General features: G+C 45.5%; 2 protein-coding genes across 2 annotated transcripts; one reads left to right on the forward strand and one right to left on the reverse strand.

Annotated features, from left to right (window-relative positions):
- Nucleotides 1-15,754: 15,754 nt before the first annotated feature.
- LOC140463773 (E3 ubiquitin/ISG15 ligase TRIM25-like) lies at nucleotides 15,755-40,135 on the reverse strand. Its single transcript, XM_072558083.1, has 9 exons — nucleotides 39,158-40,135; nucleotides 35,642-35,737; nucleotides 33,370-33,603; nucleotides 26,699-26,873; nucleotides 25,913-25,948; nucleotides 25,687-25,728; nucleotides 21,964-22,005; nucleotides 19,337-19,393; nucleotides 15,755-17,056 (listed from the first exon to the last, which is right to left on the reverse strand). Exons 1-9 carry the CDS (start codon nucleotides 39,743-39,745, stop codon nucleotides 16,512-16,514), a joined length of 1,815 nt encoding a protein of 604 aa, XP_072414184.1. The 5' UTR covers nucleotides 39,746-40,135; the 3' UTR covers nucleotides 15,755-16,511.
- Nucleotides 40,136-61,179: 21,044 nt separating this feature from the next.
- Nucleotides 61,180-101,380, forward strand: trpv6 (transient receptor potential cation channel, subfamily V, member 6). The gene is made up of 15 exons (XM_072558212.1): nucleotides 61,180-61,461; nucleotides 64,373-64,470; nucleotides 69,727-69,849; nucleotides 70,576-70,716; nucleotides 72,150-72,248; nucleotides 74,630-74,802; nucleotides 75,582-75,731; nucleotides 75,837-76,049; nucleotides 82,003-82,089; nucleotides 84,496-84,572; nucleotides 89,399-89,564; nucleotides 91,577-91,643; nucleotides 91,852-92,120; nucleotides 95,553-95,659; nucleotides 99,789-101,380. Exons 1-15 carry the CDS (start codon nucleotides 61,331-61,333, stop codon nucleotides 100,009-100,011), a joined length of 2,124 nt encoding a protein of 707 aa, XP_072414313.1. The 5' UTR covers nucleotides 61,180-61,330; the 3' UTR covers nucleotides 100,012-101,380.
- The last annotated feature ends 20,516 nt before the right edge of the window (nucleotides 101,381-121,896 follow it).

Genomic DNA, 121,896 nt, shown 5'->3' on the forward strand with positions numbered 1-121,896 from the left:
AGATCCAATCTTCACTAACGGAATGGATGCCCTTCTTATCCCTTCCTGCTGCAACCTTCCAGAATGTTCTCTGGTCCTCGACCAATCGATCTTCCAGGTTCAGGTCACAGCATCCAATGGGATCGCCAGTGTCACGAATGGAAGGCGGTGCACTGTTTCAGTATTCAGCCCTTGATGTATCGAGGGCATGGACCCCCTCTTCAGACATGGTCATGCTGGATGCCCCACAATGGCACCAGCGAGTCTGCTCACTGTACTCCAATATACAAACCAGTCTCGCTTTCTAGGAGTAAGTCCAGAATTGTCCTCATATGCCTTTGTCTTGTGTGGGTGCTTTGTTCTTGACATGTCCTGAAAGTCTCATCAGGCCTGATATTCAAAGATTGCCCATTCTGGTTTCAGGCCTAGTCATTCAGGCTGTGGGCTATCTGGCCGCAATGTGCTCTGATGATACTAAGGTATAGAAGGCTATTGGCCAAGTGCGGGAAATGGGATTAGAAAAGTTAACTGGTTGCTATTGACTGGCATGGTCTTGTTGGGCCTTTTTCTACACCGTAGACCTCTATCACTGTTTACAATACAGTCTGCTCTACACTGGGCTGATGAATTCATTCTGTCTGTAAACCTGGCCTTGAGCCATGTGCCATTTTAAATTCTTGCTTCAATTTTATCTGCCCTCCTTGTCCTCAGATATTGTTCCAATAAATATCAAAGCAAGATTAAGGAACTGCATCGTCCTATGAGGCACTTTAAGCCGTAGTCCTCATTTAGAGTTGTCATCTTTACATTATTTTACTTGAATGCTGTTAGACTTTTAGACCCTGATTCTCGGAGTTCCAGTTTCCACTTTTGTGTTGTGCGTTGTGCATCAGTGTCTCAGAATCATCCAACATTGAAACCCTGAAGGACACCAACAGAGAGGGAGCAGGCAGACTGAGGGGTCTGGGGGTCAGAGAGGGAACAGACTGAGGGGTCTGGGGGTCAGTGAGGGAACAGACTGAGGGGTCTGGGGGTGAGTGAGGGAGAGGCAGACTGAGGGGTCTGGGGGTCAGAGAGGGAACAGACTGAGGGGTCTGGGGTCAGAGAGGTAACAGACTGAGGGGTCTGGGGGTCAGAGAGGGAGAGGCAGACTGAGGGGTCTGGTGGTCAGAGAGGGAACAGACTGAGGGGTCTGGGGGTCAGAGAGGGAGAGGCAGACTGAGGGGTCTGGGGGTCAGAGAGGGAGCAGGCAGACTGAGGGGTCTGGGGGTGAGAGAGGGAACAGACTGAGGGGTCTGGGGGTCAGAGAGGGAGAGGCAGACTGAGGGGTCTGAGGGTCAGAGAGGGAGCAGGCAGACTGAGGGGTCTGGGGGTCAGAGAGGGAACAGACTGAGGGGTCTGGGGGTCAGAGAGGGAGAGGCAGACTGAGGGGTCTGGGGGTCAGAGAGGGAACAGACTGAGGGGTCTGGGGGTCAGAGAGGGAGCAGGCAGACTGAGTTGGTCTGGGGATGAGAGAGTGACAGACAGACTGAGGGGTCTGGGGATGAGAGAGTGACAGACAGACTGAGGGGTCTAGTGGTAAGAGTGGTAGCAGACAGACTGTGGGGTCTGGGGGTCAGAGTGATGAAGGGCTTTTGCCCGAAACGTTGATTTTGCTGCTCCTTGGATGCTGCCTGAACTGCTGTGCTCTTCCAGCACCACTAATCCAAAATCTGGTTTCCACCATCTGCAGTCATTGTTTTTACCACCAGATAGACTGATGGGTCTGGGGGTGAGAGAGGGAGCAGACAGACTGAGGGGTCTGGGGGTAAGAGAGGGAACAGACAGACTGAGGTGTCTGGGGGTCAGAGAGGGAGCAGACAGACTGATGGGTCTGGGGGTCAGAGAGAGAACAGACTCAGGGGTCTAGGGGTGAGAGAGGGAACAGACAGACTGAGGGGTCTGGGGGTGACAGAGGGAGCATACAGACTGAGGGGTCTGGGGGTAAGAGAGGGAACAGACAGACTGAGGTGTCAGGGGGTCAGAGAGGGAGCAGACAGACTGAGGGGTCTGGGGTTCAGAGAGGGAGCAGACAGACTGAGGGGTCTGGGGGTCAGAGAGGGAGCAGACAGATTGAGGGGTCTGGGGGTGAGGGAACAGACTGATGGGTCTAGGGGTCAGAGAGAGAACAGACAGACTGAGGGGTCTGGGGGTCAGAGAGGGAGCAGATAGACTGAGGGGTCTGGGGTTCAGAGAAGGAGCAGACAGACTGAGGGGTCTGGGGGTCAGAGAGGGAGCAGACAGATTGAGGGGTCTGGGGGTGAGGGAACAGACTGATGGGTCTAGGGGTCAGAGAGAGAACAGACAGACTGAGGGGTCTGGGGGTCAGAGAGGGAGCAGATAGACTGAGGGGTCTGGGGGTCAGAGAGGGAGCAGACAGATTGAGGGGTCTGGGGGTGAGGGAACAGACTGATGGGTCTAGGGGTCAGAGAGAGAACAGACAGACTGAGGGGTCTGGGGGTCAGAGAGAGAACAGACTGAGGGGTCTGGGGGTCAGAGAGAGAACAGACAGACTGAGGGGTCTGGGGGTCAGAGAGAGAACAGACTGAGGGGTCTGGGGGTCAGAGAGAGAACAGACTAAGGGGTCTGGGGGTGAGAGAGGGAGCGGCAGACTGAGGAGTCTGAGGGTCAAAGAGAGAACAGACTGAGGGGTCTGGGGGTGAGAGAAGGAACAGACTGAGGGGTCTGGGGATCAGAGACAGAACAGACTCAGGTGTCTGGGGGTGAGAGAGGGAGCAGACAGACTGATGGGTCTGGGAGTGAGGGAGGGAGCAGACAGACTGAGGGGTCTGGGAGTGAGGGAGGGAGCAGACAGACTGAGGGGTCTGGGGGTCAGAGAGGGAGCAGACAGACTGAGGGGTCTGGGGGTCAGAGAGGGAGCAGACAGACTGAGGGGTCTGGGGGTGAGAGAGGGAACAGACAGACTGATGGGTCTGGGGGTCAGAGAGGGAGCAGACAGACTGAGGGGTCTGGGGGTCAGAGAGGGAGCAGACAGACTGAGGGGTCTGGGGGTGACAGAGGGAGCAGACAGACTGATGGGTCTGGGGGTCAGAGAGGGAGCAGACAGACTGAGGGGTCTGGGGGTCAGAGAGGGAGCAGACAGACTGAGGTGTCTGGGGGTAAGAGAGGGAACAGACAGACTGAGGGGTCTGGGGGTCAGAGAGGGAGCAGACAGACTGATGGGTCTGGGAGTGAGGGAGGGAGCAGACAGACTGAGGGGTCTGGGGGTCAGAGAGGGAGCAGACAGACTGAGGGGTCTGGGGGTCAGAGAGAGAACAGACTCAGGGGTCTAGGGGTGAGAGAGGGAACAGACAGACTGAGGGGTCTGGGGGTGACAGAGGGAGCATACAGACTGAGGGGTCTGGGGGTCAGAGAGGGAGCAGACAGACTGAGGGGTCTGGGGTTCAGAGAGGGAGCAGACAGACTGAGGTGTCTGGGGGTGAGAGAGGGAGCAGACAGACTGAGGGGTCTGGGGGTCAGAGAGGGAGCAGACAGACTGAGGGGTTTGGGGGTCAGAGAGGGAGCAGACAGACCGAGGGGTCTGGGGGTCAGAGAGAGAACAGACTCAGGGGTCTAGGGGTGAGAGAGGCAGCAGACAGACTGAGGGGTCTGGGGGTCAGAGAGGGAACAGATTGAGGGGTCTGGGGGTGAGGGAACAGACTGATGGGTCTAGGGGTCAGAGAGAGAACAGACAGACTGAGGGGTCTGGGGGTCAGAGAGAGAACAAACAGACTGAGGGGTCTGGGGGTCAGAGAGAGAACACACTGAGGGGTCTGGGGGTCAGAGAGAGAACAGACAGACTGAGGGGTCTGGGGGTGAGAGAGAGAACAGACTAAGGGGTCTGGGAGTCAGAGAGGGAACAGACTGAGGGGTCTGGGGGTGAGAGAGGGAGCGGCAGACTGAGGGGTCTGGGGGTGAGAGAGGGAGTGGCAGACTGAGGAGTCTGAGGGTCAAAGAGAGAACAGACTGAGGGGTCTGGGGGTGAGAGAAGGAACAGACTGAGGGGTCTGGGGATCAGAGAGAGAATAGACACAGGGGTCTGGGGGTGAGAGAGGAGCAGACAGACTGATGGGTCTGGGAGTGAGGGAGGGAGCAGACAGACTGAGGGGTCTGGGGGTCAGAGAGGGAGCAGACAGACTGAGGGGTCTGGGGGTCAGAGAGGGAGCAGACAGACTGAGGGGTCTGGGGGTCAGAGAGAGAACAGACTCAGTGGTCTAGGGGTGAGAGAGGGAACAGACAGACTGAGGGGTCTGGGGGTGACAGAGGGAGCAGACAGACTGAAGGGTCTGGGGGTCAGAGAGAGAACAGACTCAGGGGTCTAGGGGTGAGAGAGGGAACAGACAGACTGATGGTCTGGGGGTGAGAGAGGGAACAGACAGACTGATGGTCTGGGGGTGAGAGAGGGAACAGACAGACTGAGGGGTCTGGGGGTGAGGGAGGGAACAGACAGACTGATGGTCTGGGGGTGAGAGAGGGAGCAGACAGACTGAGGGGTCTGGGGGTGAGAGAGGGAACAGACTGACGGGTCTGGGGGTCAGAGAGGGAGCAGACAGACTGACGGGTCTGGGGGTCAGAGAGGGAGCAGACAGACTGATAGGTTTGGGGGTGAGAGAGGGAGCAGGCAGACTGAGGGGTCTGGGGGTCAGAGAGGGAGCAGACAGACTGAGGGGTCTGGGGTCAGACAGGGTCTCCCACACCGTTTCCTCTTGTGCTACTGATAGTCTGCTCTGTACCTGTGCCTTACAATGTTCAAACAAAAAACAAGGACAAAATAACTTCTTAAAGTCACAGCATCATCACATTAGTAAGGACATTAATATTTAACTTGCTAATCTTGTTTTCTTTATTTTTCTGCTTTGTATCAGAATCTGTACCTCAGTGCCATGTACCTATATGGCACCATAAGCGGCAAGTTGTAAACCTTTCACTGTCCTCTCATCAATACAGGTGATAATACAGGTAATTCAATTCAAGAACTCCAAGTGCCTGACCCTGTCAATTTTCATATTCCTCAACACTCTTGCATCTTCAAAGGAACCAAAGGAGCAAGCTGCAAATTTTTAGCCACTTGATAAATTAGCCTTTTGGTAATAGCTGCAGTAAGAACCCAAAGTTGCATTTGGAATATGTTTAGTAGAATTAGAATCCATACAGTGTGGAAACAGGCCATTTTGCCCATCAAGTCCACACCAACACTCTGATCAGCAGCCCACCCAGACCCACAACCCTGCATTCCCCATGGCTAACTCACCTAGCCTACATATCCCTGAATACTACAGACAATGCAGCACGGCCAATTCACCTGACCTGCACAGCTTTGGATTGTGGGAGGAAACCAGAGCACCCGGAGGAAACCCACACTGACATGGGGAGAATGTGCCAACTCCACACAGAGAGTCACCCAAGACTGGAATCGAACCCGGGACCCTGGCTCTGTGAAGCAGCAGTGCTAGCCACTGAGCCACCCTAACAATCAAAAGCCGGTCTCTGCTGGGAAAAAGGACGTGGAGAAGGCTCAGGACTAGCAAAGGACTAGCAATCCAGGGCCTGAAGCTACTGGTCTGAGGGTGTCGGTTCAAATCTCACCACTGATGATGATGATGATGATAAACTTTAAATTCAGTTTAAAAAATTCTGGAATTGACTATTGTCAATTCTTACAAAAATTCATCTGGTTCTTCAGTGACCTTGCTCGAGAGGAAAACCTGCCTTCCTTACCTGGTCTGGCTTACACTCCACACCCATGGTGCTGTGATTGAATCTTGGACTGCCCTTTCTGACTGATTATAGCCCGCATCCCATAAATGAATAAAAAGTAATGATGGCACAGGGATCGGGTGCAAGTGGTGGGGTGGTGCCTTTAGTTATTAACCCTCTTGCTGAAGGCACTGGGATCAGTCCGTATTCAGTGGCTGCTCAATCCTGGTGTCAGTGTCAGCCCCCAGCTCACTGGTCTTTCTCAAGCTGGTGCCTTGGCTCCACATGGAGTGTTGCTGCCACCTAGCAGTCACTGTTGGCCTAGCAATGAGAAGGTCAGGTTCATACATTGTCCAAACTCAGGAGCAAGCATCTCGATGACCCCAGTTCACAAGAGGCGTGGCATCGCAGTTTGCTCCACAAGTCGTTAATCATGGTGAGCAGGTTTCTGTTGGTGTGGACAGGGCTAATTTTGTCCATAGTGCAGCAACCTGGGACAACTTGAAGTTAAAAACAGCTGTCATGAAACATAGGCAGACAAGAAGGGTTACACCGAAAATGTTGACTTCCCCACCTCCTGATGCTGCCTGGCTTTGCTGTGTTCTTCCAGCCTCCTGATTGTCTACCTTGGATTTCAGCATCTCCAGTTTTTTTTTTGTCATAGAACATAGAACATTACAGCGCAATACAGGCCCTTCGGCCCTCGATGTTGTGCCGACCCTAGCGACTCTAAGAACAAACTAATCTACATATCCTACATTTTACTATCATCCATGTGCCTGTCCAAGAGTAGCTTAAATGTCCCTAATGTATCTAACTCTACTACCACTGCTGGAAGTGCATTCCACACTCTCTGTGTGAAGAACCTACCTCTGATATCTCCCCTAAACCTTCCTCCAATCACCTTCACATTATGTTCCCTCATGATAGCCATTTCCACCCTGGGGAAAAGTCTCTGGCTATTCCCTCTACCCATGCCTCTCATCATCTTGGACACCTCATTAATGTCACCTCTCATCCTTCTTCGCTCCAATCAGAAAAGCCCTAGCTCTCTCAACCTTTCTTCATCAGACATGCCCTCCAGTCCGGGCAGCATCCTGGTAAATCTGGGCTGCTTTTGCTTTACAGATAATGACAATTACTGGATTACGATGGAAAATAGGATTTTCAAAACCGCAGAAAGTTTACAAGGGCATTGAGTGTCATTGAATGCAGCAGGATGGGTTACAGCAACAACAACAAAGTGTTGGGGAAAGTCAGCAGGTCTGGCAGCATCTGTCGAGAGAGACAAAACAGAGTTAACGTTTCAAATCTGATGACTTCTATTCAGAATCAGGCTGGGTCAGTACGGTGTTGACACAGGCATATGGAATACCTGTCTTTATAAGGCACAGCGTTGAACAGATGAGCAATGAGGTTATGATGGAGATGTACATAACGTTAGTAAAGGTCGCACCTGGAGTACTGCGTGCACTTCCGGTCACCCACATTGTAGGAAGAATGTGATTGCACTACAGAGGGTGCTGAGGAGAATCACCAGGCTTTTGACCTAGCTGGGGAGACTGGCTACACTGGGCTTGTTTTCCTTAGAGCAGAGAGGGCTGGGGTGGGGGCGATCTGATGGAGGCATTCAAAGTTCTGAGATCCATAGGCAGGGTAGGTAGGCTAGATACCCCTTAGTAAAGGGGTCAGTAACCAACGGGCACAGTTTATGGTAAGGAGGAGGAGGTTTGTGAGCAAGGTTTTTTTTTTCACCCAGAGGGCTGCTGGGTAATTGGGGCTTTATATCTGGCCGGTTGCTTTACCCAAAACATTACTTAGGTAGTGTCACCCATCCATCCTCCTCCTCTAACCAAAACAAACAGGTCTGTGCACCGGATTGATAAAGTGACTAGCCTGCTTTTTCCCCTCTCTTTTAGTTTTTAGTAGGCTCATTGGGAATTTAGAATTGTGGGAATGGAGATTAGGGCAGTTGAATGTTCCTCCTGCAGAATGTGGGAGGTAAGGGTCACCACTAGTGTCCCTGCTGACTACATCTGCGGGAAGTGCACCCAACTCCAGCCCCTCGAAAACCGCATTAGGGAACTGGAGCTGGATGAGCTTCGGATCATTCGGGAGGCGGAGGGGGTTATTGAGAGGAGTTACAGGGAGGTAGTCACTCCTCAGGTACAAGAAAAAGGCAGATGGGTTACAGTCAGGGGATGGAAAGGGAACCGGTAGGCAGTGCAGGGATCCCCTGTGGCCGTTCCCCTCAATAACCAGTATACCATTTTGGATACTGTTGGGGGGGGGGAATCTTGCCAGGATAAGCAATGGGGCGCAGGGCTCTGGCACAGAGTCTGTCCCTGCTGCTCAGAAAGGACGGGGGGAGAGGAGCAGAGCATCAGTCATTAGGGACTCTATAGTTAGGGGGACAGATAGGAGGTTCTGTGGGAATGAGAAACACTCATGTTTGGTGTGTTGCCTCCCAGGTGCCAGGGTTCGTGACATCTCTGATGGTGTTTTCAGACTCCTTGAGGGGGACAGAGACCAGCCCCAAGTCATGGTCCACACAGGAACCAACGACATTGGGAGGAAAAGAGATGGAGATTTAAGGCAGAAATTCAGGGAGCGAGGGTGGAAGCTTACAGCTAGGACAAACAGAGTTGTTATCTCTGGTTTGTTGCCCGAGCCACATGCTAACGAGGTGAGGAACAAGGAGAGAGAGGAGTTCAACATGTGGCTACAGGGATGGTGCCGGAGGGAGGGTTATGGATTCCTGGATAATTGGAGCTATTTCTAGGGAAGGTGGGATCTCTACACACAGGATGGTCTTCACCTGAATCAGAGGGGTACCAATATCCTGGGGGGATGATTTGCTAATGCTCTTCGGGGAGTTTAGACTAATGTAGCAGGGGGAGGGGAACCTGAATTGTAGTTTGAGTATACGGGAGGGTTGAGAGTAGTGAGGTCAGAACTAAGATTTCAAGATGGCAAGAAATTGAAGTGTGTCTACTTCAACACCAGGAGCATCCAGAATAAGGTGGGTGAAATTGCAGCATGGGTCAGTACCTGGGATTTCGATGTTGTGGCCATTTCAGAGACATAGATAGAGCAGAGGCAGGGATGGTTATTGTAGGTCCCAGGATTTAGATGTTTCAGTAAGAACATAGAAGATGGTTAAAAAAAGGGGGGGAGGTGTGGCATTGTTAGTTAAGGACAGTATTACAGCTGCAGCAAGGATGTTTGAGGACTCATCTACTGAGATAGTGTGGGCTGAGGTTAGAAACAGGAAAGGAGAGGTTACCCTGTTGGGAGTTTTCTATAGGCCTCCAAATAGTTCCAGAGATGTAGAGGAAATGATAGCAAAGATAATTCTGGATAGGAGCAATAGTAACAGGGTAGTTGTTATGGGGGACCTTAACTTTCCCAATATTGACGAGGAATACTGCAGTTCAAGTACTTCACATGGGTCAGTTTTTGTCCATTGTGTGCAGGAGGGTTTCCTGACACAGTATGTAGACAGGCCAACAAGGGACAAGGCCACATTGGGTTTGGTACTGGGTAATGAACCCAGCCAGGTGTTAGACTTGGGGGTAGGTGAGCACTTTGGTGATAGTGACCACAATTCTGTTATGTTTACTTTAGCGTTGGAAAGGGATGCGAATATACCAGAGGACAAGAGCTACAGCTGAGGGAAAGGCAATTACGATGTGATTATACAAGATTTAGGATGCATAGGATGGGGAAGGAAACTGCAGGGGATGGACAGAGTTGAAATGTGGAACTTATTCAAGGAGCAGTTACTGTGTGTCCTTGATAAGTATGTACCTGTCAGGCAGGGAGAAAGTTGTTGAGCAAGGGAGCTGTGGTTTACTAAGGAAGTTGAATCTCTTGTCAAGAGGAAGAAGAAGGCTTATGTTAGGATGAGATGTGAAGATTCAGGGCGATTGAGAATTACAAGTTAGCCAGGAAAGACCTAAAGAGAGAGCTAAGATGAGTGAGATGGGGACATGAGAAGTTATTGGCAGATAGGATCAGGGAGAACCCTAAGGCTTTCTATAGATATATAAAGGATAAAAGAGTGATGAAAGTAAGAGTAGGGCCAATTAGGAACAGTAGTGGGAAGTTGTGCATGGAGTCCGGGGAGGTGGTGGAAGTGCAAAATGAATATATTTCGTCAATATTCACACTGGAAAAGGACAATGTTGTCCGAGGAGAATGCTGAGAAACATGCTACTAGACTAGATGTGATTGAGGTTCACAAGGAAGAGGTGTTAGAAATTCTGGAAAGTGTGAAAATAGATAAATCCCCTGGGCTTGATGGGATTTATCCTAGGATTCTCTCGGCAGCCAGGGAGTAGATTGCAGAGCCTTTGGCTTTGATCTTTATGTCATCATTACCTACAGGAATAGTGCCAGAAGACTGGAGGATAGCAAATGTTGTTCTCTTGTTCGAGAAGAGGAGTAGAGACAATCCTTCCTTCGGTTGTGGGTGAAGTGTTGGAAAAGGTTATAAGAGATAGATTTATAATCATCTAGAAAGGAATAAGTTAATTAGGGATAGTCAACATGGTTTTGTGAAGGTTACATTGTGCCTCACAAACCTTATTGAGGTCTTTGAGAAGGTAGATGAGGGTAAAGTGGTTGATGTGGTGTATATGGATTTCAGTAAGGTCTTTGATAAGGTTCCCCACAGTAGGCTATTGTACAAAATATGGAGGCATGGGATTGAGGGTGATTTAGTGGTTTGGATTAGAAATCAGCTTGCTGAAAGAAGACAGAGGGTGGTGGTTGATGGGAAATGTCCATCCTGGAGTTCAGTTACTAGTGGTGTACCGTAAGGATCTGTTTTGGGGCCACTGCTGTTTGTCATTTTATAAATGACCTGGATGAGGGCGTAGAAGGATGGGTTAGCAAACTTGCGGATGACACTATGGTCAGTAGAGTTGTGGATAGTGCTGAAGGATGATGTAGGTTACAGAGCGACATCAATAAGCTGCAGAGCTGGGCTGAAAGGTGGCAAATGGAGTTTAATGCTGAAAAGTGTGAGGTGATTTACTTTGGAAGGAGTAACGGGAATAGGGAATACTGGGCTAACGGTATGATTATTGGTAGTGTAGATGAACAGAGAGATCTCTATGTCTATGTATATAGATCTTGCCACCCAGGTTGATAGGGTTGTTAAGAAGGCAGACGGTGTGTTAGCTTTTCTTGGTAAAGGGATTGAGTTTTGGAATCACAAGGTCATGATGCAGCTGTACAAAACTCTGGTGCGGCCGCACTTGAAATACTGTGTACAGTTCTGGTCATCGTATTAGAGAAAGGATGTGGAAGCTTTGGAAAGGGTTCAGAGGAGATTTACCTGGATGTTGTCTGGTATGGAGGGAAGGTCTTACAAGGAAAAGCTGAGGGCCTTGAAGCTATTTTCATTAGAGAGAAGAAGGTTGAGAGGTGACTTGATTGAGACATATAAAATAATCAGTGGCTTAGATTGGGTGGGCAGTGGGAGCCTCTTTCCTCAGATGGTGATGCCTAGTATGAGGGGGCATAGCTTTAAATTGAGGGGTGACAGATATAGGACAGGTGTCAGAGGTAGCTTCTTTACTCAGAGAGTGGTAGGGGCATGGAACGGCCTGCCTGAAACAGTTGTAGACTAGGAGGTGAGGACTGCAGATGCTGGAGATCAGAGTCGAGAGTGTGGGACTGGAAAAGCGCAGCGGGTCAGGCAGCATCCGAGGAGCAGGAGAATCGACGTTCTGGGCAGGAGCCCTTCATCAGGAATGAGGCTGGGAGCCTCAAGGGGAGGGAGATAAATGGGAGGGGGGGGTGGGGCTGGGGGGAAGGTAGCTGAGAGTGCAATATGTCCTTTACTGTATCTGTTGCTCCTGATGTGGTCCACTCTACATTGGAGAGATTGGACGCGTTCTCACAGAGCGCCTCAGAGAACATCTCGGGCACACCCTCACAAACCAACCCCACCGCCCCGTGGCTGAACATTTCAACACCCCCTCCCATTCTGCCGAGGACATGCAGGTCCTGGGCCTCCTCCACCATCACTCCCTCACCACCCGACGCCTGGAGGAAGAATGTCTCATCTTCGGAGGGTCGGTGTCGAATGTTGGGCTGAAGGGCCTGTTTCCACACTGTAGGGAACCTAATCTCTAATCTAATCTCTCTAATCTTCCGCCTCGGGGCCTTCCAACCTCAGGGCATCAATGTGGATTTTACCAGCTACCTTATTCCCTCCCCCCCACTCCCTTTACCCCCGTTCCAGCTCGGCACTGCCCTCATGACCTGTCCTGTCAATCTTCCTTCTCATCTATCCGCTCCACCCTCCTGTCTAACCTGTCACCTTTACCCCTACCTCCATCCATCTACTACGCTCTCACCTCCCTTCCCTCCAGCTCCATCCTCCTCCCATTTATCTCTCCACCCCACCCACCCCCCCCCCTCCCCCCCAGCCACCTAGGCTCCCAGCCTCATTCTTGACGAAGGGCTTTTGCCCAAAATGTCGATTCTCCTGCTCCTCGGATGCTGCCTAACCGGCTGTGCTTTTCCAGCCCCACACTCTCTTGATAGTAGTAGACTCAACAACTTTACAGGCATTTAAATAGTCATTGGATAGGCATATGGACAAGAATGGAATAGTGTAGGTTAGATGGGCTTCAGTTGGTTTCACAGGTCGGTACAACATTGAGGGCCAAAGGGCCTGTACTGTGCTGGAACGTTCTATGTTGTAGGGTGATGTGTAACTGGAACTCGCTGCCTAAAGGAGTGATAGAGACAGAAACCCTCTAAATATTGATGAAATATTCAAAGTGATCACTTGAAACAGGCTAGAGGCTAAGTGCCGCCAAGTTAGATGTTTGATGAACCAACGCAGACATGATGGACTGGTGTAAAATCTCTAAGATTCAGTAAATAAGGTTGAAATCAACAAACAGCTGCACTTCAAATGTCAAATAAACTGGAAACTTCTGGAGAAACTCAGCAGCTGTGGCAGCATCTGTGGAGAGAGAAACAGAGATAATGTTTCCAGTCTGGAATGAGGAGTTCTTCAGAACTTAAACTTGCTTCCACCATCAAACAGGAAAATGAAATCAGCGCCTACTTGACTGTTGACCACATATGTGGTTTCTTCGACCTCTAACCCTGTTCTAGCTGTTTAGCTCAGTTGGCCGGATGGCTGGTTACCATAAAGGTCACTCCTTCTCAACCTCTGCCCTCGCTTGAGGTGTGGTAGCCCTCAGGTTAGATTCTCAAAGCTGAGAGTGGCCCAGTGAGACTATGGTGACTTTATCTTTACACTGTGAGTCCCAAGGCCTCAGATTCTATCTACTACCTGATCCCTTTGCTCACTGGCCACTTGGTGTGCAGCACCTTCCCAGCTCCCTCACATTCCCAGCATCCCTCGTTGTTTCTCCCAAGCCCGTAGATGTGTCCTCATCTTCGTTTCTCCTTTCTGCTACCTGCAGCTGTTGTGGAAGAATCACTCAATGTTCTGTCAAAAAAAAATTACCAGGAGACGCAGAAAATCCTTCACGAAATTAAACTTTAATCTTGCAAAATCAAAGCTGTGAGAGCCAGCAAAATGTCTTTCCTGGCTCCCCACAATTTCTTTGTCCTCCTCGAGTTTATACAATTTGTTGGTCCCACGTTTATCGGAGAACATTAGCAGAGCCAATCATGCTGGTTTGCTTTATCTGTTTAAGCCAATCAGTGTTTGCCACACTGGTTCCCTCCATCATCCATAACCTACCACATCGTCATCTTCAGCATGAACTCATCTCCCAGTGATTTAACTAACCTCTCACAATGCACTACCATTATCTGTTACTGGAGCCTTGTAACATGATCCTGGGCATACATTGCAACACCAAGTTATGGACAGGACTACCATAATAACTTCCATCCTGCAGAAAAGACCAGGGAGCAAAGGGAGCAGTGAGCGTTGATGGGGTCAAACCAGAACAGTGTCGTGTTTTCTTTAGCGTCTCTGTCCACTTCACTGCAGGCAGTTACCTGGCCAGTCGCTATCCACAATACGCACAAGCTTTGCACCCATGCAGGAAATGCTCCCTGTGTGTTCCATCACAACTAAACACAGCTTCTGACTAATGCTAGTATTCAATTGTTAACTGATATTTCTAACAAATCTCGTCAAGACATTCACGTTGAATTTGGTCTTTGAGTGTTCCATTCTTCCTTATAATTGTCTTAAAATAATCTGTCAAGTTACCTCATATGACGTTTTCCAGGGTTACGCAAATGCCAAACTCGATAAAATCATTACCCTGAGGTTGAGTGCGATTTAATTTGCCTTTATTAGTTAACGCAATATGGTTAGGAGTTGGGACGTCATATTGTAACTGTATCAGACATTGGTTAGGCCACTAGAAATACTGCATTCAATTCGGGTCTCCCTGCTACAGGAAGGATGTTGTGAAACCTGAAAGGGTTCAGAAAAGATTGACAAGGAGAGTTGGAGGGTTTGAACTGCAGGGAGAGGCTGAGTAGGCTGGGGCTGTTTTCCCTGGAGCCATCAGAAGCTGAAGGGTGACAGAGGTTTGTAAAATCATCAGGGGCATGGATAGGGTGAATAGTCAAGATCTTTTCCCCAGGGGAGAGGCGTTCAAAACTAGAGGGCATAGGTTTAGAGTGAGAGGGGAAAGGTATAAAAGGGGCAAAATCTGCAGCCCTCACATTCTTCTGAAAAATAAACTTGCTTGACCATTCTACACACAGACACATTCCATTCCCAATAGGTCCTAGTGTGCAACTCAAACCAGGGGCTATCAGGCCTTGCACTGCCCCACCATAACCCCTTACCAACACAGAAACAGACCTTTCGGCCCAACCAGTCCATGTCGACCATAATCCCAAACTAAGCTGGTCCCACCTGCCTGCGTTTGGCCCAAATCCTTCCAAACCTTTCCTATTCATGTGCTTACCTAAGAGAAAGCGAGGACTGCAGATGCTGGAGATCAGGTTCGAAGAGTGTGGAAATGCACAGCCAGTCAGGCAGCATCCGAGGAGCAGGAGAATTGACGTTTCAGGCAGGAGGTCTTCATCAGGAATGAGGCCACGTACTTACCTAAACTTATCTACTTATGTAAATACTCATCAAAATGTGCTTAGCCAAATGCATTTTAAACGTTGAAACTATTCCCAAATCCACCACTCATTCTACTCATGAACTACTCTGTGTAAAAAAGTTGCCTCTTATGTCTTTTCTCTCCTTTTATCTCAAAAATGTGTCCCTAATCTTGAAATCCAGTGAAAGGGGTCCTGAAGAAGGGCTCATGCCCAAAATGTCGATTCTCCTGCTCCCTGGATGCTGCCTGACCTGCTGCGCTTTTCCAGCAACACATTTTCAGCTCTGATCTCCAGCATCTGCAGTCCTCACTTTCTCCTAGAAGATTTTAACCTACTGCGAATCCTCTTACAAGGATGCCTTCCTTGTAGAAGCTCTCTGCCTCCCTCTACAAGGATTTCAGTGAGTCCCTCTCTCACTGCACACGCCAGGTCATCTCCTCTGCCCAGAAGCTCTTCAGTTCCAACACCCCTCCCCCAAGTCCCTCCTCCCTACCTTTTATCTTAGCCTGCTGGACACACTTTCCTCATTCCTGAAGAAGGGCTCATGCCCGAAACGTCGATTCTCCTGCTCCTTGGATGCTGCCTGACCTGCTGCGCTTTTCCAGCAACATATTTTCAGCTCTCATCTCCAGCATCTGCAGTCCTCACTTTCTCCATTTATATTGCATCCAAAGATGTGTCCTCTCTTCCTGTGTTTTTTATAAATGGGGCAATTTTTGACACCTTCATAAACCATGAAACCAACAGACATTTGTTACCACCAGATCTTTTATGGGGGTAGGAGGGTTGGTGCTGGTGGTGGAATCACTGCCATTTTCTATTTTCTTGGTTAACTGTCTCTTACAACTTTTAGTTTATTGCTCAGCACGTAGCTATTGCACTGGAATTGAATTTTGTTAAGCAGGTCAAAATTGAAAGACGAGCCAAATCAAAGATTTCCTTGCGTGAAAGAGTTTTATCAGCTAGCACCCCCAAAATTAATAAAATACGGCTCAACCATACTCACTAATGCAGGTAAGAAGCTCAATGAGAAGTGTGGAGGAAGAGACGGGGTGGGAGGGGGTCAAATACACACAGGAAGGTAAACAGTTGGGTGGATTTGTTTAACTAGTGTTTAGCAGTGGCACCATTTCCAGAACCTGAGTTCAAAGTTTGGTAGAAGATTTGTAGCTCGGGTGCTCGTTGTTGTGGTTCTGTTCGCCGAGCTGGGAATTTGTCTTGCAAGCGTTTCGTCCCCTGTCTAGGTGACATCCTCAGTGCTTGGGAGCCTCCTGTGAAGCGCTTCTGTGCTGTTTTCTCCGGTATTTATAGTGGCCTGTCTCTGCCGCTTCCGGTTGTCAGTTCGAGCTGTCCACTGTAGTGGCCGGTATATTGGGTCCACGTCGATGTGTTTGTTGATAGAGTCTGTGGATGAGTGCCATGCCTCTAGGAATTCCCTGGCTGTTCTCTGTTTGGCTTGCCCTAATGGGACAACACTACCCAGGGCGATGGTGAGCTGCCTTCCTAGAAGCCCCATGAGCCATTCTGCTCTTTAATGGTTGACAAGAAACGGTATTCATTGGCCCAGCATTCCCAGCTTCAAAATGAAAAACTAACAACAGGTGCAGAATCCAAACATTCTTCAACCTCCCAGATGGTCTCAACCACTGGACAAGGAATCATATTTCTGTCTAAAGATGTTCAATGTGAGACTCCCAACCCATACGATTGGCAAGTCCTCATTGAGGTTGACAAAGAGTCAGCGCCGTCCCATTCTCAATTCGAAAAGCAGGATGGGCTTTCTTAAAATTAACATTTGAGAATTTGTGGATTAGATTCATTGTATCTGTCACACCATAAAATGACAAGGTATTGGCTTCCAGGCACATTCCAATTCTGTTGTAGGTTACACGCGGTACTTCAGACTCTACTCCATTACCAAAAACCAAGAAGGTGTTACGTGGTGTTAGATACAAATCTAAACACCATGACTGGTTATATCTACCAAGGATACAGGAGGGGTCGGCCCCTTTTCTTTGGATGCAGGGAGATGTGATGCCGATACAGATATGGTTAGTCATCTGAGATTTGTACACCTCCACTTCGCAATAGTAGCGCATGGTGTCGAACCAACGATTCTCACACAGGACTTGTGGTTGGACATTAAATCTCAAAGGGTCGTCAGGGTATTTCAGTTCCATTAAACTTGACACAGTCTGATAATGATTGTAGAAGGTAAGTAAACAATGTGCAGAACGCACATCGAATCGGAGACTTTCAGCATCTATGGAGAGAACGGAAGAGTGAGATCCTTTTGTCAAAATATTCCAAACAAGACACTGGAAATGGGTGACATAGTGGCAATTCCCAGATAAATCAATTCCAACTGGATGTAAATCACACTCCAAAGAGAAGCCTTGACTGGAAATTTACTTCAGAGTTGGAGAAAAAGTCAAAGAGGAATCCCTGTCAGCTATGTATAGTGACTTTACCTTTTACTCTTGTGGGAAATTGCAGTAGTCAGTTTACACTTGGCAAGCTCCCACACATGGCAACGCAATAACGGATACATTACACAATACGGCATGGTGGTTCAGTGGCTAGCATTGCTGCCTCACAGTTTCAGGGACCTGGGTTCGAACCCACCCTCAGGCAACTGTCTGTGCGGATTTTGCACATTCTCCCCATGTCTGCGTGGGTTTCCTGTGGGTGCTCCGGTTTCCTCCCACAATCCAAAGATTTGCAGGATTAAAGGGACAGGGTAAGGGGTGAGTCTGCATGGCATACTCTTTGGTATGACCTGCTTCCACACTGTACAGACACTATGATTACATTCCCTGGTAACTGTGCAGGAAACATTGCTAGGATTCAGAGAGCTTATCAATGCCTTTTTCATGGCACCTGGTTGATAGCCCAGTTGGCTATGGGAAGGTTACTGCACTGTCAAAGGTGAAACTTTAAACTGAGGCCTTCCCCATCCTCTTAGGCAGATGTACAAGGCCCCTCCACTGAAGAGAAGAGGGGCAGCTCTCCCTAGATTCCTGTCTGAGATTTATACCCCCCCAAACAACATCACAAACTCATCCATTATTACATTGCCACGTTTGGGAACTTGCCAAGTGTAAACCGATGACTGTGATTTCCCACAGGAGTAAAAGGGAAAGCCACTACCATCCCATAGTGCTGCTGTCTTACTGCAGGTGAGTTTAACCCAAGGGTCACTTCCCTGAATGTGGCTGAAGAATCATTCTGGTGTTTTCGGAACACACTCCATCCACAGAGTGATTCAGTGAGAGGGAATCCACCAACAGAGACATTGAGATGCTGCTGTTTCTGATTTCTGACCTGCTGCCAGAGTGGATCTTATGGCTGTTATCCGTCTCCTTACCCTCCCAATCCAGTTGCCTGGGGGTTAATATTTTCACACAACTTTGAAACCTCTTGAGGTTTCTGTTTTGTGGTAGTCTATCAGTACACTGTTGATACATCTTCAGCTAGTTGAGCAAGGTGACCCATTGTCCCTTTGCCATACTTTATGATCCCAAAACCTCCAGCCTTCTTCAAAATCTGTCCTTTGCTGCCACCATTTTATATGATTTGGTCCTTTACTATGTGACTGATACAGGAGTCACAGGAATGCAAGCAATATACAGCAATTACCTGGATTATTTATTGTAACTGAAACTAAAATTACACAGACAAGTTCTTACCCTGATGCACGACTCCCTGGTCACATTGGGAGGGCCATGGATGGTGTTGTAGAACAGGGGGTCCTAGGGTTCATGTACATAATCCTTTGAGCCTTCCATCATCTATAGGCAGGGTGAATAAAAGCATGCTTGCCTTCCTTGCTTAGTTCTTTGAGTAGAGGAGTTGGAACATTATGTTGAGGTTGTATAGGACCTTGATGAGGCCTCTACTGGAGTATCATGTGCAGTTCTGGTCACCCCATTCTAGGAATGATCTAATCAAGCTGGAGAGGGTTCAGAAGAGATTTACCAGGATGCCTCTGGGACTGGAGGGTTTGACTGATAAGGAGAGACTAGATAGGCTGGGACCTTTTTACACTGGAGGGTAGGAGGTTGAGGGGTGATCTTAAAGAGGTTTATAAAATCGTGAGGGGTATAGACAGGGTTAATGGTAAGTGCCCTTTCCTAGGATGGGGAATTTCAAGACTAGGGGGTATATTTTTAAGGTGAGAGGAGAAAGATTTTAAAAAGACACAGATGTCAAAATCTTTTACACAGAAAGTAGTTTGTGTGTGGCATGAACTTCCTGAGGAAGTGTTGGATGCAGATACAGTTACAATATGGATAAGTACACGAATAAGAGACATATGGAGGGATATGAGCCAAAGGCAGGCAGTTGGGGCTAATTTAGCTCGGGATTATGTTTGGCATGGACTGGTTGGACCGAAGGGTCCACGCTGTAACAGCTCCCTGTGAGGCAATTCCTTCAGTCTAAGTGTACCGCCCTCTTTTTTGTCAGTATGGACTGAGTCGAGTTGGTGGAAATCCTGCTCCCCTGGCCAATTGGGAAGGTCTATCTGATCAGGAATACTCACACCTTAACAATTCCATTCTGCGCCCTGATTGGGGCCCTTCCATGATGCTTGGAGTGACTGGAAAAGTAAATGGAATAAAACAGAATGAATAAAGACTTACAGGGAGCACGGAAACTCACAGCATGTGAAGAATTTTGACTTATTAGTCCAGATAGAACTTAGATGTGTGTTTGAGTCTTTTGTAACAATACTGAAATACTTGGATCGAGAGGTGCTGGGGAAGTAACAGCCCAGTGGTACTTCCACTGGACTGTTAATCCAGAGACCCAGGTAATATTTTGGGGGCCCGGGTTCGAATCCAGCCACAACAGATGGTAGAATTTGAATTCAAAAAGAATCTGGAATTGCAGATCTAATGATGACAGTGCCAAGTGTCGGAAAAACCTATCTGATACAGAAATGTCCTTCGAGGGAGCAAACTGCCAGCCTTACCTGGTCTGGAATACATGTGACTCCAGACCCACAGCAATGTGATTGACTCTTAACTGCCCTCTGGGCAATTCGGGATGGGCAATAAATGCTGACATAGCCAGTGATGCCCTCGTCCCACGAATGAATGAATAAAGATCCAGGTGGATGGGCACTTTGCATTTTGGATTTGAGCACTGGAAGAATACAATTCATCTCATAGACCCACGCTGAGGTGAGATCAGTTGTGCTCATGAGCTCGTGTGTTCCTCGTGTTTTAGTGAATTACTTCCCAATTCTTGTCTTTCCCTTGGTATGGCCCCCCTCTCTGTCCTCAGTTCCAAAACGTGAACATCTACTGTCTGGGAGGACTACTGTGCAGACCGAAGTAAGAGAGTGGGTGAGTGAATCTTCATTAATCACGCCTCGCTGTAATCACAGTGGAACATGTGCACTGTTGCAAGGCTCATTACTTCAGGCTCTCATTCCCAGTTCACGTTAGACCACCTAACTTCCCATGTGACAGTGCAAACCATTCACTTTTCAGATACGGTCCCCCTCTCCTTCAAATCTGTACCACTCACCCCTCTCGTTACCACTCCAACCCCTGGCCCCAAATGCCTTTGCAAATTAATATCACTGTCTCCAAACATCCCTTCCCTTTGCCACCTCCCAAATCCATGATCATTCCTTCCAATGACATCCAGGTTTGAGCTCTCCTAACAGATTTCTACCCAAGGCAAAAGTGAGGACTGCAGATGCTGGAAATCAGTGTCTAGATTAGTGGTTCTGGAAAAGCATGGCAGGTCATTTTCCTGCTCCTCGGATGTTGCCTGACCTGCTATGCTTTTCCAGATTTCTACCCAAGCCAAGATAATTCCTATCAAAGTGCCTAAAGGCCTGGTTGTGGGATTGTGAGAAAGGTAAGGTATTCTTTCTCGTTCATCGTAACCCCACCATGTCTTTGACATGACGTTGACCACTTCATCTCCTCCATTGCCTCACGACAGTTGTTTAGCCAAATGGGTTTCACCCTGACCCTCAACATCGCCCTGACCCCCAGCCTCTCCCTGACCCTCAGCCTCTCTCTGCCCCTCAGTGTCTCCCTGATCCACAGTGACCCCCTGACCCTCAGTGACCCCCTGACCCTCAGCCTCTCCCTGACCCTTAGCCTCTCTCTGCACCTCAGTGTCTCCCTGACCCACAGTGACCCCCTGACCCTCAGTGACCCCCTGACCCTCAGCCTCTCCCTGACCCTTAGCCTCTCTCTGCACCTCAGTGTCTCCCTGACCCACAGTGGCCCCTGACCCTCAGTGACCCCCTGACCCTCAGCCATCTCCCTGACCTTCAGCCTCTCCATGACCCTCAGTGTCTCCCTGACCCACAGTGACCCCCTGACCCTCAGTGACCCCCTGACCCTCAGCCATCTCCCTGATCCTCAGTGACCCCCTGAACCTCAGCCATCTCCCTGACCCTCAGCCTCTCCCTGACCCTCAGTGTCTCCCTGACACTCAGTGACCCCCTGACCCTCAGCCATCTCCCTGACCCTCAGCCATCTCCCTGACTCTCAGCCTCTCCCTGACACTCAGCCTCTCCATGACCCTCAGTGTCTCCCTGACCCACAGTGACCCCCTGACCCTCAGTGACCCCCTGACCCTCAGCCATCTCCCTGATCCTCAGCCTCTCCCTGACCCTCAGTGTCTCCCTGATACTCAGTGACCCCCTGACCCTCAGCCATCTCCCTGACCCTCACCCTCTCCCTGACCCTCAGTGTCTCCCTGACCCACAGTGACCCCCTGACCCTCAGCCATCTCCCTAACCCTCAGCCTCTCCCTGACCCTCAGCCTCTCCCTAAGTCTCAGTGTCTCCCTGACCCACAGTGACCCCCTGACCCTCAGCCATCTCCCTGACCCTCAGCCATCTCCCTGACCCTCAGCCTCTCCCTGACCCTCAGCCTCTCCTGACCCTCAGTGTCTCCCTGACACTCAGTGACCCCCTGACCCTCAGCCATCTCCCTGACCCTCAGTGTCTCCCTGACACTCAGTGACCCCCTGGCACTCAGTGACCCCCTGACCCTCAGTGACCCCCTGACACGACAAAGTCAGCAAGTGCAGGTCCCTCTCCAACACGCTTCCAGAGAATGTCCTGTCAATGTGGAAAATCCCACATACAGATAGTAATCAATGCTGGACAAAATACTGTACTATCAGAATACTCACAACATAGAAAATCTTCCTTGGTCATGCCTGTCTTTAGATTGTCTGTACAAGGTAAACAAAAGGATAACATGAATGAAGATGTAAGTTCCATTTGTATCTGGCTTGAACTGATACTTTATATTTACATTCCCCCATTCTGGAATGTCCTCCCTAAACCTCTCCACCTCTCTACCGTTAAGGCACTGCATCAAACTTGCACTTTCAGCCAGCTTTAGGGTCTCTGGCCTCCAGGCCATGTTTGCTTTTATAATGCTCCTGTGAAACTCCTAAGGATGTTAGATCACAGAAAAGGCCCATTGTACTTCATATGTGTTCTTGATTTAAAGTGATGACCAGAGCATTCCATGTCAAATCTCTGGCCCACACCTGATGGTCAAAAGTGAAAATACTGTCTCCCTGCAGCAAGTATAGTCAGCAGCAGAGGTACAGTTCACACACCGGCATCTGAGTGAATTTATATGAGTGGGTGTGTGTCTGTGTGTGTGTACATATGTATGCCTCTGTGTGTCTGTCTGTCTCTGTGTGTATTTGTCTGTCTATGTGTATATATGTATATCTGTGTGCCTGTCTGTCTGTGTGCATATATATATATATATATGTCTGGGTGTGTGTCTGGGTGTGTGTGTCAGTCTGTGTGTATATGTGTATGTCTGTGTGTCTGTCTGTCTGTGTATATATGTTTGTGTATGTATATATGGGTTTGAGTGTGTTTTCATCTGTGTACGTGTTCGTCTGTGTGTATGTCTGTGTGTGTGTATTTTTGTGTCTGTGTATGTATGTTTCTGTGTTTGCATGTGTTTCTGTGTGTCTATGTGTGAGTCTGTGTGTGTGTCTATGTGTGTGTCTATGTGTGTGTCTATGTGTGAGTTTGCATGTGTGTCTATGTGTGAGTCTATGTGTGAGTCTGTGTGTGTGTCTATGTGTGAGTCTGTGTGTGTGTCTATGTGTGAGTCTATGTGTGAGTCTGTGTGTGTGTTTATGTGTGAGTCTGCGTGTGTGTCTATGTGCATGTCTATGTGTGAGTCTGCATGTGTGTCTATGTGTCTATGTGTGAGTCTGCGCGTGTGTCTATGTGTGAGTCTATGTGTGCGGCTATGTGTGAGTCTGCCTGTGTGTCTATCTGTGTGTCTGCGTGTGTGTCTATGTGTGAGTCTATGTGTGCGGCTATGTGTGAGTCTGCGTGTGTGTTTATGTGTGAGTCTGCGTGTGTGTCTGTGTGTGTGTCTGCGTGTGTGTCTATGTGTGAGTCTGCGAGCGTGTCTATGTGTGTGTCTATGTGCATGTCTATGTGTGAGTCTGCGTGTGTGTCTATGTGTGAGTCTATGTGTGCGGCTATGTGTGAGTCTGCGTGTGTGTTTATGTGTGAGTCTATGTGTGCGGCTATGTGTGAGTCTGCGTGTGTGTTTATGTGTGAGTCTGCGTGTATGTCTGTGTGTGTGTCTGCGAGCGTGTCTATGTGTGTGTCTATGTGCATGTCTATGTGTGAGTCTGTGTGTGTCTGTGTGTGTGTCTGCGTGTGTGTCTATGTGTGAGTCTGCGAGCGTGTCTATGTGTGTGTCTATGTGCATGTCTATGTGTGAGTCTGTGTGTGTGTCTGCGTGTGTGTCTATGTGTGAGTCTGCCTGTGTGTCTATCTGTGAGTCTGCATCTGTGTCTATGTGTGAGTCTGCGTGTGTCTGTGTGTGTGTCTGTGTGTGTGTCTTCGAGCGTGTCTATGTGTGTGTCTATGTGCATGTCTATGTGTGAGTCTGTGTGTGTCTGTGTGTGTGTCTGCGTGTGTGTCTATGTGTGAGTCTGCGAGCGTGTCTATGTGTGTGTCTATGTGCATGTCTATGTGTGAGTCTGTGTGTGTCTGTGTGTGTGTCTGCGTGTGTGTCTATGTGTGAGTCTGCCTGTGTGTCTATCTGTGAGTCTGCATCTGTGTCTATGTGTGAGTCTGTGTGTGTGTCTGCGTGTGTGTCTATGTGTGAGTCTGCGAGTGTGTCTATGTGTGAGTCTGCGTGTGTGCCTATGTGTGAGTCTGTGTGTGTGTTTATGTGTGAGTCTGCATGTGTGTCTATGTGTGAGTCTGCGTGTGTCTGTGTGTGTGTCTGCGTGTGTGTCTATGTGTGAGTCTGCCTGTGTGTCCAATTGTGTCTATGTGTGAGTCTGCGTCTGTGTCTATGTGTGAGTCTGTGTGTCTGTGTGTGTGTCTGCGTGTGTGTCTATGTGTGAGTCTGCGAGCGTGTCTATGTGTGTGTCTATGTGCATGTCTATGTGTGAGTCTGCGTGTGTCTGTGTGTGTGTCTGCATGTGTGTCTATGTGTGAGTCTGCCTGTGTGTCCATTGTGTCTATGTGTGTGTCTGCATGTGTGTCTATGTGTGTGTCTATGTGTGAGTCTGTGTGTGTTTATGTGTGAGTCTGCGTGTGTGTCTATGTGTGAGTCTGCGTGTGTCTATGTGTGAGTTTGCGTGTGTCTGTGTGCGTGCCTGCACGTGTGTCTATGTGTGAGTCTACATGTGTGTCTATGTGCATGTCTATGTGTGAGTCTGCGTGTGTGTCTATGTGCATGCCTATGTGTGAGTCTGCGTGTGTGTCTATGTGTGAGTCTGCGTGTGTGGCTATGTGTGAGTCTGTGTCTGTGTCTATGTGTGTGTCTATATGTGTGGCTATGTGTGTGACTATGTGTGAGTCTGTGTCTGTGTCTATGTGTGTGTCTGCGTGTGTGTCTATGTGTGAGTCTGTGTCTGTGTCTATGTGTGTGTCTGCATGTGTGTCTATGTGTGAGTCTGCGTGTATATCTATGTGTATCTATGTGTGTCTAAATGTGAGTCTGCGTGTGTGTCTATGTGTCTATGTGTGAGTCTGTGTGAGTATCTATGTATGTGTCTATGCGTGAGTCTGAGTGTGTATCTATGTGTGTGTCTATGTGTGTGTTTGCATGTGTGTCTATGTGTGAGTCTGCGTGTGTGTCTATGTGAGAGTCTAAATGTGAGTCTGTGTGTGTGTCTATGTGAGAGTCTATGTGTGAGTCTCTGTGTGTATCTGTGTGTGTGTCTATGTGTGAGTCTGCGTGTGTGTCTATGTGTGAGTCTATGTGTGAGTCTGTGTGTGTGTCTATGTGAGAGTCTATGTGTGAGTCTGTGTGTGTGTCTATGTGTGTGTGTCTATGTGTGAGTCCGTGTGTGTATCTATGTGTGAGTCTGCGTGTGTCTATTTGTGAGTCTATGTGCGTATCTATGTGTGTGTCTATGTGTGAGTTTGCGTGTGTGTCTATGTGTGTGTCTATGTGTGAGTTTGCGTGTGTGTCTACGTGTGAGTCTGCGTGTGAGTTTGCGTGTGTGTCTATGTGTGAGTCTGTGTGTGTGTCTGTGTGTGTGTTTATGTGTGAGTCTGTGTGTGTGTCTGTGTGTGTGTCTGTGTGCGTGTTTATGTGTGAGTCTGTGTGTGTGTGTCTGTGTGTGTGTCTGTGTGTGTGTCTGCGTGTGTGTCTATGTGTGAGTCTGCGTGTGAGTCTGTGTGTGTGTCTGTGTGTGTGTCTGTGTGCGTGTTTATATGTGAGTCTGTGTGTGTATCTATGTGTGTGTCTGTGTGTGTGTGACAAGAAGGCAAGATATTGAGGGAAATTCATGCTGGGGCTCCCTGGCCCCGATGAAATCAACAAATAGAAATCCCTCTTCAACACATTTCAATCGAGTAGTGAATCAGCATTGAGGAAAACAGTGCACTGTCTGAATACTTACAAGATGGCAAACCTTTCTTGATCATGACTTTCTTTGGATGAGCTATACAAAACAAATGGTGAACAAAATGAATGAAGTTGTAAACTACATTTTCACAATTCTTTCAATAAGTCACATTGTTTGGTTTGTTTTATTTAACATCTTAATAGCGACAGATAAAGGGAGCGATATATCAACAAACAGAGTGCTCCAATAGTTGTGTTGACTCCCAGATGGAAATACTCACCCGGCCTGATCTGCTTGGTCTCAGAATAGGTTCTTCCTGGAGCCAGAGAGAAAGTTAGCATTAGTTCAGTGATCTAGCACAATGCCCCTACTGTATGGCTATCTTCAAAACTAACTTCAAGTCATTCAGGCCCTCAGAAACCTGCTGTGATTAGGGGGTAAGGGCTAGGGTCATGGCCACAAGGAGGACTGTAGGAGAACTGACCACATGCATGAGCGTTCCAAGTGTATTTCAAAATCTACATAAATATACTTACCATTTATCCCCACCTGGAAACCATTGTAGAAATCAGCCCAATGTACAGACAGTTAGGTCCTAATTCAGTGTTAGGCCCCTGCGTTAGTCAATGGTTGGATTTAAAGACCCGTCTTAGATGGCTACCCCAGGTGCTAAAACCATGTGACCTATATCGACCGAGGGTGCAAACTTAGTGGGCTGGAAGTTTGGGGTTAGATCAGGTTGCAGTTGTTCCACATGCTCCTGAACATCACAGATCCAGGCTTAGTGGTGTGATCGTGCAGTTATCAAATAACAGACTGCCGTTGATCCCAGAGATTAAATATGTGAAACATCGCATTGTGGACTTGTGACATTCTATATGGCACAGAATCCCTACAGTTCATCTTCCTAATGCTGGTGGTCAAGCCTAACTCAGCAGAGACACAAGGGAATCTGTGCATTTGCTGCTGGAACACTCATTGACAACACCCAGAGGAAGTTGCTCGAAAAATAATACGTCAAAGCAAAAATGCATGACTGACGTTTGAGAAGTCTAAAATTACTAACCAATATTTTGCTTGTCTTGGATTTGCTTGCAAAATGAGATCATTTGCTGTTTAATCGATGTGGCAAGGTCATTGACAGAGACCTTGACATGAGCCATTGTGGACTGGGCATCTGTTTGTTGTTTGAATTGTGGGAACTCCAAAGGCTGGGCTCTTGTTTTCACACAACTGGATTCCTATTGAGGAGTAAAGCACAATGAATTACTTAAAGTTCTGAAAATACAACCCACCATTGGCCGAAGTTTGATTTGTGAAGTTTACACACTGTGTTTCTCTCTTTGCTTCTTCGCAGGAATTGAGCCATGCTAGTTCATCTTGAATGCCCTCAGGACATTGAGTCATCCACAGATAAAGGGAGCTGGACTCATAGACAGAGCCTGATTAGGTAGGATTTGCAGCCAACACGACCCTAAACTTCATTAATGAACTGCACGACATACTCAGAGTGGAAGAGAATTAAAAATGTGACATTTCTCATTATAATTCTATTTTCTGGTGGTTTCTGTAATTGATTGAGTTGCAGACATTGTACTAAGCAGAAATAACTAAGTGCTGTGTACTAACATCCACGTTCCACTCTGGATATTTCACTCTTAGAGAACATTTCAACACACATGGTTTATTTATCAGAAAATACTTGAGGAACCCAACCATTCAGATCAAACACACCAAATTTTCTTATTCCTGGATTGCCTTTGTGTTTAAATTTACACAGTTCTGGCAGTTGGTTTTTGAAAACATTTGTCTATTGCCTTAGACGTTGGGATCTGTGAGTTGGGTCACTTCCCAATGCCACGTTCCTGACTTCTTGCTCGCCCAGTATTTGGTCTCTGGGTGTCAGGGGGCGACAGTGCACTCATCCCCAAAGCAAGGCCAGGGTGGCAATGGAGGGCAGCAGGTTAGAAAGCCCACTTGTGTTCACTAGGGCATAGACCCTGTTCGTGGCCATTAAGCCCTCGAACTCTCACTAAACCACCCTCCCCCACCTCCACGATCACCCCATGCCCCCCCAACTCAGTATCTACATGTGCTGAACCAATGAGTCACATAATACCACTGGAGGAGAAAGTGAGAAATGCAGAGGCTGGAGATCAGAGCTGAAAAATGTGTTGCTGGAAAAGCGCAGCAGGTCAGGCAGCATCCAAAGAGCAGGAGAATTGACATTTCGGGCATGATGAAGGGCTTATGCCCGAAACGTCGATTCTCCTGCTCCTTGGATGCTGCCTGACCTGCTGCGCTTTTCCACCAACACATAATACCACTGGCTGGTTTTTCTAATTCACGTGAGTTAAAAAACAGAATAGCCATTAAATATTTCCCTTGAATAATATTTTAATCTTAACGCAAGTCGACACAGACATTGAAAAATTACTTTGAAAATGTTAGGCATCGCATTTTGGTAAAACAAGCAGGGCAAGACTTATACCATTAATGGTAGGGCCGTGGGTAGTGTTGTAGGACAGAAAGACCCATGGGTTCAGGTCCATAATTCCATGACGTTTGTGTCACATGTCGATAGGGTGTTTAAGAAAGCATTTCTCATGCTTGCCTTCATCGTTCCGACATTTGAGAATAGGAGTTGGGATGACATATTGAGGTTGTACAGGAGATTGATGAGGCCTCTTCTGGAGTGCTGTATACAGTTCTGGTTACCCAGTTATACGAAGGATATTATTAATCTGGAGAGGGTTCAGAAAAGATGTACCAGGATGTTCCCGGCAATAGAGAGTTTGAGTTATAAGGAAAGTCTGGATAGGGTGGAACGTTTTACACTGGAACGTCAGAGGCTGAGAGGTGACCTTATAGAGGTTTATAAAACCATGAGGGGGATGAATAAGGTGAATGGCAAAGGTCTTTTCCCCAGGGTGGGGGATTACAAAACTAAGGGGCATTTTTATAAGGAGAAAGATTTAAAAAGGACATGGGGGCAACCTTTTTACTCTGAGAATGGTTCGTGTGTGGAATGACCTTCCAGAGGAAGTGCTGGATGTAGGTACAGTTATGATGTTTAAAAGACATTTGGATAAGTACATGAATAGGAAGAGTTTGGAGGGATAAAGGGCCAAATGCAGGCAGGGGTGGGACAGGTTTAATTACAGACTATGGTTGGTGTGGAGTAGTTAGACTGAAGGATCTGTTTCCGTGCTGTAGGACTGTATGACTCTATGGCTGAATGACTTTTGTGCTGACAGTGAAATAAAGCTGGCACTCCCCTTCAAAAACCTTGTAACCAAACCCTGCCAGGTTGGGTCCATTTATCTCCCTTGGAGTCCGGCCTTACCTTTCATAATGAGGTCATCTAGTCCCTTCATCCCAGGAGCAGGAAGAACAAATGGGCAGATGTCACGAGGCAAGGAAATGTACAAAATTCCCGACAACCAGTGAATCAGGTCTAACTGGTGTCCTACAACATCAGTTGTGAACAAAATATCAAAAATCGCAAATATCCCTGTTCTCAAGAATGGAGGATACCAGCACATTATTGCAAATAATAAGACTGAAATATAAATATCCACCTTCAGGCAAATGGTCCAAGTGGGTGTTTCATCTCAGCCTCTTCTAGTGGTCCCTAGTAACACAGGTGCCAGTCCTCAGCAAATTCAGCTCAATCCATGTGGTATCAAGAAATGGTTTGGGAACTGTAAAGATTACAGGTCCTGACAACATTCCAGCATTAGTACTGAAGGTTGGCGTTCCATAACCGGCTCCATCCCTAGCCAAACTGTCCCAGTTCATCCACAGCACTAATAGCTACCCAACCATGTGGAAAATTGCCCAGATATATCCTGTACACAACGAAACAGGACAAATACAACTCATCGTCTCCCCTCACCCCATTATTCTATTCTTGATCAATGGTAAAGTGATGCATTAACAGTGCTATCAGATGGCACTTTCTCAGCAATAATCTGCTCACTGACACACAGTTTGGGTTCTGCCCGGTGCCATCGATCTCCTGATCTCATTACAGCATTGGTTTAAACATGAGCAGAGCAGGTGAAGTGAGGATGGCTACCCTTGACATCAAGGCATCATTCAGTAGAATGTAAGTAAGAGGAGTAAATAAATCTTCAAGGACCAGACTGCAGCTCTCTCATTAGGGGCAGAGAGACAACTGGTTTTGAGTTTAATTTGGGGGGCACTACACCTCTTGTGAGGTTAAGAAACTGGCACCTTTACTGTACCCTAGGTCGGTGCAGAAATTAAACCCGCGCTGTTGGCGTGACTCTTCATTGCCAACTTACTGTCCAGTTAGGGGAGAAAGTGAGGACTGCAGATGCTGGAGATCAGAGCTGAAAATGTGTTGCTGGAAAAGCGCAGCATCCAAGGAACAGGAGAATCGACGTTTCGGGCATAAGCCCTTCTTCAGGAACCTGAAGAAGGGCTTATGCCCGAAATGTCAATCTTTACTGTCCAGTTAACTGACCCCCAATTTGACAGGCTGTAGCATGAAGGAAAGGGAGTACAATCGGGTTGTAGGGGCATCCTGGGCAAATCTCTTCTTTGGTTGAAAACATAACTAGCACAAGCAAAGATGTTTATGGTTTTTGGAAATGAATCATCTCTGCTCCAGAACGTTTCTGCAGGAGTTGCTCAGGGCAGTACCAAAGGCCTGACCATCTTCAGCTGCTTCATCAATGAAGCAGCATCAGCAACGGTGACATCGGTGAGGTGGGCCCAAAGTGGACTCATGGCGAGTGAGGGACCCCCAGCGGCATTGGAGGCATCTGCATTGGCGAGATCCAGTGAGGACTCATCGTGGCAAGGGCGTCGGTGGAGGCAAGATGGTGGCGAAGAGTAGCAACTTTCATTCCAACAATGTTGGCATGGAGAAGGGGATCCATGCCTGGCCACCAGTCCCATGGCCCATGACAGAGTGCTAAATAAGACGGTAAAGTTGAACACTTTTGCTTTATTTCTTCATTCTTCTGCCTTTACATTCTCCATTTTGGTTTCTTTTCTTGTGTTCTAAGTTGGCACTGGAGAGTGGTGACACTGTACAACACTTCTCACTGTACTTTGTAACAAGGTACATGAGACAATAAATGAATCAAATCAAATCAGTGACCTTCCCTCTGCCATAAGGTCAGAAGTGGGGGATGTTTGCTGACGATTGCATAATGTTTAGTACCATTCATGACTCCTCAGATACTGAAACAGTCCTTGTTCAAATGCAATAAGATCTGGACAATATCTAGGCTTGGGCTGATACGTGTAAGTCACATTTATACTATACAAGTGCCAGGCAATGATCTTGTCCAAAAAGAGAGAGTACAACTATCTGCCTTTGATATTCAATGGCATTACTATCCATGAATCCACTACCAACATCCTGGGGTCTTACTGCTGACCAGAAACTGACTTGGACCTGTTTTATAAAACTGTGGGTGTAAGGCAGGATGAAGACTGGAAATTCTACAGTGAGTAACTCACCTTCCTTCTCCCCAAAATGCTTCCATCATCGACAAGACACAAGTCAGGAGTGTGTTGGAAAGGACTTTTCATGCCTGGATGAGTGTAGCTCCAACAACACTCACCCACCACTTCCTCTGGAAGTTCATTCCACACCCAAACCACTCTCCCTCCCACCTTGGCAATACTCTCTCCAATTTCTTCCGTCAGGCAGAAGACACAGAAGCTTAAACACTCAGACCAACAGGTTCAAGAACAGCTTCTTCCCTGCTGTACATCTCGATAACTCAATGACTGTAAGTGTAACAAGTGTGAAATGGATTTAACATTTCTTCAAAGGGACTTCTGTTGCCTGTGTTGGATTGACAGGTTTATGAGAGGGTAAGAGGGGAGATTTTGAATGGCTGCTTTTTTTTAAATTACTTGAGCATTTCAAATATTTCTCCGTGCTATTTCACAGCACATTGATTGTGTAGTTAGTACATACTTGGTGAATGGGCATGAAGAAGCGCATGCTTCAGAATAAATACCAATCTTCTATTTTGGTTTGAAGATCCTTTAAGAAGTATAATTGTCTGAAAGTGATGCATGTGAAGTCACCTGGCTTCCAGGTGGAAATGATCATGTGACCAGGTTGCCTGGAAGATAAACAATAGAGAAAAAATGATCTGCATAAAACAATTATGTATTGTGAGGAAGTCCCATTATATGTTTGCTCAGTTTTGTTTTTAAGATTGAAAATGAGTAAACTGCAAAAGGAACATGGCTCTTCAACAGAGTCCAGTTGATTTTTCTGATGCGGTGCTTTGAAGAATGTAACTTCTCAAAAGATTCCTGATAATGCGATTTTTACCTATTCAGTCAGAGATGTGGGCATCACTAGTTAAGCCAGCATTTGGTGCGCATCTCTAACTAACCCAATTTCTTGTAGCCAAGTGATGGCAGAATGTTTGGGTTCTCAATCTCCAGAGCTAAGGAATATTGGAGCTCAGATCTGAGGTGCTATACATAAGACCCAACAGACATTTATATTGAATTGGGAATCTGAAATCAGAGAATATTTGGAGGAGAATTAAAAAGCCATCCTTGCACATAAACAAGAAGCATAAGAAATCTTGCCCCCATGTGCAAACCTCATAACTCAAATCAAGTGCTTAATTTTTCAATTTTTGATAAGTATCTGATTTCAGTCATTTGGAAGTACCTCAAATGGTGTGGAAGTAAAATGGGTGAAGAAAGATTATAAGGAACTGAGTTCAATGTATTTTTATTATTGAATCACACCATCATACAGAACAGGAATAGGCCCTTCGGTCCAACTAGTCCATATCAACCATAATCCCAAACAAATTCTTCCCACCTGCCCGCACTTGGCCCATATCCCTCGAAATGTTTCCTATTCATGTACTTATCCAAATTTCTTTTAAACATTGTAACTGAATCCTCAGCCACCACTTCCTCTGGAAGTTCATTCCACACCCAACTCACTCTGTCTCCCACCTGGGCAATAACCTCTCCAGTTTCTTCCATTCGGGAGATGATATATAAGCTTAAACACTCATACCAACCAGTTTAAAGAACTGGTTTGCTGCCATTGTTTGCCTGCTGAATGGACCTCTCAAATTTCACATCTAATGTTAATCTTGCTTTTGCACATCTCCTGTGCAGCTGTAACTTTGTATGCCTCAGTCTGTCTAAACACCCTATGATCTGCATGGCCTTGTTTGCAATGATTTGCCTAGACTTAACACAAAACTTTTCACTGTGATTAGGTACATGTGATAACAATAAATCAAATCAAATTAAATCATTTGTCTTAAGAAAGTGTGCCTTTATTACTATTGCTATTTTTTTGTGTGATTTAAATTGTTTTCATTTAATCTGGAACTTCAAGGCTTCGATGTTTTCGTAAATGTTGGGTTTTTAGATTTTAAACCAAAATGTTGCTGGTCTCCATGGAGATAACAATGTGGCTCCTTCAGGGTGGAAATGGAATCACAGATTTCCCATCCCCCACCTCTCATCTCCCTGATGACAATCTGGTCGTTATTAATAATGCTGTCCTGCCCCAGGACAGCCAATACAATTTACAGAAACCCCAAGTGAACAAACAACACAGCCAGAAGCTGACACAAGTGAAACTAGCTCTTAACTGCAGCCTTCAGTACAAGAATATGAGTTACTGCGCACTTTTCCTTGCTGTTATAAATATGAAATTATTTTTAACATTTCTATTACAAGAGTGTAAATAGTTTTTACCTGCAGAAATATCAGGTTGTCATTGATCTTCAGCAGCGATCTCAGTTGGTCTTCACTAACAGACAGCTCAGTACACCTCTGCTGCAGCTGGGTCCTCATACTCTTGGCTTGGCCCAGTGTCACTTGCTCATCGTTATTAATCTGCGCAATCGCTTCTTTGTGGGCTCCTTCGATGAGTTTGACCATGGCTGTGAATTTCTGGGTGATCTCAGTTCTCACCTCCTGTGAGGAATTCTGTTAACAGCAGAGGAAGTCAGTTATTGCTCTGCTTCAGGGCAGACTCCGCAGACTGGGTTAATATAGAAGATTAAACAGTTAACTTATTGAGGTGGTATTTTATTCATTCACAGGATGAGGGCACGACTGGCTAGGCCAGTATTTACTGCCTATTGCTAATTTCCAAAAGGGCAGTTAAGAGTCAACCATACTGCTGTGGGTCTGGAGTCACATGCAGGACATAAGTGAACTACATGGGGTTTCCTGACAATCAATAAGGGGTACATGGTTATCATTAAACTTTTAATTCCAGATATATATTGAATTCAAATTCTACCATCAGCTGTGGCAGGATTCAAACCCAGATCTCCAGATCATTATCTGAGCCTCTGGATTAAAATTCCGGTTTATTCCTGATGAAGGGCTTATGCCTGAAACGTTGACTCTCCTGCTCCTTGGATGCTGCCTGACCTGCTGTGTTTTTCCAGCACCACACTCTCTCCTCTCTGGATTAACAGTCCAGTGGTAATACCATTACATCATTGCCTCCCCTCAGGTGTTCAGCAATAATAGTCTGCGCTTACGTAGCACTCTTAATACAGGGAAGCAGTCTAAAGCCGTTTGCAAAAGTGTCCTCAAATCGAATTTCACTCCAAGACAGGCAGGAGCTGTGAGGACGAGAGCGAAAGTGATAAAGAGGCAGAGAGGCACTTCCAGATTTGAGGCCCTTAGCAGTTGTTGGTATGGCAATGATGGAGTAAGACAATTGAAATATTTTGTGGAGATATGATTTAATGAGTATGCAAGTAAAACTCTGGGTGATGTAATTGCATTCCCTACTTCAGAACATGGTGAAGGTGGGGATAGATTCCTGCTCAACAAGTGAAGCATAGGTCATTGGGTGGATAAATGGGAATGTAGAATTCAAAACACAAACAGGTCAGCCATGTTCTTTTTGCATATCCCAGCAGCCTTGACGAACCAAACCACATACTTCAGTTCCTAGTTCATACTATGTTTGTATGTACAGAGACGTTTGTTCCAATACAATTGCAAGTTTGATGCATTTTGTGAGACATATTCATGACTTGCAGCTTAACCCCTAGAATGGACCATAGACAGCCAGCTATCTGCAATGCAATCTTTGTTTTGAGGGTTTTTTTATGAGGACCCAGCTGCACTTGGTCGCATGACTCTGAAATATTAAACCCGACTGTTTTTTTGAATTTATGACGTTTGAAACAGTAGATGGTAAAGAGGTCAGTGAATATCAACACCCTAACTCCAGTCTGCAAAGACAAAGCCTTTGGCCTGTGACAAACTGCCACAACCTGGAAATCTGCTCCGCAAAGCAAACCTGCATCAGATGAAGTCGAAGTTGCATTTCAGCAGAAGTTACAACTCAGAAGTCCCTTCATAAGACTTTCAAAGAGAGGAAATTGTCACCAACTCAGGCTAATCCTACCATCCCCAACAAAGGAAATCCAGATTTCCAATTTTGGTCTTTTGGATTCCATCTTTAAATCAAAGCCATTGTTGAACTGTTTTTCCTCTGTTGTTTGCTTTGTTGTAGAGGTTGTTTCTCATTACAATCATCTTTTTAAGCTTTGACCAGTCCATGGATATAGGATAGAGTAGCTTTTACTTGTTATTTCCAGCATACACAACTGATACAGGAAAAACGAGACAGCGTTCCTCCAGGACCGAGGGTACACATGGACAGCACAAACTACACAATCATACACGGCATAAAATGCATAAGAAGTGCAAAACACACAAGTTACAGTGTAATAAAAGAATGACAATTACATGCATCGCAAAGCATCCCCTCCATGTCAAAGGCTCTGTGAGTTAAATCCTACTTCTGGTTTTAACAGTGCTATGGCAATTCCTGCAAACTCAAGAGCTCACAAAGGGAATACATCTCCACTGTCCAAAACGGGGAAAGAAAATCAGATCGCAATCTGTTTGCAGACAGATGGTGAGAATCAAGGGGAGATGAGCTTTAAATCTGTCTGAGGTCATGACTGACAACTTCACAACACAAAGAGCTTACCTTGACTGAATCGACATTCACCTGCAGGTCACTGATCTCTGCCAATGTCTTTTGCAGCTGTTGTTTCAGAGTTGATGAGTTACGCAGAATCAGTTCCTATAAGAAAACCACATGCAGTTAATGAAGAATTTACAACATCAGTGCATGACCCACAATCAGACATTTTGATCTGACTCTCATGCCTTGGCATAGGTCAGACTTCATGAACATAGAACATAGAACATTACAGCTCAGTACTGGCCCTTCAGCCCTCGATGTTGCACCAACTTGTGAAACCAATCTGAAGCCTATCTACCCTGCACTATTCCATTTTAATCCACATGCCTATCCAATGACCATTTAAATGCTCTTAAAGTTGGCGAGTCTACTCCTGTTGCAGGCAGACTGTTCCACACCCCTACTACTCTCTGAGTAAAGAACTACCTCTGACATCTGTCCTATATCTATCACCCCTCAATTTAAAGCCAAGTCCCCTCGTGCTATCCATCACCATTCAAGAAAAAAGTCTCTCACTGTCCACCCTATCAAACTTTCTGGTCATCTTATATCTCTCAATTAAGTCATCTCTCAAACTTCTCTCTAATGAAAACAGCCTCAAGTCCCTCAGCTTTTCCTCATAAGACCTTCCCTCCATACCAGACAACATCCCAGTAAATCTCCTCTGAACCCCTTCCAAAGCTTCCCCACCCTTCCTGTAATGTGGTGACCAGAACTGTACACAATACTCCAAGTGCAGTCGCACCAGAGTTTTGAACAGCTGCACCATAATAGCAAGAGTTGAAAGGCAGCAAAAACTTCTGTTTACTCTAAATTTCATTGAAAGAGTGATCTCGAAGAGCTTCATACATGGCTTCAGTTTTTAATGTTCATACCCATCATCAAAATTACTTTGTTTAACCTTCTTGAATTCAACATAGGTTTGTCCAGGTGGCTTCCTGACATTCTAGATCTTCTGCTGGGATGTTTCAGGCATTCTTTCATATTCAGCCAATTTACTTCCTTGTTACATTATCATAATCCTGAGAAACCTCCTCTGAACAGTGAAGCATATGTTTCTATACCTGTCAACTTAATCTATATGAACAATGCCCAGTTCTCTTTTGCCCAATCATCTGTTTCACTATTTTCTCGAATGAAGAATACTTCCATATCCTTTCACTCATATTTTGGGAGCGCCAGTGCAAACTTAAAATTTTCCTGCTGGATTTGAAATGATAACTGAGATTCTCCCCACATCTCCCCGCCCCAATTTAAAGACTTTGTTCATATTGTTCCGTTTATCCATCTGCTTGCCTTTTATCTGTGGGTTTGAATGTCTGGGTTCATAGCCCCTCCTGCCCTAGAGGTGTCTGGATTAGTGGTGCTGGAAGAGCACAGCAGTTCAGGCAGCATCCAAGGAGCAGTAAAATCAACGTTTCGGGCAAAAGCCCTTCATCAGGAATAAAGGCAGTGAGCCTGAAGGGTGGAGAGATAAGCTAGAGGAGGGTGGGGGTGGGGAGAAAGTAGCATAGAGTACAATAGGTGAGTGGGGGAGGGGGTGAAGGTGATAGATCAGGGAAGAGGGTGGAGTGGATAGGTGGAATGGAAGAGAGGCAGGTAGGACAAGTCATGGTGACTATTACTGAGCTGGAAGTTTAGAACTAGGGTGAGGTGGGGGAAGGGGAAATGAGGAAGCTGTTGAAGTCCACATTGATGCCCTGGGGTTGAAGTGTTCCGAGGCGGAAGATGAGGCGTTCTTCCTCCAGGCGTCTGGTGGTGAGGGAGCGGCGGTGAAGGAGGCCAGGACCTCCATCTCCTTGGCAGAGTGGGAGGGGGAGATGAAATGTTGGACCACAGGGCGGTGTGGTTGATTGGTGTGGGTGTCCCAGAGATGTTCCCTAAAGCGCTCTGCTAGGAGGCGTTCAGTCTCCCCAATGTAGAGGAGACCGCATCGGGAGCAACGGATACATTAAATGATATTGGTGGATGTGCAGGTAAAACTTTGATGGATGTGGAAGGCTCCATTAGGGCCTTGGATAGAGGTGAGGGAGGAGGTGTGGGCGCAGGTTTTACAGTTCCTGCGGTGGCAGGGGAAAGTGCCAGAATGGGAGGGTGGGTCATAGGGGGGCGTGGACCTGACCAGGTAGTCACGGAGGGAACGGGTTTCTAGCATCTGCAGTCATTGTTTTTACCTCATTTTTGCCCCAGAGATGTGTCATATCAAGGAATAAGATAACTATACAGTACAGTAGAGGTTCTTTGTCTCGTCAAATCTGCACCAACAATTAACAACTCTAAACTTACATTATTCCCACTTTCCATTCGGCCCATAGACTCGAATGTCATGATACATCAAATAGGTGGAAATGAGGACTGCAGAGGCCAGAGATCAGAGTCGAGAGTGTGGTGCTGGAAAAGCACAGCAGCTCAGGCAGCATCCGAGGAGCAGGAGAATCAACAAATGTGGTTAGCACTGCTGCCTCACAACACCAGAGACCTGGATTCGATTCCATGCCTCGGGCGATTGCTTGTGTGGAGTTTGCACATTCTCCCCGTGTCTGCGTGGGTTCCCTCTGTGTGCTCCCGTTTCCTCCCACAGTCCAAAAATGTGCAGGTCAGGTGAATTGGCCATTCTAAATTGCTCCATAGTGTCAGTCTGTGGGAAATGGATCGGTGTGGACTTGTTGGGCCGAAAGGTCTCTTTCCATACTTTAGGGAATCTAATCTTATCCAGCCTCTCTTCATCGCTGACATGCTCCATCCTGGGAAATCTCTCCACAACCCCCTCCAGTGCAATTATGTTCTTCCTGTTCTGTGGGATCAGACAGTACTCCAACTGGGACCCACCCAAAGTCCTATACGGCTCTAACATGACCCCTCTGCTCATATCGTCCAAGTCCTATATGCCCTCTTAACCAACCAATTGATATGTCTCATTGTGTTCAACGATCTTTGGGCAAATACTCCCTCTGTTCCTCTAAGCTTTCCGGTGCCCTGCCATTCATTGAGCCCTCCCTCATCTTGTCATCTTTTCCAAAGGTGACCTCCCACTTTTCAGCGTTACATTCCATCTGCCAGTAATCTGCCCATCCGATTAATCCATTTCTATCCTGCTGTAGCCTAACACCTACCTGCCATGGTCAGCCACTGGCCAATCTTTGTGTCATTGACAAACTTACTTGTCATTCCTCCTCCCACATCCTCATCTCCATCGTTCATGAGTATCACAAACAATAAGGGAGCCAGCATTGATCCCTGTGGTAGGTCACTGCACACCAGACTCCAGTCACACAACAGCCTTCTACCACCACTCTTGGTTGCCACTCAGTTCACCAATTTTGGACTTATCTTGCCAAGTGACCTTGCTTTTCTTGTCTTTATCAGTTTCCCATATGGGACCTTGTCAAAAGCTTTGCTGAAATCATGTCCAAGAAAGCTGATTTTCAAAAAATACTCTACGCAATAGAGCTGTAAACCATTCTGGATGCCATCTCTCACTCTAAATGATTTCTTTCCCATATCGAAAAGTTGCCTTACCTGTTGTTGAGCCACTTCCTCTGGTACAGTGACCACATCATGGATTACATGCTGTTCCGCAACACATAACCTGCAAATACTCTCCCCCTCGGTCCGACAGAACCAGTCCAAGGGCTCCCCATGAACTGCACAGTCTCGTTGGGTGTGGAGATGCTTGATGGGGTCAACAAGGACATGTTCCTTCAGAGCTGCCTGCTGGTGATGAGGCTGCAAGTGGGGCCCGCAGTACGTGAGCAGGCAGTCCAAGCAACTTTTCCTGCCTTTCATCTTGGGCTTGGTGCAGATATCACAGGTGACATCCCCCGGTCCAGCTGGATGAGAGCCAAAAGAGATCTCACCACTGGCCTGGAGGTCTTCCAGGATCTCACATAAAATTAGGTTTTTCTGCAGTGTGGGTACGGGAGTGAAGGTGCGGAGACATTGAGGGCAGTTAGCCTTCCCTGTGTCAGAACTCAGCTCCCAGCACCTGGCAATACATGGCAAGCAGAAACTGTGCCCACATGGTATAGTGGCGGGGTCACTGAACACATCCAAGCAGAGGGCGCAGACAAATTTCTCCTGGGAGCTGGCTCTGGCTGAAGAAGACATGGCGACGGGAAGCAGGAGGCAAGATTCCGTGAAATAAAAGAAAGTGTTTCAGAGGTCAGTAAGAGACAGGCTGGACAAATACGGAAGTCTTCAGAACTGCTCCCGGGGTGGGTGTACTCGACGGAGAAATGCAAACTGTTTTCTGATCTCTGTGAGGGAGTTCGTTCCCCCCTGTTTGCAACAGCACTGGGATTCAGTTACTGCTATCGCCAGAAATCAACATAGTTTTCTCATCAGCACTGATGGAATTCCCTCGTCGCACCGGTTAATATACAAGACACCAGATGCTAGCTCAGTCCCCCTGAAGATTCACGGATTTTCACTGTACTGCCGATCCTTGGCAGCGTGGAGACTCTGAAATGCGGAAATCCTATGGGAAGGATCGGATGCAGGGGAGGGGAAGCGCATTGGATGATCTCATATTTCTGCTGCTGTTGTGCAGCTACACCATGTTTACAATGTCTGCTGAGGAAGGGATTTGTTTCCAAAATACACTCTTCCCCCAAGGACAGCCGCTCAGTGCAAAAATAAAATATTATGAATGCTGGAGATCTGAAATATAAAAATATACTGAAGTTGACAGGCCTAGAACTCTTTCCTTTCAGTAGCTTGTTCCATTGTGCATTAAACCAGAATATCCTGGAGTGAGTCAGCAGTCTGAGTTTGAAGAAGGCCTGTAGGACTCAAAACGTTAACTTTGCTTTGACTCTCCACAGATGCTGCCAGGCATGTTCCCACACTTTGGGATTTCAATTCACATTGGAACAAATTGACAAATCTGATGAAATTCATTTGGAAAGTAATGAGCAGGTTAGACGGACGAGAGTTGGTGGGCGTGATCTATTTGGATTTCCAGAAGGTCTTTGACAAGGTGCCACACAGGAGGCTGCTAAATAGATGTTAGGGGCAAGGTACTGGCACGGACAGAGAACTAGCTGGCTAGCAGAAGACAGAGAGTGAGGATAAAGGGGTCTTTTTCAATAGGGCAGCTGGCGAACATGGAGTTCTGCAGAGGTCTGTGTTGGTACCACAACTATCCACGTGATACATTAACGATCGGGACAAAGGAGCAGTGGGCATTGTTGCTAAGTTTTCTGATTACATAAAATTAGGTTGAGGGACAGGTAGTGTGAGGAAGCAGGGAGCAGAAGGACTTGGTCAGACTCAGAGAGTGAGCAAAGAATTGACAGATGGGGAAACTGTGAAGTTATCCATTTTGTTACAAAGAATACAGGTGGAAGTTATTTTATAATTTAAACGGTAAAGGTTTCAGAAATCTGAGGCTCAAAAGGACTTAAGAGTCTCAGTTCAGGATTCTGTGAAGGTTATCATACAGGTTCAGTTGGTAATTAGGAAAGCAAATGCAATATTGGAATTCATTTCAAGAGGGCTAGAATACGAGAGCAGCGATGTACTGCTGAGGCTGTATAAGTCTCTGGTCAGACTGCATTTGGATTATTGTGAGCAGCTTTGGACCCCATACCTAAGGAAGGATTTGCTGCCATTAGAGGGAGTCCAGAGAAGGTTTACAAGAATTCTCCCAGCAATGAAGGGCTTGAATTATGAGGAGTGGTTGAGGACTCAGTGGAGTTGAGCAGGATGAGAGGGGGGGGTTTGATTGAAACTTAAAGAATACTGAAAGACCTGGATAGAGTAGACATGGAGGAGATGTTTCCACTATTAAGAGAGATGGGACCCAGGTTCACACCTTCAGAATAAAGGAATGACATTTTGGAACTGAGATTAGGAGGAATTTCTTCGGGCAGAGTGTGGTGAACTCATTGCTGCAGGAGAGTGCGGGGGAGAAGGCAGGAGAATGGGGTTGGAGCAGACTCAATGGGCTGAATGGTCTAATTCTGCTCCAATATCTTCTGGTCCAAGTTGCCAAAAGGAAATATTCAAAGCCCCATCACTTTAAATCTTCAAGATCCAACTTGAAATGATTTAATGTGAATGTTTCTATGGTCAGGATCACCATCCCAGTTGGGTCATGTATGGTTTAGCTTGGGCTACACCCAGGAAGTGTTGTGTTGGAGGACTGTGAGTCTGTGATCCCAAAACAACTTAAAGCAGAACAAATCGATTTTAATGAGCATCTTCTTATGGCTTCACCTTGCCTCTAGACCTATGTCATGTGACATTGCACCAATTTCTGAGATGATGTACACTGTGTCATATCAGCACTTAGACTTAACATATTAGATTACATCTCCCTCCAAATATCTGACCTCAACTTATTTTAAAGGGATAATTGCAGTGGGGCTTTCACTAGTCCACCTGAATGTGTTCTCAGCTCCTTTGGAAGCGTTTGGGAATTCAAGTCTTTCACATGGCCCCCTGGACTCTGTTGAACAGAAGGCTTCTGCTAAACCTCCCTCTTATCCTTCTCCCCATTATTATATATCTATGTCCCATGGTTATTGATCACCTTTTCATAAGGAAAATAGGCTTTCTCTATCCAAACTATGGAGGCTCTTCCTAATTTTATAAAAGCTGAATAATTTGCCCATTCCAGTCTGAAGAAAATAACCAGAGTCGAAAAGTGTGGTGCTGGAAAAGCACAGCCGGTCAGGCAGCATCCGAGGAGCAGGAAAACTGACGTTTCAGGCCACATTTTTGATGAAAGGTTTATGCCCGAAACATTGACTGTCCTGCTCCTCAGACGCTGCCTGACCAGCTGTGCTTTTCCAGCAGCACACTTTTCAACTCTGACCTCCAGCATCTGTGGTCCTCACTTTCTTTAAGAAAATAACCACCCACTCTTACAAACTCTTTCCTCTTGGTCTTTCTCTTTTCCCTGCCTCCAGTCCCAGCCACTTCCTAATAAATCTCGTTGTTCCCCTCTCTCATGTGTTCACATCCCTCCATGTTTGCAGTGGCTGGTGTGGGCAGCACTTTTGCTGTGATTTAATGAGCATTTGATACACTTCAAGTATCGTTATGCTCCAGATGGAGGATGGAACCAGAGTCACACTTTGGAATAGATTTATTCATGCAGTGAAATATTACGGGTATACAATTCAAGACTCCATTCCTTTTCAAGTAAGCATCACTTCCTTTTTTTTGTGCTTTGTAAACCAGCCAGTTTAGGAGTCAGGTACTCCCAAAGAAACCAGCAGAAACCAACTGCAGCAGTTGCACACTGACTGTGGCCCAGCCAGCACAGAATCAATCCCCTAAACTGAGGAGACTCTAAATCTCCTGGGTTTTTTTCCTTTTTTTTACTGTGGAGACTCTGAATCTCCTGGATATATGTATTTTTTCTTCTTTTTTCTTTTGCTTTAACATCTCTTTGTATGTGCTCACCAATCAGTGCTCACCACATGTATGTCCTTAACCTCAATCGATACAGTAACAGGTTTTCCTTCACCTCTTTAATAAAAAATGGGACTGCTAATAGGGAAAGAATTTTTGCACATTCAGTCCAAAGTATTATGTCACGAGAAGACCCTTTTTTAAGAACTCCAATAATGTCTTAACTTCTTCCTGTGGAACAATTACACAATTGTTGACTTGCATCAACCTATTTGATCTTTGAGCTTTCCTTGTTCTAATCCAGCAAGGTCAAACGATAATCCTTATTCCTTCACACCTTTTGTGAATGTTCTGTACAGTGGGTTCAGGATCACTCAGCTCACTAATACCCAGTCCTATTCTGTTCCAAAAGGTGGGGTAACAGCAATCCAGAGCAAAAAACATTTATAGGTTTTGAAATAACTGCACGGAGGCCAGTATCCCATCAGCAGGCCATCCTTTATTTACTCAGAGACATAGGGATGTACAGCATGGAAACAGATCCTTTGGTTCAACTCATCCATGCCAACCAGATATCCTAAATAAATAGGACTTGGCCCATATCCCTCTAAACCCTTCCTATTCATTAACCCATCCAGATGCCTTTTAAATGCTGTAATTGTACCAGCCTCCACCACTTTCTTCGGCAGCTCACTCCACACTCGCACCACCCTCTGCGTGAAAAAGTTGCCCCTTAGGTCCCTTTTAAATCTTTCCCCTCCCACCTTAAATCTATGCCCTCTAGTTTTGGATTCCACTACCCTGAAGAAAAGACCTTTGCGATATTTTTCCATGTCTATACCCCTTATGATTTTATAAACCTCTATAAGACCACCTCCCCAGTCTCCAACGCTCCAGGGAAAACAGCCCCAGCCTGTTCAGCCTCTCCCTATAGCTCAAACCCTCCAACCCTGGGAACATCTTTTCTGAACCCTTTCAAGTTTCACAACATCTGTCCTCTAACTTGGAGACCAGAATTAAATGCAGTATTCCAAAAGTGGCCGAAACAATGTAATGTATACTTGTGCACAGGACACTGGTTGTAGCCAGCCAGCTTGGGAGTCAGTCCCTGAACTGAGGAGATTCTAAAGCCCCTGTTAATTTTTCTTTTTCATTTGCCTGTGCAGCTGAGCACAGCTTCAAATAAGCAAAAAAGAAAAGAAAAGCCAGAAAACAAACAACCACAATAAACAATAAAAAAGAAACAAGAAACTTCAAAATAAAACTCTCCTCAACGGGAAGACACCAACAGAATCAATCTCCTCTCCCTTTTAACACAGGAAAAAGAGCAGAGGCCTTCACTCCACACTGATCCAACTCTCAGAGTGAGCAGAACCCCTCCCACTCTTGTTCTTTTATTTTTTCTTTTTATTTCTCCTGTTTTTTTTTACCAGATCTCAGGATGAACAAACCCTCTGACACTCATGTTTATTTCCCCCCTCCCCACCAAGACTACACTACCGCCTAACTGCGGTATAAATCCCCCATTAATATTGGTCAGCCAGGGCTTCTGATTGGCCCTGGTTAACAACCTCAGATGAGGATCACACTCCAATCACTACAGGTTTATAAAAGCATATGATAATAATTGATATTGGCAAGAATAAAACATGCTTTTGATAGGAGCACTTTGCAGTGTTTAATGAGGAGAATACACAAGTTAACAATAAAATGGCCATTAAATTCATTCTCCCCGGGACAACTAGATACGATCATTGTTTTTCTCAGTCTGTTATGTTTAAAATTATCCATTATCTTTTGCGAGTGATCCTGATTGACTAACCCATCAAATCCTTAGGGTGAAGTCAGGCACAGATTTCAAAATTTCCTTACAGTCCTGTGTTATTTCAGTGGGCTGCACTTCTGTTAAGAATTCTCACCCTTCCAGTTTGACTTCGGTCAGCAATGTTATCAACCATACTAAACACCTTTGACTTCACAAACATTGAACCACCTTATAATTGTCAATAATTAAATCTCTTCTGCAACTGTGAGATTGACAAATAATTTGTCAGGTCATCAGTTCCACTCAAATCTACTACCATTCAATATCTTATTATCGTGTGTGTCCATGTCAAAAAGTCAAGCAAATTGATCATGGGATTAATTACAATTGATAAGCATAGTCTCCCAACAGCGTGGAAGCTGGCTGTTCAGTCCATAGAGTCCACACCAACCCTCTGAAGTGCATTCCACCCTATAACCCTCCATTTTGCATGGCTAATCCACCTAGCCTGCCACAGCCCAGGACAACTTCTTATGTTCGGTCCACCTAACCTGCACATCTCTGGACTTTGGGAGGAAACGGCAGCATCCAGAGGAAACCCATGCAGACACAGGGGGAATGTGCAAGGTTCACACAGGCAATCACCTGAGGGTGGAATCAAGACTGGGACCCTGTTACTGTGAGGCAATAGTGTTAACCACTGAGCCACCATACCACCTGAAACAGTGACGCATTATTCAGTTAAAATGAAGAGGGAGCAATGAAGGAAGACTTGCAGTAGCAGAGCACCTTTTAAGGTCTCAGGGTGTCTCTTCTCAGCCAATGGGAGCACCTTTTGAAATGTTGTCACTGATGTAATGTTGAAACACAGCAGTTAATCTGTGCATGGCAAGATCCCACAAACAACTATTTTGTTGGTCAGAAAAATATAGGACAGGTGTCTAGGGGGGATCCGCCTCACCTCTTACATGCACATGAAGGGGTTGGCATGGCCCTGCTTTAAACCTTGTCTGAAAGGTAGCACCTCCAACTATACAACACTCCATTTCTGTTCTTCTCAGATACCAGCTTCAATGTTTGTTCTTAACTCACTGGCATGGGGGGATCATACCTGTAAACCTCCAACCAACACTCTGAGTACTACATCTAGAACAGCCACCCCATTTCCTCACCTTTTTGCTTCCAGTATGGATGAGGCCATTCATTTCAGGCAATGAGTAATATAACAGAGGAGGAAATGGGCAAATGTTATGATGAAGAGAATGTAGTGTTGTAGGGCTGTCTTTGCGTTAGGAACCTACTGTCCCCAGCTAGCAGTCTAGGAACAAGGGTTCCAATCCTGTCACAGCTGATATAGAATTTGAAGGGAAAAGGCAGGGTTAAGGCCACAAGTTGAATTGCTCCTTCAGAGGATCAGTATAGGCAAGTTGGGCCAAATGTCCCTTTCAATGCTCTAATTCCAAGATCTTGGTGTAGTGAATAGTTTTTTGTACCAGAGCAGGAGTTCCAACAATGTTTGATGTTGCACATCCAGATACTCTGGACCGGCACAGGCAAGATGGACTGAAGGGCCTCTTTCAGTGCTGTAGATCTCCACCCCTGACTTTGAGGGAACTCAATGCATTGGTTGACCATTAAGGAAGAAAGCTTCCATTCATTAAAACTGGGATGAGGGAATGGCCAATCAGTTTGATGGCTACAGAATGTTTGTGACAAGCTTTATACAATTAGGATTTAATCATCGGCTTACGGGAATGGGACAGGAATACACAAAAAGCCAGGTGTCTCTGTTCAAAAATAAGATTGATAAGGAAATCTTTGAGAGTATTTGGATCTTCCTTCATCAAAGGAGTTTAAGACTTTTTTTTAAGGCAGAAGTAGATAGATTCTGAGCAATCGAGGGGCTGGAAGGTTACTGGGAGCAGGCTGTGATCGGATTAGCCATGATTGATTTGAATTTTAAGTCTGTGATAGATAAATTTTGGTTTATTGAAGATATTAAAGGGCATGGACCAAAAGCAGGCATATGGAGTTAGGTCGTAGATCAGCCATGAACTCGTTGAATGGCAGAACAAGTTTGAGGGGCTGAATGGCCTACTTTGGCTCTTATGTTCCTGTGTAAAGGTGGAGCAGACTCAAGAGGTTGAATGGCATGCTTCTGCTCCAAATTCACGTGTTTGTACGTTCATATGAAATAAAAGAGAATAGGGTTGGAAGGGGATTAAGTGAATACTGGTGTCAATCAAAGATATCCCCTTTATGTGATAGAGATCTTAGGTAGAGAAGTCAAATGAGATGGTAAAGTTGAGACAATGGGCTGAATATGAGATGGGAGTTTATAAAATGCAAGAAACATAGAAAACAGGATCAGGAGTAGGCCATTCAATATGACCATGGCTGCCCATCCAACTCAGCCCCCATTCCTGCTTTCTCCTGTAGCCTTTGATCCCTTTAGCCCCCAAGAGCGATGTCTATCTCCTACTTGAAAACATTCAATGGTTTGGCCTCAACCACTTTTTGTGGCCGAGAATTCCAAGGCTCCCAACTCTACGGGTACAGATCAGTCATCTCACCTCACTCCTAAATGGCCTATTCCCATTCTGAAACTGTGACTCCCCCTCAGCCTGATTCTGCATTCCCTCGTCATCAGGAACATCCTTCCTGCTTTTATTCTGTTAAATTCTGTTGCAAGTTTGTATGTTTACAAAGAACAAAGAGCAGTACAGAACAGGAACAGACCCTTTGGCCCAACAAGCCTATGCTAACACTTGATGCCTTTATAAAGTAAAAACCTTTTTGCCTCAATTCTCTGCCTATTCATGTGTCTGTCAAGATGCCTGTTAAATTTGCTGTTATATCTGTATCCTCTACCTCCTCAGCCTGCACATTCCAGACACTTACCATCCTCTTGTAAAAGAAATTGCCTCTCACATCTCCTTTACACTTTTACCTTCAACCAATGTCCCTAGTAATTGACTTTTCTACCCTGGGAAAAGGATTTCCTTTCCCCTTTCTGCACAGACCGTTCCCTCCGTGACTACCTGGTCAGGTCCACAGCCCCCAACAACCCACCCTCCCCTCCTCGCACCTTCCCTTGCCACCACAGGAATTGTAAAACCTGCGCCCACACCTCCTCCCTCACCTCCATCCAAGGCCCAAAAGGAGTCTTCCACATCCATCAAAGTTTTACCTGCACATCCACCAATATCATTTATTGTGTCCGTTGCTCCCGATGCAGTCTCCTCTACATTGGGGAGACTGGACGCCTCCTTGCAGAGCGCTTTAGGGAACATTCCGGGACACCCGCACCAACCAACCCCACCGCCCCGTGGCCGAACATTTCTGCCGAGGACATGGAGGTCCTGGGCCTCCTCCATCACCGCTCCCTCACCACCCGACGCCTGGAGGAAGAACGCCTCATCTTCTGCCTCGGAACATTTCAACCCTGGGGCATCAATGTGGACTTCACCAGTTTCCTCATTTCCCCTCCCCCACTTTACCTCAGTTCCAACCTTCCAGCTCAGCACTGTCCCCATGACCGGTCCCACCTGCCAATCTCCCTTCCCATCTATCCACTTCACCCTCCTCTCTGACCTATCACCTCCACCCCTACCCCCATTCACCTATCGTACTCTTGGCTACCTTCCCCCCAGCCCCACCCCCCCTTCCCATTTATTTCCATCCCGGAGGGTCCCTGCCTCATTCCTAATAAAGGGGTTTTGCCCGAAACATCGATTTTCCTGCTTTTCGGATGCTGCCTGACCTGCTGTGCTTTTCCAGCACCACTCTGATCTTGACAAAAGATTCTGACTGTCCAATCCATGCCTCTCGTCATTTTGTAAACTTATATTAGGTCACCTTCATCTTTCAACATGCAAGTGCAAACAAACTAAGTTTTCCCACCCTCTCCTCATATCTAATACAGCCAGTTCCACTATAATATACATTTCCTCAATGTGAATTGGCTTTACTGTGATTGAAGAATTGAACGTGTAACCAGCCCCATTATTTTAAATGGTGTGACTACTGCGTGATTGTCTTGTACCTAAAGACCACAAAAAAGCAGTACTTTTGCGTTACACTGGAGCCGACATACCCTTCAAACTAGGCAACATCTTAGTAAACGGTTTCTGTACCCTCTCCAACACCCCTCCGAGACTGTGGTGACCAGAACTGTACACAATATTCCCGATGTGGCCTAACTAAAGGTCTATACAGCTGCAAGATGACTTGCCAATTTTTACACTCTATGCCCTGACCAATGAAGGCAGGCCATATGCCTATTTGACCACCTTATCCACTTGTGTTAACGCTTCCACGGAACTGTGGACCTGTACGCCTGGATCTCTCTGTGTCGTTGATGCTATTAATGTTTTACCATTTACTGCATACTTCCCTCTTGCATTAGATCTTACAAAAGGCATCAGCTCGCATTTGCTCGGACTAAACTCCATCTGCCATTTCTCTGCCTAAATCTCCAGCCTATCTATATCCAGATTCAAAGTGAACAAAATGTATTGGAGGCCTGTTCCATTGCCAGGAGACTGCTTCTGGGCTTCTTCGGTGCTCCCAATACTGCAGGGGCCTGTAGACTCATGGGAAATCAAAGTTTGGGAGAAGATTTGTAGCTTGGGTGCTCGTTGTTGTGGTCCTGTTCGCCGAGCTGGGAATTTGTCTTGCAAATGTTTCGTCCCCTGTCTAGGTGACATCCTCAGTGCTTGGGAGCCTCCTGTGATGCGCTTCTGTGCTGTTTCCTCCGGCATTTATAGTGGCCTGTCTCTGCCGCTTCCGGTTGTCAGTTCGACCCAATATACCGGCCACTACAGTGGACAGCTGGAACTGACAACCGGAAGCGGCAGAGACAGGCCACTATAAATGCTGGAGGAAACAGCACAGAAGCGCTTCACAGGAGGCTCCCAAGCACTGAGGATGTCACCTAGACAGGGGACAAAACGTTTGCAAGACAAATTCCCAGCTCGGCGAACAGAACCACAACACTCATGGGAAATTTCCAGTCATCTGCTAAGTGATAAGTTTAATTGCCATTTTGAACGTGTTAACTAGCTATTTGCCTTCTGTGGATGAAAAGTGTTCTGCACCTGAGCTGACTTGCAGGAACCTGGACCAGAAGTAAATTGGTAAATCAATTTGCACTGGGAATTCTGCACCACTTTGTCTTAATTTCTACTGATATATATTGGCACTAAAGACCAACCCTCAACCTCTAGTTTTGTCACAAACCAAGGTACCTGGGTTTATGTTGGCAGTTATGGAAGTCCCTAGATAGCATTTTTTTTTGGTCTTTGTATAGTGTCAAGTTTGAAGTTTGGAGGCTCCTTAACAGCCTTTGGATAAAATATGAACAAAGTACAGTGTTACCTTGCAGATAGGAGTAACAAAAATCAATTCAAAACTCTCTTCAAGGTCATGGTAAACTATCTGTTTCTACCATTCTAATCAGGAAAACAAACTATTCAGTCAAACCTATTTTCTCCATGTGAAGAGATGATGTTACAGGCTGAGCATGTTTTCAGAGATTTGGTGCCCTATCTAAAGTGGTAGGTTTTTTGGAGCCTATTTTAATCTCTAGTATTGGTAAATTAAAATAACACCAGCAGAAGGAAAGCTCCCAATTATTCTGTCTGAGCAAGCAACTGTAGCTGAGTGACATGGGTGAAGGTTTCTAAATTGCTGCCACCCTTGTATGTATATATATAGAGAGAGAGAGAGAGAGAGGGCCTGCAGAGTATCAGAAGAAAGAAAATACCTTGGAAATTTAACCCTGATAAATGTGAATCGGTGCACTTTGGAAGAAGTGAAAAGGGAGTACTGAATAATGACAAGACACTGGGAAGCTCAGAGGGATCTTTGGAGACCTGTACAGAAGTTTATTTAGGCCACAGCTGGAGTGCTGTGTGCAGTTCTGGTCACCTCACTATAGGAAGGATGTGATTGCACTGGAGACAGTGGAAAGGAGATGCACCAGGATGTTGTCTGGGTCAGCACGTTTCAGCTGTGAAGAGAAGCTGGATAATTTTGGGTTGTTTACTTTAGAGCAGAGAATATTTGGGGATGTGGGGGCGGGGGGGGGGGGGGCGCGGAGGTGGTGAGAACCTGATCGAGGTGTATAAAATTATGATGGATACGGGCAGGATGAATAAAAAGCAGCTGTTCTCTTCAGTCGAAGGGTCAGTAACAAGTTTAGTAAAAATGGAAGGCAAGAGGTTTCGAGGGGATTTGAGGAAATACATTTTCACCCAGAGGGGAGTGGTAGTGGTGGTTTTGGAATGCGCTGCCTAGGAGGGTAGTTAAGGCAGATCACTTTTCAATCTTTAAAAAGTACTTGGATGAGCACTTAGTGTCATAATGTTCAAGCCTATGAGCCATGTCTGGGACAGTGAAACTAGTCTAGGTAGTAGTATGTTTTTAGCTATATAGACTTGACCTCTTCTGTAGTTTAATTCTATGATAGTGCTATGTTTATTATTTAAAAGGGAGAGTTTCACCAGGCAGATTTCCTTTCTATTGATGTCAGTTAAATATAAGAAAGCCAACCTTATGATGTACTCAAAAAAAAATCAATGTCTTTAATATCAGAGTTCCTAACTTTGGAGAAAGATCAGCACGGGAGAAATACTCACCAGGCAATCACCTGAGAGATTTGCTGTGATTTCCTTTCTCAAACTCAGGTTCTGGTTTCCCATTTCTCCAGATTCCATCCAAGGTAGCTCCACGTATTGTGTCTCACCCTCAGTTTTGTCCTGGATTAATTTTTTCTAATGGTTTCTTCACTACTGACATGAAACTCGCTGGTCTGTGATGTAAAGCGTTCACCATTTTTAAACAAGGGAGTTAATGTTGTGAATCGTCTGTCCTCTACGTCTGCTCCATGTCTGAAGAATTTCAGGAAATGGTGACCAGAATTTCAAATGTATTCACAACCACAATTTAGGGTAAATCCTTTTGGGAATGGTGGTTTTTGAGAACTGCCGATTATCTACGTTCCCCATTTATGTATTTAGTGTAAAATATTATTGTTATTATTTATTATATCTTTTATAGGAAAGAAAGGGAATGAGTAAGATGTACTGACAGAATGTTTGGTATTTTGTTTCAAAATTATTTACTTAAATGTGGAGGAGAGAGTTAACCATATGATGTCAGCTGTTATTTTCTTTTCGATCTTTTGCACTCACATTAGTATGCTGTTTTCACAAGTATCAATCGATTTAAATGCAGTGACCTCTGAACTACTGAATTGTCTGAAGACACTAGTCAGTTTAATCCCCAATACACCCAACAGAAAGACTGAAAACTGAGGTGCACATTTCAGAAGTGTATTCCATTAAAAGCAGCCCATTGTCTCAACTTTACCTTCTCACTTAAACCTATGCCCTCTAGTTCTGGACTCCCCCACCCAGGGAAAAAAGACCTTGTCTATTTATCCTATCCATGCTTCTCATAATTTTATAAACCTCTATAAGGTCACCCCTCAGCCTCTGATGCTCCAGGGAAAACAGCCCCAGCTTATTCAGCCTCTCCCTATAGCTCAAACCTCCAACCCTGGCAACATCCTTGTATATTTTTTTTAACCCTTTCAAGTTTCACAACATCTTTCCGATAGGAAGGAGACCAGAATTGCATGCAATATTCCAACAGTGGCCGAACGAATGTCCTGTACAGCCGCAACATGACCTGCCAACTCCTGTACTCAATACTCTGACCAATAAAGGAAAGCATACCAAATGCCTTCTTCACTATCCTATCTACCTGCGACTCCACTTTCAAGGAGCTATGAACCTGCACTGCAAGGTTTCTTTGTTCAGCAACACTCCCTAGGATCTTACCATGAAGTGTATAAGTCCTGCTAAGATTTGCTTTCCCAAAATACAGCACCTTGCATTTCTCTGAATTAAACTCCATCTGCCACTTCTCAGCCCATTGGCCCAACTGGTCTAGATCCTGTTGTAATCTGAGGTAACCCTCTTAACTGTCCATTACACCTCCAATTTTGGTGTCATCTGCAAACTTACTAACTGTACCTCTTATTCTCGCATCCAAATCATTTATGTAAATGACAAAAAGTAGAGGACCCAGCACCGATCCTTGTGGCACTCCACTGGTCACAGGCCTCCAATCTAAAAAACAACCCTCCACCACCACCCTCTGTCTTCTCCCTTTGAGAAAGTTCTGTATTCAAATGGTTAGTTCTCCCTGTATTCCATGAGATCTAACCTTGCTAATCAGTCTCCCATGGGGAACCTTGTCGAACACCTTACTGAAGTCCATATTGATCACATCTACTGCTCTGCCCTCATCAATCCTCTTTGTTACTTCTTCAAAAAACTCAATCAAGTTTCTGAGACATGATTTCCCACACACAAAGCCATGTTGACTATTCGTAATCAGTCCTTGCCTCTCCAAATACATGTACATCCTGTCCCTCAGGATTCCCTCCAACAACTTGCCCACCACTGACGTCAGGCTCACCGGTCTATAGTTCCCTGGCTTGTCCTTACCATCTTTCTTAAACAGTGGCACCACGTTTGCCAATCTCCAGTCTTCTGGCACCTCACCTGTGACTATCGATGATACAAATATCTCAGCAAGAGGCCCAGCAATCACTTCCATAGTTTCCCACAGAGTTCTCGGGTACACCTGATCAGGTCCTGTGGATTTATCCACCTTTAACCGTTTCAAGACATCCAGCACTTCCTCCTCTGTAATATGGACATTTTGCAAGATGTCACCATCTATTTCCCTACAGTCTATATCTTCCATATCCTTTTCCACAGTAAATACTGATGCAAAATATTCATTTAGTATCTCCCCCATTTTCTGTGGCTCCACACAAAGGCCACCTTGCTGATCTTTGAGGGGCCCTATTCTCTCCCTAGTTACCCTTTTGTCCTTAATATATTTTGTAAAAACCCTTTAGATTCTCCTTAATTCTATTTGCCAAAGCTATCTCATGTCCCCGTTTTGCCCTCCTGATTTCCCTCTTAAGTGTACTCCTACTTCCTTTATACTCTTCTAAGGATTCACTCGATCTAACCTGTCTATAGCTGACATATGCTTCCTTCTTTTTCTTAACCAAACCCTCAATTTCTTTAGTCATCCAGCATTCCCTATACCTACCAGCCTTCCCTTTCACCCTGACAGGAATATACTTTTTCTGGATTCTCGTTATCTCATTTCTGAAGGCTTCCCATTTTCCAGCCATCCCTTTACCTGCGAACATCTGCCTCAAACAGCTTTCGAAAGTTCTTGCCTAATACTGTCAAAATTGGCCTTTCTCCAATTTAGAACTTCAACTTTTAGATCTGGTCTATCCTTTTCCATCACTATTTTAAAACGAATAGAATTATGGTCACTGGCCCCAAAGTGCTCCCCCACTGACACCTCAGTCACCTGCCCTGCCTTATTTCCCAAGAGTAGGTTAAGTTTTGCACCTTCTCTTGTAGGTATATCCACATACTGAATCAGAATATTGTCTTGTACACATTTAAAAAATTCCTCTCCATCTAAACCTTTAACACTATGGCAGTCCCAGTCGATGTTTGGAAAGTTAAAATCCCCTACCATAACCATCCTATTATTCTTAAAGATAGCTGAGATCTCCTTACAAGTTTGTTTCTCAATTTCCCTCTGACTATTAGGGGGTCTATAATACAATCCCAATAAGGTGATCATCCCTTTCTTATTTCTCAGTTCCACTCAAATAACTTCTCTGGATGTATTTCTGGGAATATCCTCCCTCAGCACAGCTGTAATGCTATCCCTTATCAAAAATGCCACTCCCCCTCCTCTCTTGCCTCCCTTTCTATCCTTCCTGTAGCATTTGTATCCTGGGACATTAAGCTGCCAGTCCTGCCCATCCCTGAGCCATGTTTCTGTAATTGCGTTGATATCCCAGTCCCATGTTCCTAACCATGCCCTGAGTTTATCTGCCTTCCCTGTTAGGCCCCTTGCATTGAAATAAATGCAGTTTAATTTATTAGCCCTACCTTGTCCCTGCCTGCCCTGACTGTTTGACTCACTTCTAATCTCAACTGTACCCGTCTCAGATCGATCTCTTTCCTCACTATCTCCCTGGGTCCCATCTCCACCCCCCCCACCGTACTAGTTTAAATCCTCCCGAGCAGCTCGAGCAAATTTCCCTGCCAGTATATTCGTCCCCTTCCAATTTAGGTGCAATCCTTCCTTCTTGTACAGGTCACTTCTACCCCAAAAGAGATTCCAATGATCCAAAAATGTGAATCCTTCTCCCATACACCAGCTCCTCCGATGTCCAGCGATATATGAATTCAAAAACAGCCAAGGCAGTAACTGTGCAGGTTCTCTCTCTCTCTCTCCTGCACTGTTCATCTGCTCTATCCTCCTATTCCTGCCTTTACTAGCTCGTAGCACTGGGAGTAATCCAGATATTACTACTCTCGAGGACCTCCTTTTTAAATTTCTGCCTAACTCTCTGTAATCCCCCTTCAGAATCTCAACCTTTTCCCTTCCAATGTCATTGGTTCCAATTGGACAATGACCTCTTGCTGGCTCCTCTTCCCCGTGAGAACATTCTGCACCCTCTCTGAGACATCCTTGATCCTGGCACCAGGGAAACAACACACCATTCTGCTTTTTCTCTGCTGGCCACAGAAACATCTGTGTGTACCTCGGACTACAGAATCCCCTAACACAATTGATCTCTTGGAAGCCGACGTACCCCTCGTTGCATTAGAGCCAGTCTCAATACCAGAAACATGGCTGTTCTTGCTACATTCCCCTAAGAATCCATCACCCCCTACATTTTCCAAAACGGCATACCTGTTTGAAATGGGTATATCCACAATAGACTCCTGCCCTAGGTGCCTACCTCTCTTACCCTTCCTGGAGTTAACCCACCTATGTGACTGCATCTGAGACTTTCCCCCCTTCCTATAACTGCCATCCATCACATACTGTTGCTGTTGTAAATTCCTCATCGCTTCTATCTGTCTCTCCAATTGATCCACTCAATCTGATAAGATTCACATCCAACAGCATTTATAGCAGATATAATCCGCAGTAACCCTTAAACTCTCTTTAAACTCCCACGTCTGACAAGAAGCACATAGCACTCTACTAAAGGCCATTTTTGCTCCTTCACAATTTACAGACCAAGAAAATAACACCATCTTATTCCTCTACAAAACACTGCCACAGGTTAAATTAATAGCTTTGGCTTATATCTTAAGTTTAAATGAAGAGACATCTCTACAAACACATAAGCAAGAAAGAACCCACTCTACTCACTACTGCAGCCTTTCTATTGGACACACATAAAACAATGATTAACATAACTGATTCTGTGTTGTGAACTTCACCCAAACAGATTCCTCCAAGGTTAGTTGTGAATTTCACTGTTTGTTAATTTTCCCAGATTCACTCCGATGTCCAGCGATATATGAATTCAAAAACAGCCAAGGCAGTAACTGTGCAGGTTCTCTCTCTCTCTCTCCTGCACTGTCCTCACCATGTCACCAAAACCTTATGTGTGCCTCCTTTTTCTTTTTGACTGAGCTCTCAATTTCTCTTGTTATCCAAGCTTCTAGAATCTTGCCACTTTATCCTTCATTTTCACAGGAACATGCTGGTCCTGAACTCTAATCAACTGGTCTTTCAAGGATTTTTCCACATGCCAGGAGTGGATTTGCCCTCAAACAGATGCACACACTCTACATTCCCCAGTTCCTGCCTTATATTGGGGTAGCTAGCTTTCCACCAGTTTAGTATTTTCACCTGAGAAATATCCTTATCCCTATCCATGAATAACTTAAAACTTAAAGAATTATGGTCACTGTTCCCGAAATGGTCCCCCACTGAAACCTCGATCACCTGGCCGGGCTCATTCCCCAATATCAAGTCTTGGATAGCCCCTTCCCGAGTTGAACTATTTACATATGGTTTCAAAAACCTGACCTGGACACACCTAACGAACTCTCCCTCATCCAAGCCTCTGTCACTAAGCAAGTCCCAGTCAATAGAGGGGAAGTTAAAATCTCAGCACAGCAACCCTGTCATTTTCACTGGTAACAAGGCAAGAAAGCAAAGGGAAAAAGTGTGGTGCTGGAAAAGCACAGCAGAATTGACGTTTCAACCATAAGCCCTTCATCAGGAATGTGATAAAGGGCTTATGCCCAAAACATTGACTCTCCTGCTCCTCGGATGCTGCCTGACCTGCTGTGCTTTTCCACTTTTCAACTCTGATCAGCATCTGCAGTGCTCACTTTCTCCAAGAAAGCAAAGATGGAGAGAGGCACTTGGGGAGAAGGAGAGAAAGATATGGGGATGATATGTGGCATTCCTTGTGACACACATTGCACTGATGGTGACTATGGTCACCTGAATTTAACACTGCTCTCTGTTAGAATCTCTCTAAACTACATTTCAGTCTTGCCTCAGTACGGAAATTAATCTCACAAATGTCAATGGGTAAATGATGGAGACCGATCTCCTCCCTCCTAGGACACCTCTGCAGGAGTTGCTTAGGATAATGTCCTAGGCCCAACCATCTTCGAATGTTTCATCAATGGCCATTCTTCCATCACAAGATCAGAAGTGGGGATGTACACCAAAGATTGCTCAATATTCAGCACCAATCATGACTCCTCAGATACTGAAACAGTCTGTGTTCATGTGCAGTAGTCTTAGTTTTCTTAACAGTCCTAAGAACAAAGTTCCTGTCACAAAAAAATGCCAGGTAATGACCAGAGAGAATCTAGCCAACGCCCTTAACGTTCAATGGCTTTACCATCACCAAAGCTGCCATCATTAACATCCTGGAGGTTACCATTGAGCAGAAAATGTGGTTACAAGAGCAGGTCAGAGTTAGGGAATATTGCAGCAAGTAACTCACCTCTTGATTTCCCAGAACCTGCCCATCATCTTGAAGGCACAAGTCAGGAGTGTGATGGAATACTGACCTGTGTAAGTATGGTGCCAATTACACTCAAGAAGCTTGATACCATACAGGACGAAACAGTCCATGTAATCAACATCCACCTCCAGCATTCAGTTCCTCCACCGCCGACGCTCAGTAGCAGCAGCATATACCATCTACAAGATGCACTGCAGTGACTCAACGAAAGCTCTTCCAACAGCACCTTCTAAACCTGCAGCTTCTCCCACCTGGGAGGACAAGAGCAGCAGAGAATAGGAACACCATGAATGCCATTCCTTCTGTGTCACTGGGTCAAATTCCCAGAACTCCTTCCCTAACAGCGTTGTAGATCTACCTACAGCAGGTAGACTGCAGTGGATCAAGAAGGCAGCTCACAAGACCTTTAAAGATGAGGAGTCCTTCCAATATCATGGCCAGGTCGAGTTGTTCTTATGAAAATGAATACCCTCCTTTGCTTATTATACCCTCTGCAGATGCTTCCCTTGCTTTTTCCTCGACAAACATTTTGGAAATTAAATGGTTGATTTAGTTCTTTTATTTGTCACGATAAGTGGCCCCTTATCAAGCTTATAAAATTGCAAATGCCCCAGGGGTAGGGAGGGGTGGACCTCCTGGTTGTCAGAAGATATCAATTGAGCCCCCTTCTATCTTTTGTGAGTGATCGGGCCTGAGAGAGGACTCGGCATCGATATGGTTGGACATTGAGTCCTCCCAGGCAAAGTGTCCTCTTATTAACCTGTTGTTTCTGGACAAAATGAGGATAGTTGCGGAACATTGCCACAATCCAATAGTTATTAACACTGTCAAAATGCGGAGGGCAACGAGACAGATGGAGGGTAATATGTCTAAAACATCTTTCCATCCTCCCATGGTTGGTTTGCCAAGTTTTCGGCCAGGGCAATGGACAGGTTTACGCCCTGGGCGGGTAGGGGAGTCTCTTGTTTGGGTGACCTGTTTAAAGATGAAACGTCAATGTCATTTGATCAAATAACGCAGGGACCTCTTCTGTTTCTTTCAGATTAGAGATTTCATCCAAAAGGAGACTCTGAGTGTTATAGATCTGATACGAAAAGGAGTGTGCTTCAGGCTAACAGCACTCTTTCAGTGAATACTCTCCATCATTTGTTGGGGGGAGATTCCTCAGGTGATAGTGAGCATCTACGGGAGGTCTGGGAGAGAAAGTTAGGGGTGGAGATCATTCCGGAAACTAGGGAAGACATTTGTGAGAGTCCGAGGAGGATTTTGATATGTAATAGGACCCGTGTTCTGCAGTTAAAGATTCTTCATAGAGCTCATCTGGCCCCAGATCGTTTTGCAAAATTTAAGCAGGATGCATCTTCAATGTGCCCCAAATGTAATATAAATATGGGGACCCTCACTCATTGTCTATGGTCCTGTCACAAGGCTCCGTACATACTGGTGCATTGTGACAGGAGTAATAGAGAGGGTCTTGGGGACAAAAGTCAAGACGGACCCAAGTTTCTCTTCTCCAGGTTTTGCCGATTTTATCGCCCTCAGATGTACATGGGAGAAAGCTTTTTAGCATCCTCACTTTTTGCACGAGGAAGAACATTCTGATGTGCTGGGTGTCTGAGACCCCCATGGGTCTGTCAGGGTGGCACAATTTAATTATGGAACACATTCTTTTAGACTTCCTTGCAAACATGGTGCACCAGAAAACAGACAACTTTTATAAGAAATGGCAGCCCGTTTTGAATGATTTGGAAGCAGATCTGTCCGCCATTTTGATTAGGGCTATTGTCTCTCCCCATGGTGGTTTGGTTTAATAAGCCTAATGTCCTGAGAGGAAGAGTTTCGAGCAAACGTGAGTTTAATAATTGACGTTCTCGAACTGAGATCTATGGTCTTGTTACGCTGAACAGGGTCATTACGTATTTATTTATTTATTGATATGTAATGAGTGTAGTTGTGAATTCTTTTGGTTTATTGTTGTTATAATGCCTTATTTTCATACTTTTACAATTTTATAATTTTATAAAGAAAAATTATTTTCAATAAAAATATTTTTACAAAGACGCTCACCACTACCTTCTCAAGGGCAAGTAGGGACAGGCAATGAATGTTGGAGGCCCACTTCCCATTAAAAACATGAACACTGTGGACAAGATACACTATCCTATCTTGCATGTCTCATCCTCTTTGGAGCCTTATTTGAGCCCACCCGCCATCCACCAATATCTCACTGCCACTGAACAGTAGGTTGGGTAACCAGGTTTGGTTCTACTCTGATCAGTCCAATTGAACCTTAAGTGTCTCCAGCACATCCTTCCCCTAGTATCATTACCTCTGCAGTTCCCCTGGATGTGCACTCTATTTAGCCTGGAGAGGAAGCTTTACTCTGTATCCAACTCTATGCTATCCTTCTTGTCCTGGGTGTGATTAATTGGGAAAGTGCAGAGAGAGCCTTACACTATATCTAATTCCATGCTGTCTCTATCCTGAGAGTGTTTGATAGGGGACAGTGTAGAGTGAGCTTTACTCTGTACCTAACCCCATGCTGTCTCTGTCCTGGGAGTGTTTGATAGGGAACACTATAGAGAGAGCTTTACTCTGTGCCTAACCCCGTGCTGTCCCTGACTTTGCAGTGTTTGATAGGGACAGTATAGAGGAAACTTTACTCTGTATCTAACTCCATGTCCCTGTCCTCAGAGTGTTTATTGGGAAAGTGTAGAGGGAGCTTTACTCTCTATCTAACCCTATGCTGTTCCTTTCCTAGTAGTGTTTGATGGGGAAAGTGCAGAAGGAGGTTTTCTCTGTATCTAACCCCATGCTGTCCCTGTCCTGGGAGTGTTTTATCGAGAGAATGTAGAGGGAGCTCTACTCCGTATCTAATCTCATGCTATCCCAGTCCTTGGAGTGTTAGATGGGATCAGTGTATAGGAAGCTTTCCTCTGTCTCTAAACCCATGATGTCCCTATCCTGGGAGTGTTTGATGGGGACAGTGTAGAGGGGGCTTTACTCTGCATCTATCTCCATGCTGTGCCTGTGCTGTGCATGTTTTATGGGGACAGTGTGGAGAGCAGTTTGCTCTGTATATAACCCCGTGTTGTCCCTGTCCTGGGAGTGTTTGATAGGGGAAAGTGCAGAGGGAGTTTACTCTATAGCTCTAACCCTGTGCTGTATGGTTACTTTACATTGACTGGAAAGTCCTGGGGAGGGTCCTGCCAGAAACGTCGATTCTCCTGATCCTCTGCGGCTGCCTGACCTGCTGTGTTTCTTCCAGCTCCACACTTTATCAACTCTGTCATTCCAGTATCTGCGGTCCTTTCTCTCCCCATTGACTGGAAAGACAGCAGCTGGACTCAAAGGGTTAAGAGATACGTGTGAGACTGTTACTGGCTCCTCCCCAAAAGGTGTGACAAATCCTGCAGTGTTCCAGTCACTACATTTATCAGTCTCTATCAGACCAGAACATGCAACAGGCTGGCTGCACTGAACTGAAGCTAACTACTTACAAGATTCCATCTCCCAGTCTGCTAACAACTGGCAAAGCAAGATTTGGTTTCTCTCTAAGACATTTCATTGCAACAAATCAGTTGGAAGACCATTGTTGGCAAAGGTCCTACCCAGTTTATAGGAGCATTGATTCTCACTCTGTGCCAGGGACAAAATGCCAGGGCTCTTCTGGGGAGGCTGGAGGTTGACCTTCCGGAACTGGCTCCATGGACTGGTGCCCGATCAGCAGCCTGCCGAGGAGTTTGGCCCAGAGGTTTACGAACTGCATGTGAGGCAGCAGAAGAGGTAAGCGAGGTGCAGGAGCAACAGAGCGGGTATTACAAAAGGGCTTGGGGTTGAGCGTGCTGATGTCACCTTTTCTTCGGGATGAAGCCACTTTCTGTGGCTGCCAAGGCCGTCACCTGGCAAATCTGAGTCAGCCATGAACAGGGGCATGATCCATGCTGCCCCACTAGGAAGAAACCTAGAGGGGAAATGGTTAAGGCGGGGGGGGAAGAATGCCAAGTGTGTTTAGATGAATTGTCAGAGGCAAAGTTAAACAGGAAAGTAAGGAGTGAACAATCTGTCTTGGGGAGCAGACCCTCCCCTCTGGAGTTGTCAGGTTTGTTCTCTGATCCTGAGAGTGGAGCTCTGTAAGGTTTAGAGGCTGGAGGTTAAATTCTATTCTTCCACACCAGCAATGCAAGGCAATAGTGTCACCTTCTGTGTCTGCTCATTGAGCTGAGGAATCGGGTCCTTTCCTGAAAAACAAACCATACCTTCAGCTGGCCGAGCCCTCCCTGATCTCTCCACCTTGTGACCCTTCTCTGCTCCTTTATATACTCCTTAAAAACCTACCATTTTAATATCGCGTTGTTTTCTCTTGCCTTTTCTCTCGTCTGGTGTCAATCCTGTCTCATAGCACTGCCCTGAAGTGACAACTGAATGGATTCACAGGTTGATACTGGTGTGAGGGTTTGAGATCTTCAAACTTCAATATTGCATAGAGTCAGGCCCCCGGCATTGTCCTTGCAGGCCAGAAACTCGTTCTCGCAAGGCGGGCAAGGTCAGAGAGCAAGCGCAGGTGGCACTGGTGCCCCCATCCATCCCAACACACACAATGGCATTGATTGAAGACTAGAGTCAGGGCATTCCTTTATCACCCACCTCACAGTTGAGCCTGGTGAATGACAATTGCCCGTTGTGGAAGAAACTGGAAGTTTCTGTGCCAGTCAGATCTCCTCACGCCCCACCCCCTTCTTCACTGCGCCTGGCACAGTAAGTTAAATGTACAGACGAAAGCTGGGGAACGATACGGCGCGTCCATGTGCATTGTGTTTGCTTCAGAGTGTAACCCCATCCTTTCTGTCACAGACTCTGATCAACTCAGGGTACAGTTCCAGCACTGGTAGCATAAACTGTATGGAATATCGCTGCTTCTGTAAGATCTGGGTGTTGTTTTATCATCTTACCATCACACCTTTAAAACTAGCGATCAGGCAGCCCATCCTATAATGCCTCAGCTCATTTTGTGCAGGACACATGAGGCTGGGGGTGAGCACTATTTCCTATTTGTCAGTAGGTGTCAGCACTGAGCTATCTGACTTGTAGAAACAGAGAAACTGCAAAATCAACTAAAATCAACACATTCCACTTGTGAAAACTTAATTTTTGTTACAGGAACTGCCTGAATTATTGTTCATGCATAATTTTTTCTGAATTATTTTATTCAGGATACAACTGCCTGAACATTGTCCCATAAACATTCCCAGGACAGGGACAGCCTGGGGTTAGATACAGAGTAAAGCCCTATCTACATTGTACCCCTTCAAACACTCTCAGGACAGGGACAGCACAGGGTAAATCTCCCTCTACACTGTTCCTCCATCAAATACTCCCAGGACAGGGACAGCATGGGCTTAGATACAGAGTAAAGTTATCTCTACACTGGCCCATCAAACACTCCCAGGACAGGGACAACACGGGGTTAGATATAGAGTAAGCCTCCCTCTACACTGTCCCCATCAAATATTCCCAGGACAGGGACAGCATGGGCTTAGATACAGAGTAAAGTTATCTCTACACTGGCCCATCAAACACTCCCAGGACAGGGACAGCACGGGGTTAGATATAGAGTAAGCCTCCCTCTACACTGTCCCCATCAAATATTCCCAGGACAGGGACAGCATGGGGTTAGATACAGAGTAAATCTCCCTCTACACTGTTCCCCCAGCAAACACTCCCAGGACAGGGACAGCACGGGGTTAGATAGAGAGTAAAGCTACCTCCACACTGTCCCCATCAAACACTCCCAGGACAGGGACAGCAGGGAGTTAGATACAGAGTAAGCCTCCCTCTACAGTGTCTCCATCAAATGCTCACAGGACAGGGACAGCACAGAGTTAGATAGAGAGTAAAGCTACCTCTACACTGTCTCCAAAAAACGATTACAGGACAGGGACAGCACAGGGTTGGATACAGCTTAAAGCTCTGTCTACACTGTCCCCCGCCAAACATTCCCAGGACAGGGACAGCACGGGGTTAGATACAGCTTAAAGCTCTGTCTGCACTGTCCCCCGCCAAACATTCCCAGGACAGGGACAGCACGGGGTTAGATACAGGTTTATTGGGTTCAATTATGTATTTATTATCACGTGTACTTGTTATATGTATTTGTTACAAATACGGTGCAAAGTGCTGTATAATGTCACCACTGTCCAGCAGCATCTTAAAAACACAGGAAAAAAGATATAGAATATAAAGAAATAAATGTAAAAGTCCAACATTACAGTCCTTCTAGTTAAGTGCCTTAACCATGGGCCTGGATCCAGACTCTTCCTCCCTGATGTTGAGACCAGCATGAAGCAATTGGCTGGCCTTGAGCCCCTTCACCGCTGGAACCGTGGTGCTATATTGTGCTGCCATTTTACCTTCACTGACATCATCGTTAGTCCGTGTTGGGCTGGTCTTGACAATGCAACTTAAGACGGCCAGTCCCAAACTGGGCCCAAACATGACTCTGGTTAATACTGGATTAGTGGTGCTGGAAGAGCACAGCAGTTCAGGCAGCATCCAACGAGCAGCGAAATCGACGTTTCGGGCAAAAGCCCTTCCTGTTCAACAATCTGACAGCACAGAAACAGTGAAAGTCATGCACTGGGGCATTGCGCTGCTTGTGATCAACATATTAATATATTCACTCTGTCCCTATTGACAGGATCAACGAGTCACTTCTACATTTTGCAGCCAAAGAAAATAAAGACCAGGATATTTTTAAACTTGCTCAATGTCCTTCATTTAACCCTTTGGAAACAGGTGAGAAACATTGTTTTAAATCACAGAATTGTTTTGGCCCATTTGCCCTATCCTGTCTGCCCGGGATCTCTGAACGAGTGGTTCCAATCTCCAGCCTTTTCCACAGTATCCCTGGATAGGGTTCCTATTTAAATAATTTTCCAATATTCTTGAATTCCTCACTTGATCCTATCTCTGACATACTTCCAGACAGATACTCCCCCACCTATCAAATCACAATGTGAAAAATGTTTTTTCTCACTTCGCATTTGCCTCTTTTGCAAATTATTTAAAAAATATGCACTCTCATTTTCGATTCTTTTACAATTTCTCCCCATGCTTTTGAAAACTTTGATCAAATCACCCCTTGGCATTCTCCTCTTCAAACAGAACAGGCCCAATTTCTCCAATCTCTCCTCACAACTGACCTTTCTCATCCCTGGAACCATTTTCGGCAATCTCTGGATGCTTGATTTCACAGACATTGAAATTCCAGTAAGTTAGTTAAATACAGATCTCCCTTAAGAAATCCTTGGTGGGTTTCCTTAACAAACTCATATTGATCCAGGTGGCTATTAATCCTGGACCAAATTATTGTTTTTGAAAGTTTCACCACCTCTTAAGCTAAACTGGCCGGGTCCCCTCCATAACTGTTGGGCTTATTCTTGCCCCCTCTTGTTTCATTACCATGATATACTTGTGTAAGGTATGAATTGTCTGGTTAACACACAAAACCATACTTTTCACTGCATCTTGGTACATGACAATAATAAATGTGTGACCAGTAATAAATAGGGCAGCACGGTGGCTCAGTGGTTAGCACTGCTGCCTCACAGCGCCAGGGACCCGGGCTCGATTCCAGCCTCGGGTGACTGTGTGGAGTTTGCACATTCTCCCTGTGTCTGTGTGGGTTTCCTCCGGGTACTTCAGTTTCCTCCCACAATCCAAAAGATGTATAGATAAGATGGATTGGCCATGTTGAATCGCCCCATAGTGTGCAGGGATGTACAGGCTGAGTGGACTAGCTGGGAGATGTAGGGTGACAGGGATTGGGTCTGGGTGAGGTGAATGGCCTGCTCTTAAACTTTAGAAATTCTATGAAATTAAATCAAAATCTTCTCCACAGACAATTTATGTCCAAATTTCTATTTGTGATCCAACTTTGGCATAACATTGGAAATGCCTACATGAGCTGACTGTCACAAGATTTTGTTTAAATGCTGCACTCTCCTTGTGAATTGTCCTAATGGATCATAGAATCCTTACAAGTGTGGAAACAGGCCATTTGGCCCAACAAGTCCACACCGACCGTCCGAAGAATAACCAACACAGACCCATTCCCCTACCCTATTACTCAACATTTCCCCTAACTAAGAGAATGGGGAGAATGGGGGGTGGCACGGTGACTCAGTGGTTAGCACCTCACAGCACCAGGGTCCCAGGTTCAATTCCAACCTCAGGCAACTGTCTGTGTGGAGTTTGCACATTCTCCCCGTCTCTGAGTGGGTTTCCTCTGGGTGCTCTGGTTTCCTCCCACAGCCCAAAGATGTGCAGGTCAAGTGAATTGGCCACATGCTAGATTGCCCACAGTGTTAGGTTCATCATTCAGAGGGAAATGGGTCTGGGTGGGTTACTCTTCGGAGGGTCGGTGTGGACTGGTTGGGCCAAAGGGCCTGCTTCCACACTGTCTAATCTAATCTAATCTAATTCACATAACCTACACATCTTTGGACTGTGGACCACCTGGAGGAAACCCGTGCAGAATGTGCAAACTCCACACAGACAGTCGTCTGAGGCTAGTATTGAGCCCGGGTCCCTAGCACAATGAGGCAGCAGAACCAACCACTGAGCCACCGTGCTGTCTTAATGAGTGCAAGATGCAAACCTTCTTGTCTTTTTCAGCAATCCTCAAGTTCTGTACTGCTAAACACCAATTTGTACACCTTATTGAAATCTATAACATCCTGAAGAACTTGAAGGGGCAACACTGACTCTTTTGGGGGGGAGTGGGGGGAGACTGGAATTAGGGGGTACAATTTAAGAATAAGGTCTCGCTCTTTCAAGACAGAGATGATGAGAACTTTGTCCTCCCAGAGGGTCGTTGGGCTGTGGAGTTCTCTTTCTGAGGGAGCAGTCAAGGTTGGGCCATTGAACTGACCCAAGGTAGAGTTAGAATGAATTCCAATCGATAAAGGAGTCAAGGGTTATGAGGATCATACAGGAAGTGGAGTTTAGACTACAGCCTTAAGTAACCATAATCTTATCAAATGGCAGTCAAATTCCAGAGGGTTAAATGGTCTATTCCTGCTTCTAGCACCTTGTTTCTACATCCGACGGGCTTCCTCTTGCCATGGTGAGAACCAAAGGCGTTTATTATTCCATTCCCGAATGACCTTGAAGAGAAAGAGCTGCTCATCCTTCCAGAGTGCCAATGTCTCTATCAGGGGCTCTGTCAACTCTGCCTCTCCGTTGGATAAAAGATGGCTTCCCACCCACAGCACTGCAGCTCCTTCACAGCGATATGCTCTGTTTAGCAAAAGAGTTTTGCATTCTAAAGATCAGATTAGATTCCCTACAATGTGGAAACAGGCCCTTCAGTCCAACAAGTCCACACCGACCCTCCAAAGGGCAACCCACCCAGACCCATTCCCCTACATTTACCCCTGACTAATCCACCTAACATTACGGGCAATATAACGTGGCCAATTTACCTGACCTGCACATCTTTGGGCTGTGGGAGGAAACCAGAGCACCCAGAGGAAACCCACGCAGACACGGGGAGAATGTGCAAACTCCACACAGTTGCCCGAGGTGGGAATTAAACCTGTGTCCCTGGTGCTGTAAGGCAACAGTGCTAACCACTGAGCCACCGTGTCGTAAGATGTACATAGAGGGTCAGCTGATTAAACTATAAATCAATGCTCTATTTAACACATCTTCGGAACACTGGTGTTTATAGAAATATAGCTCAGCAAAAACTGGGATAGCTACAGAATGAGGCTACGCAGCTCGGAGAGTCTACCCTGCCATTCTGATGTGGAGGAGAAAGTGAGGACTGCAGATGCTGGAGATCAGAGCTGAAAAAGTGTTGCTGGAAAAGCGCAGCAGGTCAGGTAGCATCCAAAGAGCAGGAGAATCGACGTTTCGGGCATCAGCCCCTCTTCAGGAAGAAGGGCTGATGCCCGAAACATCGATTCTCCTGCTCCTTGGATGCTGCCTGACCTGCTGCACTTTTCCAGCAACACATTTTCAATTCTGATGTGAAGGGCTGATCTCGACCTTTTTACCCACTTTTTGGGTTATCCCAAACATCTTTCGCTGCGTAATTATTTGCTGTCCTTTGAACAGATTTGAAATGTTAGAGACAGTATTACATCTGATAATCCCAGTGCAACATCTCAATAGAGAGCAATGCACAGTTACTTTTACAGAAAGCATGTGTCAGATTTGATGAGCAAGTTTGAAAATGGCTTCTCCAAGACTATTCACAATGCCCAGCGGTGAAAGTAGGATGAAAGATACATCGAGCTTTCCTTGTGCCACTTCCTTCAGTACCCGCAGTCCAGCTCCTAACCCAACCTCTGTTGTTTGAATAGATTACTAGGTAAAGTTGAGGGTATTCATGGTTTCTCATGTTATACTGTTACCCCCTGTCATTGCTAATCCCAAACCTTTTGAATTCGACCATAACAACATATTGCAATTTTAAATACCAGCAATATTTTCCTTACTGTAACTCTCCCTCCAGTTGCTGTGACCAACAGCCTATCTCTTAAAAGTTTGAATTGTAGCAAACATTTTATTTCAATATTATTCAACCAGTGTGTTTATTTGAAGATATGTATAGACCTTCCTGTGGAGTACAGCACCCACTACAGTCCTGAAATTCCTCTTTCTCAGATCTCAGATCACAATAGTAACCAATTCAGTCCACATCCATGCTGTATGTTCCTTAGAATTAAAACCAACAAGAAAAGGTAACTACTTTCTTGCATCCTTACATAATACGAGCTAGTATGAGCCAAGCCAGAGTGCAGATGCAAACAAAAAGTAGAAGTTGCTGGAGACACATATGAGGTCTGGCAGCATTTGTAGTGGGTGAGAGAGAGAGAGAGAGAGAGAGCAAACATTTCAAGTTCAGTTCATTATGAAGAAGAGTTGTAGAATCCCTACAGTGTGGAAGCAGGCCATTCAGCCCATCGGTTCCAAACCAACCCTCTGAAGAGGATCCCACCCAGACCCAACCGCAGCCCCCCACCCCATAACCTCACATTTCGCATGGCTAACCCACCTAGCTTGTATAGCCCTGGACACTGTAATGTAGCCAAGCCACCTGACCTGCACATCTTTGGACTGTGGGAGGAAACCGGAGGAAACCCACACAGACACGGGGAGAATGTGCAAAACTCTACAAACAGTCAACCACGAGTTGAATTGAACCCGCATCCCTGGTGCTTTGAGACAGCAGTGCCAACCATGGAGCCACCATATCAAGCTCAAAATGTGAACTCTGTTTCTCTCTCAACAGACCTGCTGAGTTTCTATGGCACTTTCTGTATTTGTTTCAGATTTCCAGCATACAGTGTTCTTTGTTTTGTTTTACTCAGGGCTTAAATGTCTGTTGATAACCCATCCACAGAAATGGAAACAAAAGTCAAGAAGGACTGTGAAGAATTGGAGTGGAGCTATGGGTTAGGGTGAAGTTCTCAAGTCTCATTTCCCTTTATGTCACAGTAAACCGGTCACCACTGCTGCCCATCCTGCTGTCATAAATAAAGATGGTTACCTATCCCTGAAACCTCAGGAGTGTTACTGTGGAAGAAACACTAGTACTAATCTATAACCATGGAGGTCTCACAGTCTAGTATTGACGTCTTTACTTTTGGACGAGGAAATCCCAGCCCTGCTCCCACTCCAAGACTCATTGGCTGTGGAGGCGGGTCTGTACTGTGACTAGAAACACAGGGTCAGCCTGATAAATCCTTCCAATACTCCTGATAACAGGAAGTAAGAGTGTGAGAGTCTCCGGTCAGCTATCTTAGAGAAGGCAATGACAACTACCTTGCCCACAAGTGGGGTCCAATCGAATGGAAGTCTATGACCAAGCCATTGATCATGAGATTGGTCATAAAGGACAGACTGTAGCGTCTCATCACCCTCCCCAAGAGGCGAACATTGAATCACTGTACTTTGTCTTAGCTGTTTCTTTGCTCAGGGCTCCCCCTACCAGCTTCACTAAATCCCATCACAAATTTCCTTTTCACTCTATCTCTGCAGGTATAATGGGGGAGACAGCATTGCATGTAGCTGCGACGTACAATGCTAACAGGGCAGCAATCGCTCTCCTTGATGTGGCTCCTGAGCTCATGAACATTCCAATCTCCGGCGAGCTCTACGCAGGTAGTAGCTGGTTTAGCTTTGTATCAGTCTCAGGGTGAGTCAGCATGGTACTCTGTAGGAAATTCAAAAATAAGCAATATGAATCCCTACACATGCACAATACTCAGAGAGGAATGGGCAATGGGCTGTGAATAGGAAATGGGGAGGATGGGCAGTGGGTGGAGGATGGGGAATGGGCAGTGAGTGGGGGGTGGGGAATGAGCTGTGAGCGGGAAATGGGGGGAATGGGCAGTGAGTGGGGGACGGACAGTGAATGGGAGTGGGCTGTGAGTGGAGGATGGCTGTGAGTGGGGGAATGGACCGTGAGTGGATGACTGGCTGTGAGTGGGGGACTGGGCTGTGAGTGGGGGACTGGGCAGTGAGTGGGGGAATGGGCAGTGAGTGGGGGAATGGGCAGTGAGTGGGGGAATGGGCAGTGAGTGGGGGAATGGGCAGTGACTGGGGGATGGGCAGTGAGGTGGGGTCTGGGCAGTGAGTGGGGGGTGGGCAGTGAGTGGGGGGTGGGCTGTGAGTGGGGGGATGGGTGTGAGTGGGAAATGGGCAGTGAGCGGGGGATGGGCGTTGAGTGGGGGATGGGCTGTGAGTGGGGGATGCGCTGTAAGTGGGTTGGGCTGTGAGTGGGGGTGGGCTGTGAGTATCTTACAGGATGTGTGCTTTTGCCTGTTGTATCTATTGATGTTTATTGAGTGAATTTGGAAATGTGGGAAATGATTTTGTCCAAAACAGGGGAAACAGCCCTTCACATCGCTGTGGCAAATGGGAATGTGAGTCTGGTGACAGAATTGGTAAGTCGGCGAGCTGATGTAGTCACACCTCGTGCAACTGGGACCTTCTTCCGAAAAAACAGCAAGAGTATAATTTATTATGGTGAGTGTAGCATCATCGAGAGAGCTTCCAGCATACTGATGATTCGGGAGTCTGCTTGTATCTACCTCACACTGGAATTTCCAGCTGATAAGATGGCCTACTGGTATGCCAATAATTGTCCCTTTTAAATTCAGTAAAAACGCTTTGCATCAAATTGTACCTTGAACGAGGAAAATACACAAAGGCATCTCACAACAACATGAACTCAACTTGGTGCTGAGTTCATAAAAAAGGTGATATTCAAACAATTCACATCCGAAAGAAAAATGAGAGGCAGACATATGTGACAGTTCAGGCAGGATTCACTGTGTTTAAAGTCAGGTCAGCAGTATCCACTGTAAGGCCAGCTCAGTTTGCACCTGTACCTAATTCTGCAAACCTGCTCCACCACCGATGCTCAGTAGCAGCAGTGTGTACCATCCCCAAGATGCACTGCAGTTACTCACCAAGACAGCAACTTCCAAACCCATGACCACTTACATCTAAAAGATCAAGGGGGGCAGATACATGGGAACACCATCCCCTCGAGTCCACTCACCAACATGAAATGGAAATTTATCGCTGTCCCTTCAGTGTGACTGGATCCTGGAATTCCCTCCCTAATGGTATTGTGGGTCTACCTACAGCACGTGACTGCAGCGGGTCAAGAAGGCAGCTCACCACCACCTTCTCAAGGGGAACTCGGGACAGGCAATAAATGCTGGTCACTCAGCGACGCCCACATCCCACAGAAGGTGTATTTTAAAATACCATGTTATGATTATTTTTATGGGATTGACGATTTTACATGACACATAGAAATTGATTCTCCTCAGTGTGTTCCCATAGCCGAGGTAGATATGAACAAGGTAAATGGACTTTATTCCAAGAGGGCTTGTGTGTAGGCGTAAGGATGTCCTACAATTAAACAGAGCCCTGGTCATATTGGAGGTTTGTGTATAATTTTGGTCTCCTTGCCATTGGGATATAGTTGCCATTGAAGGAGTAGAGTAAAGTCTTGCCAGTCTGATGCCTGGTGTGATTGTCCTAACAGGGGTCCAAAGGCGTTCAATGTCCTTTTTGATACATTATTATGGTTAATCTTTTTAAGAGCAAAATTCCAGATTTTCACTCCTGTTAAAGTTCCAGATTTTCACTCCTGTTAAATGGCATAAGGCTTAATCCAAAATGATATCACTTGGTTTGACACATGCTTTTTAACTGCAAAAATATACTTCATTCATAGAAAGAAATCTTTGGCACACGTACACTTAATGTCTTTACAGACAGGGAGAAAATTAATTCTTTGACGTTCATCATTCTCTGTATTTACAGTAAACCTCTTGGCACTTAGCAGAGACCTTCCTAGGAATTGCTTAAACAGAGCCATTTCCACCCACTGTGTACATTGTGTTTCCTTCAGTTGGTGATCGAGACCTTATTTCTTTGTCCAGGTGAGCACGTGCTGTCCTTCGCTGCTTGTCTTGGGAATGCAGAGATCATTCGGATTCTGGTTGAAAATGGGGCAGACATTAGGGCACAGGACTACCTCGGTAAGAGTCAGAACACGGCACCCTTCAATTTGATTTCGCTGTTCACCCGCAGGAAGATGACTTGATAAAACTGTGCCTTAGAGTGACAGGTCAAGACTTCCAGGGATGCTTCGCATGTTTGCATTGTTGTTGGCCTTCTGGCCTAACCTGTGACTCCGGACCCACACCAATGTGATTGGCCGCCTCTGGGCAATGCGGGATGGGTTAGAAATGTTGGCCAAGCCTGCGACGCCCACGTCCCATGGTCAGATAAGACTCTATCTGTAGTTGATCTTCTTAGCAGTGACTACAACTTCCCTGTTTTCTTGAAAGGCTCAAAGCGTTAATGAGCGGTCTGTCCTCTCTCTGACTTACCCAGATTCCCAATTCTTTTTAAATTTAACTTGAAGGGATCTCCCCAGCGGCTGAACGTTCAGCTTCCCAGCTCCCTCCCCCACCATCGCTATTCTTCCTGACTGGAATTATGAATGGGTCGGGTTATTGAGAGCACTTTTACCTTTCCCCCTCACCCCAACATACTTTCACTGTCGTTTATGCTGGGACTGATAGCTTTGCGATTTTCCTTTAGCTCTGAGAGAGTACCACACTGTCAGAGAATCAGTACCACACTGCCACGCTCTCAGATGAATCTGCCCTCTCATATGGACATAAAAACGTGCCATGACACAATTCGAAAGGACAGCAGTGGAGATCTTTCCATTGTCCTGTGCAATAAAGTTCCTCAATGATCATCCCACAATAGATTGTCTGACTATTCTCACATTGCTGTTTAAGGAAATAGGAACAGAAAGTGCTGGATCAATGCAATATGGCCGGCTGTATCTGGAGACAGAGAGAGAAAGAGAGAGAGAGAGAGCTCAGTGGTTAGCACTGCTGCCTCACAGCATCAGGGTCCCCGGTCTCAGGGTCTCGGGTGACTGACTGTGTGGAGTTTGCACATTCTCCCCGTGTCTGCATGGGTTTCCTTCGGGTGCTTTGGTTTCCTCCCACAGTCCAAAGATGTGCAGGTCAGGTGAATCGGCCATGCTAAATTGCCTGTAGTGTTAGGTGCATCAGTTAGAGGGAAATGGGTCTGGGTGGGTTACTCTTCGGAAGGTCGGTGTGGACTTGGGCCTGTTTCCATGCTGTAGGGAATCTAATCTTTTTAAAAAAGTTAATGTTTAGAGTCATAGAGATGTACAGCATGGAAACAGACCCTTCGGTCCAACCTGTCCATGCTGACCAGATATCCCAACCCAATCTAGTCCCACGTGCCAGTACCCGGCCAATATCCCGCCAAACCCTTCCTATTCATATACTCATCCAGATGCCTTTTAAATGTTGCAATTGCACCAGCCTCCACCACTTCCTCTGGAAGCTCATTCCATACATGCCTCCGATGCTCCAGGGAAAACAGCCTCAGCCTGTTCAGCCTCTCCCTATAGCTCAAACCCTCAACCCTGGGAACATCCTTGTAAATCATTTCTGAACCCTTTCAAGTTTCACAATATCTTTCCAATAGGAAGGAGACCAGAATTGCACACAATATTCCAAAAGTGGCCTAGCCAATGTCCTGTACAGCCGCAACATGACCTCCCAACGCCTGTACTCAATACTCTGACCAATAAGGGAAAGCATACCAAACGCCTTCTTCACTATCCTATCTACCTGCGACTCTCCAAATTACTCTTCTTTGGGATTGAAGGGAGGTGGAAATGTGATGGGTGCTGTGCAGGTGAGAAAAAGGGCAGGAGTTTTTAGAACAGAAGGGAAGGTTAGGGTGAGGTGACAGGGTGAGGGAAGATTAAACATTAATGTTGTCATTGGAGCAAACGATAATAGTTGTAGTGAAGGTTGTGGTCCAGAGTAGTGTTAATAGCGGAATAATGTTCACCTCTGACTGAAAGCAAAAACAGGAAAAAGAGACTTAGACAGCGGGGAAGAAGTATCAAAATGGAGGTCAGATTTCATGGTCTGAAGTAGTCAAGCTCAGTGTTCATATAATTATAAACTTTTTACATCATGGCAAAAACACCCTTCAGCCCATCAAGTCTGTGCTGGCTGGTTGTCAAGCATCTATCAATTCTAATCCCATTTTCCAGCACTTGGTCCATATGCTATGGTGTTTTAAGTGCTCACCTAAATATTCTTAAATGTTTTGAGGATTTTCATGTTCACTCCTCTTTTACACAATGAGTTCCAGATAAGCACAACCCTCAAATCCTTCCTCAAATCCCCTCTGTACCTCTGACAGCTGACAGTTCACCTTCTTCCTGTGAATGCAATAACGAGGTAGCAGCTCTGCAAAAGACTGGGCACCCACTGGCTGGTTGGAGATGAGAGTCAGAGAAGGGAGGTCAGAGATTTCTCACGCCTTCAATGCTGATGTGCCCTTTTCTCAGGTAACACAGTTCTGCATGTTCTCGTGCTCCAGCCTAAAAGGCCCTTCATCCCAAAGATGTACGATGTAATTCTGTCCTATGACAAGCCAGAGAACGAGACTGCAGTTGACATGATCGTCAACAGGAATGGACTGACTCCCATCAAACTTGCAGCGGACCGAGGAAACATTCAGGTCAGCAACTTCAGTATCCCTTTCGATTGCCCCCCTGCACATTTGTCTCCTATTCTCGCCTTGTGCCTTTGAAATCTGGTTCCATGGATGTTGCCATGTTCCGTCATTTTACCCCAGTTGTTGCTCTTTGCATTTGAACCTAGCACCGGGAGGCCATTCAACTGTGCAGGCAGCACTGCAAAGTTTGACCAAAATCCCCAAGAGAGGGATGACTCCAATCAGGATTCATTTTATCCCTTTTCCAGAGCAATACAACTGAATAAAAAAACAAAGCAGTTATGGTAAACAGAGTTTCCACAACTTTGGTGAACTCATATTGCAACAAAATATGTAGAGGAGACGGCGAAGGTAAAAGTAAGATTCTCCAAGGTGACACGAAAACTGAGAGACTGTAAGCTGACAGCTAGGTCATCATGGGAGCTGCATGTTTGAATCTTCATGTATTTGCACTCGTCAAAGGGATAGGTCAGAGAGATGAAGGAATGACAGACGGTCTGTTACACAAAGAGCAGATTAATGTCCCAGAAAGGAGCTTGCACTCGTTTAGCATTTCAACAAAATGCAGAAGAGTTTGAGAGTTGATCAATGAAGTGAAGGAGGAAGTGTTGAATCTTGATGCTCTGGCCATCATGGGGCAGGCTTGAGAGAACAGGCGACCTGGCCATCCGTCCTGTATGTTGGTGTGATAGTGACAGACTGTCCATTTCCATCGTTCCCCATTTCTATTCCCGTTAACATCTCCTTCAGTTGAGCTTTGACGCAGTTGCGTTTTCTTTCAGATGTTCCAGCACCTGTTGCAAAAGAAGGAACACAATGTGCAGCGACCCTATGGCCCAGTGACCACCACTTACTATGACCTCTCAGAGATCGATTCATGGAGTGATGACCTCTCTGTGCTGCAGCTTGTGGTTTCCAGTCAAAACAAGGAGGTAACTGGGAAAGCGCTGGGAGAGGAGACCTGTTAGGGAAATTGGGAGTAATAAAGGAAAGAAAACAGTACCAATACATTTCCTCTCCCCTGTCTCACTGCACAGGCCCTGAAGATCCTCCGCCTATCCCCCATGAAGGAACTCCTCCAGTTAAAGTGGAATAGCTACGGGATGTATTATTTTCGACTCCTGGCATTCTTGTATCTAGTCTACATCACCATCTTCACCTTCTGCTGTGTCTATCGCCCACTTAAACCAAGGCCTGACAATGCCACCAGTGAGAGGGACACCACATTGTATGTTGAGAGAACACTGCAGGTCAGTACATAGCACCACACCTCACATAACCCGCCCACCCTCAATATACTCTTATTAAGAATCAAAGTTACCTGATTTTAAATGGCTCAATTTGGTGTCAGCACCAATTTAGTGGAAGGCCAAAAAAAAGATGCAGGTATAGTGGATGGGGGACATATTGAGGAACATTGGGTGATGTAGACAGCGATACTGTTCAGCTAACAGAAGGGCTGGAGCTCTGTATGTAAACAGAGGAAGAAACATCGACTAGGGGGATACTGCAATTTAACAAGGTACAGTTAGGGAAACAGCAGACTGCACAGAGGTACGCCATTTCACAAACTTGTCTCAGGCTTTCGCAGCTTGTTCTGTCAACCAAGAGCCTTAAATAAGACAAGCATTACTGCGTGTAGCCTCATTGTGTACACACTGGGGAACCATGGGATCTACAGAGGTACACACTGGGGAACCATGGGATCTACAGAGGTACACACTGGGGAACCATGGGATCTACAGAGGTACACACTGGGGAACCATGGGATCTACAGAGGTACACACTGGGGAACCATGGGATCTACAGAGGTACACACTGGGGAACCATGGGATCTACAGAGGTACACACTGGGGAACCATGGGATTTACAGAGGTACACACTGGGGAACCATGGGATCTATAGAGGTACACACTGGGGAACCATGGGATCTACAGAGGTACACACTGGGGAACCATGGGATCTACAGAGGTACACACTGGGGAACCATGGGATCTACAGAGGTACACACTGGGGAACCATGGGATCTACAGAGGTACACACTGGGGAACCATGGGATCTATAGAGGTACACACTGGGGAACCATGGGATCTATAGAGGTACACACTGGGGAACCATGGGATTTACAGAGGTACACACTGGGGAACCATGGGATCTATAGAGGTACACACTGGGGAACCATGGGATCTACAGAGGTACACACTGGGGAACCATGGGATCTACAGAGGTGCACACTGGGGAACCATGGGGAACTGTAGTTTATATAGATGTACATACTGGAAAGCAGTAGGTTATATAGATTACACACTGGGGAACAGTAGGTTATACAGAGGTACACATTGGGGAACAGTGAGTTATATAGAGGTATACACTGGGGAACAGCGGGTTATATAGAATTACACACTGGAGAACAGAGAGTTATATATATTACACACTGGGGAACTGTAGTTTATATAGATGAACATACTGGAGAGCAGTAGGTTATATAGATTACACACTGGGGAACAGTAGGTTAGAGGTACATACTGGGAAACAGTAGGTTATACAGAGGTACACATTGGGGAACAGTGAGTTATATAGAGGTATACGCTGGGGAACAGCGGGTTATATAGAATTACACACTGGGGAACAGCAGGCTATTTAGAGGTACACACTGGGAAATGTTGGGTTATATCAAAGTTAACACTGGGGAACAGTGCGTTATATAGATCACACACAGGGGAACACTGGATTATATAGAGGTACACGATATGGAACAGTGCATTATATAGAGGTAGATATTGGGGAACAGTGGGCTATATGCAATACACACTGAGGAACAGTGGGTTATATAGAGGTACACACTGGGGAACAGTGGGTTATATAGAGGTACACACTGAGGAACAGTGGGTTATATAGAGGTACACACTGGGGAACAGTGGGTTATATAGAGGTACACGATATGGAACAGTGCATTATATAGAGGTAGATATTGGGGAACAGTGGGCTATATGCAATACACACTGAGGAACAGTGGGTTATGTAGAGTACACACTGGGGAACAGTGGGTTATGTAGAGTACACACTGGGGAGCATTAGGTTATATACTGGTACACACTGAGGAACAGTGGGTTATATAGAGGTACACACTGGGGAACAGTGAGTTATATAGAGTACACACTGGGGAACAGTGGGTTAGATAGAGGTACACACTGGGGAACAGTGGGTTAGATAGAGGTACACACTGGGGAACAGTGGGTTATGTAGAGTACACACTGGGGAGCATTAGGTTATATACTGGTACACACTGAGGAACAGTGGGTTATATAGAGTACACACTGGGGAACAGTGAGTTAGATAGAGGTACACACTGGGGAACAGTGGGTTATATAGAGTACACACTGGGGAACAGTGGGTTATATAGAGTACACACTGGGGAACAGTGAGTTAGATAGAGGTACACATTGGGGAACAGTGGGTTATGTAGAGTACACACTGGGAAACAGTAGGTTATATAGATGTACACACTGGGGAACACTGGATTATATAGATGTAGACACTGGGGAACACTGGGTTATATAGAGGTACACACTGAGGAACAGTGGGTTATGTAGAGTACACACTGGGAAACAGTAGGTTATATAGATGTACACACTGGGGAACACTGGATTATATAGATGTAGACACTGGGGAACACTGGGTTATATAGAGGTACACACTGAGGAACAGTGGGTTATGTAGAGTACACACTGGGAAACAGTAGGTTATATAGACGTACACACTGGGGAACACTGGTTTATGTAGATTACACAATGGGGCACACTGGGTTATATAGAGGTGTACACTGGGAAACAGTGGGTTATATAGAATTACACACTGGGGAACAGCAGGCTATTTAGAGATACACACTGGGAAACGTTGGGTTATATAGAAGTTAACACTGGGGAACAGTGCATTATATAGATTACACACAGGGGAACACTGGATTATATAGAGGTACACGATATGGAACAGTGCGTTATATAGAGGTAGATATTGGGGAACAGTGGGTTATATAGAGGTATACACTGGGGAACACTGAATTATATAGAGGTACACACTGGGGAACAGTGGCTTATGTAGATTACACACTGGGGAACACTGGGTTATATAGAGGTGTACACTGGGAAACAGTGGGTTATATAGAGGTACACACTGGGGAACAGTGGTTTATATAGAGGTACACACTCAGGGGCAATAGGTTATATAGAGGTACACACTGGGGAACACTGGGTTATGTAGAGTACACACTGGGGAACAGTGGGTTATATAGAAGTTAACACTGGGGAACAGTGGGTTATATAGAGGTACACACTGGGGAACAGTGGGTTATAAAGAGGTACGCTCTGGGGAACAGTGGGCTATGTAAATTAGACATTAGGTTATATAGATGAACACACTGGGGAAGAGTGGGTTATATAGAGGTACACACAGGGGAACAGTGGGTTATATAGAGTACACATTGGGGATCAGTGAGTTATATAGAGGTATGAACTGGGGAACGGAGGGATACTTAGATCACACACTGGGGAACATTGGGTTATAAAGAGGTACATACTGGGGAACATTGGGTTATAAACAGGTATATACTGGGGAACATTGGGTTATATAGTGGTACACACTGGGGAACACTGGTTTATGTAGATTATACACTGGGGAACACTGGGTTATATAGATCACACACAGAGCAACATTGTGTTTTATAGAGGTACACTCTGGGGAACAGTGGGATACATAGAGTACACACTGGGGAATACAGGGTGATATAGATTACACACTGGGGAACAGGGGTTTATATAGATTAACACAGAGGAACAGGGGGTTATATAGAGGTACACACAGGGAACATTGGGTTATATGGAGGATACACTGAGAGACACTGGGCTACATAGAGGTACACACTGGCGAACAGTGGGTTATATCGATTACACACTGGAGAGTAGTAGGTTATTTAACCTACAACAGGGGAACAGTGGATTATACAGAAGTACACACTGGGGAACAATGGGTTATATAGAGGTACATACTGACGAACAGTGGGTTACATCGATTACACACTGGAGAACAGTAGGTTATTTAACGTACAACAGGTGAACAGTGGATACTATATACGTACACACTGGGGAACAGTGGGTTATATAGAGTACACACTGGGGATCAATGGGTTATATAGATTACACATTGCGGATCAGTGGGTTATATAGAGGTACACACTGGGGAACAGTGGGTTATATAGAGTTACATGCTGGGTAACAGTGGATTATATAGTGGATAAAAGACACACAATGGGGAAGAGTAGGATATATTGAGGTACACACTGGGGAACAGGGGGTATATAGAGATACACACTGGGGACCATTGGGTTATATAGATTACAAACTGGGGAACAGTAGATTATATAGATTACACACTGGGAAACAGTGGGTTATATAGAGGTACACACTTGGGAACAATGGGTTATATAGATTACACACTGGGGAACAGTAGGTTATATAGATTACACACTGGGGAACAGTGGATTATATAGAGGTACACACCGGGGAACAATGGGTTGTATAGAGATACACATTGGGGGTCAGTTGGTTGTATAGAGGTACACACTGGGGAACAGTGGGTTATATACAGGTGCACACTTTGGAACAGTATAGAGTACACAATGGGGAAAAGTGGGTTACATAGAGGTACACCCTGGGGAACTGTGAGTTATATAGAGGTACACACCGGGGAACAATGGGTTATAAAGAGGTACACACTGGGGAGGAGTGGGTTGTATAGAGGTACACTCTGGGAAACAGTGGGTTATATAGAGGTACACACTGGGGAACTGTGAGTTATATAGAGGTACACACTGGGGAACAGTGGGTTATATAGAGGTACACACTGGGGAACTGAGTTATATAGAGCTACACACTGGGGAACAGTGGGTTATATAGAGGTACACTCTGGGAAACAGTGGGTTATATAGAGGTACACACTGGGGAACAGTGGATGATGTAGATGTATGCATTCAGAAACAGTGGGTTATATGGATGTGGAGAGATGGCGAGATTGAGGAAAAGGAAGAATTACCCTGACAGCTTGAGAAGTAGAAGAGGTGAAAGCTATTAGCTGTTGTCACGGACTGTATAAAGTCACCCTGATTGCCAACGTATTAAGACATGGCAGCAGGTGAGTGACAGATTGGTGCTTTAGATTTCCTCAACCTTGGAGCTCAGTGCAATCGGGCTGGGCAACCAAAATCCAGAAACATTTTGTTAAATGTTCAAAGACCCCTTGTTATGTTACTTCCTCGGTATCTTAGTTGAAATGTCTCGATTTCCAGATATTTTCCTGAGACCACCAGAAGGTGATACTGAAACTAATGATAAAGTGCAGTCTCTTATCCAATCTGTACCAACTAAACTAGAAGGAACAGCCATACTCCTACCCTCCACCTATCCAAATTGATTAGTTAGTCCCAAAAGCAGTAGTTATACACCCAACTGGCCTCACTTTCCTCTCTCCTAACCTGATTCATGAGGGCATTGTTAAAAGGCGATATCACTGATGATTGCTCATATTGACATTCCATGAGAATTGATTTGGTTATGATGATCGCAATGATCAAGCAATGGTGTGTGGTGAATGAGGGAGATTCTAGAGATTTTGCCAATTCCTATATAACCAACTGTTGCCCCGTGTAAACCTCTATGTAATCGACTGTTTCCCAGTGTGTAATCTACATTACCCACTCTTATCCTATGGACCTGTACTACATCAAAAGTCAAAACCCCTGATCTGCAGCAGGAGATAGATTGTGGATAGCCCTCTCCCCTATCCTTATCCTTGAAAGGGTATATAAGAATGGGAAACCCCAAATACTGGCCTTGCCAATAATGGACACATCCCTTAAAAGAATGAAGAAGGAATCTAGCACGGAAAGTGTCTGTTCCAAGGACCAACATTTTCACACAGAGTCATGATGCTCATTTGGAGAACTAGTGCAGACAGGATGGGCTGAATAGCCTCCTCCTGACCCATAACTTTCAATGAGTTTATCTTATTAAGGATTGGAGTGCACAGTCACTTTCATTTCCCTCTGTAAGTCTGCCTCAGCTATTATAATTGTTATCACAATAAAAATATTTCTAAGTCATGAAAGCTATCACTGCATAATGCTCCAGAATTTTTTCCCTATTCCGGCAGGAAAGCTACGTAACCTACGAAGACCGTGTACGATTAGTGGGTGAGATTATCAGTGTGCTTGGAGCAGTCATCATCATTCTATTAGAGGTAAGTAATAGCCACAGCCTTTCTTACTCATTGACTCTGAGGATATTCGGCTCTTTGTCACCTAGTTGGGAGGTGACAGCCTAGTGGCATCATTACTGGGCTGTTAATCTCGAGACTCAGTTAATGCTCTGGGGCCCTGGATTCAATCCCTGCCCCAGCAGATGGTGGAATTTGGGCTTGATTTTTTTCTTTTAAATCTGAAATTAAGAGTCTAACATAACCATGAATCAATTGTCAGGGAAATCCCATCTGGTTCACTAATGTCCTTTAGGGAAGGAAGCTGCCATCCTTACTTGGTCTGGTTTACTCCAGACCCACAGTGATGTGATTGACTCTCTACTGCCCTCTGGGCAATGAGGGATGGACAATAAAGCTGGCCCAGCCAGGGATACCCCCATCCTATGAATGAATAAAAGATTACTTAGTCACCTAATCTGATTGAACAATGGGCCAAATTCTTCTGTTAAAGCTGTGGTGAGACTAATGGCAACCATTGCTAATGATGTTGTAAACCATACAACAACTTGAGGTGAAGAGTGGAAATGTAGCTAAAATCAAAAATCCAAAAGCTACTGTCTGCTAGAGTCATACAGCATGGGTACAGACTCTTCAGTCCAATTCGTGCAAGATGACCAGGTTTCCCAAGCTTATTTCTACTTTAATGATCATCCATATCATTAATTATGATGACCTGTATTAATTGCATCATCACTCTGCCTTGGCATAATTCACCATGATGAATTTTCAAAAATCCAATTATCAAGCAATGTTTTCTGCTGTGTTCCTCTCTGGTTAATAGTCTCAGGAAAATGCTACCTCACCCTTTGTCTCGCTGTTGAAATGCATCAAGTGAAGTCTCTGTATTTATACAGTTGATGCAAATTAAACTCAACAGGAAATCTTCTCCAAGTACCTTTTTAATGAAGTGATGTTAGACTTTAGGGTTTTTGTGGGGTAGGATAGTATCCGTATCTCTGTCAGATACAATCCCTACAGTGCAGGAAAAGGCCATCTGTACCAACAAATCTGAACCAACCCTGTGAAGAGCATTCTATTTTCCATGGCTAACCCACCTAGCCTATACATCCCTGGACAATTTAGCATGGCCAATCCACCTAACCTGCACATCTTTGGACTGCATGAGGAAACCAAAGCACCCAGAGTAAACCCACACAGACACAGGGAGAACATGTAAACTCTACACAGTCACCCAAGGCTGGGATTGAACCCAGGTGCCTGGTGCTGTGAGGCAGTAGGGCTAACCACTGAGCTACACCAAGGTTGCTAACTAATGAGCAAAGGTAATTATTGCTCATCAACCTTTCTGACACTAAGAACCAATTGGTACAAAGGTGGAGTCAGAGAGAGTGTCATACAGCTTGGAAACAACCCATAAGTCCAACTTGTCCATGCCAACTAGTCATGCCAATCCAACTCCCTTAAAGTTTTAATTGTGGAGATTTTAAAAATGCCGTTTTATTTCTGTCCCTTTTACCTGTCATAAAGCAATCTGTGTTTCCCTTCTAAAAACACATGCTGCAAATGAGAAATTAAAAGCAGAAAATTTTGCAAATATTCAGCTAGTCTGCCAGTCTCTGTGAATAACACAACAGGGTTCATGTTTCAAGCTAATGAACTTTCGAGAGAACTCTTGCCTTCTCTATATTTCTGCTTCTGTGTCTGATTTTACACTTCCTCCTCAGTCCTTGTGTGATTATAATTCTTCATCCTCTTTGATTCAGTAGCTGTGCAGTAAATTATCCTTTTGCCAGCTGTTGGTTTCCCTCAGTTTATCAGCTTATACTTTCAGCAACTTGCTGCACAAACAATTTCAAGAGCTAAGTGTTCACGGGCAAGTCTAACTAACAAAAGATGCTGTTCAATTCTCTTATTGCAACTAACCATGACTCAAGATATCACATGTTATAAATAGCTTTCACTTTGTGTCAATATGACATAAAATATCCAGCAGGACTATGAGGGGATTTGAATGTAAACAGACCAGCAATACCCATTCGGTCAAGTCGTCACATAGAGCCCATCACACAGGAAATCAGAGCATGATCATGAGCCAGAAATTGCTACTGCTGTAGCCGTAACCATGGAGCGTCGAGATGCACCGAGCAACCTCAGGAATGATAATGTTCAGGTCTGTTCGTCACAATGCAATAAGGACTTATAGAACTGGATCCTAAACTTGTCACCGTGTTCTGTCAGAACAAGCAAGGAACAGCCGAAACAATAGACAGCACCTGCATCGTTTCTAAGTTACTTTGTGACATTTGGGTTCGGGCTTGATTCCTGTTTCTATGGATCTTTGGTTCCTTTCCCTGTTCGCGTTTGAAATTTAACCTTTGAATTGCCTTTTTGTTGTTGGTGAACAGATTGTTCTCTCTTCTTTTGTAGAGTCATGACATATTGAGGTACGGACCTAAGGAATACTTTGGAAAAACTGCTCTGGGTGGACCTTTCCATGTCATCAAGTGAGTTTGAATGCTGTTTTCATCACTAAAGTTCTCAGTGATTGAGTCAGTCCTGAACCCATTGGGATGGGCATGAAGGCAAGTTGGGGCAATTCTTGGAGTATTCCTGTCTCCAAGCCAATCCAGGTCATCGAAATCAGGCCTGTCTGCTTGGAAACATCAGTAGCTAATTTGCTTAATTAACTACCCATTTGTAGGTACTGAAGGATCTTCTAGTGATGATGCCCTTCTTCCACCCCTCAAAAGATGGCCAAATGTGATTGGTGCCGTAGACAACCTCTTTGTGATCCTAAATCTCAGAGATCTGGAATCTCAGAGACAGCTGCCTAGATGGTGTGGGTACTAAATTCAGAAATAGTCCCAATCCTCAATTAGTCAGAATAGGGTGTGTGTGTGTGTGAGTGTGTGTGAGTGTCTGTGTGTGTGTGTGTGTGTGTGTGTGTGTCTGTGTGTGTCTGTGTGTGTGTGTGTGTGTGTGTGTCTGTGTGTGTGTGGAATGAAAAGGCCAGATATCTTTATGTACGAGAGGGCATATCTACTCAGTGAGATTTAGGCAAACATATCTAACATAGAGACCGGAAGCCACATACATGTGCAAGTGTGTTAGGATTGTGAGTGGGGATTGGGATTGTGTGTGGGGGTTCGGATTGTTGTAGTGTCATACAGGATTTTAAACAGGCCCTTCGACCCACCAGTCTGTACCAATCAACAAACACCAAGTTACACTAATGTCATTTCCCTATACTTAGTCCATTCCCTGCCATTTTAAGTGCTCTTTTCTTTCGAGCATCGGAGACTGAGAGGAGATCTTATAGAGGAGTATAAGATCATGAGAGGCATGGATAGGGTGAATACACTCAGTCTTTTTCCCAGGGTTGGGGAATCGAGAACTAAAGGGCATCAGTTTAAGGTTAGAGGGGAAAGAATAAAAGGGAACCTGAGGGGCAATTTTTTAACACAGAGGGTGGTACACATATGGAATGAGGTGCCAGTGGAAGTGGTTGAGGCGGGTACATTAACAACATTTAAAAGGCATTTGGACAAATACATGGATAGGAAAGGATTAGAAGGATATGGACCAAGTGCAGGGAAATGGGGTTAGCGTGGACGGACATTTTGGTCGGCATGGACCAGTTTGGGCCAAAGAGCCTGGCTCTGTGCTGTAGGACTCTATGATGCTATGATTCTATGAACTGGTCTATAATTACCTGGCAGATCCCCACTGTCTTTCCTGAACAACGGAACCACCTTAGCTATCCTCCAGTCATCTGCACTTCACCTGTGACCAGCGAAGTATGAAATATCTCCATCAAGGCTCCAGCAGTCACCTCCTCTGCCTCCCATAGCAGCCTGGGATACACCTCATCCAGGCCTGGGGATTTGTGCACCTTTATGCCCATTAAAACAATGATACCACCTCCTTTTTACTCTTAACGTGTCCTAGAACCTCACCATCCCAACCGAAATCCCCAAATACAGTGTCTTTCTCCTCAGTGAATGCAGGTGAGAAATATTCATTTTAGACCTCACCCAGCACCCTGGTTCCATGGCAAGCTACCCCTTTGGTCTTTAATAAGTCCCACCCTTTCCATGATAATCCCCCTTACTCTTAACATACTTGCAAAAAGCCTTGAGCTTTTCCTTGCTCCCATCTGCCAAAGATATTTTTTAGTTCCTCTTTGTCCACCTAATTTATTTTTCCATCACCCCACGACACTCTCTAACCTTTTAAGAGGCCTTCCCTATTTTTAATGTGCTGCAAATAGCATATGCTTCCTTCTTTTTCTCCACAGACCTCTCCTTGCCATCCAGGATTCCCTGAACTTCCTGCCCTGTCCTCCACTCTTCGAGGAATACACTAGCCCTGAATTCTCACTATACTATTTTTAAACAACTCCCGCTTTCTAAATGTAGACTTTCTACAAGCGTTGCTCCCAGTCTATGTTTGCCAGGTCCTGTCTAATGATTCTGAAATTGGCCTTCCCTCAGGCCAATTTACACACTTATCTTCCGCACTATTCTTATCTCTTTCCATCATGATTTTAAAACTTAAGAGTTATGGTCACTATCCCCAATTTGATCACCCAAATAACCTTCAGCCACTTGACTGGCTTCATTCCCAAGGATTAGATCTAGCATTGCACCATCTCTGGTGGAGCTGTCTGTGTACTGGTGCAAAAACCTCTCCTGGATGTACTTTAAAAATTCTACACAATTCCACTTCATCTGATCCTTTCGCATGAAGACAATCCCAGTTCATGTTAGTAAAGTTGAAACTAGATTTGATTCGATTACTTACAGTGTGGAAACAGGCCCTTTGGCCCAACAAGTGCACACCGACCCACAACCCACCCAGAACCATTCTCCTACATTTACCCCTTTACCTAACACTACGGGCAATTTAGCGTGACCAATTCACCTAACCTGCACATTTTTGGACTGTGGGAGGAAACCAGAGCACCGGGGGAAACCCACACAGAGAATGTGCAAACTCCACACAGACAGTCACCTGAGGTGGGAATTGAAGCTGGCTCTCTGGTGCTGTGAGGCAGCAGTGCGAACCACTGTACCACCATACCACCCACGCATATGACCTGGTTTCTCTCACACCTTTCTGTGATTTGCTTGCATGTTCCTCTACCTCCCTCTGACTGTTTGGGAGATCTGTAGTACAATCCCTGCAGGATAATCACTCCTTTTTTTATTCAGATCGCCTCAATGGAAGACCCTTTTACGACATCCTCCCTTATTACTGCAGTGATGGTTTCCTTTATCAACAATGGAATACCCCCACATCTTTTACTTTCCTCCCCTCCATCCCACCTGAACCTTCTATAGTTTGGAATGTCGAGTGCTAGTCCTAACCTTCCCACAACCATGTCTCAGCGATTACAACAATATCCTATGCACTGATCGGTGCTCTAAGTTCATCCACCTTACCAGTAAAGCTGAAAACAAAAAATGCTGGAGATCAGAATGGATCAGGCAGCATCCATAGAGAGAGAGCAAACTAACATTTTAAGTCTAGATGACTCTTCGTCAAAGCTGACGTGAAGTGTGGAGGGATGCAGTGCTGGGGGAGAAAGAATGCTGATAGTGCAGATTAAGTGATTGGAATGTGAGAAGGGTAGAACAATGGTGTGTCTAACGACAGGACTTCAAAGGACAGTTAGTCGCTATGGAGTTGGGTGAGAGAGGACATGGTGATAGAGAATATAACAAGTAAACCTTAAAGAAAGGGAAGGAATGGGAGTGGTTTCACAATTTGAAGGTGTTGAACTCAATAATGAGTCCAAAATGTTGTAAAGTGCTTAGTCTGAAGATGAGGTGTTGTTCTTCAAGTTAGTGTTGTGATTCACTGGAACATTGCAGCCTACCAAGGACAGACAAGAACAGGACGCTGTGCTAAAATGACCAGCTATGGGAAGGTCGGGTGATGCTCGCACACAGATCGGAGGTGTTCCGCAAAACTCCCTGCATTAAAATAGATACAATTTAGCTTTCCAGTTCTCCCATATCCTTTAACCTGTCCATGTCTTCTCCACCAACTGGACTGACCTGGCATTCCTTCTATATCTGATTGGATCTTGTTCCCGACTCTACATCTAATCTATGCCCCATCCACTGCCATTCAGTTTAAAATCTCCCGAACAGCATGAGCAAACCTCCCAGCAAGGATATTGGACCCATTCCATTCAGGTGCAATCCATCCAACTTGTACAGGTCCCACCTACTCAGAACCCACTCCAATGATCCAAAAATCTACAACCTCCATCCTACACCATCCCTTTAGGCATGCATTTATCTGATCTATCTTCCTGTTCCAATATCCAGTAGCATGTGGCACTGGAATAAACAAGAGATTACAACTTTAGTAGTCTTCCTCTTTAACCTACTTTCTAACTCTAAACCCCTGTCACGGGACCTTGTCTTTTTACCCATGTCATTGGTACCAACATGTACCACAACTGCTGGCTGTCCACCCTCCCGCTTCAGAATCATGTATGTGTTTATAAGAGTGAGATATGCTTCAGTGACACACTGCTACTACTTACAGCTCACTGTCCCATTCTATTGGACTCAATAGTCCCACACTGACTGGGTCCCACTGGTGCTGTTAAACGAGTTGTTATGTCTTAACCTGAGCCACACTGAAGATCCTGTCACTGGGTCAGTAATAATTAATGCTCACAGCTTTTATTTACGTCAGTCTAAGAAGAAATTACTCTGCATCTCTTGCTCTCTGTGTGACTATGTCCTTTCTCTATCTTGACTTGCCTTTCTCTCCTTCTCTTTCATATTGTCAGACAATACAATTCAATACAGCACATGAACAGGCCCTTCATTCACCAAGCCTGTACTGATTCTTAATCTTTATTGAGACCCGCTACTTACTGCCCATGTGTGGTATCTATCCCTCTGTTTGTCTCCCTCTCATGTGTCAATCAAGATATGCTAAAGTGTCTGCTTCCATCACCTCCAATAACAGTGTGTTCCTCACATTTCTCCCTTAAACTTTATTTCATAATTTCCTTCACTCTGTAGTTTGTGTTCTGTTTTAGTTCATCATATTTTTTAACTTGTTTTATCTTTTGCACATGCTTTTCTGCACTCTCGGTTTATTGTACTGTCTCGTGGTCTTTGACTGTTTCACATTCCTCCACTTCTTTCTCTCTCTTACAATCATTTCATTTCTCACTCTACTGCCTTGATTATGTTTTTCATTCTGAGTCAATTAGCCTTTTTCCTTTGACTCCCCTCTATTTACTGTCATGTCTTTTTGATCTACGTTTGCCTGATGTTTCCCTCTTTGTTCTCACCCTCAGTATCTGCTATGGAGTGCTTGTGTTGGCTGTGCTACCGTTGAGACTGACATCGACCCCTGGAGAGACCATCCCCATGTCCTTTGCACTTATCCTTGCCTGGTGTAATCTCTTGTACTTCGCTCGAGGGTTTCGCTTGACGGGACCATTCGCCATCATGATCCAGAAGGTAAACGGGAAAACATTTCTGGCCTTATAAATTATGGAAATGGTTCTCCTTGAGTATACGAGTTGGGAGGTCATGTTGGGTCTGTACAGCACATTGGTTAGGCCACACCTGGAAGTCTGCGTTCAGCCCTGGTCGCCCTGCTCTCGGAAGGATGTTGTGAAACTTGACAGGGTTCAGAAAAGATTTACCAGGATGTTGCCAGGGTTGAAGGGTTTGAGCTATAGGGAGACGCTGAATAGGCTGGGGCTGTTTTTTCTGGAGTGTCGGAGGCTGAGGGGTGACCTTATAGAGGTTTATAAAATCATGAGGGGCATGGATAGGATAAAGAGGCAAAGCCTTTTCCCTGGGCTGGGGGAGCCCAGAACTAGAGGGCATAGATTGCAGGTGAGAGGGGAAAGATTTTTTATCTCTCCACCCTTCAGGCACTCTGCCTGTATTCCTGATGAAGGGCTTTTGCCCAAAACGTCGATTTTACTGCTCCTCAGATGCTGCCTGAACTGCTGTGCTTTTCCAGCACCACTAATCCAGAAAAAGATTTAAAAGGAATCAAAGGGGCAACTTTTTTCGAACAGAGGGTGATTAGTATGTGGAATGAATTTTCAGAACAAGCAGGGGACACAGATAAAGTTACAACATTTAAAATCATTTGGATCAGTACATGAATAGGAAAGATTTAAAGAGATCTGGGTCAAACACAGGCAAGTGGGGCTAGTTTAGTTTGGGAAATTTGGTCAGCATGGATGAGTTGGACTGAAGGGTCTATTTCTGTGCTGTATGATTTTATGACTCAACCTGATCTACCTTTCTGTCTCATCTGGTCCAGTCAATCTTTGTAAAGAAAAGAAGATCAGGGCAAAGAATCAACCCTGGAAAAAGAACCCACTGATAATGTTTTCTTTCATGTTGACATCTGTTGAGCCTTTGAAACAATGGACACTTGTGCCACTACTCCCAAAATACTAATGTATTCAGTTCTGTGGCTTTGCTTGTGTAGCTGCGCATCATTAATGCTTGGCTGAGCTCCAAACACCACTGATATATTCAACTCAACAGAGATTGTTCACACCAATGTCAAGTGGACTATTGGCCTTGCTTTGACTGAAATTTTAGGAATAGTGAATAGAATTATCTTTGTGAAAATAATTTTGAATGTCATTTTTTTATTTTTCCAGTTTCATGAGTAAAGCATTCCAATGTTGTTATGGGTCCCCATTATGAACAATTGCTGAGGGATATGGAAGGGGTATAGAGTTGGCATGGTACAATATAATAAGCCATGAAGGTTGTGCAAGAGTCGTGAGCTAGAGTACACCGACTCAGGTAAAGAACTGAGCTGATGTCCTGATGAATAGAGGCAGGACCTGCTCACCTTAGTCTCCAGCTGCCTCTGCTTCTACCCAAGTCTGCCTCAGGGCGTAATGGCCCGGACTCCCAACCAGCCCACCCTCGAGCTCTTCGATTCCTCACTCAAAGATGAGAATCTGAAACAGTGCACTATCCAGGACATTGAGCTGCCTCATTAGTCTGAAACCCAGCTTCACATCCTTCATTATGGTCGAGGGAGATGATAGGCTGTCCATATCAATCAAATTTAGGAGAATGAGGGGGGATCTTATAAAAGCATATAAAATTATGAGGGAAAAGATAAGACAGAAGTAGGGAGGTTGTTTCCACTGGCAGGTAAAACTAGAACTAGAGGCTGTAACATCTAAGGTGGAGCAGATGGAGTTGAGAAGGGTTGTGAATCTGTAGAATCCTTGCCCAGTGTAGTAGTTGTGGCTGTGTTGTTGAATGTTTGTTTTTAAAGCAAAGATAGATAGATTTTTGAAAAGTTATGGAATTAGGGGTTATGGTGAGTGGAGCTGAGTCACAAAAAGGTCAGCCATGATCTTATTGAATGGCGGAGCAGGTTCAATGGGCCCTGCTCTTATTTCTAATGCAAAGTTCTGAAATGGTGAGGCATGTTACAGCAGGTCAGTTTAAATTCACCTTCTACCCACATGTTTCCACAGATAATATTCGAGATTATCCTGCCCTACTTGGTGCTGATGCTGATTTTGATTATGGGTTTCACATGCAGTGAGTATTCATTAGTTTGAAAACACTTGATGGTTGTGAAGAGCGCTGATCAAACATGGGTCTTTTGTTTTCTGTCTCGGCTGATACTTCCTCTTTTCTGGCTGTCAGCATTTCATCACCCCCCCCCCCACTCTTTCTGATCCTCTGTGTTTTTTACTCCCGCGAGTGCGATGTGGTGTGTTTGACAGTCAGCCCTCTCTGTCTCCAGGTACCCATCTGTCATTCCAAATCTTGGACCCTGCAAAGTGGGAGCGCTTTGTGGATTTCAGCACCGTCCTCTTCACCATCTACCTCCTCTTCTTCGGCCTCGTTAACATGCCCCTCAACTGGGAGGCGATCCAGCCCGACATGGCCCGCTTCCTCTACGCAGTGTACACCTTGCTGGCTTTTGCCATCACGGTGTTCCTTGTCATCCACATTATGGGTGAACTGATTCGCCAAGTGTCAAAGCGAAACGATGATCTCTGGAGGGCACAGGTAAAAAATTAACATGGACTCCCAGGGAGACTAGGATGCTGCTGGGGTTGGAGGGTTTGAGCTGTCGGGAGAGGCTGAATAAACTGGAGCTGTTTTCCCTGGAGCATCGGCGGGTGAGGTTTATAAGATCATGAGGGGCATGGATAGGATAAATGGACAAGGTCTTTTCCCTGAGGTGGGAGAGTCCAGAACAAGAGGGCATAGTGTGGAGGTGCCTATGTTGGACTTGAACAGACAAAGTCAGAAGTTGTACAACACCCAGTTATAGTGCAACAGGTTTTTTTGAAATCACAAGCTTTCAGAGCGCTGCTCCATTGTCAAGTGAAGAGGGCATAGGTTTAAGGTGAGAGGGGAAAGATTTAAATCAGAAAGGGCAATTTTTTCACACAGAGGGTGGTATGTGTATGGAATGAGGTGCCAGAGGAAGTGGTGGAGGCTGGTACAATCGCAACATTTAAAAGGCAGCTGGATGGGCACATGAATAGGAAGGGTTTAGAGGGAATTGGGCCAAATGCTGGCAAATGGGACCAGATTAATTTAGGATATCTGGTTGGCATGGGTGAGTTGGACCCAAAGGGTCTCCATGACTCTATGACCAGGGTTATTGCTATCAGTCAGAAAGCAAGAAACGAGCAAGGTTTTCTATCCCTATCACTATCTGTGAGCATTAAGCGAGAATACCAGGTGATCCACTCCAATGCACCTCACCACCAAGTTATTCACATTCATTGTACCAGCAAGATAGTTAATAGATCCAACTTCCAAGATCAGAAAGGAGGACAAGAGAATATTAGTATGGAAAAGCACTGATAAATCCCTTTTTTTTTAGAGAGCATATCTGCTATTTTTAACTGGAGTACTGATGAACTAAAACCAAGTGATGTGGCAGTTTGATATTTTCAGGAAGGTGCCAAGGTTGCTGTCTTGGCTTCCTCATGCTTGGAACATGCCTTCAGATGCCACCATGACTGCATTATGAAAACTAATTTAATAAATTTGGTGCAAAGCTAAATTATGTCAGAACTACCAGAAGGGGAGTTAGTCCAATCCAGAAGTCACTCCAACCTAGCTCTTGAAAAGAAAGGGTTCCCCTCCTCTCAGAATGGGAGAAAGTACAGCTTTCATATTGCACAAACACAGTTTTAATAAGTGTCCATCATTTTGTGTTAGCGCCAAATTGATAAAGTTGCAGAAATTAATTAAATTGCCTTTTGTTCTCAAAGCCAATGAGATGTATTGGATGGCAGGGAGGATTTGTTCAGTATGTCCATTGAGTAGCTGTGGACTTGTGGAGTTTGCTGCACTTCATATGATTTGATGAACAATTAGCTCATCCAGGTCAATGTGGCATCATCATCAATCAGAAGGTCTTTTGCCCGAAACGTCGATTTTCCTGCTCCTCAGATGCTGCCTGAACTGCTGTGCTTTTCCAGCACCACTAATCCAGAAAAAGATTTAAAAGAAATCAAAGGGGCAACTTTTTTCGAACAGAGGGTGATTAGTATGTGGAATGAATTTTCAGAACAAGCAGGGGATAAAGTTACAACATTTAAAAGCATTTGGATCAGTACATGAATAGGAAAGATTTAGAGAGATCTGGGTCAAACACAGGCAAGTGGGACTAGTTTAGTTTGGGAAATTTGGTCAGCATGGATGAGTTGGACTGAAGTTTCAATTTCTGTGCTGTATGATTTTATGACTCAACCTGATCTACCTTTCTGTCTCATCTGGTCCAGTCAATCTTTGTAAAGAAAAGAAGATCAGGGCAAAGAATCAACCCTGGAAAAAGAACCCACTGATATTGTTTTCTTTCATGTTGACATCTGTTGAGCCTTTGAAACAATGGACACTTGTGCCACTACTCCCAAAATACTAATGTATTCAGTTCTGTGGCTTTGCTTGTGTAGCTGCGCATCATTAATGCTTGGCTGAGCTCCAAACACCACTGATATATTCAACTCAACAGAGATTGTTCACACCAATGTCAAGTGGACTATTGGCCTTGCTTTGACTGAAATTTTAGGAATAGTGAATAGAATTATCTTTGTGAAAATAATTTTGAATGTCATTTTTTTATTTTTCCAGTTTCATGAGTAAAGCATTCCAATGTTGTTATGGGTCCCCATTATGAACAATTGCTGAGGGATATGGAAGGGGTATAGAGTTGGCATGGTACAATATAATAAGCCATGAAGGTTGTGCAGGAGTCGTGAGCTAGAGTACACCGACTCAGGTAAAGAACTGAGCTGATGTCCTGATGAATGGAGGCAGGACCTGCTCACCTTAGTCTCCAGCTGCCTCTGCTTCTACCCAAGTCTGCCTCAGGGCGTAATGGCCCGGACTCCCAACCAGCCCACCCTCGAGCTCTTCGATTCCTCACTCAAAGATGAGAATCTGAAAGGCCAGGAGAACTATTTTCGCATAGGGGCACTTTAAGACATGAGTGTTCCTTGTGCAATAGCAGGAGAAATAGAATCCAGGCAGGCTGTTAAAGGATAGACCCAAAACAGAGTTGAAAAGTTGGGGAATTGACAAGGTAGTTGGGTCTCTGTGACTATTTCCTTCAGAGAATTGGACCAAAAGTAATGGAGTAAATGAGTAAAGGCCATTTGGATTGGAACACTATGCATTGATTCTTTTGATGTTATTAGTTCCTGTGAATGACATTGCCAGTAATCCTACTGTATAACGTTACTGCTTAGTATGTTCTCTGCCTATTATTTTAGAGGAAATGTGTATTTGTCATTAATTAACATTCATATTAAAATAGAATGGAGTTTGATATGTACACATCAGGAATTTGTACAATCATAACACAAAATGTACTTCCTTGTCTTTGTCACTATCGCACAGGGAATCAGTTGCAGTGTTATTCCATTTCTGTACACTGTTCTGATGAACATTATTGCTCAGGATATGACCACAATGTTCACACTGGAGTATCAACAGTAATGGCCCCCAGGACTGACCCTAGTAAAGTGGAAGACCACCCAGACGGTCTGGCAACCACCCAGTATTGTGCAATCGCATTACCAGACCTGCTGACCCTCTTCAGTCCTGTCCATCTGATGCCAGACTGATGACATTCTTAACAATGGTGGACTGCGTAGAGAGAGTGGTTGTTGCCCAGGGTTGGTGTGGAGCTCGCCATTATCCATCTGGACACGAGAACATTTCATCTTGTCGTGAACCAACAGGGTTCCTGTTCCAGGCTCTATCCCCGGTTGGTATTTGCCTAGCAAGCACTGGAAAGGGTGTAGAACCCTCTGTTGTTTGGGTACAGGAGCTGATGAAGGTTTCCCTCTCCTGTGGATGCTAATGTTATGGTCCATTTGAAAGAGACCAGGATCAGGTTGAAACCCAGTTCCCATGACAGTACAGTGTTTATGACACTTTAACCTTTGCCATTAAAGCTATTTCCTTAATTCCAAGGTTGCTTCCACAACTCTTCTGCTTGAACATCGACTCCCGAGATGCCTGTTTCCCCGTCTGGGAATCTGTGGAAAGAAGTATGGTCTCGGAGACCGCTGGTTTCTTCGGTGAGTTTGAAGAGAACTATACACATGGCCTGCTGTGATTCAAGATGGCAACTCGCCAACCCCTTTTAGGGGCGATAGGAGCTGGCAATAAAAGTTGGCCCAGTCAGCAATGCCCGTGCCCTATGAGTGATCAAATAAAAAGACATACCTTGGCAAACAATTACATGGAGAATGCCCAGAAATGCACCAGCTTAAACGTATTTTTTCCGGGTGGTTCCTTACTCAGGAAGTCACTTCCTGTTAATGTCATCCATTGGGCTGAAGAGGAGAAACGCCTCCAAACCAAGCTAAGAATGCTTGGCCCTCAGACACTAACAATAACAGAATTATAATGGTGCAGAAGGTGGCCATTCAGCCCATAAGTGCTTGCACCGGTTCTATTGCCTACCACCTGCCTTTTCTCTCTATCTCTGCTCACCATTTTTGTCCAACTAATCATCCAATGCCCTTCTAAACGCTTCAATTGAACCTGCCTCCACCACATTTCCAGGCAGTGTGCTCCACACCATAATTAGTTGCTGAGTGAAAAGCTTTTCCCTCATGTCCCCTTTGCTTTATTTGCAAGTCACTTTGAATCTATCTCCTCTTCTTCGTTTTCCTTTTACGAGCAGGAACAGCCTCTCCCTAGCCACTCTGTCCGGCCCACACCCGATCTTGCAAATCTCTTTGAAATCTCCTCTCAGCCAGCTTTCTCTCTGAGAGACAGTCCCAGGGTCTTCAATCCATTCTCATTACTAACATTCCTCACCCCAGGAGCCATTCTTGTAACTTGCTTCCGTGCGATTGCGGATGTGCGCACATATTTCCAATAATATGGCTCCTTCATCTCACACAGTACTCCAGCTGAGGTCTAACAAGTGCCTGAGATACTGAGAATGGATGCCATGCATGTAACTCCCAGCTTACTTCAGTAAGATTGGGTTGGTTTTCCTGGGTCTTGCAGGCAACGAGAGAAAAGTTCTCAGTCCAATAGGAGTGAGTTCTGGTGTGGGGGGAGGCCCAGATTTTAAAGAGGTGCCACCATCCACATGTTTCCCTCATTAACTCACTGGCCCTCCTGTTCAAAGTGGTCCAGTGTGAGCCCTCCATATACTTCCTTTCCATTGTGATTAGTTGCAAACAACAGGGCATGTGAGGAGTGGTTAATGTACCATTGCCCCTTCGTCACCAACACTCCAATCACTTCAGCCCATCACATCCACACCAGTCAAAAATGACTACCTAACTGTTCTAATCCCATTGGCCAGCACTCAGCCCACACCCTTGCATGCCTTGGCACCCCAGTGTAAATCCAAATGCTTCTGAAATATTACAAAGGTGGCTGCCTCTCCCTCACAAGCAGTGAGTTCCAGATTCCCACCATCCTCTGGGCGACAAAGTCTTTCCTCACATCTCTGCTAAACTTTCAGCTCCTTACATTATATCCAAGCCAGAGTCTTTGATCCCATTGTCAAGGGGGTAAGTTTCTTCCTGTTTACCCTGTCCATGCCCCTCATAATTATAAACATCTCAATTATGTTCCCTCTCAGTCTGCTCTGCTCCAATCTCTCTCTTCATAACTGAAACTCTCTAGCCCAGGTAAAGTTCCTCGTAAAGTTCCTACACACCTTATCCAGTGCAATCACATTTCTCCAATAACATGGATTCCAGAATTGCGCACAAGACAATTAGCAAGATCCCAGAACATGCAGCCAAAGTTTCAACCTTATTCTTAACATTGTCCCAGTACGGAGACTCAAGTGCAGAGAAATTACACCTTTATCTCAGGTCTTTTAAGTTTTTACTTAACTGATTCTTTGTTGTTTAATTGCTGTGGACTATGAAGCCAATTTGATGCGTCCTTTCCAAGTGTGACAGCAGAAACTATGCAAAAATCTGAGAGCTGAAACTTTCACAGTTCCAATAACCTGCAGAGTTCTCGCCAAATTCTCCTGGTTTAAAAGCATTGCAAACTAAACTTTCTGCTGGTAAATTTTGATCACAGTTACCCAAAAATGTCCCATCAACAGCCTAAGCAAGCTCATGGTTTAAGTGCACATTAAAAAATCTCAAATGTAATCTCTCCCCGATTTCAGGCAGTGAATGAATCTGCATGTCAACATCCATTGCAGACACTGGGCTCTGCCAAAGGCCACAGTAAACATTTCACAACAGGCTGCGATTTCCTGGAATGGTGGTGGTGGGCTCAGAAGCTGGTTGTGGGGAGACACTGCCCCACAATACTTGTGGAACAAGTGGGATGGCCCAAGTACTGGGCAATCATGTACAATATTAAGGCACCAGTTAAAGGCAATTTTGTGACTTAGAGGCTCTCCATTGTTACACAGAGTCAAAGAGCCAAACAGTACAGAAACAGACAGTTCTGCCCAACCTGTCCATGCTAAACAGCTTTCCTAAACTGAATTAGTCCTATCTGCCTGTGTTTGGCCCTCTAAACCTTCCCAATCCATGTATCTGTCCAATGTCTTTTAAATGTTGTAATTGTATCCACCTCTACCACTTCCTCTGGCAGCTCATTCCATACACACACCACCCTTTGCAGGAAAAAGTTGCCCCTTAGCTCTCTTTTAAATCTTATCCATCTCACCTTAAACCTCTAGATTTGGACTTCCCTACACTGGGGAAAAGACCTTGGCTATTCACCCTATCAGTGCCCCTCATGATTTTATAAACCTCTAGAAGGTTACCCCTCACCCTCCGATGGTCAAGGGAAAAAGTCCAAGCCTATCCAGCCTCTCCTGAAAATTCCAACCTTCCAGTCTCGGTGACATCCTCGTAATTCTTTTTTCCACCCTTTCCAGTTTAATAATATCCTTCCGAAAGCAGGGTGACCAGAATTGTGCGCAATACCCCCAATGTGGCCTTACCAATGACTTGTTCAGCCATAATATGACATCTCAACTCCTGTACCCAATGCTCTGATCCACGAAGGCAAGTGTTCCAAATGGTTTCTTCACACACCCCCCCCCCCCCCCTCCCCCCCCCCCCCCCCCCCCCCCCCCCCCCCCCGCCGTATACCTGTGACACCACTTACAAGGAACTATGTACCTCAACATCTGGGGCTCTCATGCAGAGCTCACCAGCTCAATGGAGGCTGTTCTCCTGCAGGATCATCAGATGGAGAGGCTTCATGCCTCATTGATGGCACCACCATTATCAAAGATCACCAGCCACTCTATGCCCACTCCAGAAGAAAGCTTTCCATTCTGTTCCAGTGGGTTTGCTGGCCTGGATCAGGTCTGCCTCTTCACTGTTGTGCATTCCAGGGTCTTCCAACTGCCAAGCTGCACCAACTGTGTCCACCTCTCAGTGGGGTTGGGGAGGCTCTGATTTGGTCTCCCCTTAACAACACAGCAAAGGCGAGCAATTTTGGGTCTTCACCCGGAAAATTGCTGAGCTGTCCCCCTGTGCTGGGAAATGCGGATTTGGGATCCCCACTTACCTCTGACATTGTGGATTTGCAAAGCTCACTGCAAGTTCCAGCCTGGGGAGTTATGAGGACTATCCCAGTGTTACCAACCATTGTTAGCTCTCTCTCCATGGCAACAGTCTACTCGAGGTCTTCTAACCTCCTGCCACACTCCACAACCCTCTCAAAAATACGTATTCTGAGTGCAAGCAGCAATTGGCATTCTCAAACTGTAGGGAGTGATCTTGAATCTACCAGTCAGTGGTGTAGCCATTTGGGTACCATCTCAACTAAAATTGACACCACAAATTTTATACAGATGCCATGTTTTGATTTTTTTTAATATAGGATTTCCTCCATTAATATTGCACAAGTTTCAATGAGGAACACACTGAATTGAGTAAATCCATTAGGTACAATGGAGATGGATCTCACTGAAAAGAATTGGCATATCAGTGTTGGCATGAAACCAAGACAGGAAGTGTTGAGAGCACTCAGTCAGGAGGCCAGGCAGCATCTGTGGAGAGAGATTAGGCTGGCATTTATTGTTTATTGGTTAATCGATTTTTTTAGTCAATTAACTGTATGTAGCTCAATGTCTCAAGTCCAATATAACTGTACTTCAGAAGTCTTTTTGAGTATTTTGCTGTTAGTTTGGTCTTCAAGTCACCCATTTAAAAGGTGACACTCACTTTGCTATTGTCTGACCCTTTCTCACAGAGTGGATGACAGGAACGATAATGCTGCCTTGCAAATCCATACTTATAGCGAAGAGGTGGACGCCAAAGGATGTGAGGGAGGGCAGAAGAAAGGAAGGACATTGAATAAGAAGGAGAGATGGCAGAGACCGCGCCAGGGCTGGCAGATGGTGCGGCACAGAAAGATGGGTCAGAATTGTCGCGACTTTTTCAATGAGAGCAGCACTGAATCCTGCCTCATTTAAAACCCCAAAGACAGCAATCCTTCACATCGTCCTCTTCCAGTGCTAGAGAGCAACTGCTCAAAAGATCAGAGACAAACCAACAGTTAGTTGGTACTGGTCTTAGGTTTACTTTCTGTAGATTATTCAGCTCAAGGTGACCCCACTGATTTCTTGGTTAATGTAAAGTGTAAGTCTTTTTTTCTTCTTAAGGTGTTTGAGAGGATCCTATGCCCCAATTATTTATGTGAGTATAACCACTCACCACCATTACTGATTGAATTGGGTTAAATTCCCGACTTAATGGAGTTTGAAAATATATTCCATCATCCGTATTTTACATACACCCAGGTAACAAATGCCTGTGCTCATCCCTTGTTCAGAAAAGGGTACAGAATGCTAAATGGCAGCAGCATATATCCCTGGTGTTGCTGGGTGAGACACAGTACTATGTCCAATCATTGACGTCCTCAACATTGAGACTTTGGGACTAATTTTAACATTCCCTGAAGTGACTGAGTTGAAATCAGACTCAAACGGACCTGGCTTTATGTTACAGAAAGAAAAACACTGTGTCATTCCTGGAGTTGGGTTTTCTCACAGAGTGACCATCATCTCTACTCAAACTGTCAGTGAGGTAATGGACTAGAGCACAAGGAAGCGGAAGGTTAAATTGGGAACCTCCTCTTTCTGGCAGTTCCAAACCACCGCTCAGTTCCCATGCCACTCCTCTACCCCCACCCCCCAACCCCGGATTTCTGATCGGCTTTTACATAATCCCTGAGTGTTTAAAATGAACCATTCGGCAGACAAGCTCAAAGTCATGCTGATCGAGACAGAAGAAGGACACGTTAATCAGATTGTAGCTGACCTGTGCCTTTATCCCATTTACCTGCATTGGTTCCAACTCCTTCAATATCCTTCCCTAACAAAAACAGCCATGAACATTTCAATTGAGCTAGTGGAGGTTAAATTCCTGGTCTCTGCCATCCTTTCTGGGACCCATGGGCTTGCAAACTTAGAGCAGGATTCCTGAAATGCCAGGAGCTTTGTCCACTGCCTCCAATGACTCAAATTGGGCAGCACGGTGGGTCAGTGGTTAGCACCGCTGCCTCACAGCACCAGGGATTTGGGTTTGATTCCAGCCTCAAGTGACTGCCTGTGTAGAGTTTGCACATCCCCCCCATATCTGCGTGGGTTTCCTCCGGGTGCTCCAATTTCCTCCCACAGTCCAAAGATGTGCAGGTCATGTGAATTGGCCATGGGAAATTGCCCATAGTGTCCAGGGATGTGCAGGTTCGGCGGACTAGCCATGGGAAATTCAAGGTTACAGGGATGCAGTGGGTCTGGGTGAGATGCTCTTCAGAAGGTTGGTATGGACTCGATAGGCCAAATGGGGGTTTACACTTTAGAGGTTGTATGAAACAGAAATTGTTGGAAAAACTCAGCAGGTCTGGCAGCACCTATGGAGAGAAAGCAGAGTTAACATTTTTGGTCCAGTGATCCTTCCTCAGAACAGTTCTGGAGAAAGGCATTGGATCTGAAATGTTAACTCCACTTTTTATCCACAGATGCTGCCAGACCTGCTGAGCTTCTCCAGAAATTTCTGTTTTTAATTTCCAGCACCGCTAGGCTTTGTTTTTTTTTGTCTGTTATGACTTGCTGCTTTGGTCGATCGAAAGGAACATTCCTAAATTTTGCAGTAAGTTTGGCATTCATGGCTCATGACAGAACATAGACTCCCCGCTCAAAACCTCCTCAAAATAAAGTGTAAATCACAGCAAGACTGCACAGATGATCATTTTGGAAAGTTAGGATATTATGTTGGGATTGTCTGCCTGCTTCTGGCTGTGTCCCTTCTCCTGAAATGCCAGAGGAGTGAGTATTACTCTGAGTCTAGCCCATACTATACTTCACCAGGCACCAATGAGGCAGCGTAGGAAGGGCTTTATTTTGTAACTAACAACGTGCTGCATATAGAATGATCTAATATTTACATCACAAAGGCAGACCATTCAGTCCATGTTGGTGTTTATATTCCACTTGAGACTGCTACCTATCCTCACCCTGCTCCTGCAACCCCAGACTCCCTTCACTATCAGGTATACACCAAGCCTCTGTGATGCTCTCTGCATCAACCCTTCAATGAGGTAACAGACTCTCCATTCTAAGCGCTCTCTAACCACACTTTTAACAACACCTCATCCGGGCACACTGGTGTGTTGTTTGTGGGGTGGTGGGGGATTGTTACCAGGCCAAGTCCACTTACTGACCTGACCCTCAAGTTTAGCCGAGACTCCCACTCCAAATAGACAGGGGCCTGCTTTACATTCGGGTCAGTGGCAAGGCCTACAAGGTGTGTGTGAGCCAACAGTCCAAACACGATGGGAGCCACAACAGGTCGACTGAGAACAGAGGGGACTGTTTGAGATCTCCTTTTGTGAGAAAGGGAAGCAGCTGTGCCCTAGCCAGCTCCTGTAAACTGACCAAGGGCCCTGCCCAACACTGGACAGCTCCCAGCCCCCATTCAGGGAGAAAATTGCCCATCCCCCGAATGCAGCTTCACACACTGATCCTTGATTCCAGATACAGGCTCTCCCTGCATCCCAACACCCTGCAGCCCTCCATAATCGATCTCCAATTGGTTTGGTATTTCTCATGATTGACCCTTGATCCTTCTGTCTTCTAATGGCCAGAGGCAATGACCCTTTTTACCCAGGATACAATTCTGTGGCTATCTTCAAGCTTTGGTCTCATCCATCATGTGGTAATTAACCCTAACCAACAGAGGACCATTCGCATGGCTCTCTCCACTGCAGAGGATAATTGGTCATATATAACCACGGGGGCACTGTCCCTAAGCATGAGGCAAGGCAAAGAGGCAGGCCTCTATGAAATAACCGCATAGGTATTGTTTTCAGAAATACTGATGGGATTAGACAGGTAATGGAACTGAGGCAGTAACCAAATCATTCCATAACCTGATTGAATAGCAGAGTAGGGCCGAATGGCCTGCTTGTCTGTTTGTAGACTCTCCATTCGCTGGCTGCTTGCACAATGCAATGTTGGTTGTGACTTTGTTCATGAGGGTGAGACACAATGTGGAGGGCAGCACTACCTCACAGTGTGGGAGATGGGCAGCCTGGGATTGCAGCAGACCTGGGAAAGTCTTCCTTGAGGCAGAATCTTGCTGCATTGTGGTACCGTACTCTCTAAATGGCAAGGACTTAAACCGCTCACCTTCTGCAATATTCTGGGGATTTCTTTTCTTAAACAATAAATTGTTGAGCGTTGAACTGAGACTTTTCTTTTCTAATGAGATAGCACGGACTGTACCTGCTGGACTGAGATCTTATCAAACCAGGAACGAAAGATGCTTGTTTCTTTGGCATATTCTCTCACAGGATGCGGGATCGTTAGCTAGGGTAGCGTTTATTGCCCATCCCTAATTGCCCCTTGTGAAGGTGATATGGAACTGCCTTATTGAACCACTGCTGAACATTTGCTGTAAGGGTATCCCAGTATCATTTTGACCCAGTGACACTGAAGGAACGGCGATATATTTCCAAGTCAGGATGGTGAGTGTCTTGGAGTTAAATGTACAGGTCGTGCTGTTCCCATGTAGCTGCTGCCCCTACCCTTTGAGTTGGTAAAGGTCGTGGATTTGGAAGATGCTGTTGAAGGAGCCGTGGTGACCTTCTAGAGTGCATCTTCCCAACGGTACATGAAATAGCTCCACAGAGTTACTCTGTTACCAAGTGCCCCTTTAGTTACACATGGAGAGTCCTTCACGGTGATCCAGCTCCCTCAGAGCCAGTTCTCAGAGTCAACCTCCTGTTTATAGTTTTTTTGTTAAACAGTATAGTTTACAAACAATTAACATTAACAGCCGTATACACAAAATAGCAAAATACAAGGGAGAGGAGCAGCAAAGTCAGGCCCCAAACCCTACTGTTCAACCAGTATTCAGGGAAATGAGGACAAATCTCAAATCCCACCTTCAGTCATCATAAAAGTAACAGTAACAAATACATACAAAACAATTCATTTAGATAAGGAACAGTGCATAGAATACAGACTCCCCACCCCAGCAACCCAGCAAGCCAACCGTCCCTCCCACCCTCCGGCCACTCTAAGGTAGCCCACCCCTATGCCCCTTCCAGCTGTTGGTCCACCCCATGCCCCTTCCAGCTACCTCCTGTTTATATTTTCTTCTTTTTTTTCTTTTCTTTTTTTTTATTTTTCCCTGGCACCCAAGTCGTGTATGTGTGTAGGTGTCGGAACCTCTCGTTTATATCTGTCAGCCAGGGTTCACTGTTTGAACCAGACTAACAGCCCTCAATCAGGGCACTCAGAGTCTATGAGGTCACCAGCTGAGCTTGTTACAATCACTCCAACCCTCCACGTCTGAGTCCGGGGACGTAGGCCTGCAGGCTCTCCCAGGGTGTTTTCACACCAGGTCCCATCACTCTGACTCAGTCTTAGATACAGGTGGCACATAATGGACAGTAGCCCACCTATTGTGCCACCTCAGAGGAAATTCATCCTCTTCTTCAGGTGGTAAAGGCATTGAGGCTGCAACATCTACTGTGTCCATCTCAGACTCTGGGATTTCTTTGGTAGGGGGAGCCTATGGGGGTCTGACTGCCTTTCCAGCTATTCTGAGGGTCTGGGCATGTCCTGTTCCGGCCCCACCTGAGAGGTTGCAACTTTCATATGATCTACCTGTTTGTTCAGAACAGCCTTTCGTACCCGTACCTTGTACATCACGGGACTTGACCTTGCATCAACCATGCCTCTTACCAATGCAAGCCCATTTCCATGGTTCCGGCACAAAGCTTCATCCCCTGAAGTAAACTGTCTCTCCCACTTGAGTCCAGCATTGAGGCTCCTGATGCTGTTTCACCCACAGCCCACCCCACCCCCCCCCCCCCCCCCCCCCCCCCCAGCTCACCAGGTCCAGGCCGATCAGGTTTAACCTGATGTGGTCTCTTCTCCCCGTTTACAACTCTGCTGGAGCCATCCCTGTAATTGCATGAAGGATGGTCCTTTACTCAAATAGGAACCGGGACAATTTGGTGTCTGCTGAAGCTGTAGGCTGTTTCTTTAAGCCTGCCCTCAGAGTGTGGACTGCACTTTCTGCCAGACCATTGGATGATGGATGGGATGGAGCTTTACTTATACATCGAATGTCATTTGACATGAGGAAATGTTCAAATTCCTTGCTGGCAAATGATCACAGAATCCCTACAGTGTGGAAGCAGGCCATTCAGCCTATCGAGTCCACAGTGACCATCCAGAAAGCACCCCACCCAGAGCCAGACTCCCAGCTCTATCCCTGTAGCCCTGCATTTCCCATGGGATCTTACTGAGCCAACACCTTAAACAATGATAGCTGCTTCCTCATTTCCTTAAAGGCTACAAGGCCATTTCCAAGGCAGGCCCTTTATCAATAGTGGTGTAAGAATGCTAGGATGGAGGCTAGATTAATTATGAACTTTCCATAATAATTCACCAAACCAAGGAAAGACCTAAGCTCTAATACAGACCTTAGATCGCCCTCACTTTATCTTCCAACGTAAGGAGGTCACTTCGGGTGCCTGGACCACACATGATTAGATTAGATTACTTACAGTGTGGAAACAGGCCTTTCAGCCCAACAAGTCACACACTAAACCGCCGAAGCGCACCCACCCACACCCATTCCCCTACATTTACCCTGCACCTAACACTACAGGCAATTTAGCATGGCCAATTCACCTGACCTGCACATTTTTTGGACTGTGGGAGGAAACCGGAGCACCCGGAGGAAACCCACGCAGACACTGGGAGAATGTGCAAACTCCACACAGTCAGTCGCCTGAGATGGGAATTGAACCCAGGTCTCTGGCGGTGTGAGGCAGCAGTGCTAACCACTGTGCCACTGTGCCACCGTGCCACCCACATGTTTTCCCTTCTAAGGCATATGACTGTCTGGGAGGATCATCTAATAATTATGTCCAAGTACTCTAAGTGCGCTTCCCTGTTATTAGCACATCATCCAGATAAATGGCGACCTGGGGTTGACCTTGTAAAATGTTCTCCATTGTCCACTGTAAAATTGCACAGGCTGATCACACCCCAAGTCTTGTATATTGGTACAAGCCCTAATGGGTATTAATTGGAGTATACTTCTGTGAATCCTCATCTAACCACAATTGAGGCACACATGGTTCATGTCCCGTTTCGTAAAGGGCAGCCCTCCTAACATCTTTGCAATACTTATCCAGCTGTGAAAAATGGTTCACTGTTTGTTTAAAATCCCCACAAAGGTGAACCAACCCGCTGAGCTTCACAATCCATATGACTAGTGCTGCCCCATTCCGCAAACTGGATTGGTTTGATGATTTCTTCACGTTCCACTCCCTCTTCAAATGAAGCCCACCAGACACTAAGCAGGTCAATAGGAACCTTCCCTCAAGACCACAGGGCACAGCTTCCAGCCAATCGGAGGTCTCGGCCTTAGTCTCTTCTTACTTATCTCAACCTTTAAGGTGATCCTTAAAACTGACCTCATTGACCAAGTCTTTAGTCACCTGTCGCAACATAGCTCAGTATCACAACGGGTTTGTGAACACTCTTGAGATGCAGCTTGCAACATATTACTCCATTGAAGTCAAGTAAGTGTTGGCTTTTGTTGTCTGCATGTAGTGACCACGGGAACACCAAGACAAGTCCCTGCAGTGTGCCATTTGACTGAGGGCCCTTGTTGCCAGGAAACAAGCTTGCTCACTGAGTACATTTTCGATTCCAAGTGTTGTAACTACAGTCAAACTTCAGTCTATCACTGTATGAAATAAGCAGAGATTGACACCAAGGTAGGTCTAGGCCTATTGCAGGTATCGCACCCTGAAGTTAAAAGGAAGAGTTTTGATGAGTGATCTGTGATCAGCTAGAGTCCAAAATAGGTGAAGGCCAAAATCACTAGGGAAATAAATCTTTCATTTGTTACTTTGTTTGGAATAAAGAGGTAACGATGCACTTGAGACGTAGCAGCGAGTTGTTAAGATGCCTTTATTTCAGCTACACGTTTTTGTCTCCACAATTCCAATACTGCAGTCACTTCCAAGTAATGTACTGGTTCCCAGGTTCAAGACCTGCCCTGTGCCTAGCCAACTGGTTCCAGCAGGTCGACAGAGAGGGCATGGCAAAAGCAAATGAATTTTTAAAAACCAATTGAGCAAGGAGTTGAATATAACAGAAAACATTCGCGATAGAATCTTACTCAATGAAAGTATGCTCCAAAAGCATGTTGGCTGCATCTTCAAGCCATGGTCTCAGTGGGTCTTGTGACTAATACCACCTGATGTCAGCCTGCTGACTGTTCCTTGTTTGTGCTTTTGATTGTACGAAAAGTCATCTTATCAATCATGTGATGGACCAACTCTGTTTCTTCTTTATTTGGGTGGAAAATGAGGTAAAAAAAGCGAACTAACAGAGGTCACATTGAGTAAAGGGTTCAGGTGGATCTGAGGAAGACCCTCCTAAGACTGTTTCAGAGTAGCACTGTTTGTAAATCCTTGAATCAAAGGCTTTAGTTGACTCTGTAGTTCCACTAGTTGACCAATCTTGGCAGGAAAATGTAAAGCCCAGAGATACTGTAAACACTTTAACTCCTCAGTGTCACTGTCATTTCTTGGAAAGCAGAGTTATACCAGTCTCCCAGCGAACTTCTATACCACCGACATCTACATGTGAAAGTGAAAGGTATTTCTGTCTCCTTGGCTAATCTCAACTAAACTTGGTACATGGATATCCCTTGGAGCAAGTGGTATTTCATAGTGGAATTGACATTGAACCATTCCACTGGGGGACATCTGGCCTCTGAATGGAGTGTCCTTGCCTACACTGTTTTCCTGTTGGCATGGTAATGTGAACATGCTTTAACCAACTATATCCATATTCCAGAAAGAATGTAATTGTCTTTTTCCTCCTACATTGTTTGTTTCATCTGAGTTCCATTCTGAAACACTGTGTTAGGTATTCAGTGAGGGAGAGTGATGGACATCACACATAAAAGGTGAAGGGGCTTTAAGCACAAAGACAATGTGAGAGAGTGTATGAGGAACGTGTGCTGCAAATAAGACAGCAAGGTTTTAGATTAGATTACTTATAGTGTGGAAACAGGCCCTTCGGCCCAACAAGTCCACACCGACCCACCAAAGCGCATCCAACCAGACCCATTCCCCTACATTTACCCCTGCACCTAGCGCTACGGGCAATTTAGCACGGTCAATTCACCCAACCTGCACATTTTTGGACTGTGGGAGGAAACCGGAGCACACCCACGCAGACACGGGGAGAATGTGCAAACTCCACACAGTCAGTCGCCTGAGGTGGGAATTGAACCCAGGTCTCTAGCGCTGTGAGGCAGCAGTGCTAACCACTGTGCCACCGTGCTCTTCCATTCTCCATTAATATTGTGAGTCAGACCCGAAATACAATATTGGCGGTCGATCAGGTGGATGTTATTATCATGAAGCAACAAAGTGGAAAATAAGTCACCTTTCAGAAAGCATTGACGACAGTGATACATGGGATGCTGCCTTTGTCTCTGATAAGGAAAGATTCAGATTATTAACAAATGTTGAGGAAGTGGTGCAGGTGTCGATTTTGCCAGCAAGGATTTCCAGTGACACTGAGAATGTGGACAACGGTTCATAGAAATTGTACAGTCAAACTCGTAAATCTAGTTAAACCAGAGCTGAGTAAGTAAAGCAAATGAAAGGAAATTTATTGTGAACAAAATATTTTGTTCAAATAATGCTATTGAGTTTTGAATTTGGGTATTTGCATTTTATGGTTGTGGAATAAAAAGTGTTTTTTGGAACCATTGTGAAACAGTCGGTAAATAAATAGTCGGTTGAATGAAATTTGTTGGATGTAAGAAATATTTCAAATAAAGAACTTTATAAAAAGCATTCCTGTGGTCTGAGTTTTTAAGTTTTAATGCCTATTTCATTCAGTCCAAATGGCTGCAGTTTGAGTCTGTCAGCTTGTTACCTCACAGAATAATTTCTGTACATATGCATTTTATTCCTGGAAACTGTGCATCTTTTGATACTTCTGTTATTTTAGAGAGTTATAATCAGGCACATGCAGGATTTGAAACTGGACCTGCTGACCTAGAGGGAGGGACACTACCGCTGCATTATAAGATCCCCAAGAAATCAACTTTTATTTCTTAAACAAAAAAGTGACAAGGGGCAATGCAGCAATAACAAAAAGGGGGAGATTGGGAAAGAGGGAAGGACCTCACTCAAAAATTGTCCCAGCTCTGTCTAAATATCTCAAGAACGCTGGTGGGCCAAATGCTGGCGAATGGGACTAGTTTAGTTGAGGATATCTGGTCAGCATGGATGATTTGGACTGAAGGGTCTGCTTCCATGCTCTACACGTCAATGACTCTATGACTCAATGATTCCTCTCTAATGAAACCTTTGAACGCAGCTGGAGAACAAGGGCAGACAATGGGAACTATGACCCCCCCTCCACAGCTCATTGTTTGGACCTGGTAATGCCAACTTCATCTAGGCCAAAGATCAGGCCAAGAACCCAGTTCTTTCTTGTTTAACCAACTTGGTCAAACGTGTTATGATGCAGTTCAACAGTCATTCAGCCAATGTGGTGTAGCACTGTCAGAAATGGGTGATCAGTAATTCAACCAACAGAAAAGCTTGCCTTCTTTATACATTCGTGGGATGGAGGCATCACTGGCTAGGTCAACAGTTGCTGCCAATTCCTCATTGTTAAGGGGTCAATTGTGGTGTAGCAAACAGCAGATTTCCTTCCCTAAAGGATATTATTGAACCAGGTGGGTTTTGACAACAAAACAACTGCTCACAATGTGGTCTCCTCGACATGAAACAGGACTGGGTGACCACTTCACGGAATACCAGTGTTCTGCCCGCAAAAGTGAGCTTCCAGTTGCCTGCCACCTCAATACACCATCGTGTTCCCTGCCTAACACCTCTATCTCAGGCTTGCTGCAGTGTTCTAGTGAGGGTCAGGGCAAACTGGAAGAACAGCATCTCATTTGCCATTCGGTGACCCTGCAGCCTTCTGGTCACAATATTGAGTTCAATAGTTTGAGGGCATGGGCACCATCCCTGAATCCTCCTGTACCAGGTGATGGGTTGCTACTACAACCAACCCATTGCTAACCAGTTTGCAGCTCTTGATTACCCAGGCTGACCTTTACCCAGTCCTTTGACTGCATTACTGCTTTTCTCTCTCTCTGGGCTCCATCTCCACCATACCAATTTTTTCCAAGTTACTATCAGTTCTGAAGAAGGGTAACTGGACCCGAAATGTTAACCCTGCATTCTCTCTACAGATGCTGTCATACCTCTGAGGTTCTCCTGCAATTTCTGAGTTTGCTTGGGTTTTACAAGAATTGACATTGGTAACATGGTCATCAGTCAGGCTGATTTTTGTTGCAGTCATACATCATTATCCTTTGTGGTGGGAGTTGAACCCATGTGCTCACAACAATAGTTACTCGATTATAAGTTCAGTAACATTGCCAAACACATCACTGCCTCCCCTTTATGGAACACTGCTGAAGCAGGTGGAATTTGAACCCGTGCCTCTGGACTCAGAGGTAGGGACACTACCAGTACACCACAAGAGCCCTTTCTGAAGCAGGTGGGATACAAAGCCCAATTAACATCACCCTTTCTCATTCACCTTGTAGCTGTTCTGGCCGGCCATTAAAGGGACCAGCATTTCTAACACTGACAGGTCTGTCTAATGCCTCAAAGACTTAGCACAACCCACAAAGCTCAAATAGAATCATACAGCACAGAAGCAGACCCTTCGGTCCAACGTGTCCATGGTGACCAAATATCCTAAATTAATCTAGTCCCATTTGCCAGCAATTTTTCTCACATCCCTCTAAATACTTCCTATTCATATACCCATCCAGATGCCTTCTAAGTGTTGTAATTGTACCAGCCTCCAGCACTTCCACTGGCAGCTCATTCCATACCTGTACCACCCTCTACGTGAAACAGTTGCCCCTTAGGTCTCTTTTAAATCTTTCCCCTTTCACCTTAAACCTATGCCCTTGAATTCCCTACTCTCTGAAAATGACCTTGACTATTCACACTATCCATGCTCCTCAAGATTTTATAAACTTCTATAAGGTCATCCCTCAGCCTCTGATGCTCCAGGGAAAACAGCCCCAGCCTATTCAGCCTCTCCTCATACCTCAAATCTTCCAACCCCAGTAACATCCTTGTAAATCTTTTCTGAGCTCTTTCTTTGACATCTTTGCTATAGCAAGGAGACCAGAATTGAATGTAGTATTCCAAACGTGGCCTAACCAATGTCCTGTACAGCCACAACATGACCTCCCAACTCTTATACTCAATACACTGAATAAACGCCTTCTTCACTACCTGTGACTTTACCTTCAAGGAACATGCGAACCGGCACCCCAAGGTCTCTTTGTTTGGCACCACTCCCTAGGACCTCACCATCAAGCATATAAGTCCTGCCTCGAATTGCCTTTCCAAAATGCAGCACCTCACATTTATCTAAATTAAACTCCATCTGCCACTCCTTAGCCCATCTGATCAAGATCCCGACTATCAGGAACATGATTAGACCATAAGACCATAAGACATAGGAGTGGATGTAAGGCCATTCGGCCCATCAAGTCCAGTCCGCCATTCAATCATGGCTGATGGGCATTTCAACTCCACTTACCCACATTCTCCCCGTAGCCCTTAATTCCTCGAGACAACAAGAATCTATCAATCTCTGCCTTGAAGACATTTAGCGTCCCGGCCTCCACTGCACTCTGCGGCAATGAATTCCACAGGCCCACCACTCTCTGGCTGAAGAAATATCTCCGCATTTCTGTTCTGAAATGACCCCCTCTAATTCTAAGGCTGTGTCCATGGGTCCTAGTCTCCTCATCTAACGGGAACAATTTCCTAGCGTCCACCCTTTCCAAGCCATGTATTATCTTGTACGTCTCTATTACGTCTCCCCTTAATCTTCTAAACTCCAATGAATACAATCCCAGGATCCTCAGCCATTCCTCATATGTTAGACCAACCATTCCAGGGATCATCCGTGTGAATGATGAACTAGTCTCAATTTATCCAAATGGTTGCTGCTGTAATACACCTTGAGAAGCTGAATTGTTGTTTAAAGCATTAATTAGACCTCATTGCAAGGACTGCGTCCAACTCTGAGCACCATATCTCTGGGAAAAGAACAAAACCATGCTGTATGTAAACTGTAGGTTCATGGTGCAGAGAATCAAAGATTTTAATTATAATGACAGATTGTACAGAAAGACAAAAATTCTCCTCCCGATCGTACATTAAGGGCGATTTAATTGAGTTGCAATGAGATTATGAATGTATTTGATTGAGCAAACAGAGAAAAACAAATTATTTCAGTGGAGACTTCCTGCAGAACTTAAAAACTAAAGACAGATTGGTCAAGGGTGATACTGGGGAGTAATTGCTCATGGAAAGTTGTCATGGAGATCTGAAATTGTTTCCCAAAAAAGGAGTTATTGATGTTAGAGTTGTTTTGGAAAATTCAGTACCAGAGATTGTTTGATTTTTATTGTTCAAGGACAGTAAAGGTTTCAGAACCAAACTGAGTCAATGATGCGAGGGCAGAGATTGACAGGAGCACAGCCTGGTAAGAACGAAACAGTCTTGCCATGCTCCATATTTCGAACCCTCCTGCTCTGCCATGACTCAGTTAAACTTCTCAAGAACTGCCCGATGTGAGGGCTCACCAGCACATCCTCCGGGAATATCCCAGATGGGCTTTTCCATCACCACCTCCATCCTTAGAATACTTGTCAAAAATTGGATAGTAAATTTAAGAAGGAGACAGACAGATTTTTAAGTAATAATGGGTTTATGGGCTATCAGATCAGGCAGGACAGTAGAGTTAAGGCCTATATCAGATCAGGAGAAAGTGAGGACTGTAGATGCTGGAGATCAAAGTCAAGATTAGAGTGGTGCTGGAAAAGCACAGCAGGTCCGAGGAGCAGGAAAGTCAATGTTTCGGGCCACATTCCTGATGAAGGGCTTTTGCCCAAAACATCAATTCTCCTGCTCTTTTGATGCTGCCTAACTGGCTGTGCTTCTCCAGCACCAACACCTTTTGACTATATCAGATCAGCCAAGATCCTACTGAATGGTGGAGTGGCTGAATGTCATACTCCTGCTCCTAATTCTTAATAATAGCTATTTGTTTTGGAGGAATGGTCTTCAACTTTGTGTTACATTTTGATGCACAGTAAAGAGTGTAAAATTACTGTGCCCCCAAAAGGATAGACCGTGGATAGGTCAGCCGCTAACATCTCCTATGGGGTCAATTTGCCTTCAGAGCAAGTCTTGCCTCAGAGTTTGCCTTTATTGTTCAGTTCATTGAATACAGGAGTTGGGAGGTCATGTTCCAGCTGTACAAGACATTGGTTAGGCTACTTTTGGAATATTACACCCAGTTCTGGTCTTCCTGCTCTCGGAAAGATGTTGTGAAACTTGAAAGGGTTCAGAAAAGATTTACAAGAATGTTGCCAGGGTAGGAGGGTTGGAGCTATAGGGAGAGGCTGAACAGGCTGGGGCTGTTTTCCCTGAAGCATCAGAGACTGAGGGGTGATCTTATAGAGGCTTATAAAATCATGGGGGGCATGGATAGGGTAGGGGAAAAATAAGGGCATGGGTTTTGATTGATAGGAAAGATTTAAAGGTTATGTAAGGGGCAACTTTTTCACACAAGTGATGGTGCATGTATGGAACGAGCTTGCCAGGGGAAGTGGTGGAGATGAGTACACCGTGGCGGCACGGTGGTACAGTGGTTAGCACTGCTGCCTCACAGCGCCAGAGACCTGGGTTCAATTCCCGCCTCAGGCGACTGTCTGTGTGGAGTTTGCACATTCTCCCCGTGTCTGCGTGGGTTTCCTCCGGGTGCTCCAGTTTCCTCCCACAGTCCAAAGATGTGCAGGCCAGGTGAATTGGCCATGCTAAATTTCCCGTAGTGTTAGGTAAGGGGTAGATGTAGGGGAACGGGTGGGTTGCGCTTCGGCGGGTCGGTGTGGACTTGTTGGGCCGAAGGGCCTGTTTCCACACTGTAAGTAATCTAATCTAATCTAATCTAATCTAATTTGTGAATGGGTATATGAATAGGAAGGGTTTCTATAGAATATATAATATAGAACGTTACAACACAGTATAGGGCTCTTGATGTTTGGCCCTTGGCCCTTTGGCCCTTGATGTTGCACTAACCTGTGAAATTAATCTGATGTCCATCTAACCTATACCGTACCATTATTATCCATATGTATGTCAAATGCCCATTTAAATGCCCTTAACTTTGGTGAATCTACTTCTGTTGCAAGCAGGCTGTTCAATGCCCTTACTACTCTCTGAGTAAAGAAACTATCCCTGATATCTATCCTATATCTACCACCCCTCAATCTACCACCCCTCAATGTCCTCTTGTGTTAGCCTTCATCATCTGAGGAAAAATGATCTCATTGTCCACCCTATCTAATCCTCTGATTATCTTATACGTCTCGATTAAGTCGCCAACCTTCCCTCCATACCAGGCAACATCCTAGTAAATCTCCTCTGAACCCTTTCCAAAGCTTCCACATCGCTCCTACAATGCAGTGACCAGAACTGTACACAATACTCCAGGTGTGGTGTTACCAGTGTCTTGTACAGCTGAAGCATGACCTTGTGGCTATGAAACTCAATTCCCTTACCAATAAACACCAACACACTATATGCCTTCTGAACAATTCTATCAACCTTTTGAAAGATATGAGCCAAATGTTGACAAATGGAACTAGATTAATTTAGGAATCTGGTCAGCATGGATGAGTTGTACTGAAGGGTTTGCTTCTGTGCTGTGTAATCCTATGACTATGATTCTAGGTCCATGGACTGTACATTCTTCAGCTGAAGGCATTTTGTTTCCTACAACTATTAATTTGCTACTTAGTGTCATAGAGTCATAGAGATGTACAGCATGGAAACAGACCCTTCGGTCCAACCTGTCCATGCTGACCAGATATCACAACCCAATCTAGTCCCACCTGCCAGCACCCGGCCCATATCCCTCCAAACCCTTCCTATTCATATACCCATCCAGATGCCTCTTAAATGTTGCAATTGTATCAGCCTCCACCACTTCCTCTGGCAGCTCATTCCATACAGGTACCACACTCTGTGTGAAAAAGTTGCCCTTTAGGTCTCTTTTATATCTTTCCCCTCTCACCCTAAACCTATGCCCTCTAGTTCTGGACTGCCCCACCCCAGGGAAAAGACTTTGTCTATTTATCCTATCCATGCCCCTCATAATCTTGTAAATCTCTATAAGGTCACCCCTCAGCCGCCGACGCTCCAGGGAAAACAGCCCCAGCCTGTTCAGCCTCTCCCTATAGCTCAAATCCTCCAACATCCTTGTAAATCTTTTCTGAACCCTTTCAAGTTTCACATCTTTCTGATAGGAAGGAGACCAGAATTGCACACAATATTCCAACAGTGGCCTAACCAATGTCCTGTACAGCCGCAACATGACCTCCCAACTCCTGTACTCAATCCTCTGACCAATAAAGGAAAGCATACCAAACGCCTTCTTCACTATCCTATCTACCTGCGACTCCACTTTGAAGGAGCTATGAACCTGCACTCCAAGGTCTCTTTGTTCAACAACACTCCCTGCGACCTTACCACTAAGTGTATAAGTCCTGCTAAGATTTGCTTTCCCAAAATGCAGCACTTGCATTTACTTAACTTTTAATTTTCCACTATTAACCAACACCACAGCTAGTTACACACATTAGCCCAATCTAAACTAAGCTCCACTTCAGGTCATCCTTCACAGATATTCTTCACCATTCTGTTTTTCTCATTATTCCTGGCCTAAATCCCACCAGAGGATGACAGTTAGTTCAGTTGGCAAGATGGCTACAGCGTGGGTGAGATAAATGCCAATGTTTGATCTCCACCTTGGCTATGGGTAACAGGGAAACAATTCTGCCTGTAGTTTAAAAATCTCAGTGCTGTGCTGTGGGTCAGTGAATAATCACCAAGAACCTGCCTTTGGGCAGACAACTGAAGAGAAAAAGCAATCACAGCACAGCCAGTGAAAGGGTTAAATTCAGCACAGATCTTACACAATGTTAGGCATGAGTGAATGAGAACAAACCTTATCCAGAGCCCGATCTTATCAGCTCAGAGCTATTATCACTTGCTGCTCTGTAAGAATTTCAACCATTTGCACTAGAAACTAATCAAGATTGAAACTCTGCCACAATCCCCCCTCCCCCCCTCGGCAATTTGGATTGGTACAGGTTTACAGCTATCCCTAGTCTATCAGCCCAAGATTCCCAGACAACAGTGCACAACCTAACTAAATTCCCTGTTCAGGATCTAATCAATCCCTGATAAACAGGGGCCCTTTGGAAATGTCTGACATATTTATCCCTTGTGGTGGAATGTGTTTGGAGTAAACTAAACTTTCGTCTCAGTCAATGTCCTATCACAGGACAATGGCTTTCAATCCATTATTTCCATTTTGTCCATGGTCTAATCCGATTTATTCAACATTCAGATGTCCAAGGTCCAGGAACATTCTTTGTTCACATGCTCCCAGATCAGACCATGTATCATTCAGAACAATTGAAGAGTATTAGCAGGATGAATGGCCCCGAGAGCATTTAGTTAACAAATACAGATAAAGAACTTTCATAAAAGGAAATATGTTCATGACTGCGGGGCATCCCAAAGAGCTATTGCAACCAAACAGGCACCTTTGGAATCTGGTCACTGTTATAATGTAAGAAAAGTGGCAGCTGGTTTGTACACAGCAAGCTCCCACAAATGACAATGAGATAATGAGCTGTTAATTTCATGATGATGACAAAGAGATAACTATTGACCAGGACACTCAAACATACCTGCGCCTTTTCAAAGTGGTGCCGTGCGATTTAATGTGGGACTGACACACTGATCCACATTTCATCTGAATGATGACAGCTCTTGACAGTGCAGTGTAGCCTCAGAGCTGCACTGAAGTGCATTGTTAAGTGGGTCAGAGGTTGAATTCACTACCCTTTGAGTGAGCGACATGTGTGCTACAGGGCTAACATTCTGTTACATATGGACAAACACTGTAAGGTGCTCTGAATGTGGCAGTGGGATGACATCACAGCACCTGATTGATATGGGATTTGGAGTGGACTTGATAACCTTTTTTAACCTTTCTTTACCAACCTGTTGAAATGTTGTACAAAAACAACGTGCCAGGCCATCCTTGAACATTTCACACCCTAGGCCAGCATGTGGGACTGTGGGAAGCTGATGACCTGATGTCTGACACAATAACCCATTTTTCTCTCCTGACAGCCTGCATAACATGTGATGGTACAAATCCCACTTAATCGATAGGCAACCTGACTATCCATCACCTGAGTCACAAGACCTTCCCAGGGAGAACGCTCCAAGTAGCACAGTGACAAATACTCTCACCTCTGAATCACAAGGACGCAGAGTCCTAGAGTCCTATAGCACTGAGACAGGCCGTTTGGCCCAACTGGACTGTGCCGACCATATTGTCCATTTCCCTGCACTTGGCCCTTATTCTTCTAAGATTAGAGTGGTGCTGGAAGAGCACAGCAGGTCAGGCAGCATCTGAGGAGCAGGAAAATCGACGTTTCGGACAAAAGCCCTTCATCAGGAATGAGACTTGGAGTCTCAGGGGTGGAGAGATAAATGGGAGGGGGGGGGGGTTGGGACTGGGAGGAAGGTAGCTGAGAGTACAATAGGTGGATGGAGATGGGGGTAAAGGTGATAGGTCAGAGCAGAGAGTGGCGCAGATAGGTGGGAAGGGGGATTGACAGGTGGGACAGGTCATGAGGACCGTGCTGAGCTGGAAAGTTGGAACTGGGGTAAGGTGGGGGGGAGGGGAAATGAAGAAACTGGTGAAGACCACATTGATGCCCTGGGGTTGAGGGGTCCCGAGGCGGAAGATGAGGCGTTCTTCCTCCAGGCATTGGGTGGTGAGGGAGTAGCAATGGAGGAGGCCCAAGACTTGCATGATCTCAGCAGAGTGGGAGGGAGAGTTGAAATATTCAGCCACAGGGCAGTGTGGTTGATTGGTGGGGGTGTCCCAGAGATGTTCCCTAAAGCACTCTGTGAGGAGGCGTCCAGTCTCCCCAGTGTAGAGGAGACCGCATCGGGAGCAACGGATACAATAAATGATTTGAGCTCCTTCCTCACCTGCCTGTAATCCTCTAGAGCTGAGCTTGACCCTAGCTTCCTCCACCTTATGTAAGCTACCTTCTTCCTTTTGACGAGAAGCTCCACCGCTCTCGTCATCCAAGGTTCCTTTATCTTACCCATTCTTGCCTGTCTCAGAGGGACATATTTATTCATCACTTGCAACAACTGTTCCTTAAACAGTTTCCACATGTCTATAGTGCCTTTACCATGGAACAATTGCTCCCAGTCCATGCTTCCTAACTCATGTTCTCCCCATACCTGCATGGGTTTCCATCAGGTGCTCCAGTTTCCTCCAGCAGTCCAAAGATGTGCTTAGGTAGTTTAGCCATGCTAGATTGTCGATATTGTCCAGGGATGTGCAGGCTAGGTGGATTGGCCATGGGAAATGCAGGGTTACAGTGATTGAGGGGGTGGGGGTGGGGGGGTGGTGAGATGCTCTTTGGAGAGGTAGGGTGGACTCCATGGACCGAACGGCCTGTTTCCACACTAGGGATTCCATGATTCTATAATAGTGACCAGACTTCAAAGCTGCCTGTTTTGTTATAACAGCTCTTTTGGATCCTTTGAAGTCAGGAAAGATTTTCTTTCATAAATTTTCTTCCTTTACATTAACGTGTTTCGATTATATCCTCTGGTTCAAGACCTTCTCAGAAAGGGAAACAACCTTTCCCCATCTACCCGATCAAGTGCCCTAAGAATCTTACATATTTTTTTCAAAATTTCAATGGGCACAGGACCAACCTACTCAATCTCTCCTCATCAGACAGTCCGTCCCTAGCTGGTATCGGTTCTCTGGACTGCATCCACAGCTGGTAGCCATGATGTGGACGGACCGGTGTTGGACAGGGGTGGACAGAGTTAAAAATCACACAACAACAGGTTATAGTCCAACAGGTTTATTTGGAAGCACTAGCTTCCAGAGCGCTGCTCCTTCATCAGGTAGCTAGTCTACCTGACAAAGGAGTTGCACTCCAAAAGCATGTACTTCCAAATCAACCTGTTGGACTATAACTTGGTGTTGTGTGATTTTTAACTTAGTCTGTAGCTGGTATACATTTCCTTTGATAACGGGACAAAAACTGTTTGCAGTGTTGTGGTCTTATTTAGACTTAGCAAAACATCCTTGCTTTTATACTCTACTCCCTTTCAAATAGAGGCCAACATGTACAAGGCTGTTGCTAGGGTTATAATCAACAAGGTAAAAACAATGACTGCAGATGCTGAAAATCAAATACTGGATTAGTGGTGCTGGAAGAGCACAGCAGTTCAGGCAGCATCCAACGAGCAGCAAAATCAACGTTTCTTGTAGAGAGAGGAGGAAAATTTCTTCAAGGCAGGCATCCTTGCAAGAGGATTCGCAGTATTGCAGGGTCTGAGCTGGAGGGAGAGGCTGAATAGGCTGGGGCTTTTTTCCCTGAAGCATCAGAGGCTGAAGGGTGACCTTACAGAAGTTTACAAAATCCTAAAGGACATAGATAGGGTAAATAGGGTAAGGGCTTTTGCCTGAAACATTGATTTTCCTGCTCCTCGGATGCTGCCTGAGCTGCTGTGCTCTTCCAGCACCACTAATCCAGAATCTGGTTTCCAGCATCTGCAGTCATTGTTTTTACCGAAATAGGGTAGATGTCCAAAAATAGAGAGCATAGGCTTAAGACGGGAGGGGAAAGATATATAAGAGCTAAGGGACAATTTTTTAACATAGAGTGCCTGTATGGAATGAGCTGCTTAGAGGAAGTCGTGGTGGCTGAGACAATTACAACACTTAAAAGAATCTGGAAGGGTATAATGAATATGAAGGGTTAAGGGGGATACGGGCCAAATGCTAGTAAATGGGACTAGATTAATTTAGGATATCTGGTCAGCATGGACGAGTTGGACCAAAAGGTCTGTTTCTGTGCTGTGCATCTCTATGACTCTATTCCATTTGCTTTCCCTATTACCCATTGAGCTTGGATGCTAGCGTCTTGTGATTTATGTACAAGGATCCCCCAAATTCCTCTGTTCTGTAGCATCCTGCAGTCTTTCTCCATTGATTCTGCCTCCCAAAGTGCTTGTTAAATCTGTCTGCCCTTTCAGGCCGATGTAAAAGTTAACGTGAAAGAAAATGAGAGTCCACTTCAGTGTCTTGTCAGTCCTACAATTAACCTCAGGTATTTGGGCATTCTATGGGAATGTGGGACATTGTTCTGTGCGAATTAGGTTTCTGGTATTACAGCGTAGCCAGACCTCAAAAGCATTTACACAAAATAAAGAACCACGGATACGGGAGATCTGAAACACAAAGACAGAAACTTCTGGAAAACTTCGGCAGGCCAACCTGACGAAGGGTCACTAAACATGAACTGAGTTCTCTCTCCACATGTGCCGCCACACCTTATCCAGCAATTTCTGAATTTGTTTGCCTCAAAGTCATTTCGTTGGTGGTAAAGTCTTTTAGGATGTCTGGATTGTGTGAAGGGTGCTATATAAATGCAAGTTTTCTTTTCATTGCATTATTGCATTTGCTTTAAGCAGATCTGGAGGGATGTGTATAACAGCCAGCACTGCAGTCATAATAACAACACACAGAGAGGCATCTCAGATGAACCCAAGGGTTAGGTTCACTGCTAGGAGCGGGGTTGGGTGCAGTACCCACCAGGAAAGACCCAACTTAATCTCTAGAAAGCGTTTGTTTAGCTTATTGCTTTTGACCTCAAGACTCCTGACCCTGGGCACCCATTGGCAATGCTGACCACGAGGGCAGTACGCACGTAGAGAACATGGATGTCATGCCAGAATAGGGTGACGAAAATCCCTGTGGTTAAATAGCCTGCCACCGTGACTCCCAAGGTGGTGTACTCACAGCCTGGCAGAGAATAATGACATTCACAATTGTTAGAAAACTAATGATCTGGACATATGAGTTCAAATGTGACTGCAGTGGTTGGAGGTACTTAAATGGGATGGTTCAATTAATATGGATGTTTTTTTGAAAAAAAGACTAATCTCTGTAATGGTGACCATGAAGATACTGAATTATTGTAAAAATCCAGGCGACAGTGAGGACTGCAGATGTTGGAGATTAGAGTCGAGAGTGTGGTGCTGGGAAAGCACAGCAGGTCAGGCAGCATCCTTGGATTCTCCTGCTCCTCAGATACTACTTGGCCTGCTGTGCTTTTCCAGCACCACACTCTTGACGCCATTGTAAAAATCTGTCTGTTTTACCAGTGTCTTTTGAGAAAGAACTCTCCAGTCTTTGCTCTGTGTCTGACCCACAGGCCAATAGCAACGTGGTGAGCATACAGAGAAAGGCAGCTTAACACCACTGCCGTCACCTCCACCATCTCAACAGCAATTGGGACCTGTCCACCAGGCTCAAAACCAATCAAGCAAAGGCCCACTCAGAAATCCAGAATCACTCAGGGTGGCGAGGCTGTGCTGATGCCCCAACGCCAGGTGTGGTGAATATAGGGAAGTCAAGGTGTGGCATGGTGTGGGCAGTGGGTGGGGGAGGTGAGGTGATGGTGAAGGGTAGAGGATGGTTGGAGGAGAGCTAAGCCTAAGGCTGTGAGGTGGGTGGGGTGTTGGTGGTAAATTTGGGAAGAGGTTGAAGTAGCTGTGT

The sequence above is a fragment of the Chiloscyllium punctatum genome, chromosome 39 (assembly GCF_047496795.1).
Source record: "Chiloscyllium punctatum isolate Juve2018m chromosome 39, sChiPun1.3, whole genome shotgun sequence".
NCBI lineage: Eukaryota > Metazoa > Chordata > Chondrichthyes > Orectolobiformes > Hemiscylliidae > Chiloscyllium > Chiloscyllium punctatum.

What these genes read in the sequence shown, in the direction of transcription:
- trpv6 (XM_072558212.1), top strand. Translation starts at nt 61,331, where the DNA reads ATGCCAGGGCTCTTCTGGGGAGGCTGGAGGTTGACCTTCCGGAACTGG. An exon ending in CAAGAGTATAATTTATTATG is followed by an intron (nt 70,717 to 72,149) that starts GTGAGTGTAGCA and finishes TTCTTTGTCCAG; the next exon opens with GTGAGCACGTGCTGTCCTTC. An exon ending in TCATCATCATTCTATTAGAG is followed by an intron (nt 82,090 to 84,495) that starts GTAAGTAATAGC and finishes CTTCTTTTGTAG; the next exon opens with AGTCATGACATATTGAGGTA.
- LOC140463773 (XM_072558083.1), bottom strand. Translation starts at nt 39,745, where the DNA reads ATGTCTTCTTCAGCCAGAGCCAGCTCCCAGGAGAAATTTGTCTGCGCC. An exon ending in AGGAAGTGGCTCAACAACAG is followed by an intron (nt 35,738 to 39,157) that starts GTAAGGCAACTT and finishes GTTTTCTTATAG; the next exon opens with GAACTGATTCTGCGTAACTC. An exon ending in CAAGAAAGGTTTGCCATCTT is followed by an intron (nt 22,006 to 25,686) that starts GTAAGTATTCAG and finishes TACCTTGTACAG; the next exon opens with ACAATCTAAAGACAGGCATG.